At 44.7% G+C, this 144179-nt stretch overlaps 2 protein-coding genes across 7 annotated transcripts; one reads left to right on the forward strand and one right to left on the reverse strand.

Moving 5' to 3' along the window:
* Positions 1-2205: 2205 nt before the first annotated feature.
* On the forward strand, positions 2206-60744 carry EIF2D (eukaryotic translation initiation factor 2D). 6 transcript variants are annotated; one of them, XM_084611236.1, is made up of 16 exons: positions 2206-2579; positions 5401-5591; positions 6406-6489; positions 10898-10988; positions 13021-13128; positions 15354-15643; positions 18278-18395; positions 19373-19418; positions 28220-28323; positions 28765-28923; positions 29584-29673; positions 30009-30104; positions 30637-30757; positions 31419-31632; positions 38864-39000; positions 60451-60744. In XM_084611236.1, the coding sequence occupies exons 1-16, from the start codon at positions 2524-2526 to the stop codon at positions 60490-60492; spliced, it is 1947 nt and encodes a 648-aa protein (XP_084467362.1). In that variant the 5' UTR covers positions 2206-2523; the 3' UTR covers positions 60493-60744. The 6 variants fall into 6 exon arrangements, with proteins under 6 accessions (XP_084467362.1, XP_084467363.1, XP_084467367.1 ...); XM_084611237.1 differs by having other exon boundaries at positions 2207-2579; positions 60459-60744; XM_084611239.1 differs by lacking the exon at positions 38864-39000 and having other exon boundaries at positions 2213-2579.
* On the reverse strand, positions 32825-81514 carry RASSF5 (Ras association domain family member 5). Its single transcript, XM_084611242.1, has 5 exons — positions 81039-81514; positions 43390-43503; positions 40392-40689; positions 37465-37580; positions 32825-35711 (listed from the first exon to the last, which is right to left on the reverse strand). The coding sequence occupies exons 1-5, from the start codon at positions 81138-81140 to the stop codon at positions 35559-35561; spliced, it is 783 nt and encodes a 260-aa protein (XP_084467368.1). The 5' UTR covers positions 81141-81514; the 3' UTR covers positions 32825-35558.
* Positions 81515-144179: the final 62665 nt, after the last annotated feature.

Genomic DNA, 144179 nt, shown 5'->3' on the forward strand with positions numbered 1-144179 from the left:
AGTTTCAGCGCTGTGTTCCTGTGCTAGGCATCAAGAATGCCTGTTCGTAGTTCCCCCTAACCCCCAGTCATATCTGTGAGCCCGTGTTGTGCAACAACTTTGCTCCTTTCAGTCCACTCAACACGTAAGCCCGCTAGTCTCTGTGATGTTCCTTCAATGGGACATCTCACAATAAGTAAAGTGAAGCAGCTAGACAAGTGTTTGCAGGATCAGGTCCGTATACTGTCACAGTTTTGGAATCCTCTGCAAGTTTATTATGTCTGAAGTTTATTATGTACAGAATTCTGAATTGAATTTTTTTCAGATTTTTTTAAAAGTTGTAAATGTTTCTCCTAAAATACAGTTAAGGATCTGAAAAAGTCAGCCTGCACAAAATATAGTATCTCCCAAACCCAAAAGCATCCATTTCAAAGTGGGAATTATTTGAAGACAACCAAAAAATTGCTCACACATTTCTTTTCTACATGCATCAGACATTCCCCATTATTCCTTGCATAGAGCAAAATGTGAGACTAATTTTCTGGTTTCCTTCAAATAGTTTCTGTTTTGAAAGTGCTGCATCTTTTTGCTTGCTTGGTATGCCTGGGGCTCTGCTTTTCTTTTTTTCTAGCCAGATATCAGAAGACAGATGTATGTTGAAAACAACTTTAAAAAGGGATATTAAACATTTATTTAGGCCCTGGTCCTGCAATTGGATCCATTCAGACAGGACAGCCCAGAGTCTGTTTGATGTAAATCCTCATTGACACAAGTCTGATTGCATCCATCCTTTTGCAGGATTGAGGCTTTTCGTGCTCTTTTCAGCTCTTACAGGAGCTGAATTAACTGCTCTGAAGTCCTCTGTTTATCTGAGTCAGGGGACAGCCATGATAGCAGCAGGCCAGGCTTCCCACACCCTCATGCTGTGCTTGCTCTGCCTGTTCCGTTTTATTAGAAATGTTTATATAGATTTAAATGAAAATATTTTTGGTTTGATTTAAACATCCCCCTGCAGTGTTTGCAAGACAATCTCTGCAGCTCCTGACATGAGAACCTGTGAGTAACATTCACTATAAAGAAGTGGGGGGAAATCACACCCTTTAACAAAGACATGCATACACACATATATGAAATATTATTGTATACAGGATGGGACATGTAGCATTGCACGGGGAAGGTGTTTGGAGACCTCTGGCTGGAGGTCAGGCAATTAATCAACAGTGAGAGACAGAAAGATATGTGACCGCACCCTTTGCAAGGAACACCTACAAAAATCTCTATCCACTACCCGCGCTCAGTAATCTAGGTGAGAGTCATTAAGTGGTTTTATAAGGTTTATTTTTAACAAAGGCTAGGAAGATTTGTAAAGTGCGAATCCAAAATGAGGGACTGTCCCTCCAAAGGAGTGAGATTTTGGCAGGGCTGCCTAGCTTGAAGGTCTGACTTAAGGCAATCAGCACAAACCACCGGGGGCTCCTAAGAGTGTGTTCCAGGATGGGGCAGTTGATACCTCGTCAAGCTTGTATTGTTATCAGCTGTCTCCAGACAGACACTATTTCACATTTCGCACCTCCTCCCCCTAGCCCCTTCCACGAAGGCTGGAAACTATTTGTTTAATGAGTACTTGTGGCACCTTAGAGAGGAACCAATTTATTTGAGCATGAGCTTTCATGAGCTACAGCTCACTTCATCGGATGCATGCCGTGGAAACTGCAGCAGGCTTTATATATACACAGAGAATAAGAGGAGAGTGAATTTGTGTGGGGGGGTGGAGGGTGAGAAAACCTGGATTTGTGCTGGAAATGGCCCACCTGATGATCACTTTAGATAAGCTATTACCAGCAGGACAGTGGGGTGGGAGGAGGTATTGTTTCATATTCTCTGTGTATATATAAAGCCTGCTGCAGTTTCCACGGTATGCATCCGATGAAGTGAGCTGTAGCTCACGAAAGCTCATGCTCAAATAAATTGGTTCCTCTCTAAGGTGCCACAAGTCCTCCTGTCCTTTTTGCGAACACAGCCAAACACGGCTGCAACTCTGAAACCTCTTTGTTTAATGAATGCAGGGAAGCTGATTTCAACCATGCTACTACCCCCGCAGCAGCAGCAGCCCGGCTCTCTGATGCGTCTTTCACATGTTTGGGTGTCTGCAAACTCTCAGCGTGCTGCAATGATCTTTGCTCTCAGGAGTGATGCCACTTAAGGCAGCGGGCCCCCGTCGCTCCACTTCTGTAGGCAAAAGTTCCCCGTGCGCGTTTGCAGGATCAGCCGCAGCGCAGCGGGCACCAGACAGCTTGGCCCTTGCAGAGGGAGCAGTGAGAGCAGAAGGAAGCAGCGATGTGTGTTGCCACACGGGCTCTTTTTGCTGCGGGACTGCAACATGGCTGCTCCCATGCCGTGAAGCAGGAGCTCTGCAACCCTGGGGCTGAACTCCTGCTTTCGCCTTCCTAGCAGCCTGTCTGCACGGCTGGCCCCGCGCCTCTGGGCCGGCCAGGGTTTGGGGGCAGAGCCGAAGGGCGTGAAGCCTCCCCTTTGGAGTGGATCATGTTTTCCAAGGCCTTCAGGGTGAAATCCAACACTGCCATCAAAGGGTCTGATCGGTGAGTGGATTATGTTAATTTCACTCCAGGCCCAGGGTGAGATTTGTAGGGTAGCTAGCACGAGTTACCTTCTGCTGCGTTGCCTGGTTAGGTCAGGTGCAGACACAAGCTTGAACAGGAGCGATTTCGAAGAGGCACGAGTCGGATTTTACATCTTGCTGAAGAGCAGACTGCAATATCCTGCATTACAAGAGGGGGAGGCTTATTATTATTATTATTATTTTTTAAATGCCATTCCTGAGAGTCTGCAAGGTATCGCCTTCCTCATAACTGAAGCTAGGCTGTGGATTCTTTTTCCGTCGTGTTGGCATACACGCGTTGCCAGATGGACTGCACCCAAGGACGGGTTACACAGTCCAACTGAAACAGATGGGCTTTAAATAATGTGGCAGTTTCTGAGTCATGTTGTGAGGCAAATTTTGAAGGCTTTTTTTTTAAGCAGGAAAACCTCCCCTACCGTATTTCTGCTAGCCTGTGGAAGTCTATTTGTAATATTTTGTGTGATGGCGCAGTGAACGTATTAATACGTAAAATATTTGAAACACAGGGTGGGTGAGGGAATATCTTTTATTGGACCAACTTCTGTTGGTGAGAGAGACGAGCTTCCGAGCTTACACAGAGCTCTACAGAAGTTGGTCTAATAAAAGATATAACCTCATCTCCATACTATCTGGGGACCGCATATTTTAAATATTTGTAATAATAGAAACCAAGTCCACTAAGAGCCTTACAGCACAAAGGTAGCGTTCACTAAATTAAGTCAATACTGGTGTTTAACTGAAGATGCCTTCATAGCAAAACAAAATTTAAATGTTGTTTTTACATGAATAACTTATCAGCCTGGGGATGACATTGAGTAGCTACACTGTAGTTTAAAACCCCGCGGGCCCTGTCTCTGCTAGGATTTTACATTGAGATAACTGTCTTAAGTTAAAACAACAAGGAGTCCTTGTGGCATCTTAGAGACTAACATTTATTTGGACATAAGGTTTCGTGGGCTAGAACCGGTGTCATCAGATGCATGGAGTAGAAAATACAGTAGGCAGGTATAAATACACAGCACGTGAAAAGATGGCAGTTGCCTTAGACACCAGCATAGGACCTAACCACATCAGCCACACCATCAGGGACTCGTTCACCTGCACATCTACCAATGTGATATATGCCATCATGTGCCAGCAATGCCCCTCTGCCATGTACATTGGCCAAACCGGACAGTCTCTATGCAAAAGAATAAATGGACACAATCAGACATCAAGAATTGTAACGTTCAAAAACCAGTAGGAGAGCACTTCAATCTCCCTGGACACTCAATAACAGACTTAAGTGGCCATTCTTCAACAAAAAAACCTTCAAAAACGGACTTCAATGAGAAATGGCAGAACTAGAATTAATTTGCAAACTTGACACCATCAAATTAGGCCTGAATAAAGACTGGGAGTGGCTGGCTCGCTACAAAAAAGAATTTTCCCTTTGTTGATACTCACACCTTCTTGTCAACTGTTGGGAATGGGACATATCCACCCTAACTGAATTGGCCTCGTTAGCACTGACCCCCCCGACCCCCCTCCCCCGCTTGGTAAGGCAACTCCCATCTTTTCATGTTCTGTATATTTATACCTACCTACTGTATTTTCCACTCCATGCATCTGATGAAGTGGGTTTTAGCCCATCAAAGCTTATGCCCAAATAAATTTTAGTTTTTAAGGTGCCACTGGAGGAACCCCTCCTTGTATCATACAATCATAGAATATCAGGGTTGGAAGGGACCCCAGAAGGTCATCTAGTCCAACCCCCTGCTCGAAGCAGGACCAATTCCCAGTTAAATCATCCCAGCCAGGGCTTTGTCAAGCCTGACCTTAAAAACCTCTAAGGAAGGAGATTCTACCACCTCCCTAGGTAACGCATTCCAGTGTTTCACCACCTTCTTAGTGAAAAAGTTTTTCCTAAATCCAATCTAAACCTCCCCCACTGCAACTTGAGACCATTACTCCTCGTTCTGTCATCTGCTACCATTGAGAACAGTCTAGAGCCATCCTCTTTGGACCCCCTTTCAGGTATTTGAAAGCAGCTATCAAATCCCCCCTCATTCTTCTCTTCTGCAGGCTAAACAATCCCAGCTCCCTCAGCCTCTCCTCATAACTCAAGTGTATTTACTGATATAGACTAATACAGCTACCCCTCTGAAACCTGTCTTGAGTTAACTATCTCATAGTAAACACGTACTTTTTTAGCAGTGAAGACATAGCCTAAGTTAACCAATGGCCTTTACCTGAAAGAAGGCTTGGGGTCCCAGTTCACTATGGCCGTGTACATTTGTGTTGTCACTTACACCCGTGCAAAGTGAGTGTAGAATTCTACCAGTCTGATTTGCTCATGTTTTACTCCCAGTTTGTGCTGGTGTGAATGACCCCAAAAAGGTTCAGGACAACCACAAATCGGGCCCTCCATCTTCAGATAGATGCGTTTTTACTAACAGCTTTGCTGATGTAGAATTGTATGTTTGTCTGTGACCGTTGAAGAAGGGCTTCAGCCTGCAAAGCAGGTGGAATGTGGCCTGAATGAACAGGAGGCAAAATGTGAACTGACTATTACCCCCCAGCTCCTGTCCCATTTTTTCACAGTTGCTATCTGGTCAACCTACCCCTGGAAGACCTCTGCGTACCCCTGGTTGAGAACCACTGCATAGCTAGGATCCCACCTGAGCCCATATCTCCTTAGACATGACTAGTCTCTGCCTGTACCCTGTCCTTTAAAAATTAAATTAAATTAAAAAAAAAAACCACCCTTCCTTTTGCTCAGCACCGATTTATCTTTACAGGAGGAAATTGCGAACTGATGTTGCCGCAGCTTTTCCCTCCCTCAGCAGTGAACAGCTGTCAGAAGTTGTTCCAAACAGAGAGGAACTCAACGTAGTCAAACTGTATGCTCACAAAGGGGATGCGGTCACGGTATATGCCAACAACAGGAACCCAGTCCTTTTTGAAATGGAGAAAATTCTGTATCCAACAGGTATGAGATATGAAATAGAATATCTTTCCCAACCCTTCCTCCCTCTCAGACATAAAACTCTCCTACAAGTTCTGTACATGCCCATGTATTCAAGGTACTTGTATATGCCATTACTATAGTATCTGAGTGCCTCACATTCTGTAATGTATTTATCCTTACAATATCCTTGTGATGTAGGGCAGTATTATCCCCTATTGACAGGAAACTGAGTCACAGAGAGATGACTTGCCCAGGATCACACAGGAAGTGTGGGGTGGAACAAGAACTTAAACCCAGATCTCCCAAATCCTAGGCTACTGTCCTAACTGCTGGACCATCCTTCCTTTCTGGCCCCCTTACTGTAAGGCACAACTGCCATGAGTATGAAGTTCAACCTTCTTTATGTGGAATTCGGTGCGTGAAAGACTGAATTGCCCTGATAAAATATGCCGGTCCATTGTTTTTCTCTGCCCACTCAGTGACTCTCCCATGTTATCATAACAACAATTCAGGTCAAAGCATCCTTGATTTAAAGAAGACAATGTCAAGATGTCCATAGATCATCTATCCATCCTTTATTAACATCTACTGGAAGCTTGAAATTGAAATGTTAGTATTTTAGTTTGTCCGTTGTGAGTATCTACTGGCTTGTTGTTTTGATGCTGCTGGGCTGTGCAGCCTGATTTGTTGACCATCCATGTGAGAGAAGAATCTGGCTAGTTACAATTACAGCAGCACACCCTTGACTGTATTACTGGGGCTTGAAGATGGAGAGAAGCAACAGCTAGAGAAATCTGTAATGTCATGTTTTTAAAATCCGTTTTCTTTTGGACAGTTTATACTTTGTGGTCCTATCCAGATCTTCTTCCAGCATTCTCAACATGGCCCCCAGTGCTACAGAGACTAGCAGGAGGAGCAGGTAAGAGAATCAAAACACAATTACTTTGTGATACGTGTGTCAGTTGACTTGGGAAATTCATTCTTCTAATCTGTACTTTTTTTTTAAGCTAATTTTTCTAGTGCAGGACAAGATTTTTAAGATCTTTAAAAAAAAAAAAAAAAGCAGAAACTCACTGTTCAGAAGGGTGCACTGAAAGTGGGGGGGGGGATTGTTTTTTTGGTCTCCTTAAAATGGAAAACCAATTAGCCACAAATAGAGTTTGCGAACTAAATATAATATATATATATATATATATATATATATATATATATATAGGTCAATCTGTTCAAATGCGTTGATCCTTCCCATCTGATGGCTCTAGAGTTGGAATTTTGTCTGTTGTTGCTCTTCATGCATTGGTTAGAAAGATATTGATTTAACAGCCATTAACTGGGACACTGAAGTACGTGTTTCCTCATTCTGTAGCGTTTGTTGTAATTAACTTTCACAGGGTAACTAAATTTAAATGCTTTCATTTTGCTTTGCTTTAAGGGATATCTCTCTCTGTCCGAATTCAGTTTAAGCAGATGCCACTACATGTGCATATATTAAAGCTGGGCCCTGGCTGCAATCTCAGAGCTGATTCCCCGCTCCCTACATTTCGGATTGTGCACATCCTGTGGGAGTTACATTTAAATCCTTGGCTCTGAACTCAGCCCTATGGGTCAGCTCCAAAACCAGAAGAGTGTCTGGTTTTCCAGAATCCACTGTAGATACCATTCAGAATCCACTTTGGATGCTGGGTCATGCCATTCTGAGCTGAAATCTCATACAGCTCTCATGAGAGCTGTGTGTCCCCAAACCTTACTCCTGGCTTGACCTCAAACCTAAACCTGATCAGAATCTGAATGCTGTCTTCTCAGCATGTGTGGGGATGTGTGTCAAGAAGGGGGCTGCCTTTCACCCACCACATAGCCTGCCTCAGGTGGAAGCAGCACTGCAGTGGTAGTTGAGGCCCTCTGCTTTGGGTGTCTGCTGCTTTATAGCCGAGGGGCCTGTGTGGACAACAGCCCCTGGTCCTGTGGCCTGCCACTGACATAGACAGCTGAGGAGTGTGTCTAGCCACTGACCGCTGTGACCGAGTTTGCACGGAGAAGGTCCTGTTGGTAGGAGAAGGAGGCTGATTAAAGTGGGGTTCAGGTCACTGGTCTCCCTTGGCAACCAGGCTGCCTCAACTGACTTCTGAGCCAGAGCCAAAGATGAGAGGGTGGCCCTGGAGACAGTAGCCATCATAGCAGGGGGGAGGGGCAGAGACACACTGATGCAGAAGCCTCTGGAAAGGGGGTGAGACTGCAGCAGCCTGGAGCTTGGGAGCAGGGAGCCAACTGTTGTGGTAAAGCCAAGGCAGTGCCACTCTGTACTATCTCTTCATTTGGCTCTAAGCATCCAGCCAGGTATTTTTGCCTTTATCGTTTGCTAGATATGTTCTGACATGTTACTTACTTCATCCTGCAGCACTGAGACCTTTGTGCGGCTCCTTCCCTTGCTCAGGAATTTCACAAATCAGTCACCATTTGGGAGCTAGGCTTGGATGCATGTTGCAGTGTTAGATTTGATGAAAGCTGCTGTAGCCGCAAAAAACGGTGTTTGCTTCTGTGTGGGTATAAAAATCCATGATGCTGCGGAGCAAGGGGCCTGACATGTCTACTCAGATCAGACCACTCAGCCGTCCAGCCCTGCTCCTTGCCTCTGTCGGTGGCCAATATCCCAGGCTTCCGAGGTAGGCAACCCTTGTAACCTAGGATGGGAATGGTACAATGCTGTATTTGGCAAGGAGAGGGTTAACCCTGTGTCCCTGTGCAGTGGAAAGGTCACAGCTGCCTTCAGTGCAGGGCTGGCCCAGCTGAGGCTAATTAGGCAATCATCTCTGCACCCTCAGAGAGCAGGACACTAAGGGGCCTGCACTGGCTTGTAGAAGAAGCTAGAACCTACTATCAGGATGAAAGAGAAAAAGGTTAGCTGGAAACACCCTCCTTTATTCCTCCCTCTCCTTTGCCCATGCCCTTATTTTAAAAATATGGGCTCAGTTGAGCTGCCCAAAGCCTTCCTGCTTTGGCTAATTTAATTTAACAAGCGAACTGAATGAAGCCTTTTGACAGTAATGTACTGGGTGGGCTCCTGGCAGAGTGTCTGAGCCCTGTTTTCTTGGTGCAGCATTTGCAGTGTCGGTGTGCAGAATTAGAAGCTTTTGGTGGAGGGCTTTACCTTTGAATCCATGGTGAGGGGCCAGCTCAGAGGTATAATGGGAAGGGAATCTTCTTCCATATGGAAAATTCATAGATTCATAGATATTTAGGTCAGAAGGGACCATTATGATCATCTAGTCTGACCTCCTGCACAATGCAGGCCACAGAATTTCACCCACCACTCCTAAAAAAGACCTCACACCTATATCTGTGCTATTGAAGTCCTCAAATTGTAGTTTGAAGACCTCAAGGAGCAGAGAATCCTCCAGCAAGTGACCCGTGCCCCATGCTACAGAGGAAGGCGAAAAACCTCCAGGGCCTTCCAATCTGCCCTGGAGGAAAATTCCTTCCCGACCCCAAATATGGCGATCAGCTAAACCCTGAGCATATGGGCAAGATTCATCAGCCAGATACTACAGAAAATTCTTTCCCGGGTAACTTGGATCTTACCCCATCTAAAAACCCATCACAGGCCATTGGGCCTATTTACCATGAATATTTAATTACCAAAACCATGTTATCCCATCATACCATCTCCTCCATAAACTTATCGAGTTTAATCTTAAAGCAAGATAGATCTTTTGCCCCCACTACTTCCCTCGGAAGGCTATTCCAAAACTTCACTCCTCTGATGGTTAGAAACCTTCGTCTAATTTCTAATCTAAATTTCCTAGTGGCCAGTTTATATCCATTTGTTCTTGTGTCCACATTGGTATTGAGTTTAAATAATTCCTCTCCCTCTCTGGTATTTATCCCTCTGATATATTTATAGAGAGCAATCATATCTCCCCTCAACCTTCTTTTAGTTAGGCTAAACAAGCCAAGCTCCCTGAGTCTCCTTTCATAAGACAAATTTTCCATTTCCACAAAATACTCTGTGTGTGATGCACACGGTTCCAAGTAGCTTTGCCTTTGTCAGCAGGATTGTTTTAGATAAGAGGCTGTGGTCCTGATCCACAAAGGTATTTAGGCTTTTGACTTCCATTGATTTCAACAGAAGTTAGGAACTTAAATACCTTTTCTGGATCTGGGCATATGTGTCAATGGTGCTTCTATTTTAATAGGGTGATAAGATGGTTTTGTAGGTCCTCCCTCCCCATCCCTACTCTTTAGATTGTGTATAGAAGGGTGAAGTATTTTCAAGTGTAGTAACCTAAGTGGTGGCTGCATCTCATTGATTGGCAGCTCTTGTTTTATGCTTCTGGCTTGTTTAATTTATGTTTTAGTTGATCCTGCCAATCAATTTTTAAAGCACCTCAGTGAAAATTGCCTTGGTTTGAGCTTTAAAGCTAAGTGGCATGTGGCAGATTTTCGAACAGCCTCTGCCATTGCTTCGCTGAATTGTTTGGTGCATTGTAAGGGTTAGGGCAGGAGCCTGGGAGGCCGGCAGGTCTCCTGGGGTCTAGAGGAGTGTGGTGTAATGAGATAGAAAAGGGAAGTCTGAGAGTCAGGACGCTTGGGTTCTAATTCCATGCTCTTCCGCTGATGTGCTTTGTGAACTTGGGCAAATCATTTCACCTTGTAGTTCTTGGAAAATCCTATTTTCCTGTGCGTCACAAAAGGGAAGTGATGTTATTTGTAGAGACATGGAAAAAATCAATCTGCTTAGTGCCAATACCACAGATTTGTCAGGACTGTATTTTAAGGAAAACGTGTGATTTCCACACTGCCCTGAAATGTAACGAATCAGACTAGAAAATGTCATCCTGAGACCAGAAAAATGGCTGGAAGGAAGTCATGGTCTTCTGCTAGAAACCAGGCTCCTCTTGGGGGAGGAGGTGGGACAGGACTAGCTTCCCTCTTGGTAGCAAACAAACTTACTGCCAAGTTACTCAGTTGGTCCTTTACATAGAGTTCACCTCTTCCTCCTAATGGTCCCTTTGACCCTGACGTTACCAGTTGCTGCACAGACACTCAGCTGTGTCTCGTGTGCTTTGGGACGTGAGGGTGACTCAGTACCCCCCCTGAATGGGGCCGGTTATCCCACCCACTTCTGGAAGGAAACTGGAAAGTATTCTTAACTAGATAGCAGGCATGCAGGAGATTGTGTTTTACCTGGCATGTGCTTGGCTGTTGCCAGGGTTGTATTTTTGCTGAACAACAGAATGGCTGGAGGCAGAAGGGGTGGCTGGTTAGTCACTGCTTGCAACTGTTCTTTAAAGCAGAGTGCATGCTAACAGCTCTTTACTGTTTTATCTCAGATCTAATGCTGCCAGGAGTTATGGTGCCATCTTGTGGTCTTCCTCAGGTACAACAGGGCACTCTCTGTGCCATCACCCTGGTGGGAAACAGGTACAATTTATCTATAGCTTCTTACAATGAAGGAAGAAAAGTTGTATTTTTATGTGAGGATTTTGAGAGGGATTAGGAGAAACAAAATATGACGGTAGGCTCGGATTTTGGGAAATTCTGCAAAAAAATGTTTGCAATTTTGCTGTGGCATAATCATGAGTATCCTACAGATTTCTCTTTTGGTGGAAAATTTTGCAAATTGGATGGTTTTGAATCATACAATGCATAACGTTCAAATAAATACAAGATTTTTCTTTAATGTTGAGGGTTGTGTTTTGAAAGAGGATCATTTTTAACAAAACAATGAAATTCTGCTCAGTTTTTTCTCTTGGACATGGGCTAATTTGTCCTCTGAAGTATGGGGGGGCAGGGACCACAGAATTTACCGGTGGTGTTGGGGTGGGTTGGTTTGTTTGTTTTTTGTGAACGCAGATAACTTTAACAAATTTAAAAGAACGCCTAAACCCTGTAAATTCAAAGCTTTTTTTCCAAATGTTGTTTTGACTGCTCTTTGCAACCCTGTAAATTGTCTCCTCCTAAGGAGAAAGGTAGGTAAGTAGCTGGCACACCCAGTACATAAGAATGGCCATTCTGGGTCAGACCAATGGTCTATTTAACCTGGTATCCTGTCTTCTGACCAGGGTGGATTTGATTTAAATCAAATTAGAAGCTTTTGGAAGGTTCAATTTAATCATGGATTTCTACATAAAAGTGAATTCTTGTTAGTTCTAACCTTAATACATATTCTTCACAACTCAGAGATAGATGTAGGTTTGATTTTTAGAAGGTACACACTATAAATTTTTAAAGTGATTTATTTTGAAAACTTTTCAGATGAGTTTTACAGCTATATCAGAAAATGAATGATTGATTGGTTATTTCATTTAGCAAAGGTAATTGTAGCAGATATTTATGAAGTCATTGGGAGGTGAACTATCTCCAGTTCAACAGGTTAATCATTAATATTTGGAAGATTTTCTTGCCATGCTGTGTTAGGAGGAGAACATCACCAGACAGACATTTAAATTGTTTTATTTAACTAAAACAACATTATGTAGTCTGGATTCTTGTCTTCAACAGCAAACGTGATATTTTAACAAAACAAGCATATGAATGTTTGAATTTAGTTAAACATTCAAGTTTTTTAAAATCAGGTTTGTTTTTGTTAAAATTGTTTTTAAACTAAAATAGTTAAATGAAATATATTTTTAAAAAAAAACAACCATCACCACCACTTTTGCTGTTAACAAACATGTTATCTCTGGAGACACAAATCCACAGTTTGAGAACTGCAAAACTAAGCATCTCTGATGGTATCTTCTCGACTGAGCACTGAGTCCCATTGGATAGATAGAAAGATTAATCTATACAGAAGTCCCTGGAACCCCATAAGATTGGTTCCCTAATCTATGAACTATTGGAACTCATTTACAAAACTTTTCTTAAACATTACATGAATATATTGTCTCATACTATAGAATTAGAATTTATAATCCCTATTACATTATAGCTCAAAGATATCTCATCATGGATCTTAACTAAAACCATCTTTAGATAGTTTTTCCTCAAAAAGCATTTGACCAAACAATCCAATTTTTTTTTGTATATTTAAAATATTGTTGATTTTTATCCACTCTGCTTCTGACAGTGGCTGGTACCAGATGCTTCAAAGGGAATGAATAGATCAGGGCAACGTTTGGGTGATACCTCCCCTGTTGTCCAATCCCAGCTTCTGGCACAGAGAAAAGTATGTTAAGAAAGGGTGACTGTTCAGTGACAATTCATGTGGGGTAGTATTGGGAGAAGACCTTGCATACTAGAGGGGAGTGGGTGAAACTAGAAGATGTCCCGAAGCCTTGAAATTGTAGAGCATAAAGAACAGATTCAGGGTAAAACTATGATACAATAGTAATTAGCCTCCATTATCAAGGACATTGTGAAAGAAAGTGAATGTGCTATGGTGGCTTAAGAGTCATGTGTTCCAGGTAGCGTGAAAACTTTGCTATTTCCCATTCTGATACTGTTTTCTCAGAGCCCCAGTAGCAGTAGGAGTCGCTACCATGCCCACTGCAGAGATGCTGGCTGCTGGAATGAAAGGGAAGGGCTTCATCGTGCTGCATGCTTACACAGACCACTTATGGTGAGTATGCAGACAAGGGTACAGTGTATCTTAGAAAATGAGATGAGTGAGTACCAGGTCTGAAATACTGCCTGGAACCTGTTGTAGTAATTGGCCCTACAAATTTACCCTAACTTTGAGCTCGGCCGTAAGAGCTGAGAGAGAGTTCATGGAATGCCACAATAACCTATAACCACACATGTTGACAGGAAAAGTTGCAAAAGCAAGGCAGGCTGAATTAGTCCAGACAAAAGGGCTATGGATATAAACCAGGACAGCGTTAAGGTCATGCCTGATAAACAAGAAAAGCTAAAACCAAAAAAATCAATGAGCCAGAACTGGGGTGTCAGAAACTATGCGTAATTGGTGGACAACGTTATGAGGGGATGGACTATTCCACCCGCCACTGCCTTTTTGGGGCCTTTAAAGGGATAAACAGGGGGTAGAATAAATTGGCTACTGGAGCAAGCTTCACCCTCTTGGCTGCCACCCCCACTATTTCCTGGGACTTCAGACCACCTCATTTCTAACCCTGAGAGATGTTTTGACTAGACTGGCCCAGAGAGGGAGCCAGGTGACCACTGCCACCTCCACTGGCTCCAGTTCATTTCTAATCAATCTGAGATTTCCATATACCAAATCCTGAACCTCATTTAACAGTGTTTATTGTTTGTGACTGGGTCATGTTAACATCTTAGACTCTTTGGGCCCATTTGTTCCATCTAAGTTAGTACAGGAGGTTTAGATCGCAGCAGAGTCAGTGCAGATACACAGTTCGATACTCTTAGGGGGCATATTTTGGATGACCCCATAGCAATAGATGTCTGGTCTGCTCCATGTGCTGTGGGAATTTTAACATCTACTTCTAGTCAGAGAAGGGGTTTGCCCTGATGTCCTTTTATGTGCATGTGCACGTAAACACAGGATATTGGAACTAAATCTCTAGTGAAACTTCTTTAAGCTTAATGGAGTTGCATCATGAACAATTTGGCCCATTGTTGTTACTCTGCCTTAATTTAGTACCTTTTTGCTCTGCATTAAGTGTGCGCTGATTTTCATTTAAAGAAAAGGTATATCCAAATCTTGACTCCCATTTTCCCTAGAGAACGCCCTCTGCTGGGACTTTCAGTAACCACCACCCCAGCCTGTTATCTTATAAAACGTGTGTTCTGCGGAAGGAGGTTGCGACAGCTTTCACTCTTACTGGTGTCCACAGGGAGGCACTTTGGGTGTGTTCCCTTATTAGAACCCTGCAAGAGCCTGTCTGTTTTCAGAGGTTCATGGCCTGAGGTCAGCTGGGGTCAAAATGTAGTGCCATTTGAATGGCTGTTTGGCCTACGTGAAATGAATTAGATGTGAGTGTGTCTCAATCCAGTTCCTGATGTTCAAGTACTCGTGTCACAAAACCACCATCCCGCCCGGCACTAGCCGCCCTCCTTGTTTGGAGGTACAGGTCGGAGGCCCACACCTGAATGAGCCATGGAGACTCCATAGCCCTCTTGGCTCTGGTAGGACAAAGCCACCGATTAGAGTTAAGGCATGGTGTGGGAGAAGTTTGCACTGCTGCCGATTGTGTTATTCCTGTTGTGTAGATAAAGAGAGGACTCGGGCCTCCTGGACTAACCAAGCTGGTGCTTATCATGGGCACCAGTTTCACCACAAGGGGTTTTAAAAATCAAAATGGAGTCATTTGGGGACAGCAATAGCATGATGTGCTGTAGGCTTGGCAGTGGCAAGTTACCTCTTAGTGGACCTGGGATCCTGACTGGCCTGCTTTGGGGCTGGCCAGTAGCTCTAAAACACCAAAAACCCACCTTATAGTGAGAGGCTTAAGGAGTTCAGCCTACTTAGCTTATGGAAAAGAAGGATAAGAAGTGGTTTGATGAATCTAGAAGCACAGTACCTATGTGGGGAGGAGATTTCTGAAAATAGAGGTCTCTAATTTAGCAGACAAAGGTATAATGAGCCCCAATGGCTAGAAGCCAAATTCAGATGAGAAATAAGGTGCACACTTCTCATAGCAAGGATAGTTAACCATGGGAACAACTTACTTACCTGGGAGTGTGGTGGATTCTTCATCACTAGATGGATCTGTATTTTCTCACTCTAAGAGTTTGTAACAGTTAGCTGGGACTGGCCAGGCTTTTCGGCACAGGATGCGTCACAGCTATATGGGGAACCATCCTGTATGAAGAGAGTAAAGAACCATCAATAAAGCGGCTTTATGCTTTTTATTGTTTTTAAAGGGGATTTGGAGACAAGTCTTACCCACCCACAATAGCTCCCTTGGTAGCAGAGCCTGCGGAGCTGGAAAGCACGGATGAGGATGACAAAGACGAGGAGGGACGGGAGCCTGGCAACAACCTCTCCATTGCCCCATTGCTACAAATGGACATTGGCAATTTGAACCTGCAGGAGGGAGATGGGTGTGCAAGGCTGATGGAGGAGGAGGAACCGGGTGAGACTGGAGCTGCAGAAATGGCTGAAGATATCACCAAGGTTCAGCCAGAAACAGAAGATGGCAGAACTCCACAAGGTACTACAGCATGAAAATGAAACCAAGTTGTATGTCTATGCAGTTGTCACTTCTGTATTAGATTCCCGTGTGTTCCTGTTACTTGGCTAGACATAGCAAGCCTTACATATGCTTCAGCTCGCACTGAGCGCAGCTGCCCAGTTCTTGAACAACGGAGGGACATGGAGCCTGCAATCCTTTGAAAAGCGCTGTAGTAACTGCTGTGAGCCAGGGCATTCATGCAGAAATCATTGCATGCATAGCGTGGCTCCTTGGGTACCATGCTGACCTATAAACACCTCCCTTTCCTCAGAGTATTCCATGAATACTGCATGCAGATGTGGTCGCCCCATCCCCAGAAAGATATATTAGAACTGGAAAAGGTTCAGGAAAGGGTAACAAAAATCATTAGGGGTATGGAATGGCTTCCGTATGAAGAGAGATTAATAAAACTGGGACTCTTCAGATTGGAAAAGGGGGGAGATGATCGAGGTCTGTAAAATCATGACTGCTGTGGAGAAAGTAAATAAGGCAGTATTTACTCTCATAACACAAGAACGAGGAGTCACCAAATGAAATGAATAGGCAGCAGGTTTAAAACAAACAAAAGGAAGTATTTTTTCACACAACACACAGTCAACTGTGGAACTGTTTGCTAGAGGATGTTGTGAAGGCCAAGACTATAACAGGGTTCAAAAAAAGAATTAGATAAATTCATGGAGAATAGGTCCATCAGTGGCTGTTAGCCAGGATGGTGTCCCTAGTCTGTTTGCCAGAAGCTGGGAATGGGCAATAGGGGATGGATTGCTTGATTACCACCTGTTCTACTCATTCCCTCTGAAGCACCGGGCATTGGCCACTGTCGGAAGATGGACACTGGGCTCGATGGACCTTTGGTCTGACGCGGTATGGCTGTTCTTATGTTCAGTCTCTTGACTGTCCCAGGGATTTGCCTGGTAGTTGATGGGCAGGCAGCAATTCAGTAGCAACCTCATGCCTTAGCTGCTGAGCACATGTCTGGGTGGGCTGAATTCTCCTCAACTTCAGTGGGGTGAAGGTTCTCGGCATGCTGTGTGGTCTGGGCTCTATGGAACTGTTTTGCCTGAAGCTGCTGGAGCTGACAATGTGATGGTCTTTCAAACCAGTACCAAAACTTCCCTCTTTTGGTTCCGCTTGTGCTACGAGATGCATTGAAGTGATTAGGGCATTGAATTGAGAGGATATGTGGATTCTATTCCTGGCTGTGCCACTCACCTTCTGTATGACTGTGGGCAATGCACTTCTCCTTGCACCTCCATTTCCCCATCTGTATAATGGGGATGATGATACTCATCTTAGTAAAGCGCTTTGAGAGATGTATGAATTAGGCTCAGTGAAACTGTTGTGGGAGCAGCGCCAAAGATTCCATGCTCAAAGAATACTCTGGGTGATGGTGTGCTTTAGAAAGCACCCTCTGGCGTACTGCAGAAAATCTAGTGTTCAAGTACTGTAGTTCATGACATGGTATAGATAATATATAGCTTCACAAATGTTGCTGAAGTGTGTGCGATAAAGAGAGACACACCTACCTCTTGGGTAGATAAGGTGAGCCCAAGATGGGACTACAGTGGGAGCTATTAATTTTTCAGCCAAGCTGGTCTCAAATGTAAGCAATTCCGGTGTCCCGTTCGGAAGGAAAAACTTCTCTGTGACTGGTATACTTTTTTTTTTTTTAAACTGAGAATTTCAGCCCAAAGCGGTTTCCCCTGAGCAAAAGTTGCCCTGGTGTGGGGCTTTTCTGGAGCACTTCTTACAATAAGTGTCCCCCTTTCTGGGCTCAAAACATAAATTCTCTGTTAGGCGGGAGTGCCATTTTTGGAATCTTAAACTAGCAGCAGCATTCTGTAGAAACTATATATGTATATAAACTCCTCACAGACAGCGCACTGCAAACAAACCACTTTGGGAAAGTGCTTTTCAAAGGATTGCAGGCTCCATGTGCCCAAGTTCACAGAGGGAAAACAACCCACCTGAGTGAAGTCTGAGAAGTAGCTCCCTGTTTCATTGCCTGTAGTAGGGCTAAGCAATAAGCATGGCAAAAAAGTCAGAGTTTGGCCTATGGTATTTAAAGGGAATTGTATTTAAAACAGATTTATGTAATTGGACTCAGTTCCACTTCATAACAACTCAGACTGTTGATCTTCCTACTTTAATCTAGATAAAACCCTGAAGAGGGAAAGAGTAGGAGGTGAACACTATTATCCTTTTTTTATAGATGGGGAAATGTTGGGCACAAGGGAGGTTAAGTGACTATCCCAAGGCCACAGCGGAGAGATGGTATCAGCACTAGGATTAGAATGTACAAAATCCTGGCTCCTGGTCTTGCTGTTTAGATGTGTTGAACGTAGGGTGACCAGATAGAAAGTGTGAAAAATCAGGACGGGGGTAGGGGATAATAGGTGCCTATGTAAGAAAAATTCCCAAATATCAGGACTGTCCCTATAAAATCGGGACATCTGGCCACCCTAGTTGAATGTAATGTGTACATCAACATGATTTAACATTGTAAGGTGCAAACTCAGAGGAATCAATACAAAAATAAATGAGACCTCATTCTCGTGAGAGCGCTCTCCCTTTCTGCACAGAGGCCCATGAGAAATATTTGTGTTTCTACAGAGCAAATGGATGAGTTACTGCATCAATGTTTTTTTCATGCCTTAAAATGTAAAGTGAAGAAGTCAGACCTCCCGCTACTGACCAGTACCTTCCTGCGCAACCATATGGTCTCATGCTGGTATGTGGTAAGAAGACTATCCTTGGGTTTGCATGGTGGGTTTTCTGGGTTTAAATGAAATTGTTGTGGGACAGTGAGATTTAGGATGAAGCTGCTGCCTTTCGTGTAATTCAGGTGTTTCTGGTGTATGTTTACACGAGAGTTCAATTTATTTGATTGCCAATCAACTCAAGTTGGCTAACAAGTTTATACATCCTACCCTGGACTCTGCAAGTGTTTGTTCCAGGATTGTCTCCCTCAATTTCCCTCTTCAAAAGTTCAACACACTATCAGTGGTTCCTAAAGTGGGGGTTCTGCCGTGGGTTATTTGGGGCGGGTATGTCCCTTGAGGAGTACTGCAGTGGGGTCAGAACAGTGTTCCAGCACTTCTGCTCCATGGAGGATGCCATTTTGTTCTCAAAATGGCATAGTCTGTGCGCCATGACCTTGCACGCACCATGGATGAGAGGTCACGCCAGTGGGGGCATTCTGGTAGTGCCCATTGAGGACTACACCACAAATTGTAGTTTAGGTGAAAATAGGGGGGATGTAATAACTGCAGACTGTTTACTTCTGGTTCCTGTGTGAGTCTATTATTTTAAAACTATTTATATATTTAAAATAAACTAACCTAATAGAAAAAATAAGAACATGAAACTTATGTCTAAAACCTGAAAGGGGTTTGGGAAGGTTAGTCAGATGGCAATGGGTCCTTGGCAGAAAAAAGTTAGGAAACCACTGTACATTACAGACGTGCCCTCTGCCTTGTTATGCCTAACACACTTGAATGTCGATTACAAAACTGACTCCATTATCTCTCACAATATGTTTAAATCCACTTTCCCATGTGTAATTCATATTCACACCACTAAGAAGCTTTTAGCACAGATATTCTTGAAAAGTGCATTTATCGTTAATCTTGCTAAACATAAAATATTTTTCCTTGGTGCCGGCTATTTGTTGTAACTTAAAGGGTTAATTGTTTACTCTGTTTGTAGCCCAGAAGGACAACAATTAGACCTAAAGAAATCAAGCTACAAGAAGGTGAGATTTCTTGATATTTACATTTATTTTATTTATTAAAATCTGGTAAAGTTCTTAGGCCCCCTTGTAAAGAAGCCCTTCCCAAAGACCATGGATTGTATTCTTTTCGCTCATCACTTGTTCAGTCTCACCTTGGTAGACTAACTTTTCCTGAAATCATTTGTCTGGGTCCATCAAATATTGCTAGCTCTGTCTGTACTATTTTGTGTCCGGGGAACACCAATCAAAACTGGGAATCCATTTTGCAAGGCACTGTCCATACACAAACTAGGAGATAGTCCCCCAAAGAATTTAGGCTTGATCTAGACTAGAAAATTCAATATGACTGTTTCTCAGAAGTGTGAAAAATCCACACCTGAGTGGCATAGCTAAACTGACCTAATCCCCAGCGTAGATAGCTCTCGGTTGATGGAAGAATTATTCTGTTGACCTAGCCACTGCCTCTCGGGGAGTGGGATTACCGACGCCAGTCGGCACATAGGCAGTGTTTACACTGACACGCTGCAGCTGTCCTGCTGAAGCATTTCAAGTGTAGACAAGCCCTTAGAAAGTATGATTATTCCTGTTGTCAAAGTCGATTCAGGACTCACATAATTTGTCAGACCACTCTGTTTATTAGCAAAGCGCCTTGCTAATGCACCCAGATGTGAGCCCCTCTCTGAGGCCCAAGATAACTTATTTATACAGCTAAGCCAAAGCCAATTTAACATAAGAGACAAAAGAAAGCAGAAACTGACAAATATACATACGTATCTTATTTGCATACTAACATTTACCAATCTCCTAGCTCAGTAGGAGCTCTAAGTTAATTAGTTTGAGGACCTATTGTCTCACACTCCTTAATGTTTCTCTTCCTGACAACTATATTTCAACAAACCCTTCAAGTAGCATTTCTTTAATGAATTATAATTTCAATATAATTCATTCTACTTTCACAATCCCTCCTTTTGGTCAAGCTACGCAATGACCAACAATGATTGGGTTCCACATATCAAACGTTCTTTATCTCTTTGTTCATCAGTGATATTTAAAATCATCAAATTAGCACTCTGGTTTGGGGCAGCTATCTGTGTAGCATGCCTGACACAATTTTGGATACAACAAGAAACTAACTGAAAACATACAAAAATTATTAGGATTCCAAACAGGAGAGTTAGGGCTCCCTGAAACAACCAGTTTCCTATGCCAGAAAAATTGAAAAGGTTACTTAGCTACTTCCATAAAGAACTTGGCTCTTCGTGGGGAAGATACGTGATTTGTTTTAAGTGGCTAGCACGATCTATTACCTCATTGGTGTTGTCTGGTATATACACACAGCAGTCTTTTCCAATGAGAGCACAAGTCCCTCCTTTTGCCACCAGCACTATATCTAATGCCTGATGGTTTTGGAGGACCATCTGTTGGATTGCCCCTGTTTCTTTGGCCAGGGCTCTTAAACTTTCTACGGTTTCATTTGCCATTTATTTCAACTACTGCTTTTAACCTTAGGAGCCTTTTTGCATGGTGTATTACTCCCCCTAATGGTATGAAGGAACCGCCAATGGCCTCTTCCCAGGGTAAGGGGCTTATGTTGTTTACATACCATTGGGCATCTGTTAAGTCCCTTCTTTTTCGCCTGAAATTGCGGAGGCATTCGAGGGAAGGTTCCTAGCACTCGGAATTGTGGGAAGAGTTGGGCAGGATAACAGATTCCTGACCAATTAGCTGGTAATGCGGTATAAGCTCTGGTCCCACACACCCAGTAATGGCCTATTAAGGCCAGGAAGGGTCGGTTGCACCCATTTGTCATATAGGTGTTTGCAAAGGAGGAGTAGTATCCCCCAAAGGGTATAGGGTAATTCTCCTTACAAGGAGTAGTGTTATTTGCATGACATTGAAAGATTGTATTGTTTTCACTAATGTTACTGTAGGGGGAACATGAGATTGATTTCTCTGTTTGATCCCAGGTTGAGAAAAAATTCATATCTCCATACCCGGCCCGCCACTTTTTAGTTTTGTTTGAATAATCCCATACACCATGGGCCACAATATGCTGAAGGCAACGGCTTTTCCCCATATCCAGCCCTGTCCCATTACACACCCAACACCAATGACCTTTTCCCTCCCCCACACTTCTCCATTTAGATGCATTTATTCCCACCGCTTCCCAAATGTCATTGCTGTTCCGTATTTTGTTAAACGGACAAGATCCACCAGTGAGGTCTGGGGACTTGAGTGGGAGAGCCAGGACAGGAACACCAGTTTGAGAGTGGGCTGGGATGTGGCTGCAGACCCAGCAATTAGAAATATTAAGGGTCCGAGCTATCTACACCTGCTGCTGCTGGATAAAAGAATTGTCATCGTGGTCTCCCCAGACTGTAAGATACCAGCAGCCGAGGAACAGGCAGAGGCGCATGTTGGAGGCAAGGCTCTTCTAGTTCTGACAACCTCAACTGAGGGAACCGCAGTCAAGGTTTTACGCTCACCAGGCAGTAGGCGCTAGGCTCGCTACTGCATTTTTTTTTTTTTTGTTCGTCTGCTTCTGGCAACCCTTACGAGAGCGTAGATTGTAAGGTATTGCAGACTGTTCCTCTACGCCTTCTTCTGGAGTCAAAATTGACTCTGCGTTGTCCTGAGGTGCCAATTGGTTCTCTGGGGATGGTGCCTTCTTACACTGTGAAGCATGTATCCACGCTGCGATGCCAGATAACTTAACAGCCGTCTGTGTAGTAAGCAGTACCTGACGAGGACCCTTCCACCGGGGCTCCAAGGTGTGCTTTCAATGATGGTGCCGTACGTAGACCCAATCACCTGGCTCGTGGTTGAGGCAAGCGTCGGAGGTGGGTTCCGTGGGCCAGGCGACTCGAACCTGTGAATGGAAGTGACATACAGCTTGCATTAGTCCCTTGCAATACTGAAGGAGCACACTGTGAGTCAAGTTCAAATCTGGAACGGGAGTAATGGTAGTCATAGCTCGCATAGGGTGTCCCATAACAATTTCAAAGGGACTTAATTTATGCCTTTGGGATGGAGTGGATCTCATGTCCATAAGGGCTAATGGTAAGGCTACTGGCCAGCTTAATCCTGTAGAGTCACAAATTTTAGCAAGCTTATTCTTAAGTGCACCATTTCGTCTTTCAACTGCACCTGCACTCTGTGGGTGGGAGGGACAGTGCAACAGGTGTTATGCAATATACGGTCCAGCTGTTGAACAAGTTGTCCAGTAAAATGTGTACCCCGATCCCTGGACAGAGTAGCAGGAATTCCCTTGGCAGGCATAATATGATTTAACAAACATTTGGCAACAGACAGTGAGTCAGCCTTGCGACAAAGAAAGGCTTCCATCCAACCACAGAATAAACATACCATAACCAATATAAGTTCATATTGTTGACACTTAGGCGTTTGTACAAAATCAAGTTGCCAATGCAAGAACAGTGCTTGAGGCAGACCCCGGAACCCCTGGGCCACTTTTACAGGTTACCAATATTATGGCTTTGGCAAATGGTACAGGCTGCAAAAGAGCTAAAATGGGGGGCCCACCATCCTGTCTTAGTTACAGCAGAGACCATCCCCTCCTTTCCGACATGCGAAACACAGTGTAGCAGGGCGGCCAGAGACGGGTAGAGTGAAAAGGGGGCTACAAAGGTGCCAGTAGGCGAGCGCCAAAGAGAATCGGGATGTAGAGAGCAACCTTGGGCAACCCAGGATTCTTTCTCGGTTTCTGGGGCAGTGTGTTGGAGCAGGGCGAGATCAGTGAGGGACCAGGAGAGTAAGAGGAGAGCAGAGAAAAAGGGAATCAGACATTTCGACTAGGCACGCTGCAGCAGCCACAGCACGCAGGCAGGGGGGTAAGCCTTGGGCAACAGGTCTAAAGTGACAGAGAAATAAGCCACTGGGCGGTTCTTTTCTCCATGCATCTGAGAGAACTCCAAGCGCACACCCAGATTGTTCGTGGCAGAAAAGGGTAAAAGGCTTAGAATAGTCAGGCAGCCCTAGGGCAGGGGCAGAAGCCAAACCCTGTTTGAGGGAAACAAAGGCAGAATTAGCCTCAGGGGGCCACGGCATGGGGTCAGGCACAGAGAATCGAGAGTTCCTGGAGAGGTTTTGCGAGGGAGACATATTGGGGAATCTATTGTCTGCAAAATCCAGCCGTGCCTAAAAACTTCTGGACCTGGCGTGGGGAGCGGGGTTGGGGAAAGCTAAGGATAGCTTGGACGCGGGTGAGAGAGAGTGCACGGGAACCCTGGGAGAGGAGAAAGCCGAGGTATGTGACAGAAGCTTGACAGAGTTGTAGTGTAGAGCGAGAAGCTTTGTGACCCTTATTTGCTAGGGCAGTAAGGAGCACTAAAGAGTCAGTTTCAGAAGCAGACAATGAAGGGGAACAGAGGAGTAGATCATCTACATATTGGACTAGTGTGGACCTGGACAGGAAAACAAGGTCTCGGGCGAATGCTTGGGAAAAATATGACGGGCTTTCAGTATACCCCTGGGGCAGTGTGGTCCATGTGTACTGTTGCCCCTCGTAAGAAAAGGCAAACAGGAACTGGGAGTCAGAGTGAACCGGGAGAGAAAAGAAAGCGGAGCACAAATCAACAACAGTCAAATGAGTTGCATCTGGTGGGATAGAAGCCAGAATCTTTGAGAGAGGCAAGTTTTGATTTTGTCCACCTATGATTTGCCTCTTCCCACCACTGCATGAAACAATCAACCTCTCCTTTTGCCAATTTAGTTGTAGGTTGGCCGAGTTTGTCTTTTAAGACGTCTACTCGGTCTTTGTCCCAAGATCCTAACAGTGGCCACTGAATTTTGGGATTCTCCTGAGTTAACCTTTTGCATTCCCATACACATCTTCCCCCTTCCTCCCCCCAAGGTCAGCCTTTCGAAGCTATCCCCCACCTATGTCATGAGGTTTTCTGTTCACTAAAACACAACAATGCTAGTAGCAAGACGAACACCACAGACAAACAACACAAAACACAGATCCATGGTATTCTGAGTTATTCTTCCGCAGGCGCCAGCTTGCTTGTAGAGTCTAAAAACAAAAGAAACAATTTCCACCCCCCTGGTGGGGACAGATTATTGCTTAATAATAATACCACTTTCTTTTACAAATTTCCTTGTTAATTGCAGGAAAAACAGAGCAATTGCCCCCACATTTTCCTGTTTTTGTTCTATAGGCAGGCCAGGTTTCAAGGGCTTTTATCTTTTAAGGGTTATGGGAAATTATCCCACTGTTTAGTCATTAAATCCCTGAGTTTTCCTTCTTATACAGCAGACCAAGTTTATAATGTTTTTCCTGCTGTGTTAAGCTTTAAGTTTTATTTACAGGTAGTAACTGAGAAGCATCATTACCATACGACCTTAAAGGGTTTTTCCAAAAATCATACACACTATACGTTGTTACAGGGATACTTATTAAATTTATTAAAATTCTCTTGTGATCCCATGCCTTTTATTTAGACAATTTGTTTGCTGACCAGGTGTGTCCTTTATCTGCAGCTCCTTTGTGCTGCAAGTTCTTACCTTCCTTTATCATTTAGGTCATTTACATTTTCCACGATATGCATCTGAGGAAGTGAGCTGTAGCTCACGAAAGCTTATGCTCTAATAAATTGGTTAGTCTCTAAGGTGCCACAAGTCCTCCTTTTCTTTTTGCGAATACAGACTAACACGGCTGCTACTCTGAAACCTACATTTTCACAGACGCTTCCTGCTTTTGGATTTAAAGCCATCAGCAGCTCAGAGACTCTATCTTAAAAGGGACACAATCAACTTTCACCAGAGTTTTGATTACTTTTAACTTCTGCTTCCAAAACACACAGCAATCTGAAAAAGAAAACCCAACCTACTGTGGCTCCCTTTGGAGCCCTAATAGCATTTTAATTAAGTAGCATGGTATGTTTGCATTTCTTTTGCGCCTTCTACAATATACCCTGCACATGTTCTGGGGTAAATACACATTCCTTCTATCCGATGAAGTGAGCTGTAGCTCACGAAAACTTATGCTCAAATAAATTGGTTAGTCTCTAAGGTGCCACAAGTACTCCTTTTCTTTTTGCGATTACAGACTAACACGGCTGTTACTCTGAAACCTGTCAATCTTTCCATAGTTTAACTTCTATAACATTATCCAGATCCATTTTTACATAAGGTAACTATTTCTTTTTTTGCTTACAGAGTTTTCATGTACCTTTATCAAAGTGACTGTCTGATTACTCAGAGCCATTTTAAGACTCTGTGTTTCTAACATTGTTTCTTTTTGTTTTGTGCACTTCACCCCTGCTGTTGCTTCAGAAGGGCACTGTCTTTTTTTAATTTTTTTTACTACAATTCTCATCTGCTATTTTGTTACAAAAACAAACAAACAAAAAGAATCCAGAATTTTTTTTCTATTCTCCTGATTTTGACTGCCCTGCTGCAGCCACAATTTAAAAACATTTTAAATTTTGTAAAGCATTGAATTACCTTTTAAGGATTAAATGCCAAATCCCAAAGCCAAACAACACTAATTACCGGTGTCTAGCAAAAAGGTCTGTCAGTTTTGCAACTTTGAATTAAAGAGTCAAATGGATTTTTAGTGGCATTATTTAAAACAAAACCAACTGGTCCTTAGAATTTTACATATTTACACACACACAGACAGATAGATACACTTTTTCTTTCCCTTAACATCCCTTCCACACTGCTCTGTTTTTTTTTACATCTTACATTCCCTTTATACATTTGAGGCAGTTAAGTTCCAATAGAACACCCTTACATCTTTTAGTGATTTTGATTACATTACCCAATAGTCAAACAATTTTGATCAGATTCTCTCGCTGCCTGCAGCAGTCCCTTTTAGATCATTTCTGTGGGAAAAGGGCCCATTTTCCCTCAGAGTAGCTGTAAAGGCTTCTGGGGACAGAAGCGTAGTGCTGGTAGTAGTCACTCTCCCTGACCCCCTTAGCCTAGACCATTTTTCCAGAAATTTACAGGAGTCTGGACTCTTCCTAAAATACATAAACTGAGCCGGCGTTCCTTTAGGGAACTGTCCCGACTTAGATGTCTGGTTACCCGTACAGGAGGACTTTACACACCAATCACACAAGAAGGAAAGTCGGGTTCGTCAGAGCGATGCCCGGTGCAACATACAAAAGGAGCCCACAGGCTACTGCCTCAATCGCCCTTGCTTTCACACCAAGGGTTTTACCCAAGGCGCGGTGCAGCTGCGATTGTGCGGATTTCACTCACTCAGACCGTGGGGACAGGAACGCTTTGGTCAGCCGATCCCCGGACAGAGATGGCGCCCAGACTCAAACACACCACAGGGAGGATGGATAGACACAGAGACAAGACAGTCCTCAGTCTGGACAAAACACAAATAATTACCTGACCAGATTCCTGATGTCAGATCCCAGGATCCCTACCAGAACAGAGTGGGAACCAACAGGTTCGATGGCGTAGACTTCACTGTGGTCATGCACCCTTCCGTTCTGGCAGAGGACCGCTCGGGCCAAATGCCCAGGTGCCAGCTTGCCAAGGCCGTCCTAAGAACAGTCAGGAGTCACACGGCCCCAGTGAAGACTGTTGCCATCTCGGTGGAACCTCCAAATTGTCAAAGTCAGATTCAGGACTCACATAATTTGTCAGACCACTCTGTTTATTAGCAAAGCGCCTTGCTAATGTACCCAGATGTGAGCCCCTCTCTGAGGCCCAAGATAACTTATTTATACAGCTGAGCCAAAGCCAATTTAACATAAGAGACAAAAGAAAGCAGAAACTGACAAATATACATACATATCTTATTTGTATACTAACGTTTACCAATCTCATAGCTCAGTAGGAGCTCTAAGTTAATTAGTTTGAGGACCCATTGTCTCACACTCCTTAATGTTTCTCTTCCTGACAACTATATTTCAACAAACCCTTCAAGGAGCATTTCTTTAATGAATTATAATTTCAATATAATTCATTCTACTTTCACACTGTTTTACAGACAGGAAACTGAGGCACAAAGAAGTGGCGATTGGCCCATGGTGTCACACAGAATCTGTCACAGAGCTGGGAATTTGAACCCAGATCTCCAGAGTCCCTCTCCAGTGCCTTAACTGCCAGCTGATCCTCCCCCCCCCTTCCCCCCCAAGATACTCTGATTACCATCCTGCTGTTTTCCTCTTCGGTGCTAACATGATTTTAGCAGCTTATCTCTCATAGGCTAGAGCTAGGAATTAAAATGTTTGTAAGCTGGGAGTAGCAGGTGGCCCAAAGAAGGTCACAACACAAATCAGTTGCAGAGCTAGTAATGACAGGTTTCAGAGTAACAGCCGGGTTAGTCTGTATTCGCAAAAAGAAAAGGAGGACTCGTGGCACCTTAGAGACCAACCAATTTATTTGAGCATGAGCTTTCGTGAAGCTACAGCTCACTTCATCGGATGCATACCGTGGAAACTGCAGCAGACTTTATATACGCACAGAGAATATGAAACAATACCTCCTCCCACCCCACTGTCCTGCATTCTCTGTGCGTATATAAAGTCTGCTGCAGTTTCCACGGCGTGCATCCGATGCAGTGAGCTGTAGCTCACGAAAGCTCATGCTCAGATAAATGGGTTAGAGCTAGGAATGGAACCCTTGGTGTCTTGCTGTCAACGCTAGACTGCACTGAGCATACAAAGTACCACCAGCGGGGTGGTGGTTATATTTATGGAGCAGAAGAGTTGGTTTTGTGACTGACTTACTGAGATGATCATGCAGATCCCAAAGCAGAGACTGGATGGCTTGGGTTCACTGGCAGCGTTCCTGACTTTTTCCATTATTTCTGCCTCATGTTTCCCCTTCAGCTCTCCAAGTTCCTGCAGTACATGCAACAGCAGAAGATTGTCCAAGTGAAGGAGCTGAACAGAGGGGTGGAGAGTATCGTGCACATAGACTGGAAACACTCTGAGTAAGTTGTAACTAATTGCACTGAAGTTGGTAGAGATAAAATGTGATCTAACAAGATCTCTCTGCTTTTTTTCATCTGAGTTAGGGATGTCAACCAAATTTCACGTCAGGTAGTTAGTCTGTCTACCTCAATTTCCCATTTAAATGGCCATGATATTCTTCACTGGTCCTGAACTGTTATGTAGGGGTCTCATGCACTGTAAAATAGCTGCCACATTCCACCCAAGAGGTGGGTAAACTGTTCTGCACCAGTAGGCAGTTGGAGTGTGTAGACAGGAAAGGGGAGAGAGGGTGTGGGCCAGAGTGTCTGTTGTGGGAGGACTATTACAGTGCTGAGAAGCTGGAGGCTAATGGAAGAGCTAAACAGTCACCCCATCCTTCCTCACCCAGGAAACTATTGTGAAACTGAACTCCCTCTGTTGTTTTCTCTATTGCATTTCAGCATTAAGTCATTTGTTGTCCCTGAAGCATTCTCTGCTGTGTCAACGGCTCCAGAGAGGAAATGTGGAGACGAAGATCAGCTGTACCATGCTCCTGAAATCATACCACTCTATGGTGTCTCAACCAAAATGGCTCCACTTTTCCAGGAGTCGGGACACAAGTAAGTGTAAGGAAGATAGGATAAAGCCAGCATTGAGATAGGAGATGTAGAGGGAGGACCTAGGCCAGGTGCCAAAGGGAGTGGGGATAGTTGAGTCGTCAGCACCTTCCCTGTCAGTATTGAAGCAATGTCAGAGCATGCTGCTCGGAGCACTTGGCTGTTGGTGGGGACATAGCCTGGCCGAGAGGAATTGAGGCCTTGACGCTTCATCACCAGAGAATCCCTTAGCACTGTTTACCTGTAGAGGTGTGATAACTCAGGTGACCTAGCCAAATTCCAGACTGGGTATTTACAGTCTCTTTACGTCAGTTCCCTTTGAATTTTCAAGGGGATACAGCACGTTCTACCTTACTACCCAGCAGTTTAGGAGAAGAATTGTCATGTGCTGTTAAACAGCTGCCTTATTACTGTCAGGGGTGAGATTCTGTGCTGTCGTGCCACACAACTTTCAGCCCAGCACGGGGGCAGCAGAGGTGACTTGAGACACTGTTGTGCCCCCGATTCAGGGCTGGAGCAGCATGCTGTTGTAATTTAAACAGCCTTTGGTGGCCGCTGGCGATCCTCAGGATGCGAGCTACTCTAGAAGTACCAAATGTTAATACTGTTTTCAGAACATCTGATTTCTTAATGCAACATAGTAACAATTTCCTCCTTCTCTAGAAAAGGCAGCATCCTTTCCAGCAGTGATGTGAGAAATATTATCATCAGCTATGTAAAGACTAATGAGTTGGTTGATGAAACAAACAAGAAGTGAGTAGAAGTTAATCTTATTTGTGCATCTATTTTCACTAGTCAAGCTGAGTGCAGTGCAAAAAGTTAATGTATTAAAAAAATTAACATGATGTTACACTGACCAATTTACCAAACCTACAGCACAAGTGCACTGGACTTGTGTGGAGGCCAGTGTAGCTTTTAAATTAATTGGTCGCCAAGTTTTAGGGAGCTGAAACAAATCCATTAGTTGGGAGCAGATCATGGAAACGATTACAAATGGTGGCATGCTTGGCAGAGAACATAGGCCCTATTTCCACATCTCTGGGAAGATATAGGGCAGGCTCGCATCTAATCAGCTTGTTTTATTACAGCTTTGTAAAGGTGAATCCAATCTTGTGCGACTGCCTGTTGGATAAATGGGAGCAAGACGAGATCTCAAAGCTCAAATGGGATGATCTCCTGAGCAGGTGACTTATTTCCTGACTCTGCTTTAACATTTGCAAAGATTCAGAGTTCGCATTTAACTAAACTACTACATGATGCAAAGCCATGTCTACCTCTAAGCCCTGAAGTAGGCAGTGGCTTCCTCATTGTCAACATAAAAAGACCTACAAATAAACCTTAATTTGTAATGAGTTTAGTAGATACTACTAAGAAAGTGTAAGTTCCATTCTTTCTTTTCTTGCCACCTTGCAAATGACTAGTAATAGAAACATAATACTTAAAGGGATAATTTTTCTGATAAGCATTCACAAGGCAAGTCTAACAGAACCTAGTTCTGTATACACAATCTGTTTGTACATACACACAAAATATAAACCTATTCTCTAACACATCTTTAAACTTATATTTAAGACCATTCTCATATATGTGCTCAGAACTTTGAGATACTTGACCGCTCCTGTGGTCTACATATCTGTGGAATCCCAGATTTAATAAAAACGTTATTGCCCAGCCTGCTGTATCTGACAAACTAAACTCAAGCCATACCTTTCTCAGGTGTCTGGAACAACTGCAGCCTTACCACCAGGTGACATTTTTTGGACACGAACCCATTGTGAGGAAAGGAAACCTTGATCCCATTGACATAACCATAGCACAGAGATCATCAAATAAAAAGGTAACGGCAAAGAGAGAGGATAGGGAAGAGGTATGGCCGATTAACATCTCTTTGGCTCTTAGTCCATCCTGGAAGTGTTCAGCACTTTTAGGACAGACCCTGCTGGAGTTTGGGGCTTCTGCATAGCCATTCTTGCCCTTTGTCAAGGAGAAGTGGGCGGGTGAGTCACAGTAGCCTGGGCAGTTGGGAAACAGCTACAACTTGGCACAGGACTCTGGTGTAGTTCTGTGCTAATGAGCACCGGCTGTCCCTCAGGCCTGTAGGATAGAGCTCTGAGGATGAGTGTGTGTTAAAGGTGTTAAAATTCTTAACACAGCCCTGGCACAGTAATTATCAAGCATGTTTTCTAAAGACCCTGGAATGTCAAGCACATCACATTGTGTTTAAATGCAAACAAATGATTGATATTTTGCCTCCAGCTGTGCTTTTCGTAGTGTGTATGTATATATAATAAGCGGACCAGGGTTATACATTAGAACAGATTGTACAGAATCGATCAGATTTTGTGTATGAGCCTATTATGTAACACTAATGGAGAAACTCTTAATGCCCAGTTCTAATCAGAAAAGCAGGATAGGGTCATGACTGCTGTTCTTAAGTAGGTGGTGGTAAATAATCTACAAAGTGAAAACCTTCTTGTGACAACGGCTAAAATCCACAGGTGACCATTATTAAGAATCTTGAACTGTATGGCCTAGACCCGCAATTAGTTGCCAACACTCTCCAGCAAAGAGTACAGGCCAGCGCCACTATTAACACACTACCTGGGGCAAAGGACAGAGTTCAGGTCCAGATCCAAGGCAACCAAATCAACCATCTTGCCAAGCTGCTCCTCGGTGAGTTTAAGCCGACATGGACTGTGTCAGTTATAAAAGGTAAATGTTTTGATTATAAAACCTAGCTCTGGGATGTACTTAAGTTGGACTCTTGGTTATATTGCAGAGGAATACCAGCTACATCGGAAATATATTCAAGGGCTGGAGAAGGCTCCAAAGCTTAGCCGGAAGAAGTAAATAACATCTAGTGTAAAAGTATTCAAATCTCATTATTTATAACCAGTTCTACATACAGCTGCGGGGTGAAATCCTGGTCCCATTTAAGTCAATAGGAGTTCTGCTGTTGACTTTCATGAGCCCAGGATTTCATCCAAAGAATGTGTAATTGCTTTAGCTGTTCAAATTTTTTTCCCAATAAAAAATTCAAATGTTGTCCTCTTCCAGATATTTTACTACAGCGTTCCAGTGAGTTACCAAATTGCTGGCTTGTAAACTAATCTTTAACATGCTGACTTTGCATGACTGCATATATGTTACCATGCTTTTTATTTTATGAAAATAGTCTAACACCTAAACAAAGTCTATTCCAGCACATCATGGCCTAGAATTCATACCTCTTGTAGTTTAAAAGCAAAATGTTTTCAGTTGTCAGCTTCTTTCTGTTTAGGTTGGATATTAGGAAAAACTTTTTCACTAAGAGGGTGGTGAAATCTCCTTCCTTAGATATTTGTCAGGCTTGACAAAGCCCTGGCTGGGATGATTTAGTTGGGGATTGGACTAGATGACCTCCTGAGGTCCCTTCCAACCCTGATCTTCTATGATTCTTTGAAAATAATCTTTCCAGGGGCTTCTAATACCACAGACTAGTTGTGAAAAATAAACTAGGATTGTTTTCCCCCCTTTATTGAGCTTTGACCGTGTAAAAACCATATTGGACCCTACTCCTGCAACTAATTTGGTGTAAATATAAAAGGGGACAGTTTATTTTAAGGATTTGCTCTTGCAATGAGCTAAATACAGGCATAACCTCCATTGCAGGATCAATTGGGGTGTAGTCTTTTATAGATGGCTGGCTGACTTCAATAAGGGAAAAACTGTAACATGTTTTATAAACACTAATGACCTTACACTGAGATCCCCTTTAAACACTGACCACCACACGGGGGCACCAGACAACTTTAAATAAAACAGACACAATTTTTCATCATTGACTGTTTTATTATCGTTCTCTTACTCGGTCTGCATCTGAACCAACCGTTTCAGAACTTTCATAAAAGCTGAGTGACTTTTTTAAAAATACCACAGAATTAACAGGGAGTAGTAAAAATAAATTACAGCATTGCAAAAATGCATTTCACTGTGCCACAGAAGCTTTACTATTCCATTCTATACACAGTTTTTACATGTTGTACAGCTGACAAAAAAAAATTCACACGTACACTAGGCAACACAATGCTAACCAAAGGCACTGCCAGCAGTATTTTGCGCATCTGAAGGAAGGGGGCTTTTAATAATGTCTAAAGCTTGTGCCTTTGGCACAGGTCAATTGACTGTGCTTTTGCATCAGCGTTTCAAGGGTTTCTCTTTAAATGCCCCATGGCCAACCAAAACAAAAACAGCCCTCCCTCTTTGCAGGAGGTTTTCAGCAGCATTCACCATAATTGCGTTAGAAGCCATGCCTTCTACAAAACGTTAAAGACATGCTAGGGGTCCAGAGGGTGGGATGGTCACTGAAGGAAAAAAAATATCAGTAAAAACACCCCTAAAACTTCTAGCCACTAAGATGAGATGAAATTTAAAAAGATCTGGATCTTGCTTCTCAGAACTAATGACATTTTACAGTGTGCTTCTTTCTGCTCAGTCAATATTTGTACATAGTACTTTCAAGGCCAAAAGCATTAAGTGCTAATTACTTATTGACCTCACAGTGTACGTATGAGGTCAGTAAGTACTCTCCCCATTTTACAAATGGGCCAACACCCAAAAAGCCTGCGATTTCCTGATTCCGTCTCTGCTACCGCACGGTTGTTAAAGGTCACCTGGGTAAGGAATACAGTACAGCTAGGTGGCTTTCCCTGCCCTGCAGCCCTATTATCAAACCTGTCTATGCTACCAGCTGTGACACGAAGTGGTGTCTCTACACCGTGGCAGGCTTGCTAAGCAGTGCAGTCACTTTCTCTCATTTAAAAGATACTTAGATATAAAACTGGAAAAAAAACAAGCATAGAGTCACCCTGGGGGGAAACTGACAATTCCTTTCTCCCCCCACTGCCCCCCAAAAATCAGCCTCATCCCTACAGTACTTCAGAGAACAGGCAGGGGGGAAAAAGTGACTGAGGCCTTTCAGAAAAGCCCTTCCCAACCCATGATCCTCATTAACTTTACAGTAAAGATTTCACACTTAAAAAGGCACTGAGGTAAATCTGAGACTCTTAAAATTGCCTTCTGTCATCACTTTGCATCTAGTGGATGCGGAACCTTTGAAGTGGAATCATTTCACCATATAACAAGTTTCAAGGGATGCTTTCAACTCAGGTCATCAGTTTAAAGTCATTTCAGGTTTTCTATCTGCACCTGCCCCTTTCCATGGCTTTACCATCAGGTTTCCTTCCTTTTCACACATCCCTTTGTTGCTGTGCGAAGGATCTATGCAGACAAGGGAAAGAGTGAAACTGACTACACACAAAGTGCTTAATCCAATGCACTCAGAGGAAACACTGGAACAATAACCTGTTAAAAGTAACACCTTAGATTAAAGCTTTCCAGACTGAAGTGTAATTTTTAAGTTGGAGTCCTTGAACCAGGAGCTAGGACGGGATTAATAGCAGTAACTGTTGTTTCCAACTGTAGCAGTGTCCATTTGTAAAAGGCTAAGCTGTTTCTCTGAGAAAGAATGGAGGCGGTGGGTAATGACATTCTTGTTGCATTCTCCCAGCTCTAAGCACCACACATGGCAAGGTGGTAGTCATACAGGGAACCTAGCAGCCTCTCATCTACGTGCAGAAGGAGGACAGTGGGAGGATGCGGAGGCTCTGTGGGTGGTTGGGTGATCGAGGGTAACAGGAGCAAAGCTGCAGGAGGCTGGGCAGTTGCTGTTCCTCTGCATGGCTGAAAATTGTGCTCCAGTTTCTGTATTGAACCATCATCCATGTTCCCACCTCAACCATCTTACATGTAAAAAGAGTAAATCTGTAAAACATTGGTCCCTGAGTAGGAAACTGGCAATACACAGAATAGCCACACTCAGCAGTAGGGAGCATTTGCTCTCACGCGGAGACTAGCCGACCAAACAATCCTAGTTTCACTCTCCTCCGACTTCATCTTCTTTAAAAATTCCCTAGAATGAACAGTAGGTAAAACCCCAGTGAAACCTACTGGACAGACTACGGTGGACTTGGAGCCTTCTTGGCATCTGACTTTTTATGTTTCAGTAGATCTCTTAGAATTGTGCAACAATCCGTTTTGGCATCAACAGCAGCTGCAACACACACATGATCTGGTGCAACCAACCCTCATTGCTTTATCTGCTGCTTCCTGTGGCACCACCTAACTTATGAAATGACAGAACTACACAACACAACAACCACACACAAGGCAGCCGTAGCATCTTAAAACAAAGCCAACAAGCAAGTTGGTGGGAGGAGGGTGAAAGAAATGCAGTTCTATCCTGCCCAACACAATTACCCAGTAGATATTCCTATTTATTTAACATTCAGCCGTTACCGTGAAGTTTCTCTGCTTGGCAACCCAATGAGACAACTGAAAGCTAAGCAGCAGCTCTACTTGGTTTATCGAGGGCCTGCGGATTTAAAGAGAGGCTTTCCATTTTTTTTACTGACTGGCTGTGATCCAGCGATAATTTCTGAGGGAAAAGAAATGTGACGCTTGTCTCTTTGTGGGTGTGTCATTCCTCAGACAGAGGAACAGAGAGAAAGGGTCAGACAAATCTGAGGTGTCCTGAGAAGTCTCTTCTTTTTAAAAATAATATCTAGCTTAGTCTGGTACGATACGTGCTTTGTGTTTGGTTATCCTGGTTTTCCTCCTGCTTCTTTCAAACTCTCCTCCAGTCTTTGTTTAAACTTGCTGTACTTCTTTTGGACTTGCTGAATTTTGTCTTTTTCCTCTCTGTCCAGTATCATTAAGAAATTTTGTAGCTCTGGGATAGAGAATGCGTCCCACTGCCGAGAAAGCAAAAACAGAGAAGTGATATGAGCAGACAGAATACCACCTCCCCTCTGTTTGCCTGTAACATGCACACTGTCGTTTATTGTGCAGCTGAGTGCTCATCTTGAAAATCAGGGGAAAAGACACATGCTACCTAGCAAGGTCAGTTAGTTGGATTTCTATATACAGAAAGATCTAGTTAACTGGCCTTGCAATTTGACACTGCAAGGATCTGTCCCCCTGATAGAGTGAGTCAGGAATTTTTTTAAAGCAATCACTTCAATAAAAAATGCTGATTCTTCAAAACCAGAACTTTGTGGGAAAGGGGCAGTTGAGACAAAACGAAAAATTCCAGTTTGAAATGACTGTTTAGAAATGTAAACGAGTACTGTACAAGACGTTTTGTTTCATTAAAAAAAAATGAAATGTGTCCATTGACCCAAAGCAGGGTGGTGGGAGAGTGGGTTTGGTTAGAAAATTTAAGGGCCCCTTTCGAAAGTTTTCAAAAACAATTTTTCATAGGATAGGTAAACAATTTCCCAGTGAGCTGTTCAGATATGTACATGTCCCCGCTCAATGCTTTGAGATGGAGTCAGGAATCTGTGATCCAACACACGTCTAAGTTTGAGCCATCTGGGACTATGATCCCAAAGCAAAACCTGAATTTACCCTGGGTGGACTTAAAATTTTCCACTGCAACACTTGACCCCACAAAACACTAATTTCCAAAGGGACTGAAGAAAACAGGCAAGTAACTGAGCTGTGGCATGCAAAAGCTAATGCAATCACCAGTGCTTTCTGTCACGAAGGGGGAGGGTCTGAACTACCCAGCAAGCCATGTTGTTACCAGCAGGGATAGTTCCACGTAGATTACTTTTAATTGATTGAGAAATCAACAAAAGATTGTTAGATATGCTGGGATGGCAACACCATAATGCAGGTTGAGAGGCCAGCTTCTACTCAGCGATATTACAAGTAGTGTATGTCTGGAAGTATCCCTGAGAAATACTGACATCTGGGCCATAATTTTGGAATTTAGATACATTTAATCCTGCTTTTTTGATCTCTCCTTTCTTAGGGCACGATTGCTCTTGAGTGGTGAGAGTCTGAACTGCTCAACTCTGTGTCAATGCCTGTGCTGCTTAGCAGCAGCTAGTCATCTTCAGCACAAGTGAGAGAGTCCTGAGGTTTCACTGAACACTCTCTGAAGTTCTAAATTGCCGTACTGTGGGGCATAAGAAGCCTTGGGAGGCAATAGATTTATTATACAGCATAGCATTGGCCTCTATTTTAAAATCAGTGGATTAGCTATGGCTCCATTTAGCTAATCTACTCTGAGGATTAAGTGAAGAACTGCATTGCTTAGTTCTATAAACAAACCAACACACACACACAAATGGATTATGGTGTAAAAACCTCAAACAGGCCACAGCATTTTTTACAGAGCCGATTTTTAAAAACATACTAAGTTTTCTGCAATAAACTGATTGGTTAAAGGTTCTGAAAAACACAGGCTAAACTCAAGGAATCCTTTGAGATGCTTTAATATTGATTCTTAAGTGGAAGGTTGGTGTCTAAGTCAGTGTTCTGGATTTTCGAACTGTAACACAAGGAAGGTAAACTTGCTCCCTCCTATCCCCCACCAAAAAAGCCATTAAGTTGTGTTTCTACTGCAGTAGGTCTCACAGGTTTGTTTAACAAGGCTATGTGGTTTTGTAAAGCTATGAACATTGGTGTGAGAGCCAAGGGAAAGACTCCCAGACATACCTCAACTTCCCCCGTTTCGTTTTCCTTCAGCACGAAACTGAGAACATCTGTGTCGGGGCCAGCCAACAGCCGGAGATACAAGGGGTATTCTGTTAGAGAGAGCTTCTGGAAGAGAACTGCAGGCAGGAAAAAAGAGAGAGAGAGGTTCTAAATGAGCCTTTAGGATTCAAGGGCAGGAAGATGCTCTAGAAGTTACTGAGCAAACACAGCATAGGTTCAAAGGCAGCTTGAGCTGGACTTCATAAGTAAGAGTCACTATGGGATGTACCATCTCCAGCAAAGGTGTTTATAAAGGGTGGTTAAAGCAAACGATTGCAAGTTGCAACACCTAGATATGATGTCTGCTGCTAGTTAGCTATGTGAGGTTGAGTAAAGGTTCTGTCCAGATTAAGGAAATTAGAATCAGTGTAGGGACAGACTTCACCAGTGCAGCTGAATCTGGTCATATATCCAGGTTAGCTGTACTGGTGTAAGCCCCCCTACTCTCTCTGCTCTGTACGGTGAGGCTTAATTAACGCTCTTCATGGGCAATATACTCAGCCCTGGGTGTCTGAAGTGAGGCCCCATAAAGCCCTATTTAGGTGCCTAGGAAGATGGCCTCATTTTCCAAAGAACTGAAGATCCTGCAGTTCCTATCAGCGTCAAGAGGAGCTGCAGTGAGCTCAGCACTTTTGAAAAATCAGGCCGCTTGTTTAGGCTCCTACATTAGGATTTAGAAGCTTAATGTTATGCACCCAGTTTAGAAAGTCTTGGCCCTCCAGTGAAAGGATCTGTATAAACACAAACTATCAGCAGGGAAGAGCCCACGCCACTGGCCAACGCAACCAGGCACAGGTCAACTGGAAGTTACTTAGTGTGATATGCACAAATTCATTGAATTGGCCCCCATCCCAAACCCACCTTCCAATCTGTCCCACCCCAAAGGTATGCTGTTTAGCCCCCTTTTTTTGGGGGGGGAGAGATTTTAACAGATAAAGGGGCAGCGATACACCCAAATCTCCTTGAATTTCAGTGGGAACAGGGCACCTAACTCCTTCAAGTGCTTTTGAAATTCCCACCCATAGTCTCCTCCACTGTTTTGTACCAAGACTGTCTTGCCATGACAAGTGCCAAAGAAGTTCAGCTTTCTGTGATAGTGTTCCTGTTGGATCTCTGATGGATTGGGGGGGGAGGGCAGGGAGAGAGAAGAGGCAGATGACATAATTATGAACCCAGGGACTAGAGGAGGAAGAGAGAAAGCCAGAAATGTCCATTCAGAGCAGCTGCATTCCTTGCCAATTATAAATAAAATTTTAATGCAATGATCTTGTTTATAAGGGTGGGTGGGTCATGATGATTCAGCTAAGGTTAAAACTCCAGAAGTCTATGAGTCAATTAGAATATCAGTATTTTTTTGCAGGTACCAAAGATAAAGCACTATCAAAGATCAGCGTTGATACTCAGAAGCTAAATAAAGGAGGCAAGGGGAAATTCTGGCCAGGGACACTAGGGTGCACAGCAGACAGGACCATGTGGGAAAGACTGAATTCCATGCAGGTGGGTGTCTGTCTCAAAGGGCTGAGTCACCCCGCGGAGGATTTGAGCCTCCACGGTATCAAAATTTAGTTCATGGTTTTTAAAGCACAAAGCAGTCTTCTACGACTGAACTGAAAGTCTTGTGGGATAAGTGACTAACTCCCAGTGACTTCATGGCAGTGACTCGGTTTGTCTCAGTCTATAGGGGGCTCGCAAGCTAGGTACACCCAGGCACCCAGGCCAGCCCTTGAGTGGCATCTCCTAGCTTCTGTTACAACAGCTTGCATCCCACGCGGGTGACCATATTTGCATCTCGGCTCTGACACGAGACCCTGTAGCTTAAGTGGGAGCTAGTTGCGGGGCTGGAAATCAGATCTTGTGTATGCACCAGTGAACATGGTTTGTTTACCAATGAAACCACCACTCCTGCCTTAGCCAACAGGGGCTAGCGCTGGAATAGGGTGATATCTGTACTGCACATGGAGAAGGCAACCGTTGCCCAGGTATTTAGTATGCTGCAGAAGAGTGATTAAACCTTCCTTAGGTTCCTATATAGCCCCCTCTCTGTAATATCTGAGCACTTTACCGTCTTCACGGCGTTCATCCTCCCAACACCCATGGAGCTGCACAGTGTTCTGTCCTGTAATCTCTCATTTATATAGCTCCTTTCACCCTGAACACACCACAGCAAGTAAGATTATGTACAGACTCTACGCAGCCCCTGCTGCAAGGTGGCAAGTGCATACCTGGTCACAGAACGGCTCCAGCACAGCTTACGGCAGGGAGTCACTTATCCAACAGTTGCAGGGGGAATTTGTTCGGCATATTTGATTATCTAAATTAGATTTGGGCCAGGCCTCCCCTAACTCCTGCAACAAGTGACATTTGATCCTTAATGACCACAAGGAGTCGGGATCAGTGCGGTGGCAGGCCACACGTACACAGGTTGGCTATTACGGCTCTTCCCTGATGAGTGCATTAGTAAGAACACCACAGAGCAAAGCAGATCTTCCCTTGGGAAACCACTGACAGCTCTGCTATTAGGAATGACACTTACAAATGAGAGGAAACATGGCTTTATGGTTTAGGCACTGGACTGGGACTCCAAAGATTTAGGTTCATTTCCCAGGTCTGCTACTGACTCCCTCTGTGAGCTTGGTCAAGTCACTTGATCTTTCTGGTCCTCAGTTCCTCATCTTACAGAAGGGGCTGACTATCCTCCCTTTTTGTCGGTCTTTGGGGCGGGGGCTGTGTGTATGTGCAGCACCTTGCACAGTGCAGCTCAGTTAAGGCCTCTACTGTACCACAAATCACAATCTTCCCAACTGTGGCAGAGAGGGGAAGCATCTGGGAATTCCCCTCTCTGCACCGAGCCCCCATGGGACTGGCTGCTCGGAAGGGTGTGCACTCACCTTGCCCATCTCTCTGCATTTCCTTGAAAAGTGCAAACTTCTGAGGGTTGTCCACCACCATGAACTTCTTGAGGAGCCCCTGGATCACCTCGCTGACCGTGGTCGTGCTGCTGATGTGCAGCTGCTTGACTGCATCCAGCGGCAAGTAGAAGGAAGTTCTCTTGTCCGTCATATCAGCCAGGTTCACCTCCTTGAGGGCATCGTAGATAGACGGCGGCCGAATTCCTGCTGGCACCGTCACAGGCCGGCACAGTTTCAAGTGCACTTTAATGAAGCCCGTGTAAGTGCCGTCCTCATTCTACAGCGAAGGAGATAACGAAAGTCAAGTTTCAGTGAGTGCTCATGGGGCAAGACAGGTTTTCAGCCAATGCCAGTATCCCCCCCCACACTCAGGCTGGAGGCTTTTTGCAGTACTTAACCCAGTGGTAGACATGGTGGGCTGACTGCAGGGACAACTTTCTATAGTGCTTGAAACTTTCCTAGTAATAACGTAAAAGGAACTAGCAATTTAGGGTTAGTCACTACAGAATTCTTCCTGTTCCCTACTATTCAATAATGCCCTAGGATTCTTCGCCGCCCCTTTGCCATCTCATCCTTTGTAAACTGTTCCTGCTACAGAGAAGAGTTATGGAAACTAACTGACATTAAATACCATTTGTGCTTGCAATTACACTTCTGTCTCCTTTAACTGAAGATGGGTTTGGAGAGAACATGTAAGCATCTGAACTAGGGTTTCCGAGGGCTGAGCTGGATATGCTGGCTGTTTTCATAAGGTTTTAGCTCCAAACAGTTGCAAGCTTGCAGCTCTCCGTCTTAAATGATGGAAATTTCATGAGATTTTCACCATCCTGGGCCCGATCTTGAGATAAAGGCCCTTTACACAGACTTTATGAGAAATCTAACCCTGGTTAAGCATAGACAACACCGTGGGTGCCATGCTGTAACAAACTCTAAAAAGATTAGAACATCTGGAATTGATAGCTCAGGTACTGGTTCACGGCTGTCAGTTGGGGCTGAAGTGAGTTGCTACAGAGTCCCAAGACTGCGGAGATTACAGGCAAAAGATGGCCCATTTGCCTTAAAAGAAAATGAGCCAATAACAACTCCTGGGGAAGCCAGGCTACTCCAATGTTAATCCATGGGTCACAAAAGTTAGGAGATGGAAAAAGATCCCTTTGATGACTCCCAGGCTACTATAAGGAAGCCTGCACTAGTTTTTGTTCATGTCAGTTGTAAGTGATGTCTGTTTAAAGACAACTTGGGGCTTGTTTTCACAAACTGACAAGCGACTGGAAAACCATAAACAACTGAACACTGTTCTCTGAAATTGTAAAATCTCCATTATTTCTGTTTTTCCAAAACCTCCTTCACTGTGAGCTATGAGAGCTTGTGAAATTTGCTCCTTTTGTTAAATCTAATTTGTGAACCCAGTCCTTTCCTTGGCCTCTCAAGAATTACCAACAGGGCTTGGTTTACATGGTTGTTTTTGCCAAACAGTAAACAAGGCTGCAGTCAAGGGCTGGAACTGTAAGCAAATTACTGTGGGTCCCACAACTTCGTTTAAAAGTTTGACCGTGGAGGAACAGAATGGCACATCTGGTTCCCTAACGGCTCTATGTCTCCAAACAGGCTGTGTGACAGCGATTGAATGGCAGTGAAGCAGCTTTCTAGTTATCATGACTCATCCAAACTACAGCCTGATCTGTGTGTGGCAAATCGTTTGCTGGACATGGAAATTACTCTGAAAATTTCCGCACTGGAAAAAAAAAATTGTAGAACCATTGTCTGAACCGTGTGGTGGCTCATGCCACACAGACCTAGGTACAAATAAGACTGGTGACTAAGCACTTTAGGTGCTGAAATGCGTGACAGCCCTCAAGACCAAAGCCCTGTGCTTTCCATAGGACAGACCAGGCCTGATTCAAAGCCCACTGAAGTTAATGGGCATCTTTCCACCAGTAGAGTGGGCTTTTTGGATCAGGCCTGGACAGGGCAGACCCCAGCAATGCAAGTTTTCCTCCTTGCCTCAGCCACACCTCACCAGCAGGGCTAAGCAGCGAGTTCAGTCTCCGTGGCACAGTATTAGGCTCTTCTGAGACTCCCATTGAGGGAGCCTGGCAGGATGGTGGATTTTTTACCGTCAACACGTCTCCAAGGAAGAAGCCGAGAAGCATCAAATTCAATTTACATAGTGGCTACTGAAAAGTCAGCAAGTTTCTTAAGACTGAACTTAACTGCTTAGCTGTACTGAAGGCCTTATCCAGTGGGTACAAATTTCAAAAGCACTTTAATGATGTAGCAGCTGAAGTCTCATTAAGTGAATTAGGCTCCGAAGGCACTTAAATGCTTCTGAAATTTTTACCCAGCATGTTTCACACTCCCGTCAATTAGCAGTGAAGTCATGCCCTGACACACCGCTCAGCAACGGGGACCTCTTGTGTTAGGTGCTGTATAGACACAGGCTCTTCCCCCCGAGATTCTCCTACTTGCGTAACAGCAGCCTTGGACACAGTCAAAGTTAAAATCCAGATTCAAATGCGGCCCCCCGTTCCTCACCCCCCAAGGCTGGGCTGTTTAGACCCAAGTTTTTGATTCAGGCCAGTCTGTAGCCTTAAGCGTTTCAGGAGAAGACCACTGCTAAAATAGGTTAATACGAATGCTCTACTCAGAATTCATTCGTCATACTGCGGTTCAAATGCAAGACAAGCAGTCCCTGTACTGGGAACCGATGCAGTTAACACATCATCTGATTATCTGCCATTTACAAATGCAGTCGTGTCTATGCATTTATACCCTCTGTTGGCATGTTCTCCTTGCAGTAGGACCTGATTTCCTGCTGCGGTTTGGCAGATGAATCAAAGGTTTTGGAGCTATCCATGTCAGGTGAACTTCACTCTTGTGCAAAGGCTCAGCGCAAGGCCCAGTCACCTCTAAAGCCAGAATTAAAAGCCTGTCCTTAGTGCCTAAAGTAATGTAGACAGATGAATAAAATACATACCAGCTTCATCACGAAGCAGTTTGTAACCTTGGCATTGTAACTATTGATTATCTGTTCAATCTCCTGGATAGTGGGAGCTTTGGGTTTTTCTTCTTCTGCTGTTTTGGTTACATTCTGAAACGAGAAATAAAGAATAGTGAATACCTTTGGTTTGTACGTCACTTTGCAGCCAGGAGCGTCGTACAAATTGTATGCTGCAAATGGTACGCTCTTCGTGGCCCTGCCTTTGCCAGAATATACATATAAGCACAAAGACAGACATAATCCCTGGTCCTGAGAGTTTACAATAAGAATGATGGAGAAGATAATGCCATTTATTGCTATTATTTGTACGGGCGTAGTGCCGAGAGGCCCAAATTAAGACCCCACAGTGCTAGGCACTGTACACACAGAACAAAAAACTAGTCCTTTCCCCAAAGAGCTTACAATTTAAGCAAGAGCCAACAGATGACTACCACCTCCATGAGTTGTCTGGTCATCCTCCAGCCCACTGGTGGCTGCATTTCAGAGGTGTGTGGAGCGATTTCTCCTTCATTATTAAGAATGTTCCTTAATATTTATATTAGACGCCCCAGACATGCAGCTACTTTTGGAAAAGGACATACTCAGTGAACCAGCCCCCTGCACAATAGTGTAGAAAGGGAAAAGTTTGGCCAAAGACGCATAACGTAAACGTAGACGCATAGGCCACCTCTTAGCATCCCCCAGCACCATTTTCATGGAAAGGTTTGAGGCTTTCTTAATTTCCCTGTAGAGTGAAGAGGGTTTACAGAGTTTTGCCCAGAGGACTTCATTAAACCTGCATGGAATTTTCTCAGAAGGGTGAAGGTATTTGGTTTTTTTTACCCTGCTGGAATTCAAACATATGGTTCCAAGGAATCTAAGTTATTTCAAACCTGATGCTTAAAGCTCTAAGCTGTCCCTTCTGGAAAGCTGAGAAACGCCACATGGGTCTATGATGCAGGAGGGTCTGAGCTTTGAGCAGTCAGTCAGACAGGCAGATGGCTGGTATAATTCCGATGGGTTCTTCAGTGAGGTATTGATCCAAAGTGCTCTGGGTGGTTTAATGACTAGCAGACAACGGCTCCTACAGGCTGATCAATGGGGAGGCAAAGGAACAGACAAGCCACAAAAAGCTTTTGCTCTCACAGGGTCTTGGATGCTGCTGCACCACATGCTTCATCTGTAAAACATCTCCATCCGCCACATGCCAGTGGCCTGCAGCATCTGCATTGCAATGGGTGTTCCCTTCAGCGGGCTTCTCATATTTGCTCCTTGCAATCTTGGCTTCTGGCAGGCCCCCGAGAGGAATATTTCTGGGATACGTGCTGCTGATGGCCAGGAAAAAGAAATAGTGGCTTTCTTGAGCCACTTCCCACAGCACGGCAGAAAGACATTCACTCACTGCAAGCCTCAAGCAGAAGAGATTGTAGAGTTTCATGGAGGTGGTCAAAGGAGGCGCTTGGAAACAAGCGGCACAAAATAAAAGTCTCACCAAGGATGGGGAATGTTTTCACCATGGAACAGACCGTTGAGCCAGCAGTCAACACAGGAGACCTGAGGGAGCTGCATTTATCATGGCAATTTGCGGGCAGCATCACCGATGCTTTCAATAAGCCCACGTGCAATTAATGAAACGCACAGAGTCCAAACTCCCTGAGAACTTGGGCATCTTTGTTGAGCATGACCGGAACAAAAGAACATCCTGTAGCCAACTGACTGCTCACTGCCATTTTGTATGGGGAAGTAAGGGTACTTCCCCCCTTCTATAAACACCAGTCACAGGAGGATCTGAGTGTGTTTAGAGCACCATAAGTGAGCATCACTTCACCCCCTACGAAGCGGGTAACTATCATAGCCTCCCCATCTGTAAAATGGAGGGAGATTTGCCAGAGATCACATGGAGTCAGCTGCAGTATCCCCAGCTTTAGCCACTGCACTAGCCATTGCTGCCTCAGTGGAAGGTACCACTTCATCCAGCTGCAGCTGCCAAATGTTTTTCTGCCCCTCACCTAGCAACTGAAAGCCAGTGACTATTTTTCATGGCTCTGCTAGCATTTCCTCCACGTGCAGAGCAGCTGGGATGCCACTGACAGCAGGCTCATTCAGACAGAATTTGCAGTTACATCTACATTTGGTTCTTCCTCCAAGCAGTGCATTTCTAGCAGCTTGGGAGGAGTAAGTCATTACTTCAAAGCTAAAATGCAATAACGCCACATAAACAGTGAGCAACCTGCACGGCTAATCCATAGCACGTGCCTGCCCAACGTCCCCAGTAACCCAATCAACGCAGTCACAGCCTGCCTTGGAAGTCACTGTTCTCTGTGCGTGGGGGAAACAGAGGGACAAGGGCTCTTTTCTCTCCCTTTCATTGGTTTTGATGAATTTCCTTTTGCGAGGCTAAATTACAGTCAGATGCAGTGCGTAGGAGGGGTTCACAGGCAGGTCTTTTACGTAAACATATTCATTAGTCATTAGAGACAATCGGAAAACCACCTGTAATCAGGTCCCATCACAGACAGAGACACTAAAGAAAAACGTAACTGGGCATTGAGAGCATTTAAGCAAAAGGGCAATAAACATTTCTGGATACAGCTGCCATGAGGGGCTTATTAAGGAGGCTCATTAAAAGCCATGATAGCCTATTTGCACAGGAGTGCTTAGCACTCACAGCTCCCAGTGATGTCAGCAGGAACTGCAGTATCTTTGAAACTCGGGCCAGGGATGTATCGGAAGCAGGCTTTGAATCCAGGGGGCGCTGCCATCTACTTCTAGACCCAATATACAGTGCCAGATCCTTAGCTGGCATAAATCGATGTAGCTCCATTTAAGTCAATGGGGCGATGCTGATTTACACCAGCCGAGGATCTTGACCTTAGAGTCTATAAAAATCAGCTAACTCCATTAAGGGAGGAAGGGGGATCTGTGGGTTTTTTTGCTTCCACCTGCTCCTCTGCAGTGCTCCTGCCGCAGAGCTTGGCAGGCAGGGAGAGGAGCCACGGGAAACCAGGGTACTCTGAGCAGCATGAAGCCTGCTTCTGTGCCCTACGAACCCCATCAGAGGGGTCATGAGGATGGTGCCAAGCAGGGGTCAGTGCCAATATGGGAGACAATTAAGTTCTTTTGGGAGGTGTGCAGGAGTCAGGATGCTGCCTTCACATACAACAGGTTCTGCGAGGTTTGGAGCAACTTTCCCTGTGCCCCTCAACTACCATGGGTTCTATCCCCGGCACAGCACCTCCACTTTGGCAGGAAACCGCATCAGGGAAAGCAAAACCAGGGAGAGGTTACAAATAAGTCCTCCCCTGCCACAAGTTTACATGCAGGAGGGAAGCAAATGCCTCATGTATTTTCTTGTCTGTGAAACTTCCGGTGAAAATCAGACTCTGCTCACCGGAATTGAAAATCTGTTGCAGCCGAGAAATTCATGAAAAGCCCCACCTTGGCTTGCTATCCAAGAGTTTACGTAGAGTTAAATTAGAACGGTCTATGAACTGCAAACTTTAGGCAGATTTAGGAGAACCAGGGGATTAAACGGTAATTAACTGACAACCACCAATGCTCTGATATTTGGGGAAACCTAAAGAGAGCTGGCAAGGCTGGCCCAATGAAATCAAAATCTCCCGAGAGAGTTGTAGGAAAAGTACTGGCATGTGAAGGCACTGGCAGAACGGACTGGGCTAAGCTGGAGCAGATGCCGGAGCCAGAGACACGTGGTCGTTCAGGCTTCTTGTTCAATGCGGTGAAGCTGCGATCACAGAAAATGTTGAGGAAAAAGATCTGCTCTCGTTCAGACAGGAATAATCCTGAGGAAGGTCTATGGCCTGAGTCACGCAGGAGGTCAGACTGGGTGATCACAAGGGTCCCTGTGGATTCTAGGACAGTGGCCCTAATGTCCTCCAAGGAGGTAACAGAACAGTGCTGGTTCTAAGTGCTTCCTTTATTGATCCCACAAGTGAATCCATGCAGCCAGGTCTTTGTGCTCCCACGGATCCACGCACAGGATCAGCGCCATAAAGAGGAGCAAGAAGGACTCAAGGCAGGCCATTTCCAGGACTAGGAGATGCACACACACTCTCCCTCAGCCAGATTATAGCCTCGTCTCTGACCAAGCCTGTGTGGCGTCTGGCGTCATCGAAGTCCGCGTCAGCTTCGCAGCACGGTCGGTGGATGTGTGTGGAGAGGTCCAGGGAATGGTCTATTCCTGGCTCCTTGTACTGACTTTGGAGAGGTTAGAGATGAATCACAACAGCCTGACTTGCCAGTGCAGTTTTGTTCAGTGTCTTCATTAATGATCTGGAGGATGGTGTGTCTTGCACCCTCAGCAAGTTTGCAGATGACACTAAACTGGGAGGAGTGGTAGATACACCGGAGGGTAGGGATAGGATACAGAGGGCCCTAGACAAATTGGAGGATTGGGCCAAAAGAAATCTGATGAGGTTCAACAAGGACAAGTGCAGAGTCCTGCACTTAGGACGGAAGAATCCCATGCACCTCTACAGACTAGGGACCGAATGGCTCGGCAGCAGTTCTGCAGAAAAGGTCCTAGGGGTTACAGTGGACAAGAAGCTGGATATGAGTCAACAGTGTGCCCTTGTTGCCAAGAAGGCCAATGGCATTTTGGGATGTGCAAGTAGGGGCATTGCCAGCAGATCGAGGGACGTGATTGGTCTCCTCTATTCGGCATTGGTGGGGCCTCATCTGGAGTACTGTGTCCAGTTTTGGGCCCCACACTACAAGAAGGATGTGAAAAAATTGGAAAATGTCCAGCGGAGGGCAACAAAAATGATTAGGGGACTGGAACACATGACTTGAGGCTGAGGGAACTGGGACTGTTTAGTCTGTGGAAGAGAAGAATGAAGGAGGATTTGATAGCTGCTTTCAACTACCTGAAAGGGGGTTCCAAAGAGGATGGATCTAGACTGTTCTCAATGGTAGCAGATGACAGAACAAGGAGTAATGGTCTCAAGTTGCAGTGGGGGAGGTTTAGGTTGGATATTAGGAAAAACTTTTTCACTAAGGTGGTGGTGAAGCACTGGAATGCGGTACCTAGGGATGTGGTGTAGGAGGAAGGAATCTCCTTTCTTTGAGGTTTTTAAGATCAGGCTTGACAAAGTCCTGGCTGGGATGATTTAGTTGGGGATTGGTCCTGCTTTGAGCAGGGGGTTGGACTAGATGACCTCCTGAGGTCCCTTCCAACCCTGATATTCTAGGATTCTATGCACACAGACTGAAAAAGCAGCGAGGTATTGAAACATCCCCTGGGCCATGGGAAGTCAATTCAGCTTGACAGGCACATTCAGGGCATTGCTGCCGCTTACTCCTAATTCATGGAAGCAGGCCACACAACAGGATACCACATCCTCCCCAGAAACATCTCAGGACCTCTCTCTGCATGTCCCGGCCCTGGGGGCCTCCGATCAGTTTGGTGGGAGTGCAGAGAAGAGGAGACGATAACCCTGCGGACGAGGAAAGGCCCTCAGAACCTCCCAGCCCTCCTGTACACACCCACTGCATACGTGCTGCCAGGTGTCCAGGTAAAGAGGCAGGAAGCGCCTTGAAAATGCTCATTCCCTCCCCCACTCCCCCAGCCATGCTCCTTGTGGAAACCAACAGACAAGAGGGGGGCTACACAGAAACAACAAGAGAGTCCAGTCAGTTTAATGACTGAGGTTTCAGCACACCGGCAGCCTAACTGTTGCAAAGTTTTTTGTTGGCCTCACAGCAAAGGAGAGTTTTAATCCTTCCACATCAAATGCCAGCCTGCGCTCCAGCTGTCATTAATCCCCCACCTCGCGATCAGAACCCATTTCCCCTGCTTTGGAAAGCATCTCTCCAAGGCCCCTGGCCCTTAACATACGCTGGGAATTAAGGGGTAGAGGGGGAAATGCCTCTGAGAAAATTAAGGGGGTGAGTTACCAAGAGAAAACGAACCAGCTGGAGATAAACTTACCCTGACAGAATCATTGGGAAAAAAGCCAGCCGTGCCCTCTGAAGGATGCAAGTGAGGGATTTTTCATGATTAAAAATTCTGATGCTCCCCTGAGTTTGCTGAAGAACTTGGAAACCTGAAACTGGGCGCTGCTTTCCCTCCACAGCACAGCCTGGTGGGTTATTGTAGGATTTATCCCAAATGCTGTTCCCCACCCAAAGGTCCCTTCCCCTTGCTCACAGCACACGCTTGTCTGGCTCCCCTGAGCACCAGGGAGCTGGGGAGGAGTGAAAGACCTGGGCGCTAGAGAGGCTGCATCTGGACATGGCATCCCACGCACCTGGACGGTAACATTTGGGTGGAGCATTGCTTATAGCTGTAGTAACTGCTGCTGGTGTGTGCTTTCCCACAGCGCCCCTGGAAGCACCACACTAGCTTCTAGTCTCTGCCTGCAGCATGCCTCCAGCTGTCCTGCTCTGCCAGTGCACGCTCCTCCTCTCAGGAGCAAGACTGACAGATTGCAGCCACATCCTTTGAAACCAAGTGCAGAGAACTCTCGGGCCGTGGCAAAGAGCTCTAGGCAAATGAAAGGCACATCTGCCCTTTAGGGAGACCGGGAAAGCATCAGCATCCCTCAGAGTCTGGAAACATTGGAGGGAAAACGCAGCAGCTACATCCAAAGAAGGAAGTCGCTCACCTTCAGAGCAAATCACAGTCCGTTGTAAAATTAATGAGCCCCGTCATAGGAGGATGGAAACCAAAGGGTTTGTCCGACCCTGAAATGAATTTAAATCCACAGGTGGATTGAGAAAAATCTATAAGGAATGTGGACACTGCAATGAAATACAAGTAGATACACAAAGCTGCATCTTTACTGTCTGCGCAGCAAGGCATGGCAGCTTCCATGTATATTTCCTTATGGGGAAATAACCCACTAAAACGACAGTGCTGAGCTGACTGCAAACTGAATCTTCTTTCTCTCTCTCTCTCTCTCTCACACACACACACACACAGATACACACACACACCTTTAAGGATCCCACGGTCTATCTCAAAAGAGGTTTGGAGTGAACACAAATTTTAGCGTATGGTACTTAATCTAACACCTGTCCTGAAAGCATCCTCCTAATTACAGGAAACTCAGAGTCCTCATGCCAAAATCATGGTGCTCATTTGCATCCTGCAGACAAGCAGTTATATTCTAAAAGATGCTTTCTGCTATTCAAAGCCTCTCAAAATTGGGCTATGATGCAAAAAAGAAAGTTGATTTTCATTGTCTCTTTTTAGCCATTCGTATCAATGGCAATGGGATATCAGATGGTCAGATACTGTAGCTGCATTTTTTAAAGAAGGGGCTGGGTAATTTTACAGCCATATCATATGTAGCAATCCATGTGAAAGATAATTAACAGGTTTTGCCTGTTTCCTAAGGATCAAAAGTTGGTCACATTTGGAGGCAGGGTACCCGAAATGGTGGACCATGAATATATCTATACCATTGGTGGATGTAAGTGACTTAGAGACAATAATGGTAGGTACTCACTCAGGGCTCAATCCAGGTCTCAGTGAAGTCAAGTGAAAGATTCAGACAACAACAGGCGTTGCGTCAGGATCAGAGTACCTACCACTATAACCTCTGAGCCCATCACATCCACTAATGGATTTATTCTGCCACCAACCCTATAAAGCAGGGAAGGATTATTATCTCCTGGTTGAAAGACAGGGAGCTGAGGCACAAACAGAAGAAGCGACTTGCCCAAGGTCACATCGGGAATCTGTTGAAAACAGCCAGAACTTGCACCCAAACCTCCTGAATCTTAGCCTGGCTTTCCTCTCTAGCACTGGTCTGATCGGCAGGGCAATCCCTGGGCCCCACATTCAAAATTAAATGTGGTTAATGAAAAAACTAACTAATGTTATTCATGTGCTCCAACTGCAACTCCCTCTTCATTTTGGGGCATCACTTGGTTTGCAGTCAGAAGCGTTTGCAGAGAGTCTCTTCCATTTGGCTGAGAGCCAAAGGATAAAGTCTCTTTTAAAGAACAAAGACTTTATAGTCCAAAGTCCATGCATACTGCAAACAAATTCATGTGTTTCTTGGAATATTCTCTGCGAGTGGCATTTCACACTACAATGCAAAACACCACCTTTCCCAGAGGAAGGGCCATAAATACATTTCAGACAGAAACTGCCTGAGATCACTAGCAGGACTCCCATCTTTTATGTTGACGGACTATGAAGTTAGTTTTAACGGAGAGCTTTAAGTATTAAGGGTTATAGAAATCAAGGCTGGTAGGCCTAAAATGAGACCTGTAGCCTCCAAACAAAAACTCTGTGGGATAAACTGGGTTTCTTTGCGTACGGTTACATTCACTGGGGATTACAGAGCAGGCCAGAACAATACCATTTCAGCTCACTGCTCCTCTGAACTGCCCTAAAACTCCTGGGTGTAAGCCCTTCAACACCTGACCCTACCTCTGGGAGAATTCCCCAAATGAAGAGGGAGAGCTGAAATCCACTCGTGGTAATTAGATTCATTAGAATCTAATGGTAAAGCACAGTCCTGGGGCTTTAAGACTCCACCTGCCCAACAGAAAGAACACTTCTCTGCGCAGGAATGCAGGGGCTTTCAACAATATCCCTCCTGAGGCGTGTTAAAAGGGGTTATAAATGCCAAGTCAGGATAACCAGCAGATTCTGGAACGCGTGTGTGCACATCATTCCTTGTCCTGACAGCTGTGCATGGCTGCACGACCTTCTCACGCAGAATGGGAACAGGAACAGGACATGAGGAAAGTTTAGGCTTACATTCGAATGGCTGCGATTGCCTGGTTTGGGTTACTCTCAACAGAGAAGCACCATCCCTCCCATCAGTCTCCAAGTACATTAAACCCAAGTGGTACTGAGGGTAAACAGTACGGGGCATTCTCAGGGCCCCACCTTTTTCCTAGTGGAGATGCAGCCATCCTGGCCTAAACAAAATCTCAACACGCTCAAACAATCCTCGATGTTTCCTAGGAAGGAGCTATTTCGATGTTTCCTAGGAAGGAGCTATTTTCATATACCCAGATCACTGGATGGAAAAGCTTGGGTTATTACGGCGAACATACGTGCTGCATTTCCCCCAATTGCCTTTTATGCTGTGTAAGCATGAACTTAAACACAACACAGCCCACAAATAATGCAGCCCCCCATGTTCCTGCCACTCCTCAAAAGCAACAAAACCAGCAAATTGTAAGATGAAAGCTCTGTTGTCAGGGCAGTGACCTGTTATTAAAAGATCACTCCAGTCCTGGAACATGTGAGACAGAGAATCAGCAATCTGTGTATAATAGGATATCGCTCCTCGCTAATGATATTTCTTTAAAAAAAAAAAAAAAGAGAGAGAGCGAGAGAGCAGAGAATCAGCATAAGGATCTTAGTTACATTCTTGAGATAAAAAGAAAAGGAGTACTTGTGGCACCTTAGAGATCTTTTTGCGAATACAGACTAACACGGCTGCTACTCTGAAACCGGTCATTGTTCTTGAGATACTGGGTCAACACAATTCCCACATGGGATGATGACAATCCCTGGGCCAGTTTTTGTATCCATAAGGTTTCCAACTAAAATTCCCAAAACCTTACTGGCAAATGGAGGGGAGGTAAGGACCAAAACATTTCCTATGAGCCCCCTAGATCAATGAATGCCCCTTTCAACAAGAATCCCATGTAATAACCTGATGGGAGAAGTCTATACAGTTAACCTGCCTGAGAGCCTGCCCTTCTGCTTTCTGTCCCTTTCTTTTGGGTTCATGTTGTATCCATGTATCACAAAGATGAACATTTATCACAACAAACCATTTAAGGTCACAAGTCAGCAAATGACTTAAGCACGTGCTTAACTTTATGTGCATCTTTAAGTCCATGTGCTTTGCTGAATCAGGGCCCTTAGGCAGAAACGTTAAGGGTGGAGATTTTCAAAGCAGTCGTGGGGATTTAGACACAGCTTCAATTAAAATGAATAGAAGTTGTGTGCCTAAATCCCCTGGACTGTTTGAAAAATCTTAATAAATTTAACAGCAATGCTGATGGAGTTCTGCAGTAGGTGACTAATTTCTTTTTCCACCCATGGTTTCTCAAATTCTGTCAACTTCCTCCTGGTGAATTTTGTGCTAGTGGAAGATTCAGCCTATTCAGCCATCAGTTGGAGTTTTTACTGAGAAGCCTGAAGAGTGAAGTCTTCTGTATTCTGGGGAGACCACCAGTCATTAACTCTATTATTTAGTCCTGGTCTCTCTAAGACTGCCAACCCATGACTTGCCCATCATCACATGGCAAGTTGGTATCTCAGACAGGAATAGAACCCAGGAGTCCTGACTCTCTGGGCATGTCTAGACTAGAATTTAAAGGTCTGATATTAGATTGAGTAACCCAGCTCAACCTAATTAACTACGTATAAAACTAATCAAGATAAAGCAATTGTATTTTTTTGCTGAACTGACTGAAGTCATGTCTACATAGGAAAGTTTTAACAGTTATACTGGTATAACACACCATGTAGACACATTTTATTCTGGTGTAAGAGTGTCCACACAGGAGGCTACACTGGAGTAAGTATTTTGGTTTAATTTCACACCTTAGTTGACCCCCCCCCCCAACACACAGATACAAACAAAAACCCTCCTATGTAGACAAGGCCTAAGTCCCTTCCATCAACTACTAGATCACACATTGTTCCAGCCAAATTCGGGCATAAGCCAACAGACAGATTGGCTATATCAGTCTCTTTATCCTTGTAATTTGCCTCTTCCTGTTAAGGCAGGCCACTCCTTTGTTGTGACGTCTCAAGTGAGAAAACAACACATGCTGGCAGTTAAGAGCCCCTTGAACAACTCTGTGCTAATGATGCCATTTGGTTTCCATGGAGGAAGCACAGAGTCTCCAGTAATGTGGCGAGCACCAGGGAGACAGCTGTCGCCAGCGTTTATCAGCAGGCACAAGGCAGTCATTAATTATGGAGCACACTGGAGATGACATGGGAATACTGCAATTGGACCCCAAGTGAGAAAGACTGGCAACTTGTTCATTAACATTTCATAGCCAAATCATATCCCCTGGAACATTTTAACAGAAGGTCGTTAATTGCATGCCCAAATCCTTGTATTTCATCCATTGCATTGTTTTAATTTGTGAACCGTTTCCTCCAATTTATTTTAATCGATTTGTTAGTTTCCAATAATCCTGAGAGCCAGAAGCTGATAGCATTGGTTCTAGATCCCTGAGAGCTGCCAATGCACCTCTATCCTCACCTGCAGAACCTCTGCTGTTCCATCCCTGAATCCCCATGCAGCTCTGCCAACACGTTGCCATCCTATCCTGCAGGACACCTTCCAACTCCACTCCTATTCCCCCGCAACTCTCCCAATGCAGCTCAATCCAGATCTGCAGCACCGTTGCTTTTCCAGTTCCCCTCACTCCCAAAGCTCTACCTCCCGCTATTCCAGCCTGGGATAGCCACACAGCTCTTCTAGTGCACACACCAATCCTTATCTGCAACACCTTCTGGTTGGTCCAGTCCCCTCTCCCAGCTCAGTCGAAGGCATATTAATCACGATCCGCACAAAGGCTCTCTTGAATATTTGCTTCAGTATCTATGCTATTCATTATTAACTGGCTCCTGTTCTCTACCAAGGATTACAGAGATGATTGAACTAGATTCTGTTAATGGAAAATGGGTCCTAATTCAGTTCTCTCCCCCCAAATCTACCTAAACTGTACATGTTTGCCCTGTTTACCACTTCCTCCCTGATTTGCCTCTATATCCTCTTACTTTAAGCAAAAGGAAAGGACATGGGTGTAACTGTGGATAACTGACTACCAGCAATGACAAACATCTTTTAAGTGACAGATCTCTTATTAAATGACTCAAAAGACGTCCGATTGCCTGGCCTTAAGCCCAAGTGTATGACGACCCCAAAATGCATCACGAAGGAGCCTTCTGCTCATTTCTATATTTACATTTTTTAATTGATGTAAAATGCCACCCATCTGCCTCAACGGGTGGGGGAACTTGATGTGGCCAGCAGTGGAAGCCCCAGCAGCAAGGAAAGGAGATGCTCACTGAGGGACATCATATAGCTCCACCCACAACTCCCCTTAGCAATCTTCAGCCAGTTGAGGGGGCTAGAAGAGGTGCAGACTGGCTAGCATTCCCTAACTTCCAGGACTTACTCTGGAGCAGGGGCCATTTGGAGCCTCTTTTGGCCCCATTCCAGCAACCCCACCTACCCACCCTGAACTAGTAAGGGGAATCCAGCCTGAAAGATGCTGCAGGTCTATCCGATCTCCTGTTTGGGGGGGTGTGTGTGTCAAGAAGGAACTTTTCCTCCCATGGGTCCATAGGCAGAGGATCGGGGAGTTTTTAACCTTCCTTGCAGCACCTTCAAGCCACAGCAGGTTAGCTAGGAATGCATTTAGTACCTAAATGAGGTACTTTGTTGACTTGTTCATTCCTCGCAACTTGCAGCCGGTTGCCAGTGTGGTTAAAAGGATAAAATGAATGGTTCCCGGAGGTAAAAAAAATCTGGGATTTCGCTGACGGGCCTTGAGCTCGTGAGACCCTGTGGCCCTCATGGGATGAGGTCACTGCCCCTCTGCCCTCCTCCTGGGGTGGAGGGTGGGTAGCTGGACTCATACTGAGCTCAGTCCTAGGTTGGGGGTAGGCTGATGAGAGCATATTCCAAGTTATAGGTTTTACAGGAGGAGCCCTGTTACTCCTGCACTGAAACCAATTAAACGCCTGGTATAGGGGAGCATGGGTGATGGGCCAGTATTGTTCCTCCCCTTTATTTAAATTTAATAAAAGTTGCAGCCTGCCGCTTAAGATCCATCCATGCAGCTGTCCTCATTTTGCTGCTGTGTCCACATCAAAATACCCACACAGTGGTTTGTCTTGCATAAGGAAAAACTTACTCTCTCTCTTAATGATGGATTTCAACAGTTGGCTACTGCATGGACGCCAGCACTGTTTTTAAATTTTCTTTAACTCTCTCCATTCATTGTGAGGCAAATCACGCATGGCTTCAAACTCCTGCCTGTCATAATTTTAACCATTTGAGAGATACACACACAGTAAGTGGCCAAATCATAGTTTACTTCTTCCCCTTTCTGTGTACGACTTTAATTAAAAAAGAACCCTTGCATTATGACTTAACCAATACGGGTTTTAACAGCCTTGCTGCTCTCTCTTGGGGGTCATTTTGCAAATCATTTTGCATCTGGTGTGGAATTAATTTGCTCTTATGAAGCCCTGAATGTTTAGTGACAGATGGTTAAACTGCTTCCATTGCTAACAAGCAATTTAAGGTGCATGGAAAGCAGCTACCTTGTTTTGGAAACAGAACTGTCAGCCAACACAAGTCACTTGCCATAACCCTGAAAGTCATTAAGAGCTGACCATGTGCTTAACACACTTCTCACCAAGCAGCACATTTTGTGCTGTGGTTTGAAAGAAACTGACACAATTTTGGGTTACCAGACCTTAAATTAAACTGGTATCCTTCTGTTCAAAAACTGCACAAGGCAAACTCAATATAGGCTCCAGAGACTATCAAGATATTTTTTCCCCCGATTTAGACATCAGATGTGCTGCAAACCACAGAAGTTGCTGTTTCCATGATACCAGCATTTAAGTGAGCCTGAAATGTAAGAACCATTCTAATTACTGCAGCTCAGATTTTAAAGGGAAACTGCAGTGCAATATTAAAGATGGGAGCTGGGCAAATACTGCAAGAATAAATCAGTGAATATTCATTTGAATTTTTAAATCCATTCTCTTTGGCACTGTTCATCTCCCTTTGCTAATCTGGGAACATTTATGCTATTGAATTCTACAAGCACCAGTGATCTGAGGATATCAATTTTCAGTTCACATGCTCAAATATTCATGGGAAGGAAGTTTTAAAGTTCTCTTTTCATGGAGAATTCACACCAGGAAACTGATTTTAAAAAGAAATGCACACCTAATCAAGAAAAAGTAACAAACCACCTGACATATGACCAATATCAACTAAGCAATAGACTAGCAAGCCATGAAATGTGCACAAGAAAACAATTAATTATTTCTAATAAAGAGGACATGTGAGAAACGGATCTGTTTGGGGACATTTCCGTAAGAGCGAAAGAAGAAAAATTCAACAGATTAAGATGTCGTAAGCATTGTCCCTAATCACAAGGGAGAGTAAGCTGTTAAAATAATTCCAAACAGATCCTAAATACAATAAAGAATAATTAGCAATCAGAAATCCCTCCTCTTGATGGTGCCACAGTAAGACGTAGGGCTGGTAGGACAGAGGAAATGGAGTTCGCCATTGGAATAATCAGATTTCCCAAATTGGTTTAAATTACTTTTCGCAGGCATGGGCATCTGATTTTCCACTGCCCAGAGACATGCTTCATGGAGGACTCTCCAGCAATCTGTGGGGAAAGCTACAGCTTAGTCAGAGGGTCTGGATTCCATTCCTAGCTCCACCCCTGGCCTGCAGGGTGCCTGGGCACATCACTTCCCCTCCCTCAGCTTCCCCCTCTGCAAAATGGGGATCACAGTCACTCCCACTCATCTTTGTAAAGAACACAGCTCTCTGGATGGAGAGGCCAATTATTAAGGAACAAGAATCCACATAACCAGCAACTAGTGCATGAATCAGGTTATCCTCCAGAGCCGAGGTGATCACCACTGAGTCATGGAGACGGCTCCAGGCCTAGGGGCCTCGAGCTGCAACACTTAGAGTTGGATTTTAAACATTCCTGCAGTCTAGGTGTGTTTGGTTTCAGGTCCATCTCTAGCACAAGGCTGCCCTGTCAAGGCATTTCCCTGCATGCCAGACACCTGCTGGCAGCCCTTCTGGACGCGACATCCCCCAAAGCAAGTGCCCCATCCTGTTTTATTTACACAGCTATTAATAGCCAAGATACAAGGGGAGAGGACCCAGGGTGCTATATAAAGACCTGGGAAGTTCAAAGACTTCTTCCCTTAACCTCTTCCTGCTGTTTGCGAAGCTGAGATGGTCAGAGACAGGTGCTGGGCACAGTGAACCAAAATCTGTCCCTGGTGTAAATCTACCAGAATCAGTGGAGTTGCATCAAGGACTACTTTGGCCCAGTGTCAGTTTTGGATAACAATCAATGTGTCACGCTGTTGTGAAGGATGCATTACAGAGACAGACTTATCCCTTCCTCTCCATTCCACATAGTGTTGTGAGATGGTCTCCGTCTCCATCCAAGTGCCCCAAAGCATCCAATGGACCTCTTCCCAGGAGAGAAAAGGGGTTAGAATGCTACGCTTTGCACCTCTATATCACTGGTCATCCAAGAATCTCAAACCACCAGAGCTTAAACCCCCCAGCATCCCAGGGAAAAGGGAGCGAAGTAGTATACCTGTTTTACAGATGGGAAAATGGAGTCAGAGAGAGATGCAATGACTTGCTTAAGATCATACAGCAATTTAGGGATAGATTTGGAAAGAGACCCACTAAACCAACGTTACAGGACTTAATTCATTCTTCCCATTTGAACTCCGAAGCCCAGGGAGATTCATTGCTCTCGAAGCAGAGGTAAGCATGTCATGGAATCCCTCATAGGATCTAGCGAAAGCCTCCTTATTATCTTAAGCAATTGTTTTTGTTTCCCGGAAGGGAGATGGCCGAATCAGATGCAGCTTCTCTACAAGGATAGAGGTTTCAGAGTAGCAGCCGTGTTAGTCTGTATTCACAAAAAGAAAAGGAGTACTTGTGGCACCTTAGAGACTAACAAATTTATTTGAGCGTAAGCTTTCGTGAACTACAGCTCACTTCATCGGATGCATATGATGAAGTGAGCTGTAGCTCACGAAAGCTTACGCTCAAATAAATTTGTTAGTCTCTAAGGTGCCACAAGTACTCCTTTTCTTTTTACAAGGAGAGAGGTTTCCCTAGGGGATAATAGGGCATCAACGGCTCTCAGGCCATATTTCGCTCTAAGTTAAACCTGAATGAAGGCTGCTAATAAATCTTACCACAGGAGTGTGGCAGGCGCTGCACAGTGAATTGAGCTGGGTGCCCCACAAGTGACAGCTGTCCGTGAAGGATGGAGACAAACTGGACCTGAAGCCCACTAGCCAAGTCAGCTCAGGATTGTCAGTTAGGAAATGTGACAATTTTTACAATAAAAGACAGACAAACAATGCAGGTGGGTGGGAGCAAGAATTGAAATGCAACTAGGCAAAGACCCATTGTCCGGATGGAGAAACAGCAGCAGTAAAATGACTGTATCATAACAGAGTCATTTGTTAAGAGTCCTGTGAAGTCTTGTCCGGGGTTGCAAGCCTTTTACTGCTCTTCATGAATCTGCCCTGAGCTCCTATTTTGCAAAGTTTCTGCAATTCTGGTTGAAGAAAAAACAGAAGCAATTAACCATAAGCCGTTGCCACACTTCCTGTTTCACAGAAACAGGATGAAATAAACTGTTAGCAAAACTTCTCAGTAATTCTCTGCCTGGGCATGCACAGAGAAGGACACTGCTAGGATCCATTTGGGGAGAGCATGCTGACAAGAGAGGGATTAACTCCAGAGTTGGATTTGGTACTCTCAAGGGAACAGATGAGATAAGAAAGCTTATGCTCAAATAAATGTTAGTCTCTAAGGTGCCACAAGTCCTCCTTTTCTTCAAGGGAACAGGGTTTCCTAAAAAGAGCCCTGATGAGACAGAGAGGTGGAAGGCTCTGTGGGTTTGTTTACCCCTTCATCCAGTGTCAGTGGCTCATGCTCGCTGCTTAGTAAAGATCTAGTAGAGCATGTACATCAGTGACCACATCAGGATTTAAAGGGCACACCCAGCTGCACTGGCCCCAGGAACACACAGCTCATCCTTTTATGTGCATGCAGTTTGCACTTCCACCTCAATCAGAAGTCACAAGCGCCCCCTTACAGGTTGGGGGAAATGGGGAGGAAAAAAAAAAAAAAAGGTTGAAACCCACATGGGTTAAAGTGACTGGCTAGTGGTCACCTTGTGATCCAAGTGGGTACGATCCAGAAGTCCCAACTCCTAAACCCCAGCCCTACCCACTAGACAATACTCCTTCACTGACACGTGATGTTCTTGTGTTTCTTTGAGGTGCACAGATGTCCTGCTAAATTTGCCTGTGACAGGGCATAGCCGAGAAGCTGTGGAGAGAACAAACACTAGCTAACGCTGCTGAATTTAGGACAGCGGCAGGTCAATCGCAGAAGAAGAATGCCTGTAATGCCACCCAAGATCAAGCTCTGTCCTATGCCCCAACACCACATGCCACTCTGAAAGAACCGCACAATGGCATTCATGCCACCGGCATATTGCACTGACGGAGAAAAGAAGAGGAGATAAAAATAAGAAAACCCTCTCACTAAATAAAGACTAGAGATGCTAGCAGAGAGGTGGGTGATGCTGGTATCTGCGCAGTAACATGACAGAAGTGACATGATAATGATACACTCCTGTCTCCTGTGAACTCTAACTTGCACCATTATTGTACACATCCTTTACAGCAATCTTGATGCACAGGAAATTGTCTCATCTGGCGGTCAAAGCAGAGGACAGAGTCACGTCTTGGGTTCTACTCCCAACCGTGCCACTGACTTGCCCTGTGACTTTGGCCTAAGGCCTTGTCTACACAGACACATTGCACAAGTTTAACGAAAAGCCGTTAATAAAACCGGTGCAGACACTTTTAATTCAATTTAAACCTGCTTATATCTGTTTAGCTTTACTGTTTAAATACATTGGTTTAAATTTACAGACACAAGCTAAACCGATATAAATTCGGTTTTAAATCAAATTAAGAGGGCCCACACATGGTTTTGCACTGGTTTAACTAAATCAGTTGGAAAACACACAGTGCTAACTGTGTGGGTGTGTGGGTGTGTATAAATCAGGTCTAAGTTCAACCACCTTCAAAATGGGGATATTAACACACACCCCACCTGGCAAAGGTGTGGGGAGGTTAAATTAATGCTCTTAGAGTGCATCTTCACACCAAGGAGCTACAAGTGCAAAGTGCATTTGATTTGACAATTGTCGTATGCCACGCAAAGCATTTGAAGAAAATAGTTTGAGAGACAGGATTTCCACATGAGGTCAGCTCCCTATGTAGGCTCCTCAGGAAAGCAGCCAGATTTTCGAAAGGGCCCAACACTCAGCAGACTCCATTAAGAACAACGTCAAATGCTCCCTACCCCCATTGAGAACAGTGAGTGGAAGGCGCTGGGTGCTACAGACCTATGAAATTCTGGTCCCTTGTTTAAGTACCTAACTGGGAGCTGTTGGGTGCAGAGCTCTTTTGGAATACCTGGACCCCAAGATTTAGCTGCACCTTCCTCCTTTTATAGCATAAAAAGTGGACACTTAAAACAAGTAACCCAAATTGCCACGGCCTCCTCAATCATCTCTCTCAGGATCTACATCACTACAGTACCCATCACTGTAGTATCTGAGCATCTCACAACACACCTGATAGGTAGGGCAGTGCTGTTATGCCCATTTTACAGATGGGGAACTGAGGCGAATTAAGTGAATTATGCTAAACCGAATTCAGGCCACTTAAATTCTGAATGAGAATGTCCACAAAGGAGTTTAATGCAGTTTAACTAACCCATTTTAATTTTGCACCTTTCGTTAATTTTGATTAACTTTCCTGCGCATCCCCGTGTAGACAAACCCCAAGTAACTTGGTCACGGTCACCCAAGATGTCTGTGACAGAACAAGGAATTGAAGCCAGGTCTCCCAACCTTAGCCATCCTTCCTACTCCACCATCACAGCCCACTTAAAATGTGTATCTTTCTTGACTGCCTAGTCAGAACCATCTCCTGTACCCACACCTCAGCTGCCACTGGGGTTAAAGCTCACCGAACCACAACCTGCCCAGAACAAATACATGCCAGGATAAGAAACAAGCCGCACAAACACATCAAGTGCATCACTGCAGACTGCTCATGGTTTTGACATATGTAGTTCAAGTGTTAGCTAGCCACATTCACCTTCTCTTTGCAACAGAGCACTTATCTAATGAGCCGTACGTTCACGATCCAGGCTATTAATGGGAGAAGGGAAAATATGGGCTACGGGGATTACTGGGCCTTGGTAGGGAAAGAGAGGTTGTAATCCAAGAAACGGGTCTCTAAAATTGGCATGGTGGGGTTCTGCATTTATCATCTTTCAATGATTCCAGGGAAAACATGCTCCATTTCCAAGTCAAGACATGTTTTTTTCTCACTGTCGGCCTTGCAAAATCAGCCTGGGATCTAAAAAAAAAATAAAGGCTGGTTCTTATAACCCGTCTTATATCCACAGCTTGCTGACAATTACACCAAATTATGTGCAAGGCAGAATAAAACATAGATTACTCTTCCATAGCTTTATTGAGCCCTGCAGGGCTAACAGGAATAAAATTTTGTGGTACGACTCAAAGGCACGCAAGAGGAGATAAGCAGAGCGAGGAGGAGCCAATATTAGAGTCTCTTTTCCGACTAAGACGAGGAGAGCTCAAAAGCATAAAATTTTGCAGGTACAATATTTACAGGATTATTTACCATTAGGGAAACTGGGTGTGACAAAAGAGACATTGGTGGAAATGAGGGATATGCAATTCCCCTGGGATATGACCCCTATGAAAACAACTCGTAAAATTTGGATTTATCACACACACACACACCCCATGCGCATCCAATCACATTGGATCCCTTTCCTGCTATCCTTCATCTGCGTTTGTTTATTCGATCATATGCTCTCTGGGGCAGGGATTGTTCCTCTGTGTGTGGAAAACATCAAGCACTACCAGTAAATCTATGCCACGGGCTGGTTAAGCAGTCGTAAAACAGCTGAACTGTAGGGAAGGATTTGGCCCCAACATCGCATCATTCTAACCAGACAGAGAGAGAAAGAGCTAGAGACCAGACCGACCAGGCTAAATCCTCTGCTATTGTAGTCTGGCACAGGCTCCATTTAAACCAATGGATTTAAATCCATTTAAAAAAATCAATATTTTCATTTGGCTCAAGTGTTTATATAAAGAAAATACATTTAAAGATACCTTTTGGGAAGGGATGTTAGTTTAATACTCAGCTCATCAGCCCCTCAATCTTCACATTGGTTATCAAAGGTTTGTTTTAAATTACAAATGAGAGAAGTATGAAGTTTACCTGAGTTTCCTATGTCCTGTCACTCTAAAATCGTTAGACATACTTGAAATTAAATGGCACATCAATTGCTAATGCCCTGTACCCAGTATCATGTGGTGATGAATTAGATCCGAGTAAATTATGAAGACCTCTCTTAAATTAAAAGCTACAACAAAAACAAGCTAGCAATTCCAAAACCTAGATTCTGTTGTATTTGAAATTGGTTATGCGCCTCTGGCAGATCTAAGGGGAAAAAGAAAACCAAACAAGCCTAACAACAAATGATTCCACAAGTCATAAAAGATTCAGTAAAAGGCTGGTACCTTTTGTTCTCCCACAGTAGCTGTGCAATTATAACATTTCCACCACTCACCCTCCCCACACTCTTTGCAATTTACAACAGCGGGGAAAGGATCAAACTACAGGGGGGCTTGCAGCACAGAAATATAGATGTTTTAGTCATTTCAAATCATTTCAGTAGGATGCTGGACCTTACTTGCACTTGTTGGGTCTGCACAAAAGCTAAAAGGAAACTTTCCAACCAGGGAGAGGAGGAAAATGATCATTATTCCATTCCAAAAGAGGTTAAGTGAAACTGAACTAGTCTTTCAATTACCATGTAGATTTAACTTAAACAGCTTTTGCTGTCTGTTTCTTTGTTCACAGGCAAAAATGTTTAAAATTAGATTGGACAAAAGACTTAAGTTGTTTGCAGTGTTGTAGTCGTGTTGGTCCCAGGATATGAGAGACACAAGGTGGTTATTGGACCAACTTCTGCTGATGAAAGAGACAAGCTTTCGAGTTCCACAGAGCTGAAGAAGAGCTCTGTGGAGCTCGGCCGCTTGTTTCTTTCACCAGCCGAAGTTGGTCCAATAACATATTACCTCACCTACCTTGTCTCTCATATATAATAAGCACAGCTGCATTTTAACTGGGACGTGGGAAAGACTGGACCCACATGTCTTTTATGGAGACTTGATTGCTACCGTACCAAGGCATGAGATCTAGTTCTAAAATATATGATTCAATAGAGCCGCATTTGAAACCAAATGACAAAATTTGGCATGCCTTTCTAGAAGTGATGCTCTCAACCACAAGTTACTGTCCTAGATGCAAGAATCACAAGGCAAAGTTCTCTGGCCTGCGTTACATGGGAGGTCAGGCTAGATTATCAAAACGGTCCCTTCTGACCTTAAGTTCTAGGAAAAGCCAAAGAGACTGAATGAAGATCGATATTTTAACCCTTAGCTAGTTATTTTGGTTTAAAAAAAAAAAAGCTCCCTGGAGATGAGTTAAAGATGGAGAGAGCCACTGATGAAATCATCCTAGCTCAGCTCACTTCTGGGTTCCCACTCGGGGAAGCCAACAGAACCTGGCATGTGGTGGAAAGTCAAGGCAGGGCAAAATGCCTATGACCTTTGCTCTAGCAGCGAATGGAGCAGACCAGTGCAACCAGATGTGGAATATTAGCCAGGGAAAGGACAAGGACTGGTGCCGGGGAAATACGTTGATTCGACACCTCTGGGGAGTTCCCTATGGAGGAGCCCTGACTATTTTAAACCCTTCTGGTGGCAGCACCCATGGAGGGGAAGCAACAGTACAATTAAGCCCATCCTCTTTTCCCAGAGGTAAGTCCCTCCTGGCATAGCTCTCTGCCTATCTTAAGTACTTCTATGGCCCCATTACTGTGATATCTGAGCACCTCACAATCTTTACTGCATTTATCCTCACACCACCCCTGTGAGGGAGGGCAGTGCTATAAACAATGGGGAACTGGAGCACGGAGAGGCCTGCCCAGCATCACACAGGACATGGGGCAGAGCAGGGATTTGCACCTGAGTCACCCAGGTCCCAAGAAAACACACTAACCATTGGGCCAGCCTTCCTCTCTGAGGAAGGCTCCTTGGCATAAGAGGCTATGAATTATAGAGGAGAATCAAGGCCGTGATCTTTAAACACAGGATTCTCTTCCCCCCGCCCCCATATCTATGTATCCTCACCTATAAATCTCCCATCTCATCTGGCGTAAGACATGCACTCCCCACTCTCTTCCCTCACGTAATGAGCTGTCAGGGCAGAGAGCCCATGTTCTTTTTAACACAATGTCGGCAAACGGATAATACTTCACATGAGAAAGTCCAGCAGAAAAAGCCTCCAAGAGGAAAACATAGAAACCTCAGGAATTCAGTTTTTATTTGTCGTCAATCAGAAGGCAAATACAGCTGTCACTCTTGCTCCTTAGAGCATTTCACAACTCTGGCACTATTCCGGTGAGGCAGATGCTGGTGCATCCTCCCCATTTTACAGATGGGGAAACTAAGGAAGAGGGCTTGATTTTCAGAGGTCACGGGAACCAAGAACTCAAACTGCCGCTGTGCGTGTTCAGCACTTCCAGAAAAATCAGACCCTTGGGGCCTGATCCCATCCCTGTGAAGTCAAGAGGAGTCTTTCCATTGCTTTAGTGGGCTTTGGATCAGGCCCTACATGATTCCAATGAGTCCACAAAAGGAGAGAGAGAGAGAGAGATCAATCATTAAAGCTAAGGAGTTCCTGGCTCTCCCAGCTTAGTGTCTGGCCACTAGGACACAGCTCCTTGAAGAGTTCTGAGCTAGTGTTTGATCAGACCTCTAGAAAGGCAGGGACACAGTACAGCCCCACATTCAGAGCTTTCCGATTGTGAAATAAGGAAACTGTTCCCACTGCATTATATCCAACCAAGCAGTCACCATCTTTGCAACACATTGCTCCTCATTCCCCTCTAACTAGATACCACCACCCTCAAGAGGGGTCTGATTCTTATGCACATGAGTAGTAAGCCCAGAGACTACAATGGGAAAACCTAGGAGAGTAATGATTACAGAACCAGGCCCTCACAGCACCGTCACCCGAACAGGATCTCCGATACCTGATGCTGTAGCCAGCACTGTTCAGCTCAGGCCAGTGCCGGCCAGCACAGCTGAGGTTCTAGTCTGAAGCTGGTAAAAAGGTGCGATTTAGGAGCCTAAGTCCCATTTTCAGAAACGACTTGTGCACTCAGCAGCCTAAGTCCCATTACTGCCACTGAGACACCCTATCTCACTTCTGAGAACGGAGAAAAAAGTGGAACAAAAAAAATGTGGTAGTACTTTTTAAAATAAAATGTTTCCATCCCAGAGGCTTCCAAATCGACCCTTGGCTGTCAGCTCAACGTCGTTTTCTTGAAAATTTTCATTTACCAAAAGCCCAGTTTTCAATAAACAAGCAATTCCTGACACAATTGTGTTGATTGTTTTGTTCACACTTTTAATTCCAGTGTCACAAAACTTTTAACAACTCTCTCCCGCCAAACATTTGAAAGAGTTGACAACATCCTCTTAGAAAAAGAGACTTTTTTTTTTGTTTAAAATTTTTTTTAGTGAGAAGGCTGGGAGCCATCAACAGAAAGCTACATTATATCATTGTTGTCAAAACAGGATCCTCATATACACACACACACGTCAATTTCACCACCATTGTAATTTGTGCCACTATATTAAAAAACTTTGAGCATTTTTGATGAGCAGCTCCTATCAACAGCTCCACCTGAAAAAAAAAATCCTTCTGGATGAAAATCTGCCAGATCGAGAGTTTTCTGGCTTTTGTTGAACTTTTTTTGGGTGTCTGTGTGTCGCGGGGGAATAGGGGTAAAGTATTGTCCAATGAATTTGTAGGTGGGGAAAATCTGAATTTCACCCAGCCTATAGTGAAAGAAAGAGTTGACTTTAAAGCCTCTGTATCAGAATATCCAATAGTGTTGGTCCCTTTCTGCTGCAACTAATGACAAATATTAATGAGCACTTGGTATCAGAGAAGGATTTCCTTTCAAGTAAATTCATCTCAAGATTAACAACCATGCTAAAAATTGCACTGCTGATGATCTCCCTTCCTCCCTACAAATTATCAGCGCGCTCAGATCTCCAACCTAACATTTTATGGTTTCCAAACGGGGCTGGAGCAGAACGTCTATCCTGGTCACGCTGAGTGACAGTAGCCAGCTTTGACAAGGGCACGCACACGCACCAGCTGCTAGGAACACAGAGATTACCATTTGCCAAAAGATAAACTTGAGCGGCTCAGAGCCTATGAATTATTAGTAGATGTCACCCACCCTGGTACACGAGCTGGCTTTGCAGAAATAAATTACTGAATATGGCGCAGTGAAGGGCTCTACCTCATCTTTCCTGTTTCTGCCCTCCACCCCCACCAATTGGATGATTATGGAGCATTAGGACCTTGGTATTGGAATCTATACCCGGTGTTTTGAAATCCATGCTTGGGAAAGCCTCTGGCACTGTTTGCTTGGAGGATACCTGGGAGGAAATGTTGTTTGGAACAAAGGAACAGCAATCAGAACTTGTGGGTTTTATTCCCAACTCTGCCGCTGATTTGTTGTGTCACCTTGGGAAAGTTAATTAACCTCTGTACCTAAGTTTCCAACAATAAAACGGGGATATTTCCCTACCTCCCAGGAGTGTTATTAGGCTTACTTTATTCCCAAAGTGCTCTGAGCGCCTCTATATAAAATGGAATCTTATAAACACACACATAAATGAAGTATATTTAAACAATTACTATGAGGCCTGATTCTGCCATCCTAGCTTGTTTTCAGTAGTATCTCACCACGTGAGTATGCCCACAGAAATGAAACTGATCCTTTAGGAGCTGATCCAAAGATCACTGAAGTCACTGGGAGTCTTTCCACTGACTTCAATGAAGTTTAGATCAGGTCCTTGGTAATGTACAAGGCAAAATTAGTAACAGTAGCAGAATTAGTCCCTAAAATATGACTGGATTATTTACAACTGAGTAATGATTACAAGGAAGCTTTAAAATGAAAGCTTTTCCCAACTTTATAAGGCTGTTAAGATTTGTCTAGAAAGAGAAACAGAATCTTCACATTTATGTGCCTGGAGCTTTGTTTTGCTTGCAAACAGGGTACATTCAGCAATGCATATTCGTCTGATAAATTCAATCCTTTCTTAGGAAAAGCAAAAAAAATTAACAGAGCCCCCAGAAAAACCCAGAGGGGATCGTGGGTGGCTGGGTGGGAGTTAGCACGAATAAACTTGTTATCCTCTGACAAACATTGTGGATTCAGCAATGCAGTGGAAATCTGTTGTCAAGGCTGCATCTACTGTTCATCTGGTCCTTGGGCTTTATGTTCTTTGAGGTAAGAATAGCACACAAGCCTGTACAACTTACAGAGCTAATTCACTCGGGCGGCCAGGAAAAGCTGAGGCCCAATGCTCTGCACATTGCACAGGACGCTGCTATCTTTTTTTGGACCGTTTCTCCTCTTTCATGTTGCTGCCCCGACCAACCAGCTTTTTAACTATTCCATTCGTAGCTGCATTTTCCTTAGGGGGCTTTAGGACTAACATTTCCTTAGCACTCGATCCCACGAGTTGCTTAGCATCTCCCAAGATCTGGCCCTTAGTGAAAAATAAGTCAAAAGGGTTTAGTATGTAGCAGCACAGTGAAGGGGCAAGTTTTCCTTGCTCTATGATCAAATACCACCTAAGCCTCCAAATAAAGACAGGTCAGCTAACTGATTGCCGTTCAGATGGCCTGCTGGTTCATGAACACCAGGAACACTTATCTGTTTGCTCTGCTTCCATCTGCTACAATAGGTTCCACCAGATACTGTCTGTTCTAATAAAAGAGAAACAGAAGGCAAAACATCCAGTGTACAAACAAGGCTCTTTTTGACCAACTGGAAACAGGTTGTATCCGCCACAATGCCACTGTTAGCCTGCGGTTTTATCCTTCAATCCGAATCCTCTGCCAGTTCAGGGTTTAAAGGCCCAGCCCGAGTGTCACCTGATGAAGTGAGCTGTAGCTCACGAAAGCTCATGCTCAAATAAATTGGTTAGTCTCTAAGGTGCCACAAGTACTCCTTTTCTTTTTACCTGTAAGTAAATGATCTATGGAAAGTATTGTTTAAGCAAAAGGCAGCGTGACTGGAGGAATGAGCCAAGGACTGGAAGTCCAGAGTTCTATTCCGAGGCCCAGACACTGACTGACTGCATGGCCTTGAGTAAGTCACTTCCTTCTCTGTAAAATGGGGGTACTAATGCGAACCCTGCCTGACAGGGGTGCTCTGAGAATTAATCAGTTAATGTCTGCGTTTTGCTTTCAACATACCAAGTTGTGGGAGACTAAACGAGCAAATAGAATTACTTCCAAAGTATTTTAGCAACAATTTTTGTTAGAATAATAAATAAATAAAAAACAACAAAAATAATAAAACAATCTAGGAAATGTTCCAGACATCAAAAGATCAGAGAGCCTATTTGGTAGCATGCCTGCTACACAGCAGGGATAAGGGGACAGGATGCTTGGGTCCAGAATAAAAAGGAGAAACACAAAGGAGAAGAGCACATGATTCAATCCAGTGACTGAGGCCACAGTTTCCTTGCATGACAAAAGCTGGAAAGAAAATGGACAGGTTGGTCCCTTTTAATCCACAGCATTAACAAAGGCAACTGCATCCCAGAAGGGTTTCCAGGTGCTCTAAGAATCAATGCTGGGACACAGGAGAATAACAGTTGTTAGATCATTTCAGCACCTAAGTGCACTTGTGACAGGCCAACAGCACCTCAGCAGCTGACTTGGGAATCCTAGTCCTTGATTTGTCCATGGGACAGGTACAACATGGGCAATAGCAGTATAAGTGTCCTTCATAGGCCCTCTGCCAGCGTACCTCCACCTCATATCAGGGCAGGAGTAACTTGGCTTCTTAAGATCTTATTCTTCCACTCATCACCATAGTATTGGAGATCTCTTTACAGAGACTGCCAATGAGGCTAGCAATTTGAGTTGGTGATTTCCAAGAAGTGAACAGCTTTCCACGGGAAGTGGCGCAAGACCCACCAAACTCATTTCACATAGATCTAATGCCTATTTCATGGCCTATCAGATAAGTATATGGCCCCTGCTCATTACTGCAATATCTGAGCACCTTACACTCTTTTTAATATATTTTTATCCTCACAACACCCGTGTGAGGTACTAGCCTCCCCATTTGACAAAGAGGGAAATGAGGTCCAGAGAGGCTAAGTAATTTGCCCAAGATCATGCAGGAAGTCTGTAGCAGAGCAGGGAATTAAACCCAGGTCACAGGCTAGGGCTCTAATCACTGGACCCTCTCTGTCCAGTGAGTTTGTCAGTTTTGATGTGGGTTGGATTCAAACTGTTGACTTAAGAGGTGAAAGGTTCTACATCCCATTTCCAATAACCAGAACCCCACACCAACAAATTAATATATTGTCTTTTACCAGTTTCAAAACAATTTAGGGACCCAGTTAGAAACCTCATAAAAGGTAATACTGAGACCCCATCGTGAATCTCTACACTATAATTAAAGAGTCTTCCAGGCAGCACAAAATGTTATGTTATTTTCAAGTATTCAAATGGAAGTAAAAGACAACTTGCTGTGACTCACAGCCCAGAACTCAGCTCCAGGCCAGGAACTTTTCTGTACAGCATCATAAATAACTTAAATAGTTCAGCCATGTGTCTGCTAGGAACATATAATCAGCAAAGAAAGAAAAAGAAAACCCTCAGCTAATGGAAATTAAAGTGAGCACTCCAAGGCCTACTGTTTTATTTATTTATTTCTCTTTACTGCTCTTAGAATTTTACGGCTTGCATATTAGAACCACAGCCAACAAGCCTTTCTGACACAGCAACCGTTTCCCAAAAGGACAGTGGCAGAAACCCCAGTGCCTGGTCTATTAACACCTGGCTAGACAAAGCACTAGCAAGTAAACTGGATAGTGGTGTGGTTAAATCACTGGACAGGGATTCGGGAGATTCAGGCTTAATTCCTGGCTCTGCCACAGACACCTTGTGCAACTCACTCGGATCTCTCTGTATTCAGTGGCCATCTGTGAAATGGGTATAATCTGTCCCTTCTCCCACCCTTTGTCTGCCCTTGCCCGTTTTGGTTGTAAACTCTACAAAGCAAGGACGGTCTCTTACTACTGTGCACGTACAGTGCTGAGCATAATGGGGTCCTGATCTCGGCTACGGCCCCAAGGTGCTGCAGCAATAAAAACAGTGCAATAAATATGTAAGGAACAATCCTGCATAGGCCACGGAACACAATCTCACTAGGGATTTTCCGTCTCTGCGGTCCGTCCCACAGCTACAACTGTGACTTTATAACCAGTTAGGGACACAGTCAGCAGGCAAGTCACAAAGCCCACACAAGCAGCTTCTCTGCCATCACAAGTGTCTGCGCAGCCACCCTATCAAGATGCCCCACAATGTCTGTACCAGGGGAAAGCTAGGCAAGTACTCCACAAGGCCTCAGCAGGAGGCAGAGCGCACAGAAGACATGTGCCAAGGGCAGCATGAGCGGGTCTGAGGCAATGCACTTGGGAAATGTCCCAGCGCGCACAGCTGGAAGGAGAGACTAGTGAAACAGGATACACAAGCAGTGGGTCTGTCAACTCTGCAAAAATACCCAGTGCGCCCATTTCCCTGAATATCTGTAGGATTGAAAATGAGGTTAGTAACTATGGCAGCCATCATTGTTTTGCCCCTGCCTGAGGTATAAAATGGCCCATGGGTGCCTTCCTGACCTCGTCTCCATTGCCCAGCATCTTGCACCTTCATTTACACCAGTGCTAAACCTAGCCCACACCAGTAGTTCCCGATGATACGGCGGGGTTATGCTGGGTATTAATGAGATCCGTGATGGTCTCAGCCTTGATACTAGTGGCTCCACACCACAAAACTGCCCCCACAAGTGACACTAAATGTGCTTCCTGGCAGTCTTGGCAGGCAGAGAAGCCAAAGAACTGAATGAACACAGACAAGAAATCCTCTCTTCTGGTAATGATTTGCATTATGGTAGCACCTAGAGGCTACAGCTGAGATCAGGGCCCCATTATCCTAGATGCTAAACATACACTGAGGTATGTCTACACAGCAACTGGGTGGCAAGACCGTGACACATGTCGGCATACCCGAGCTAGCTCCGATTGAGCTAGCTTGCTAAAAATAGCAGAGTAGCCACAATGGCACGGCCTAGCTGCCCAAGCACAAGCTCGCCCGGGGCCCTAGGTAAGTACTCGTGTGGCTAGCCCATGCCACCACAGCTACACAGCTAGTATTCGTGAGCTAGCTTGATCAAAGCTATCCTGGGTGGGCCTACACGTGCTCACACGACTGTCCCTTAGTGAGAGGCAGTCCCTGTCCCAAAGAGCTTTCAATATGAATAGGTCAGACAGATGACAGGCAAGAGGGGAAAACAAGAGGTGTAAAGAGATGAAGCAACTTGCTCAAGGTCACTGCAGAGACAGGAATAGAACCTAGGTCACCCGAGTCCCAGATGAATGCCACTGGGCCACACTTGCCTCTCTGTTTGCCTTGAGGCAGCCCATCCAGTTAAAGGCTGTGGCATATGAGTGGACGCTGGCACTGTTGCTGAACATGCTTTCCCTGTTCTCTGCACAAAGAATCCAGTCTCCAGGGTTACTTATTCAGCCTTTTTCAAGAGAATGAGATCCATTAAAATTCAAAAATAGGACACCTACCTTACAAACATTCATCATCGGATTGGTACCAAACCTAATCATAAAAGTGATACCCATGGTTAGTACCTGTCCAGCACCAACAAGCTGTGGTCACCGTATAAAACAAATTCCAACATTCCCTGCCCCAATGAACTTACAGTCTCTCTCTCTCTAATATATATATATATAGATATCCTTAAGGATAAACAGCTCTTGCCTATCAATGCTTTTTGGTTTAAACTGGGCATATTTATCTGGTCTTAAGAGAGGTCCCCTCCTATAAGAGGTCAACAGGGCTAAGGTAATGATGATGTTCTTTGTTGCGAACCCCAGAGCAAACAGTTACACAGTCAGCACCGCAGTATTACCTGATAACATAGCAACATAGCTCTGCATATCTCCATGGCAAACAGTTGAAAGAATGATTTCATTTTTTTCCTCTCTGATTGAGAAAGATATCATGTGGTGGAATTTTCTGAGCCACTGAAATCTAATTGCCAGGCTGCACTTCACAAAGGCTGGACCCCAGTTTCTCCATCCCTCTCCTCTTCCTTCATACCTCCCTCCCCCCGTGACAAGATATTTAGTCTGTCTTAGGTACTTATACAGCTGCCATTTCACGAGTATCTGAGCACCTCACAATCTTTAATGTATTTATCCTCACAACACCCCTGTGAGGCAGGAAAGTGCTATTTTGACGGCCACCATTTTGGCCAACACACCAGGGACTGAACTGGAGACCTCGAATGCTAAAAGCACGAGAAGCTACAGCTTGAGCTCAAGAGCCCTGGCACTCTTGCGGGAGCTGTAACATACTTGGGCGCAGAGGGGGACCCACCCCCCCAGTGGATTACACGATCCCGTTTTACAAATAAGGAATTGAGGCTAAGTGACTTGCCCCAGGTCATACATGGAGTTTGTGACAGAACAGAGAGCAGAACCCAGGTCTCCCAATTTCCCAGCTAGCACCCTAACCACTGGAAAATCCCGTCCTTTCTCTACCCAGCTAGGGTTTGACACAAGCTAATTCCCTAGGGAGACATACCCAGTGTGACTCATCCCTCACAGAAAAGTCACACATCCAAAATATCTGAATCTTCTTTGGTGTTTTGTTCAGACTTAGATATTCCACAACTGAACTCACATTTGCCAGCATCTGACCTACAGAGGCGGAAAAAAAGCCACATGTGCATTGGGCCACCACAACTCAAACCCAGCCATAAAAACTCTATTCTCATTGCAGTCTCAGAAAGGCTCCAAGGTCTGTCTGAATGTGCCATGGAGACAGGATTTCTCTCTTACTCCCTCGAGGAAGGTCCCTTCAAACTAGGTTGAGGGACATTGTTGGGATAGCAATTGTCTCTGGCTCTCTGGATAATGAGGATTGTAAGTCTCCAGGGCTCTTAGTCAACTTGTCTGTGCTGAACTCTTGACTCATGGGCAGCAATTTTCAGCCAAGTGGTCTTATTTCTGTGCGTACTGAAGGACACCTTCCCAATACCGATGGCTCGAAAAGTGCTCAGAGAATATCGTGCCTCACTGGGGCTCAAACAGTGGAATGAGTCCAGAACACAAACTAATTCAGGTCTTCATTTTTGTGCCATCTTCCCCCATGACTAACAGTAAGCACTTGAAGAACTAGTTTTAAAACAGCAGCTTTCAAACTGTGCGTCACAACCCTGAAGTGGGTTGCAACCCCCTTTTAATGGGGTCACCAGGGCTGGCATCAGACTTGCTGGGGCCGAAGCCCGAAGCCAAAGCCTGAGGGCTTCAACCACAGGTGGTGGGGCTCAGGTTACAGGCACCCTGCCTGGAGCTGAAGCCCTTTGACTTTGGCCTCCTGCCCTGGGCAGGGGGCCAAAGCCCAAGGGCTTCAGCTCCCACTCTTGGGCTTTGGTCCCACTTCCTGGCGTCATGTAGTAATTTTTGTTGTCAAAAAGGGGGTCACAGGGCAATGAAGTTTGAGAACCCCTGAACTAATATATGCAGTGAAAACTGGACAAAAAGATCACTCATCATTATAGTTTTCTCTCTTAAGAAACTGCCCTAAACACACCAAGTACAATTCTGCTCCATCTTCATTAATGAAGATTAACTCCATTAAGCTACTGGGGTTGAGACCCTGAATGGTCTGTTTGACCAGCTTTTGCTGTGCTGTGTATTTCTCCCGCCTCAAAAAAATCTTTGTGGAAAAAAGTTTCATTTTCAAATTTGCCAGCAAAGTCTCCATTTGACTGGCTCAGGTTCATGTCCAAAAGAACAGAGAAAAAACTGACCCCCAGTATCTTCCAATCCACTACTTAAAATCCTACAGATGTGCTGTAATGCAGATGCACCTCAGTGCAAGCACATGGCAGCAAAAGGGCAAGAGCATGCCATTTCCCAGCCTGACACACAAGGAGAGAAGGAACCCGGGCTGGATTCTGCAGCTGCTCCTCTTGTGGATCTGTCTTGGGTGTCCACGGGACTTTTACGCGTAGATGGGTTATGGAATCAGGCCCTACGCTGGTGCACTGTCTCAGCACGTTAGAGAACCGAAGGAGGTCATGTGTCTATGCAGCTGGCTTGCTGACATTCGTACGCGGAAGAGACATGAATGCAGCTGCAGTTTTCTTTGGACCTCTGCCCCAAGTCAATGCACTTGCTCTTGAGAAAAGTATTATTCAGGAACTGGCCCTGCTTACTTACATTCCAGTGCTCATCCCTTTCACACTCTGAGGCCAACGATGAGACATTTGGCCAGAGGCAGAGCTGAGTGCTACAAACCAGCATCAGAATCAATGAGGTGGTGAGGTAGCTCGGAGGCCCCTGAATTACGGCCTTAGACGTCGCAGGTCCTGATAAAACCAAAGTGGGTTGGGTGGCAGCCCTGTGAATTCAACTTGATTAGCACACACAGGAGAGCTGAAGATTTTGAAGCGTCATATGGGGCAGGGACATTATTTTGATAAATCAGAGCCTGAATACTATAGTCTTAATCAACCCCTGTATTTGAGCAGGGGGGGTCTCCATTCTGTCCATAGATCGATAATGGCAGAACAAGGTGCAAGAGACCTGCAAGAAAGTGACAGGGAATAAAAGGGAACCAGTGGGTGGGACAGTTAGCCATAAGACGCCTAAAGATCTTCCAAAGCATTTACAGAAAGGCCAGATTGCTTGAAATGAATGCGTACAAAGCGAAGAGAAAAATGAGATTGATTTTAAGATGCAAGTTACTGCAGATACAGAGAATTCTGACTGAACAATGACGATGGGAGAACAACAGATATGAATCAATGTGGAAATGCATATTTTAGATCCTAGATCGTAATTTGCCCTTTTCTCTTTATAAACACAATGTCCCCATGTCTGTTACTGCTGGACATCAACAAGCAATTTGATTAAGCCCTTTAAGCACATCATATTGTTCTTTATTGTTCCTTGTACAGAAGCTCACAGAACCAGTCAGATGGTGAATTTGGAAAGTACAGAGGAGCAGTGCTGCAGGGAAAATGCTATAAGGAAGACACACAAGTTTGCTTTGAACAATGATGTTTCCAATAATTTTCCTCTGTGCCTCACAATTTGTTTCACTTTCTCTAGGTCTATGTGGTCTAGCACTTCAGATTAGGTTGCCTTCTACAGGTTTTACACTATGCCATCGTCACTTAGGCTGAGATTTTAAGGGCATTAAGCATCCAATTCCCAGTGAATTTCAGTGGTGGTTGGGCAAATAATTCTCTTAACCTCCTTTGAAATATCTCACCTCGGAGTTCTCTAAGCTTTAAAGGAGGATAATGGGAGGCAGGGCTCCAGGGTCCTATGACTTGCTTTACCTCTGACCTACCCTCCATCCTTAGAGGTTTGTAAGGCCCGGCTTGACAAAGCCCTGGCTGGGATGATTCAGTTGGTGTTGGTCCTGCTTTGAGCAGCGGATTGGACTAGATGACCTCCTGAGGTCTCTTCCAACCCTAATCTTCTATGATTCTACCCAGGATATCAGAGCAACTCAAATTCCATCTTTCAAGGAATACGACTTATCTACCAGTTGGGAAAAGTTACAAAAGGTTAATAAAATGCTTTAAGATCCTAGAGCTTGTCTACATGGCAAGTTACTATGCGGCATGCCAGGGTGTGACTCTACAGCGCTCTAGCTTGCCATGGGGCCAGCTAACTCGCTGCGCGGACCCTCATCCAGCACACGGAAAGATCCCTAGGGCGCTCGGACACCCTCACCATGTAGACCAGCCTTTTGTATATGAAAGCCCACAACGCAGATTTCAAGCTAGCATGCATGTTAGGTGATATGTCAGTGCTACACTCATATGCAGGGGCATTGCTTTCTCCTGGTTAACCGTTTAAAGAGCCGGCTGGAACAGGCTGATTGAACCAGCTCAAACCGATCAGCTGGATGGGAATGAAACCGAACATGGAAAAGCATGTGCAGGGAAATGGCAGCGCTATCTGAGATTTGACAAGATGGTTCTTGCTGGAGCCCCATCAGTGCTGGGGAGACAGTCCACTCAGGAAGTTTGTGGTGCTCAGGAGAGGGTTCTCGCTCTCATTTGGGCATCCTTCCTGAGTACCTAGAGTGGGACAGGCTGGGCTGAAGTGTGCCCAGCAGATTAATTAAATCTTGGATTCAGGACATGTTGACTGCTCACAGCTGCAGGCAGACGATGTGCTACGTGGCTGAAAACTCAAAAAACTGTTGCCATATAGAGGTGTTTTACAGACTGCTGTTCTGGAAACGTTCCACATTTAACTTTTCAAAATGGTTCCCGAAGGGGAGACAAGCAGAAGGGGTGAGGAAGGGGGAATTACCCTAATTTGATGCTATACCTGCCCAGTTCTGAGGGATTTCAGATAGCCAAATAAAGATATGCTTTGGCCCAGCCCCACTCTCACTGCTTGGTATTAGAGCAATCACGCTGTAGCAGGCTTCATTTCATAACCCTGGCATCTCATAATTAAAAGAAGAGCCTCTCTGGAGCCTAAGTGTTTTTGGTTCTGGAACACCGATAAAGTCTTGCTTCACCTAGTGACCAACAATGACCAAGAGAGGGGCCTGGCCCTGGAGACTAACAAACAAAGCCACAGAGGTTCCAGTTTGACGGAGGAGACAGAATCCCATTGTTAAATTGCTTTTCTCAGACTACACAGAACTGGGAGAGTGAATGAGAAGAGTAGATAAATGGATCAAATCCTAAAGTCTTAGGAAAACTCCCAGTGGCTTCCGTGGGTGATTTGATTGAGTACAGACAGACTGGGGGCCTCCCAAAGACCAGTAGCAAAAATAAGACAGTCAAGTTAAACCAACTCCTCAAATATCTGCCTTGCCTGGCCTGGCCTGGGAGGAGTGTGCACAGTCGTTCCCACCTGCTGGGGTGATACTGCTGCTGTCCCAGCATTCTGCAAATCGATGCCTGGACTGGTGTCAAGGCTGAATAATGACTGCACCTGTTTCCCTCTGTAATCTCCAAGGATGCTTGGGCAAAGCATTCCACCCACACCAACCGGCCTGTGCCTATCCAACAGCTTGTGTGTCATCTGGATCCAGGATGAATTTAGTTTCAATGATTCACATTTACATCAGAGATGGGAGGGGACAAAAACCCATTAGGTTCACGCTACTACATAACTGCCAGTGCAGGATTGTTCCTTACAGTCTGTTCTCTGTTCCTTTCTTCCATCTCTCACTCTCTCCACCCACCCACACTTCTGAGGCAATGGGAAGCTCCTCTGGTGATCAGGTTCTTACAAATACCAATGACCCATTTTTTCTCCTGCTGATAATAGCTCATCTTAATGAATTAGCCTCTTGCAGTTTGTATGGCAAATTCCACCTTCTCTGTACGTGTGTGTGTGTATATATCTTCTTACTATATGTTTCATTTTATGCATCTGATGAAGTGAGCTGTAGCCCATGAAAGCTTATGCTCTAATAAATTTGTTTGTCTCTAAGACTGGTTTTTTTTGCGGATACAGACTAACACGGCTGCTTCTCTGAAACCTAATTACTCATTTTTTGGCCATATTAGGCCTCTGAGTTTATTCCTAGCTACTTTTTGCCATTATTCGGTGACTTGTTCCTTCAGAACTCCAGGAGCCGGCTCCAGCCTTAGAAGGTCTAAGAATTCTCTGCAGTACGTGTATAATTCCCATTAATCACACCTTCAAAATAAGAAAGCCAAAAGCAATAGCACACTTTGAATAGCCCCTACCATCCTAATATGATCAAGAGCCTTAAACTATTTCTCCCCCATGAAAAGAACAACCAGCTGCTTGGTGACTTGCATCTACTGTACTATTGTAAAGCCAGACAATATCATACAATATGGTTTGCTTGGGCCGCTATGCTGTTTTAAACAAGAAACATTTCCTTCCCACAGTACAAAAAACCTGTAATACCAGATCACTTGACATGAACTTGTTTTAACTTTCACCGTGTTTCACTGTTAAGAAGAGAGCAATGGAGGGGAGAAACCAGTGCACTTAACATCCATTAGAATGGAGCCCAGATATCACAGTGATGGGCACATATTATGGCAGGATAAAGCAGTGAATGAAAGAGCAAGCTTATTTAAAAAGTAGCATTTCAATATCCTTCCACAGAAGAAAGAATTAAATAGGAACTGAATGCACACAGGGATTTATATATATATATATTATAAAATTATACAAAGATATTTAGGTCTTCTACACAAATGGATAATCAAATGACATTTTCTTAAAAAAAAACGTTTGTTAGCTGTCAGCTCCCAACACAGATTACTAATGGGGGATGTCCCATGTTAAAACCCAAGGGAGTATTTCTAAAAAAGTTTCAGATGAGTAAAATGATATCCTAAAAAACACCGGATAATAAAGGGACTGTCGCACAAACCAATTCACTCAACAGGATGATGCCTGCCTGTAAAAAAAAAACAAACAAACACTTTCAGATTAACTCAGAGCTGACTTTTTTTTTTTTGGGGGGGGGGGGCACCACAGAGAAAGACTAGACCAAAAGCACCTGCTGAGGATTATAACGTTGCAGTTTCAGACATGCAAATATGGCAGCACCCTACAGTGGAATTTCACTACTGATCATTTAAAATCATTTTTCTTAAGTGAAAAAGAAGAACTGCTACAGTGACATGGTGCTTTCCTCTCTCAGGCCGACAGCACCGCCAAGATCAAACTTTTTGCTGCAGTGGAGGAAAATGGTGACCCAGTGCACACTTCCTACCTAACGTGTGATCTGTGAACATTTTAGGGTTCTTTTTCCTGTGTAAAACCTCTACTTCTGTAACAGCTTTTTCCTCTGTTCTCTTTTTTACACCCTGGGCTGGTTGGTGATTACAGATTCTCGAAGGGTTGATTTTAAATGTGTACATTAATATAAGCAATTCTATGTCCTGTCAGTGTTACTAGCCGATAATAGTTTTGAAGGCAGGATAAAATTGTAAACACACTCAAACATTCTCTTTTTAAACATACACCAGGGATTAACTTTGTCCATTTAAGTAATTCCAATGAGGTCAACAGAATTAGACCTGAGATGAATTTAGCCCATTCACTGTAGAAAACCTGCTGTCACCATAACATGCCTCTCAGAATCAAAATGATCTGCAATGTTGTGCGTTACATGTAACAGCACAGGCATTCTCAGCCTGAGGGCTCTGATGCCTTGGGGGGCAAAGAGTTTCAAGCCAGATCTTGGATGACTGGGAAGGGGATCTTTTGGAGGGTACAGGTGCATATCCTGCCATGGAAAAGGGAGTGGCAGAATAGATGAAGGTGAGAACCACTGCAACAGAGCAAAGACCTCCCATCTACTTTACCAGAGAGTGAGAGATGTAAGTAAATGCCCCCCTCATTCTGAGAGCAGACTGTGACCCTGACTATGATCTCACTCTCAACCTGGCACCTGCAGACACACACGCATGCACACAGAGACCTTTTTTTTTTTTTTTGCACCTTGCTCAGGAGAATGCTCCACCCTACATCCAACATGGCCCCTTAGAGAGTTTTAAAGCTGTTACCTTGGCAGGGGCTTTGCTCTGTGCACTCCTGAAGAAGGTGGTCTTGGCTGTGAAAAAACAATCCTCGAGCTCTTCATCCAGACTACAGTACCCGCTGCTCATGCTGCGCTCCAAAGGTCATCTACCAACAGTGGATTTGAGACCCTCAGAACATTTGGGGCTCACCAAGGAGCTGGAGGAGCAGGTAACCATCTGATTCCTGTTCACTGCAGCAGCAGTGGCATTTCCCAATCCAGTTCCTGTACATTCAGCAGCAGACACGATTTCACATCCTCGGCTTCACTTGTCCTTATCTGCAATAGCTCCTTCTGCTTGTTATCCAGCATTTAACTCAGTGATTTCTCTGTTAAAACAGCCCTGCTGGGTTACCCTTCCCTTTCCTCACCCAACCAACTCCCTTAGCAAGGGCTGTTGGAGAATACTGAGGGATCAGACCTGAGTGAGTTTCTTCTCTTCACTCTCAGACTCACTCACCATCTGTGGTTTAATCTCCTGCCTGCAAGCCTAGTGGAGCTGGCTGTAAGAACACATCACCTCCCTCCCCCCACCCTCCTTTCCTGCCTGCTTTCAGTTCACACACAGAGGAGCCCAGCCACTTCCTCTTGCAAGCTTTCGCACCCAGTTTTTGCACTGGGCTCAATTTCTCAGTGTCTCCAGGGTAGAACCTCAGTGGGTGTAAATCCACGTCGTCTGTGGAGCGGTGCTGATTTATACCGCTAGCTGAGGATCTGGGCTTCTCTCTCAGGTGTCCTGCAATACCTTTCATAAAGGTGGGGATTGTGATCAGAGTAATCCTGCAGCCATTTAAAAGTATATAGCTATAGAAAGCCAGCTTACGGCGCTCTGCCAGGTAGATATCCTTGTGTGGCTTAACTCATTTACAGCTGTCCTGGAATTAAAGCTGTAAGAACAAGCTGAGCTGAGTTTTAGCTTTGCTCAGCTGCTATTTAAATATTTTGCACCAAGGGAATCCAAAGAGAGGGGATACCAGAAGCTCAGTACATCATGAAGCACAATGAGACCCCAGCCCTTAGTTTATGTGCTACCCCAGATTGAGTAACAGACACCACGGTGGTGGGTGCATGACAGACAGATTGCCTACTGACATTTTAATGCACAGCTCAGTATGTGCCTCTGCGTTCTGCAGATAATTTTAGAACAGCTAGGATGACTTCAGCTGACCAAAAAAAAAAAAAATGAGGCCGTTTTTATTATAACCTTAGAAAGCACCACTCAGCTTGCCAGGTTAGACCTTTCAGTGTGTCAGTTACTGTCACGTTACAGGCAATAGATTCCCAAATCTGTTAAAATGGTTCTTTAGCGTTGATAAAGCCTTGTAGCAACCGCATCACTCCCCCTCTGCCCACCTTTCAATCCCCCTACCTTTGTGCAATTCACAGAACCACAGAAATTAGAAATGGAATAAACCTATGAAACCAACTATCCCCCCCCCTTCCTTCATCTGTCCATTGCAGGGTTGCTGGTGTCAGGGTCATGTCTCGTACTTTGAATTCTAGTTTTAAAACATCTCCCCACCTTTCTCAGAGGTGAAGAATCTGAATGTTTAGAGGGAGACTTGCACAGGTAAGTTTTATATCCATAAACTTCCACCAGACTAAGGCTTGATGCCTTGAGGGGCTGATCGTTTGAGTCAATGGGAGTTGAGCGTGCTCAGCATTTCGTCGTATTGGGCCCTTAAGTATTCTGCAACATTGGGCTGCAGGTTACATTTTGACCCATCTGGAAAATAGAGAAGCCTGAACGACAAGCTTTGCAGGGTTAGTGAAAAACCCAAAGTCAGTTTGAGATTAAGAAGCTTCTTAACAGTAAAATATTAGCGGTCAATGTAGGACTCCGGTTTTTAGAAGAGGAAACTTTCCCCATGTTTTACAATTTTTCAGAGCTTAATTGATATTTATTAAACAGGAGAGGGGTGGGTGGGAGGATAGAGAAGACGAGTAGGGAAAAATCTCTTCCTTTTTTTGTATCTGCTCTCTAGCTATAACTATTTAAATTCTTCCCAGTCTGGGAATTTATTTTTCTTCTCTTCCTCTGTATAACTTCTGTGGTTTGCACTATTTCATCCTCAACAGGGGCCCAATCCAACTTCCACTGAAGTTTATTGCTGTTGGATTAGACCCTAACTAATGTAGGTGAGCTGTACGTGCATCTGACACCAATGTGCTCATTTTAAAGTCAGGTAATTATTTATTTCTCTCTCTCTCTCACACACACGGAATATCCAGCCATCTCCTTTTCAGGATTTAATTCTGACTGCCACAGTGTTACTGGAATTTAGTAACAAAAAAAGGGGCGCTGGAAGTTGAGACTCCTAGTTTTTAATTCCAACTTCCCTGCTGGTTTTGCTGTGTGACCGTGAGCAAGCCATTTCATCTCTCAGCACCAGGAAAATGGCGTAATACTGTCTGCTTCACTGAGCTATAAGGCTTCACTGTGAATTAACAGGCTTTGAGATCCTCAGATGAGCATAAGTGCAGCAATTATTCTAACATTAAAATACATTCAGTTACAGCAAAGTGCAAAGAATTCACTGTGTATTAAACTTCCTCCCCCTGTGATAATTTACAGAAGGTGTTTTATGAGCTTACATTATTTATATGGCACCTGTTGCCATGGCACCTGAGCGAGTCACATTCAATTTCAAATCAACAAATATGAGTCACTCTCCAAGTGGGCAACTTAGTGAGACTACTGAGAACCAAAACGCCAAGGGTAAACAGGTTAGCTCTGCAATATGCCCAAAGACCACTGGACACTGGCAGGGACCACCAGAAGGAGCAAGTTCTACACGTTTGGATGATTGGTTGAGAATGCCCCAACACCTGGCCCAGGACAGTTTGATTCTAGCAACTGACAGCAAGAGCCTCCCACTGTGACGGGATGGAGAAAGCTCTATGTCTAAATGCACAAGCTGGGAATGCTTTCCAGATGACAGCTCTCCATGTTCATATGAACGGTAGCTCTGCGTATGGAATTCTCTGAGCTGCCAAGCGCGATGAAACATGCGTTATGGGCACGGAGCTGTTGTGCGGTTCTGACACAAAGCAACATTATAAATCGCTTGGGGGCAGCAAAGACAACACATCAGATATGCAGCTCCACTCCTCTCTGCTCATGCAGAGTGCATGTCTACTGGGGAGAATTCTGCTCAGCCAGCTTCTCAGAGAAAATTCCCTCCTCGAGGCATTTTCTTTAAGAGGCCAGGAATCGAAACACTTGGCATTCCAAGGTTTATTTCTCCACTGGAGGAGCCGATTCTAAATTGTAGGGTAGAGCACATAAATGAAGCAATGCGCTTTAGAACATCATCAAATTAAGAGCTACATGCTACCCTCTGAGGGATGAAATGGATCCCTGTGCAGAGACAGCCATCACCACAAGGCCTGGGCACCACTTAAGCCCTATTCTGAGGTCAGAAGAGGGGCTTAAATGGTGCATACATCTTGTTGTGGCCCCAACACAAGGGTGAATTACTCCCTCGGTGTGGGAAATGATTCCTGAGGCCACTACGAATCATGTGAAGATAGGGCCAAAGTTCGGGCTTCCGAGGGGAGAATAAAAACCAGAACTAGTTAACTATTCAAGTATTTATAATGCAACTTGTAACAATATAGCAGCTGTTTTCTCACCACGTGGAACACTTCTGATTGGGGATAGCTGAGTGAGCTACATTGACTTTATAGGGGTAGGTTTAAAAACAGGCTCTTAAATTGTATATACAAAGATATGCACAGAAAGGATGAGGTGCATACATGAGCCTAAATACATGCCATTGCATGCACAAAACGAGCAGCCACTCTGCTAGCAGTGCTTGGGTCCGCACTTTTTTTGAAAATTCAGCCATATACATTTGGTGGCAAGGATGCCATGCAAGCCTAGAGCAGCAGGAGCTGCTCAACCATTTCAGCTACAAAGACACGAACACTGGACCAGATCCTCAGCTGGGGTAAATGGCTGTAGCTCCACAGAAGTCAAGAACTATGCAAATGAACACCAGCCGATGTGGCTCACGGTTTTCTTTCCAGATGTCCGTCGCCAAAGTTTTGGAGATCAATCCCTCTCTGTAAACTATGTCCTCCCAAATTCTTTCATGGCCGAGCTGAAGTGTCTGCATCACAAAATAGCCCATTCCCCCCTCCCCCCCCGATTGGCATAACTATAAGCATCTGCTCAGGAAATCCTTCCATACTTGAACTGCCATAGAGGGGGGAAAAGCAACTCCCAGCTATGGAGAGATCCAAAACCCAAGTCAAGGCTAATGAGATGGTGGTGAAGATATGGTGATTACTGTCTTTGCCGGACGAAATCTGCATTGTCCACCAATAGTGAGCACTGAAAGACAGGTGAATAAGAGAAGGGAAGCCAACTGCGCATGCATTTAATATTAAATATCTGGATTACAGAAGCACCCAGAGGCTATTCAGGATCAGGACTGCCTTTTATTGGGAACTCTGGGTAAGGGACACATCTTTCTATATTTTACTAAGAACTTACAATCTAAAACCTCAATTTTGCAAACGCTTACACACATACATGAGTAGTTCCATTGGAAAAAACCAATGGAGTTTTCCCATTAACTTCAATGGGGCTTTCACCCAGGAATCGACTCATGGGCATAAAAGTTAACACATGCTTAAGTACTTCATTGGCTCAGGGCCCAAAATATGAAGCATTGTTAACATGCAATATTAAGTATTAACTATGTGTTAAGTAAGTGGCTATCCCTTTGATTTCACTAGCTCAGTTACATTTAAACACCACACTTATTGCTTGCCAACTCTGAATCAGTTTTAAGATTCCTGAGTTTGCAACATGGGCTGCCAAAGGATTTTTTCACCCCACACATTAAATAGCTCACGAACAAATTCCATATCTCTCCCTGGTGCTCTGATATGGTTTCTTCATCATCCTTCCTCCTTCATGATCTTCCACTTCCTTCCAGAAGCCAACACTACATGACCAACAGAAACACATGACTGGAATCTGGTTCAGCTCTACAGGTCAAGATTAAGCAGCAAATATGAGCTTGCAATTCAGATACAGCTCTTATCCTTTCCCATCTTTTGTTGACAGGGGATTATTTTTTAAACTTTGCTTTTCCCCATTAATTAGGTAACACACTGGAGATTCACAGATACAGATGCATTCCTGAAAATGCAAGTAAGATCTATGTTTATTGCTAAGGTTTCCTCCTCCCCCAAAGCATCTGAATCAAATAACTAATCCATTTTACTATTGTTTTGTTTCTGACACGACTTGGGGCATGGAGAGAACATGAGCTAACGTTCCGGCCAACAAGTCCTGATGGAATATGGTACGAACAACGGATTTGCTATCTCCAGCAGGTGATTGATATCAAAGAACATCTCCCTCCTTCTTGCTAGATTCTCCTCTCTTGGGGAGTCTATGGCTTCAGGTGCAGAATGAATTAGATATTTTCATGGGAACAGTTAAGAAAAAGAAAGGCACAGTTTGCTGGAGCAAACTTTTTAATGAGCAGGTAGAAGATATGAATCCTAATCCCTGAGTGATGATTCTAGCCGGTTTGATAGATTTCCATGTGTGTGTGTGGGGGGGGGGGGGGAGTTCTGCTTCCTTGTCACTGAAAGCTCCTCCCTTTGGGCTGAACTGAGGGAAGGCACCAAGGAAGTGTCAGAATGATGAATTGCTGTGATACACAGACTCTGTGTTTGTTATTAGAGCTATCAATAATGCACTGGCTGTTTTGTCACTCTGAAGATGAAACAAGCTTTTTGATACACATTCTGACTCAGTGGAAACCCTGATACGTTTGAAATAGACAGAGTATACATAGAGCGTACTCTCTGCTATTAAAAGCATTCAAGGCTCAGTGGAGAATCTAGTTACATGCTTATTTTAATGCATAACTTAAAAAGAAAAAGTAAGGAAGAAGAAAGCAAAAATACTTGCTCCCGGTAGGTCATATCTAAATTTAGACCCCCTCCATTTGCTTTTGAGTCCCGAATGATTTCCAGGCTCGAAGACAGCAGAATGAGGGATGCAGCACAAATGCAATGCAGTTTGCATGGAAAGTCTCACTTATTTTGTTTGAAATCAAGGTGCAGAGAAGTTAAATGATCAGTGCACAGAGTGAAGTTCACCCCTGCACAGAGGGCTTAACTGTTGCTTAAACCTTGTGCTAGCTCTCTGCACAGGGGAGCAGCGCACCCCAAGTGAGTCCATGGCAAAGCTGGGATTAGAACCTACATCTCGACTCTCAGGCCTGTGTCCCAGAAGCTCCCGTACTTCAGCACTAGGGAGCCTATCCATTTGACTCCGCATCCACTGGTTTGCTTTAGCTGATTTAAAATATCACTGAAAAAATTAATAGAGTTTATGACGGAAGAGTTACAATTTTACATCCAGTCAACGGGGGGGGGGGGGGGGGGAAGGAAGAGGAGGGGGACAACACAACCACCACAAGAAGTTTTCAAACATGATTTATTCTTATGGTCTCAAAATATACCCAGTTCATAATTTCCCATGGCTGCCTTCTCTGCTGTACAGTGACAACACAGTTACATATTTTCCTTCTGAATAATTAATACAGTAAATACTTCAGCTAGTCCCAAACCAGGAACCTTCTACGCCACAAAATCCAGATCAGCAGAAAAACTGGATGGCCAGCCAGTTCCTAATGTTTGTTCCTTGCACAGTAAGCACAAATATAATGTCCTTTTAATGAGCACGTTCCCCATTTACAGTTTTGCATGAGTACATGCAAAGGGGCTGAGCAGGCGGGCCGGGTGCCTCAGTCATCTAGCAGGAATGACAAATTACTTCTTAGCTACGTTCGGTGGTTGACAGTGGGTGTGGAGATGTCAGACTGCCCTGGCTGGATTTTTAAATCCCTGGCCATAGAAGATGAACTTGCTATTTGAGTTAATGGGCTTGTGGTTGCTGTAGATAGCTGGCAGAGCAGCAGCTGATCATTACGGGTTTATCAATCACCCCCTGCACACAAAGACAGCTCCCCCTACACAGATGAATCCACTAAATCAGGGTGGGCAAACTTTTTGGCCTGAGGGCCACATTGGGATTGCACAACTGTATGGAGGGCCGGGTAGGGAAGGCTGTGCCTCCCCGAACAGCCTGGCCTCCGTCCCCTATCCACCCCCTCCCACTTCCCGCCCCCCTCAGGGCCCCCGACCCATCCAACCCCCCCTGCTCCTTGACCGTCCCCTCCCAGGACCCTCCGCCCCTAACTGCCCCCCGGGGACCCCACCCCCATCCAACTGCCCCCGCCCACTTACCATACCAGAGCCAGCCATGCCATCGCGCTGCCCGACATGAGCAGTGGGCTAGATCACTGCCCCGGTGGCGGTGTGGCTGCGGGGGAGGGGGGACAGCAGGGGAGGGACCAGGGGCTAGCATCCCAGGCTGGGAGCTCAGGGGCCAGGCAGAACGGTCCCGCAGGCCGGATGTGGCCCACGGGCCATAGTTTACCCACCTCTGCACTAAACAAAGATCTTGAAGGAGCCCAATCTGTTCTACTGAGGGGAACATAAATTCATGTTTGGAATCACAGAATCAGGAAAATGTAGGACTGGAAGGGACCTTGGGAGATCATCTAGTTCAGCCCCTGCACTCAAGGCAGGACTATGTAATAACTAGACCATTCCTGACAGGTGTTTGTCTAACCTGTTTTAAAAACCTCCAATAATGGAGATTCCACAGTCTCCCTAGTACTTATTCCAGTGCTTAACCACCCTGACAGGAAGTTTTTCCTAATGTCCAGCCTAAACCGCCCTGGCTGCAATTTAAGCCCATTGCTTCTTGTCCTATCCTCGGAGGTTAAAGAGAACAATTTTTCACCCTCCTCCTTGTAAGAATTTTCTCTGCACTTAAATTGCACAGCCGTCTCTTCTCCAGACTAAACAAGCCCAATTTTTTGGAAGGGTTAAGGATATCGTAAAAAAAAAATAATTACACAGCAGGTAGAGATGCCAATGAACCTATACCTCCAGTCAGTACAGGACTGGTAGTGTGCAGTATATCCAGCAAGGCTTTATCTAGTCCTGTTTTAAACACTGCAAGCAATAAAGATTCTGGGACTTCCCTTGGGAAACTATTCTCCAGTAGAATACTCTCCACCAACAGGAAGTTTTCCCTGATACACCACCTTAACTTTAATCTACCTCTAAACACACACACAGTTCAAAAAAACCCTTTACTCCAAGCAGAGGTTTGACCCCCCGACAAAAGGGAGAAGTACCAGAGACGCCATGAAGTCCACTAAGGATTTCACTATTGCTATTGATTTGACACAGAAGGCACCCAGATACTACCCAGATGGGCAGCAGTATAAAACTCTAAGACAGATACATTTTCTTGTTCTTAAATTTCATCCTGGTAATGGCAGTCACACTCCCTTAAACCACCCCAACAAATTACTGCCCCCCTTGGAGCTTGCACCCTGCAGGATTACCCGCAGCTGCTCATCATGTTTGTTCTCCAAGAGTCATCGTTTGGCCAAATGAAACATATTCAGATCTTTTAACCTTTCATCATAAATCACTTTCTCCTGCTGCTTCACTATTTCTATTGCTCTTCTCCGATTCCCTCTCAATTCATATACTTCCTGGTATTCACAGTTGCTAGAACTAGGGGGCAGGGGGGCACTGAAGCTTGAAGTTGTTTCCATCATATAAAGGTTTTACAGTTTGGTTCAATGGCTCTCCGCACCCCACTATACAAACTGTCCCAGCCCCCCCTGCTTGTACTATCCACTAAAAACGACAATCGCCAACCAACCCGTGTTTCTTGGAGATACAGTAAGTGGAAAGTGGAGCAAATGGAAACTGGAAAACAGAGCAGTTTGTGCCTAAAACATTGGAAAATTGTTCAAGAACAGGTGGAAAATAAGAGCCAAGGCGCACAACCAAGGTTTGCACGATATGAAGAGAGTGGCTGCATTCACATTCATTACTACAAATGAATTAAACCCCTATTACTCCTGAGATTTCTATTAAGTTCAGATTGAACGTGTATCATCTTGCTTGCATGCAGGCTTGGCAGAATTTGATTTGATTTTTTTTTAATATATAATTTCAAAGGATATCAATGCTTATTTTAAGCATTTTTTCTATTTTTTAATCTTTAAATTTTCACAGTTGCACAAAAGTATGAATTTTTAAGCTTTTTTATTTTTATTGATTTAAATTTTCACAGTTGCAGGAAATTGTGGAGTGCGGGGGGGAAGACAATTATTTACCGTAGATGTTGACATTAAAAAAGTTAAAGCTTTATAGTGTTGAAAAATGGTCAACATCACGGTCAAAAATATGCAAAGTAAATACCCTTAAATGAAACTAAAATTCTCGAGCTGCGTTTTTCTTACTTTATCTAGCTGTAAATTTCAGTTAATGTCGACAGAAATATCTTTTAGTTTGTTTGTGTGTTTGGTGAAATCAACATTTCCTGATAAAAACCTAATTCTTCCAAGCCTACTTGTATGGTACAGTCCCTCCCCATACCTTTCATCTTCTCTGCCCGTTTTAAGATGGCACAGGTGCCCATTGGATATGTGGCTTGTGGCTAGAGCGGTGCACCAAATTCTAGAAGTCTATTATGTGTTATATACTCCTTTCCCTCACTCTGTGTCTGTCTTGGCTATTTAGACTATAAGCTCTTCAGGGAGGGACGGTGCTTCTCTGAAGACAAAGCCTAGTACAGCACCTACCACACTGAAGCCCCATTTTTGGTCAGTCATTAGGCACTAAACATGATAAATGTGATTAATAAATAATAATAAGTGTAAGGAGAATACAGGTATTTGCTAACTTAAATGAGAGCCAGAGGAAAAAGGAGATTTCAACCCTTCATCATTTAAGTGACACGAATATTCCATAAATCGCTCATTTTAAAGGATTTCCCCCTCATATTCCTACAAAACTAAAATACTAAAAAGGTCCCAGCTACAGAAGGGGATAAAACGGTTCAAAACATCACAGCTCCATCGTTAGCAATGTTTCATCAAAAGCAATTTTAAGAAGCCAGCATGAGAAATCCCTCCTTTTTTTTTTTTGTGAATGGATTCACCGTTGATCAACCTACAGTCCTTTTCGCAGAATGATAAATCACGGTGCCAGCATTTACAACCCGCCTGCCAAGTTTTATCCTTTTGGGTTTTAAACAGCTCCGTTAAAAACCCAGTAGAAGGGAGGACTCCATAAGTCAAGTCTGTCTGTGTAGCCAGGTGCTTCTGCCATGCCTATCACTGCAGCAGCTGGGTGCAGGACCCAACCAAAGCACACACCCCATTAGTGTTAGCATTTGCATAAAGAGCTCACTGTCACAGGATGAAACTCGCCCACTCGAGTAGGGTCTGCAGAAGCCTCCCCACCCCCATTTCTGCACCATGCGGTGGGGGAGCTGCAGAGCGGGTGCATGTGGCAACTGTGCATCAGCTCCATAAAGGTCACCATGGAGAAGGAATCTGGGGACAGCAAGTCAGTCAGTCAGCCAGCCAGCAACAGGTCCAGTGGCCCACAAATCAGTGCATAGTAAGAATACTTGAGAGGGACTAGAAGTCAGGAGGCCTGGCTTCTATTCTTGGCTCTGCCACTGACTCACTGTCTTCCCCTGGGCAAGTCACTCATTCATTGATTTAAGGTCAGTAGGGACCATTGTGATCAACTAGTCTGACCTCGTCATGCTTCAGGGCTTCAGTCGATCACCCACAGGGGGTAAGGAAGGGTTCCCCCGCCCCACCACTGTATTCTGGGGTTTGGGGTTTTGTGTCACCTTCCTCTGAAGCATCAGAGATGGCCATGGCTGAAAATGGAACACTGGACGGGGTGAGCCAGGGCTCTGAGGTGGCACCGAGCATTCTCTATTAAGTGCCTGGCTGGCTGGCTCTTGCTCACTTGCTCAGGGTCTAACCCATCGCCATGTGCGGGGCTGGGAAGCAATTCTTCTCCAGGTCAAACCTGCAGTGACCTTGGGGTTTTTTACCTTCCTGTGGAGTGTGGGGGGTCACTTGCCAGGATTATCTGTGTGGGTCTGTTTCTATCTGTGTGTTTAACTACGTGAGTGCGTTCTTCACCTTCCTCTGCAGTGTGTGGGTCACTTATCTGGGTTTCCCTCACTTCCTCAATTCCCAGACGTTGCAGAGGCCTCGGGCATTGGTGCATTTCAGTCACTCCTGCGCTCTGCCTGTGGCACAACTGTCGAGTCTCCTGTGGGCTGTAATTGTGTCTGGGTGCAGGGTGGTGTTGGCCACCGGTGACATAAGGGAGGTCAGACTCGAGGATCTGGTGGTCCCTCTGGCCTTCAACTCTATGACTCCTGCACAGCACAGGCAGAGAATTTAACTCAACCATTCCTGCATCGAGCCCAGCTTGTTAAATTCACTTCCCCTCTCTGTGCCTCAGTTTCCCCATATATAATGGGGAAAGTGTAAAGCACGAGCTGCCCTGTGCCCTGTTCATAGGCTAACAGAGTGCCTCCCTCCACAGGCTGGACCAGTTCCCCATATAAAATTGGCTTCGTGCTCTGAGAGGGATGTTAATTTTACTCTGAAGAATGACATATGTTGGATCAGCTCCAATTACACAACAAGTGAGAGGATTTCACTATTTGCTATCACCAGGTGAACACAGAGGATGAAATAATCAGCGTAAAATCTCTCTCCCCTTACACTGGGAACAGCTGTGTATTCGAGCTATTTAGCTGCATTTCCTTTGCAACCTGCTGTGCCCTGAAATGCTGTCCATGTACCAAAGTGATCACATTGCACCTTCCTGGCTGCCCGCAGCACTCACAGTGCAAACACATATGCATGCCATTCCAAGCATCACTTACCACCCAGCTCCCCCAGGCGACACTGCTGGGGAAGACACTGGTCCTCCTGCAAAACCAACACTGAGCAGCAGGGCCCCCTCCAGCTGCAGAGAGGTTTGGGGCACATTGCTGTGCTGTGCATGGGGCTCCAAAGTTCCTCTTCTGCTCTGAAAACAGGAATTCCCTCTGCTTCTTCTTAAAAGTTGCTCCTTCCTTTAACCTTCTAGCACCAGTCCCACCCAGCTATACCCACTCCCACCTCTCTGATTCAGCGCTTTAGACGGCAAGATCCTCAGGGCACAGAACTTGGATGTTCAGAGTGCCAGGCAGACCTTTGGTAGCATGCATATTAAATAATAATAATGGGTACGTTGCAAACATCAGGTCAAAGTCCTAGGGCAAGGAAGTGCAGAAAGGGAAGTCTCATCGGTGCTAACTTCCAAGTTTTGCACTTCCTAACCTTTTACCTGTGGTCGACCAGCGATTACTGCCTGTCTTGTCTATTTAGATTGGGGCAGGGAATGCTCCTGGCTGTTTGCAGTGTACTGGAGTAACAGCGCTGTCTCTCCTTAAAGCGATTTTCCCATCCTTGCACACCAAAATGACCTCTCCTTGGCAATCAAGTACCACTGAAAGCTGGATGGGCCACTCTGCACCCCGACTTCTTGCTGACCTGACATGCAACTGGTCTGTGGTGGATTTTTGCCATCAGCATTGACTGAACCTCTCTTAGGAAATGCCATTGCTGGGCACGGCAGGTGAACTAGGTACCGGGGGTGCCGTGCAAAGTTCTACCTCTTGAGAAGCGGCCTCGTAAGAAAGAGGCAATCGGAGAGGTCTGCTCATAAAAGGAGAGTGCGGGGAACGGGCCCGAAAGCTGGAATGCAGCAGTTTGTTGATAAAAGGATACGGTCTCATTCCACTTTTGCTAGAACACGCAGTTTGACCTCTCCAAACCAAACAGGACCTGCTGATTTTACCTGTCCGCAGGAGCCAGTTTTTACTTAATTAAGGTACAGCTTAGCTATTTAGATCCCTACTGATATTTGTTGGCTTCTGTCATGGGCTCGAGGCATATTTGTTTTTGCCTGCACTTCAGAATTTACAGGCTATCGCTCTCTCTGGTAATCGGATCAGACTGTTCAGACCATTTTTGGTCACAGTGCTAAAGCAGCGCTGTCAGAACAGGAACATTCATTCCTAGGTGAGCATTCCCGAGGGGAGGAGATGCCACCTTCCAAAGGCTCGGTGACTTTGGATATCTAGGTCAGTACTCAACCACTGCAGCCCAGTGACCAATCTGCCTCCCACTGCAGCCCACGAACTGCAAAAAATAAACCAGCCATGTCATTCAGAGGATCAAGTTCTGGTAGCCTAAAATGGACACAATCTGCCCCAGTTTATTGCAATATTCATTGCTCATGAACCAGCTCAAATATGGATGAGTAGAACTCTTGGTAAAAGAAGGGTGGCCTTCTGGTTAAGGCACTGGACAGGGACTCAGGAGATCTGGGGTCAATTCCCTGCTCTGCCAGACTCCATGTGTAACTTTGAGGAAGTCACTTCATCTCTCCATGCCTCAGTTCCCCATCTGTGAAAAGGGGACAAGCCTTCCTTTATTCCCACCCTTTGCCTGCCGTGTCTATTCAGACCGTAAAATCTTTGGGGCAGGGACTGTCTCTTACTTGATGAATGTACAGCCCCTAGCACAATGGACCACCCTCTCGAAACTCTTCTGCTGCTCAAACTATCATGATTAGAGTCCTACCAAATTCACGGCCTTGAAAAAAGCATCACAGACCGTGAAATCTCATCTCCCCCGTGAAATCTGGCGAGTGTAGGGGAGGGGCCGGCCTGGGGGCTCTTACCCTGTGTCAGACTCCAGATGCTAGTCCCAGCTGGGCTGCGGGGGGGACCATAACTTCCTCTTTCCCTGCAGGGCCCACTCCCAGGGCAGGTCAGACGCATTTCTGGGAACCTCCCCTGGCCGCAGGAAGCTCCGCAGCTGCTCGATGGGAGCCCCGCTCTGGGGACAGCAGCACCGCCAGCAGCAGAGCAGAAGTGTGGCAATACCAAGACCCCCACCGCAATAGCCTTGCAACCCCCCTCCGCCCCCGGCAAAAAAACTCCATTTTGGGGTCAGGACCCCCCCCAGTTACAACACAGTGAAATTTCAGATTTAAATATCTGAAACTGTGAAATTGACCGAAATGGATGGCAGATTTGGTCGGGCCCTAATCATGATGAATGGAACACTGAGACCCCCTCAACCACAAAACGTCCAGTCCTTCCAACCTCCCAGGGCTGGCAATGCTACTGACACCAGCAGGTCATGGTCCAAAACCCGTTATTTACACGTGGACGGTGCCCGCAGGTCTTTGTTGCCAACCTAACGCCGTTTCTATGGTTAAGCAGAAAAGTCATCCATGACCGGCTTTAAATCACCTCCCTTTGTGGCACAAATACCAGCAGATTAATGATGCAGCACAGAGGGACTAATCTAGGCATCTGAAACTTGGAGAAGAGGAATAGATCCACAGTCATTCGGGACTTCATGACAAAAGAAGGGACTGAGCTCACCATTGTCCTTGTTCTCTAAAACCGACTGCAGCTATAGGAGAATCTCATTTACCCATCGCAGTTTGCGACTTCTGACACATAACTGAGCACTTCTGCCCTCTAGTGGATGGAATCAGTGGAGTCTGAACGGTTCACTAAATACACTTGGGTAACAGGCAACTCAAAGCAGCAGCTCATCCAGCAGGGCTGACTGCAACATGACCCCCTTCAATAAAGCCTGACAGCTCAGCCCTGCAGGTTTCCTGCTGGTATTTGGTTTGGCGATGGCCGGGATTAGGGAGTAGCCAAGACTTGCCTGATGTGGTGGACATGCAACGACTTTCCAGCAGGCCTTGTACAGGGTGACGTGAACATGCCACAGCCCCATCCCAAGAGCTTTCCTCCTTAGTGACAATGTGCAGGGACTTTTGACCATGTGCACAAAGGATCTGCTGCGGCCAGGAACTTAACAAGAATCTGGCAGGGAAACCACACCAAACAGGAGCACTAGGCTGACATATACCCAACTCAGCCAACAGGTCTTTTATTCCTACGCCTGTGCCTGGCAGGCCAGCATCAAACAGCAATCATAGCATCACAGAAATGTAGAATGGGCATGGACCTCACCAGGTCCTCTAGTCCACTCCCCTGCACTGAGGCAGGGCTAAGTATTATCCAGAGCCCCCCGACATGTGTTTGTCTAACCTTTGCTCCTTGCTTGCCTTTGCCCAGACACTCACCATGCTTCTGGTGTTGGCCTCCTCTTTACATCTCAGAGCAACGTTAAGGATGGGGAGGGTACAGCACAGCCACAACCATCATGGAGGAGGTGGATGTGTCTCCCTGACACCAACTTCTTACTCTCCTGTTGACATCCATCCTCCAGGCAGCAGGAGCCATCTCTTACCTGGGCAAACGTTTCTCTGGGGAAGCCTTGCTGCTGTCACTTGATACTAATATCCTGCATGAAGCCAGTGAAAGACTATGACTGTGAATTTCACTGTGGGATAAACGGACACTGGAACAGCCTTGTAATATTTTGCCTCATTCATTTGGCAGGGGAAGATTTTAGAAACAAAGCGAATAATGCGACTGATGACCCTTTCTATTTCTTTGGATCGTAAGTTCTTACGTAGAGGCCTAACTAAACATCGGAGTACTCCCTAGGGTGACCAGATAGCAAGTGTAAAAAAATCGGGACGGGGGGTGGGGGGTAATAGGTGCCAATATGAGAAAAAGCCCCCGAAATTGGGGTGGTCCCTATAAAATCGAGACATCTGGTCACCCTAGTACTCCCATGGACTTCACTTGAACGGCTCGCGTGCTTATAATTCGGCATCTGCTTCAGTACCCTTGCTGAGCTGGGGCTGCAATGCACTGTGGCATCCTTCTCCAGGATTGGGCGCAAAAACTCAAGTCCCTGCCCAGTGGCGGTCACTGATGAACCCACCACCCTTTCTGTAAGGGTGAATGGTTGAGATTTTTCAAAGCCGCGCAAGGAACAGACACACACTGGTTTTTGTGCAAGGTTAAGCAGCCGTCGCGATGACTGCATTTTAAGCAGGGCTGGATCATTTTAGGGCTCTTGACCAACATTTGTAGCTGTGCACACACAGAATGGGATAATCAGATTTCATGCTGCAGAGCGCAAGCTGACCCCACGCTCCATCCCGCCCAAGTAACAGCCCTGGATAATCAGACAGCTTCTTCTGGTTACCTGCCTCGTAAGCATGATTTGATTCCCCGCTGGCAAATCCTCCCCAGTAAACTAAGTAGAGAAGCTAAAACCACAAGGGGACAAGAGCTCGATATCTGAAATCTGAAGGGACAGGAATTTAATTGGGAGGTGCTTAAAAAAAATCTTGAGTCTTGGAGAAATGTCATTAGCACTAAAGAAGAGGAGAATGCCACGCCGTCCTCTCTCTGCAGCTGCTTGCCAGAGAAGCAACACCCCCAACCCGCCATAAAACTCCCATTTCCCTCCCACCAGCCACCCAGCACAGGGACTCCCCAATCCGTACCTGGCTGCAGTTTTGCGTCAGTGTATTTTCTGGCGAGGGTTTGTTCCTGGGCTGTCCTTGTTGGCTGCAGTCCAGCTGAATCAGGCTTCTGCATTCCTGATGGCAGGTATATTTGCAATCTAAGCAGGGGGAAAAAAAAACAAACAAAACTGAAGGATGCTTTAGAAATAACGAATGGTTTTAAAGGGGAATAAAAAACAGAACAATGAAACAGTGAGAAATAAAAGGCATCAGATTTCTGCTGAAGGTCAAACTCTAAAGTTACAGAACCCAATGTCCAGGATGGCACCATTGCAACTGCAAGTGAAGCCCGCCTATATACCCACCCCAAATTACAGCCACAATTATTATTTCCATTGTGGCAATGCCTCCAAAACCTACACAGGACTCAGGCCCCATTGTTCTAGGTGATGTGCAAACAAACATTTACTACAATGACACACATAAATGGCCTGTCAGATGCCTAACTGGTGATTTGCATGCACATTTATTGTGACCAAGCATGCAAATGCATGTGCAAACCAGACAGCTGTACACAGGAAGTACCAATAAAGACTAGTTAATGGGAATTGTTGCAGACTAATGGTTGGAAAACCGGGATTTAGGACTCCTAGGTCCTATTCTTGACTATACTATTTAGATTATGATACATTGGCCAAATCATGACCTCACTGAGTTTACCCATATGTGAAATGAGGGTAATAATACACCCCACTCTCATGGGGGTATTGAGGCTTTCACTACTATTTGCAGAGTACCCTGATATCCTGAGACAAAAGGTATCAGAGAAGCACCAAATAATCACAAATGTTAAGGGGCTGAAGTTTACACTTTACCAGTGAACAGAAGCCTGTCAGTATTGGCTTGGCATAGGGGTTATTCAAATGACCTTGGCGACGTAACTGGTTTTCACAGCGCTCCGAGTACGCGTGGCACTCTGCAGACCAGCCCCACCGCCAGGTCCCTGCCTCAAAGAGCTTCCCGTCTCAGTGCCCCACATGGCAGCCGTCAGACCGAAAAACGATCTGCTAACGGAATTCTCAGTCGCGTGTCCCAAGAGCCTCGCCTACATGCAACGCTCAACACTACACAGGCTTTGCTGCCTCAGCACTTGCCTTAAACATTCGTTTGCCATCAGAACGCATAAAGGCAAAAATAATAATGGAGAAAAAAAAACCCTACTCCCATTTACGCTAAGACACTGGCAGAGAGGCAGGTGAGCCCTCGAGATTAGCACTTGGTGACGCACCGTGAGAAAGGGGGGGAAATAACCCAGAAACCCAAAGCGTGACAAGCACTGTAATTAAACATGAAAACAAAGCCCGCTTGCCCTAGTACACACATGACATTAGCCATGCTTCCAGGAGAGTAGCGAGTACTTTTACCCATGAACAGCGGGGAAGAGAGTAATTCTAAACCTCTGTTGCCATGAGCAATGAAAAGCTTTGCAGTGTTCTCTTCCCATTTCTTTCCTTTTATTTCTATGCGGGACACTTGGGAAGGAAAATATTGGGTTTTTCTTTCCTGTTCAAACCCTAATTGATCAGATAAACCAGAGACACATTCTTCACAGGGGAAATACCGTATGTTTTAGTTCCCAGAGTACCGTAAGAGTGATAAGCACACAAGAGTCACTCACTCAGTACAGGTTTCAGAGTAACAGCCGTGTTAGTCTGTATTCGCAAAAAGAAAAGGAGTACTTGTGGCACCTTAGAGACTAACCATTTTATTTGAGCATGAGCTTTCGTGAGCTACAGCTCACTTCATCCGATGAAGTGAGCTGTAGCTCACGAAAGCTCATGCTCAAATAATTGGTTAGTCTCTAAGGTGCCACAAGTACTCCTTTTCTTTTTTCACTCAGTACAGTACCTTGTTCAGGCTACTTGGAGCCAAAGACACAGCTACATTTGCTGCAAAGGTGATATAAAAAATTAAGACCCTTGTCCTGTAAATTGTTCCATGTGGGTACTGAGCTCTGCTCAGGTGGAACAACTTGAAGAGGATTCGGAGTCAGACATGGAACCATTCCAAAAAATAAAATAAAATTAAATCTACATTTCTTTGAATGAGTGATTTGTGTTTCCTAGTGCAAGATGTTACACTCAACTCCAATTAGTACACTAAGAGATGTGCCCTTCCCGATATTCAAACAAACAGAGAGAGAAATACTGAACGCCCCCGCCCCCCCCCCCACCAAAAAAATTCCCAACTGACCAATACAAGAAACCATTCACAGGAGGTCAAGCTACGGATGAGATGAGCCCAGAATAAAATTCCAGACCCAAAGCCACACACTTTGGGAGTATTTGGATTTGAAGTTGTGTATCTGGCTCCCAGCTCTCTAACCTGTTGGACCAAAACCCCACTCCAGAAGCAGAGCTGGAATGCAGTCAAGGAGTTCCCAGCTACGAGCCCTGTATTTTTCCACTAGACCATTACCAGCATGCCACCTCCCCGCCCACACAGAGAAAAGGTTCAGAGATGCGGATTGGTTTATCAGCATGGAAAGTATCTCTAAGTGGTGAGGAGAGAGAGAATGGTTAGAACTGTGGCAGGAGGAGTCTTTAACACAATCCTGCTTTCTCTTGGTGGGTGAGGAAATGCATCTAGCCTTGCACAAAATTCTCTGCTACAGCAGTCCCTAGTCACTCACGCACCCTTGCCCAATGGAAACCTGTATTTATTATTATAAAGCTGACACAGGTGGAGTTTCCTGCCTTACTCTTTACTAGTTTTTCTCCTGATCTGAAATGAGAAGTGCTGACACTTGGATACCCCAAGTAGAAGGTAACATCCCATTCCACTGAATCCACACTGCATCTCGCAAGTCTTGATCGCAACGCTCCTTCGGGCATCGCAGCTGATGTCCCTCCAACTCTGACCACACCTCTTGCGTTGGGGGTTTGAGATACTGACTTTCTAGCAGTGGAAGAACACGTCTATTGCAAGGCTCTGCTAAACTGAAGCAAGAACCCTTCCTTCTGATACCAGTAACGTAACCAGTCACTTGTACGTAAAGTGTTGGTGTGGTAGTCAAGGCCTAAAATAGGCACCATCATCCACTAGTTACTGGACGTTAGGACTTCTGAGTTCCATTTCTAGCTCTGACATTGACTCATTGTGTGACACAGGGCAAGCTGAGGCAGTTGAGAAAAAGGAGAATATCGTTCTGGGGTGTATTAAGAGGAGCGTGGTATGTAAGACGCAGGAGGTAACTGTTCCGCTCTATTCAGCGCTGGTCAGGGCTCAGCTGGAGAATGGTGCCCAGTTTGAGGCACTGCACTTTATGAAAGATGTGGACGAATTGGGGAGAGTCCAAAGGAGAGCAATAAAAAGGATGAAAGGTTTAGAAAACGTGACCTACGAAGAAAGGTTAAAAAACTGGGCATGTTTACTCCTGAGAAAAGACGGCAAAGGGGGACCTGATAACAGTCTTTAAATACACGATGGGTCGTTAAAAAGAAGCTGGTGATCAACTCCTCTTCACGTCCCCTGAAGGGAGGGCAAGAAGCAATCGGCTTAATCTGAAGCAAGGGAGATTTATGTTATACATTAGGAAAAACTTTCTAACAATAAGGATAGGTAAGCTCTGGAATATGTTACCAAGGGAGGTTGTAGAATCCCTCTCCTTGGTTGTTTTTAAGAACAGGTTGGACAAACACCTGTCAGGGATAAGTATATAAAAATGGCCATACTGGGTCAGACCAAAAGTCCATCTAGCCCAGTATCCTGTCTTCTGACAGTGGTCAATGCCAGGTGCCCCAGAAGGAATGAACAGAGCAGGTAATCAAGTAATCCATTCCCTGCTTCTGGATGGTCTAGGTTTACATGGTCCTGCCCCAGCATAAGGGCTGGCTAGCTCAAGGTTCCTTCCAGCTCTGCATTTCTATGGTAAGTCCATTTCACATCTCTACACATCAGTTCCCCCATCAGCAAAATGGGGATAACACTGAAGGATAAGCCAAGGCTTCAGGCACTAGCCTGAGACTCAGCAGACCTGGGTTCAGTTCCCTACTCCTCTACAGACCATGAGGAAGTCATAAATGCCACATCTTCACTGCTGGAAAGGGGGTCCCCCGCCCTTCTTTATGACAAGGTGAGACCGGTGAGTTATCTTGGTGTCAGATCCTAAGAGGAGGTGAGGCACTTGGAGTGTTAACTGCGAGGTAGCCAGGTGAGGTCAGCACCGTACCCCCTATCTGTGGGTGGCCTTGCAGTAAAACTGAAGTGCCTTGCCTTCACTACTTTTTCACAGCCAGCCAGAGGGCTAACACCCATAGTAAAAAACACAGTTTGTGAGTGAAGACACCCTGAGTCTCTCTGGGCAGCAGATGCCCAGCTTTGTAATGGGGATAGTAGCATTGCCATGTCTTACAGGGTGTTGTGAGGATAAATACATTAAATATTGGGAGTCCCTCAGATACTGTGGTGATGGGAGCCAAATAAGTACCAATCTGTTTTTTAAAAACCATCTTGAGATCCTTGGTTTAAATAGGATTATGCAGGTGGTATGATTACATAGCAATTTATAAGAGCAAGTTTAGCAAGAAAACAGGTCTTTCTGTATCAGCACTTTCATTGCCAGTTACTGTAACTGAAGTATGTACCTAAATCAAATCTCTTGTCAGATTCTGCCTGGAAACACCCTTGGATAGGATATTGGAAATTTCACATGGTCTCAAATGTACAGATGACATGTTACCTATCTCCCTCCTCACACACACACACTGCCTAGGAAACAAAGAACTGACACAGCTTTTCTTGGAAGATGATCTGTGTTACTGTAAGATGTTCAACTGCTCGATAAAGTAGAAGCTCCATAAAGAGCTTTCGGAAGTGAGCATTTTGTTTGGCCTCTCTTTGTTATCAAGAACGATTTTCAATGGCAATTGCAGCACAGTGAAGTTTGTATCCTGCAACACGTTTGGCTTGACCATTTCTCTTTACTAAAAGCAACTTGTTGGCCTAAATTTGTTGCCATTCTCCCATCCTCCTCTCTCAAAGATTTGACTTTAATATAGTTTACTAACTACAGCTAAAACATCCTGTTGGTATTTAAATGACCCATGTGAGCCTGTTCAATTTTAACTATATTATAACCGAACTTGCTTTCCCTTTTACGTTAGCCAAAATTCCAGAGAGGTTACTGGGAAAATAAGTAATTAAATCAACAGCATGAGATTGGCGATCAGATATTTTCCATAAAGCAGAACGTGTACTGCACTTGGCATCTGCTGCAGCAGCAAATCTGCATAATGTAGCAAACTAAAATATCACAGTGGAGCTTTCAAAAAGATAGTAATTATCTAACCATTCTATCTGGCTGTGCTTAGAGATGCATATTAGCTCTTGCATTGCAAAGTGCTGGTTAATTTGCAGCTGCAAAGCTATGGAACAGAACCAGGGTTTTGTTTTATAGACCTAGGCCTTGTTCATACTCAAAGGACCCATAGCATGCATCAGCTAAAGGATTGTGCAGGTGGCTCTCAAACTCCTGAGGGGCAAACCCTTTCCCATCATTTTGTCCCATCACCACTAGGGGGCCAACAAGAGGGGGTGTGTGTGTTCTTGTTCGTTCTGAAAGGTAGCAGATGGGCAGGAGGGGTTACCGGCTCAGCATCTCATCTGAAGGATGGTGCTTCAACAAGACAGCAACACTCCCCTGGTGTTGCATTGGGGAGTCAGAACTGGACTGTGCAAGCCCACAGTCCTCTGGCTGAGAGAGAGAGAGGGAGAGGTATTGACAACAGAACAGCAGCAATTTTTCGCTCCATGGGGCAATCTGCACACAGTTTGCCCTAAAGCCAGTGGGAGTTCTCCGGTGCACCCTGAGGTCTCTAAATTACTGTGGCTCCAACTGCACTGAGCACTTTCAGAGGTCAAAGCTCCAAATAATAACTGGAGATGGAAGATCAAGCTGCAGTTCAGATGCAGGTTTCAAACACCACCAAATGGAAGGTGGCGAGGTAGGGACTTTTACTACACACCCATCTCAAGTAACAATCCTTTCCCAAATGCAGCATCTTCCATCTGAAGGTCTCGCAGTGCTTTATAAATGTCAGTCCTCCCATCACCTCAGGCAGCAGTGCTTAATTTATAATGAAAGAGGTGCCAGGGCTCAAGCAATTTTTTTACGTTCATAACTGATGCAGCAGGCCCAGAGGTGCCAGGGCTCTGAACTGCCAAGCCCAGAGATGCTGGGGCTCAGCCCTGGCACAAATCAAGCACTGCCAGGGAGCTGTGTGTTATACCTGTTTGAAGGATGAAAAATACTGAGGCATAAAGGGACTGAAGTAGCCACTGGCTTTGGAAGCCCAGCTGGAGACACCTAAGGTCTGATGGGCAGAGAAGCTGAGCACCTAGAAACCAGGCCCAAGATTCCTCAAGCTGGACACCCAAAAACCAGGGGTCACATTTAAAGATTCAGCAGCGGCTTGTCCCAGCTCACACAGCAAGTCAATAGAAGATGTAAGAACAGAACCCAGGAGTCCTGTTGCCTCAGTCCCAGGCTCATGGCAGCAGACATTTGTCCACATCCCTGCTTGCTTAGGCTGTTTTCTTCAGTACAGGATTCAGTCACTGGTGTAATCACACACACAGCAGCTATTAGAGAGTCTTGATCATATTAGTGTTAGGTAAAAGAATCCCTCATTTAAGGGCTTTCATCCCTATTCTGAAGCAAATAAATATTCACAGGCATACTCCACATTTCCTTTAATCTGCCATTCTTTTATTTAAACCATACGGTGCATTTCGTTGACATTTCAGACAACACAGTAACATTTAGTCTAAACCAACAACTGAGATGTTTTGAAAGTTTGTGTTGTTTGAGTTAAGATTGATTTTCCCAAATGGCCAACAGTCTCACAATTAAAAGACATTTTTTTAGAGTAAAAAAGGGGCTCTGCTTTGAAAGGACAGCTAAAGACCCATCTCTTAGGAGTCAAACACCAGTTTTACAAATATTATGGCTTTGTTAGTTGCACTTCTGTGGCCCCTTTTGTCTGACTAACCCAAAAAGTGTTTTTAGAAACATTAGCTATTTTTCCCTTTGAGGTAGGGAGAATTATGGTATCCATTCTACAGATGGGTAAGATAATGCACAGAGAGGTTAAGTGACCTGCCCAAGGCAACACACCTAGTCAGTTACAAAGCCAGGACCTCAATCCCCTAGTCAAAACCCTCTTCTATCATCCCCCTCTTCGCTCCCCGCTCCCTTGCCCATCCTCCCAAGCTGGTAAGAGAACCCATGAGTTCTAAGCCCAGAACTCCTGCTCTGACTAGCAAATGCAATTCCACCACAGGGGACCAAGCATGGACAAACTGTTCTGCAGCTTGCGTTACTATCAAGCAACACCCAGGACAGGAGCAGGATCTTTTAAATTTCTCTAAGCAGCTGTTCCCTGTTCCCAGAGCAACTCATCAACATCAGCACTGGATGTTCCTGTAACTGGAATCCAACAATAATACAACCTGAGAGGGCACTAAGGGTTCACTGCAAGGTAACCTTCCGCCTTACCAGGCTGAGCACACACTGCCTCCACAGAGCTCAATGAAGGGATTACTGTTAGAGTTTTTTCCCCCCCTTGCTGTTTCACAGTTTGTTGGAAGGGTTTTTAAACTTTGCACAACTGGAAGACACAGCTGGCTCCTTCCAGAGCTCCAGCAGCACCAGAAAGCTCACTGAGCACATCAGCTCTGAAGGCTAAGACGGCGGAAAAGCCTTAGGAAAGGAAGGGCGATCCTGTGGTTGGAGTATGGGATTGGGAGTGTAGGGACTGAGGTTTTACTCCCAGTTCTGCCACAACTTCACGGGACCCCCCAGCAACACACCTCATCTATGCAAATAAGGATGACACTGATCTACCTCACAAGAGCATTGTGAGGCTTAATTCGTTAAGTTCTGTAATGCACTTTGCATGATCCTCAGATAAAAGGATTTGTAGAACCGCTAGGACTTACAGCAAAGGACCTTAGTGCAGTGCAGAGCCAGGAATTGGAGAAGAGTCTCATATCCCAGTCATACTGCCAGGGGAACGTAGGGAGACACTGCAGTCACCCAAACTAGCACTTGGAAAGAACAACAGGATTTATCACTCCATCCCTTACCACAAATAACCAGAGGACCTTCATTTTACATCCTGTCTGAAAAAGGGTGCCAAAGTCTGTAATACATTCAATACACTGAGAGATCATTTAGTCTCCTCTCTCATCCTTGAACATTACATAACAAAATGGTTCACAGGTTTTGCACAGCTCAGTTATCCCCGATGGTACATTTTAGGACAGATGTTTGACTCCTATTAGCACCTCCTTAGCTTACACGTAAAATAAAGACAGACTTATAGAGCCAAATTTTTAAAATTCCTCACAAAGGGTGCTGGGCTCTTTTGGAAATCTGACACAAAGGGTAGGTTTATATGAACGTTTTAACAAGTTAATTTATCGCCCATGACGTTGATTTGGCTAACAACTTCCATAACGCTAGGGGGGACACCCCCCAAAGGTTGCAGTTTACTGTTAACATTTAGGGAGTGTCCAGCCTTGCATGAGCAAACATGTTTGCCAATTAATTTGAGTCAACTATCAATTCACTCAAGCTAAAAAACTCGAATGCAGACCTAACCTTTGTGTCATGGTGGGATCTCAACCCGTCCTGATTGTGGCAGCTGATCCCTTGGAAAATTAAGCCTACACAGAGCAGGGTTTTTTGTTTTTTTTTTTACCTTTTGCTTGAGAACTAAAAGAGAAAAAGAGAGTGCAACCTGGCATGAGCAGAGACAGGGAGCAAACCCCACCAAGCCACCCTGTGGGTTTTTTCCAATCACAAAACCTCAATTGAGCTTTCATTTCTCAAAGTTTTCACAGATTTCCCTGCCAAACCCCAGGTTTCGCTACTCACTCTTGTCTTCACTCTGGCAGCTGCCGACACAGCGCTTGCCAGGGGAAGTGTGAAACTGATCCCAGACAGTTCCACAATCGCAGGACAAAAAAAATCTGCGCATTCATCTGTATTCCACATATATCAGTGATGTTTAAATCTCCTTACATAAATGGGGGTGTGGGGGTGTGAAACGGAAACTCTATGGCTGAAAACAACCAGCTCTTCAAAACCGTCACTGGAAAAAAAGAACTCATAAAACCTACCCAAGACGTAGATAGGACACACACAGATTTTAGACTCTACTGATAAAGCATGCTCTACCATTAGGTGCACCAAGTCCTTTAACAACAGATATTCTCCTCCTCCTCCCAGGGCGCTCTGCAATCTAATGGGCTCAGGAAAAAATGAGGCTTTGTTGATCTGATGCAAAACAAAAGGCAAAAATAAGGCAAGGAGAGATATGACACACACCCCTAAAGAATTCTGATCTTTAGCATTACACTGTAGCATTGACAGAGTATTTTTAAAACAGTATCTGCTTTACCAGATTTTTGTATTAACGTTTACAAGAAAAATAAGGTGACTGTATAAACAAAAAGCAGCCTTTTCCACGGCATTACAAGCAAATAGAAAACACCAAAATCTTGTGCATCACTGATTTTATTTATAACACACACACAATCTATATGATATCTCTCACTCCGGAACATAGATTCAAGGAGAGCCTGATTTACTCACATGCGCAATCTTATTGACTTCACTGGGACTACACAAACAAATAAGGACTGGGGAATAAGTGTATTCAAACCATAATTTAATGTATTATTGAACTAAAAAGAGAAAGTCTAAAAGAAAAACAACCCACAAACAGAAACCAACCGCCCACAAAATAGAGGGATGATAGAAGACTGGATATGCCATACAGATTTGGATATTAGCCCCTGGATTGTGAACCCTGTTCCCAAATAGTTCGGCAATGACCATACTTCTAGGTTTAGGACCAATCCTGGAAACACTCACTACTCTGGATAGTACACAACCCTGTGAATAGCCCTACTCCAAGGCAATGGGACTACGCACAGAAATGGCATGATGGTTCCAATCCTGCAATGTGATCCATGTGGGCAGGTCCCTTGAGCGCTGCACAGAGGCCCACTGACTTCAGCAAGATAGCACACGGGCATGAGCGTCCGTCCATGTGGAGGCCCAGCGAAGTCAACGGGCCTGCATGTGAGGATCCAGCCACATGTATGAAACTGCATGATCAGGGACATTTCATTACGAGAAAGAGTTTACAGGACTGGTTTCAGAGTAACAGCCGTGTTAGTCTGTCTTTGCAAAAAGAAAAGGAGTACTTGTGGCACCTTAGAGACTAACCAATTTATTTGAGCATGAGCTTTCGTGAGCTACAGCTCACTTCATCGGATGCATGCATCCGATGAAGTGAGCTGTAGCTCACGAAAGCTCATGCTCAAATAAATTGGTTAGTCTCTAAGGTGCCACAAGTCCTCCTTTTCAGTTTACAGGACTGTGGCCTTACAGAGCATAGTATTTCAGAATTAAAGAGACACACTCTGGATTAAAGTTGGATTCAGTAAGTCACTCAACATGTGCTTAAATTCCAATGAAGTCGAGAACACTCCATTATAGTTATGTGCTTGGCTGAAATGGGGCTGAAAAGCTGATTTTAATTTACCAAGATTTTCTTACCTGTGTTCCTAATACCCGAGATTGTTAAAACTGAGCACAGATTTAATATATTACATTTCTTCTAATATCTGTGCTATACTTAGAGTTTTACTCTGCTTAGACAGCAAAGATAGGCTGTCACGTCTCATGTCCTGGGCTGCATATGCTGCTGGGAAATATTTAAACCCCCAACACAAAACCACCTACACCAGTGGTTCCCAAACTAGGGACGCCACTTATTCAGGGAAAGCCCCTGGAGGGCCGGGCTGGTTTGTTTACCGGCCGCGTCTGCAGGTTCGGCCAATTGCGGCTCCCACTGGCCGCGGTTTGCCGCTCCAGGCCAATGGGGGCTGCGGTAAGGGTGGCCAGCACATCCCTCGGCCCACACCACTTCCCACAGCCCCCACTGGCCTGGAGCGACGAACCGCGGCCATTGGGAACCACGATCAGCCGAACCTGCGGACGTGGCGGGTAAACAAACCAGCCCGGCTTGCCAGGGGCTTTCCCTGATCAAGCAGCGCCCCTAGTTTGGGAACCACTAATCTACACTGATTTTATTTAAAATCACAAAGCTATTCCTGTTTACAGCAGGTTTTGTGATTTTTAAACACAAAGCTTCCATTTGGAGGCTAAACTAACTATAGCTTTAACTATCAATAAAAGATTTGCTCAAAACAAGTGCGATTTCACAAAGCCCGCACCCTATTCCTTTATCAATTAAAACATGCCGCAGCCCTAATGTCTAGCAGGAAATTTGTGATCCCCATCAATTAAAACAAGTAGCCTCTTTACAGAGAGAAATCCCTTGTTACACACCAGGCTTGGGGAGAGGGGAAGTGGCTCAAGATAACCTAAATGAGCTCCTTAAAAAAAAAAAAATCTTGCACTTAGATCTGAAGGGACGCAATTTATATGTTCAGCATCATTTGAGTGTCGGGGCCTAACCCATGCATTACGTGGCAGGTCATTACACAATGGAAGGAACACAAAGAAGGATGGGCTAGCCTTGCATTTGGGAGCCCTGGGTTCAAGTCCCTGTTCCATCACCGACTTCCTGTGTGGCCATTTTACAAGATTCGGTGCGCCAGTCTCCCAGGCCAGGCCGACAGACTCTCACACTAGAAGGGCTCCAGCTAGCGCGCAAAAAAAAAATATCAGTGTGCACATTGCCGCTTGGGCTCCCAAACCTGAGGGGCTGGATGCGCTGGAGAGCCCAAGCGGCTGCCGGAGCCGCAACATCGACCCTGCTACTTTCAGCAGGCTCGCTCAAGTCCTGCTAGCACAGATCTACCGACCTGGGCTGGAAGGCTCCCCTAGCTGCAGCGCGGACTCTGTGCCTCCGTTCCCAATCTGTAAAATGGGGATAACAGTACTCAAAGGGGTGTTGCGAGGCTAAGTTCACTAGCGATTGTGAGGCACTCGGATACGACAGCATTGGGGGGCCAAGTATCTTAAACTCCACAACGGACATTCGTGTCTCCTTCACCTTTGTAGGAAGCAGCTGGCGTAGGCCATTGTCAGAACAGGATACTGTGCTAGCTGCCCTCTGGTCTGCTCCCGTCTGGCGATGCCCACGTTCCCGGGACTATCAATGTTATTTCAGTAGCTTTTTAAAAAAAGAAAATAGAAACTATGGAAGGCAGTGTTGCCAATTCGCACAATTTTACCATGAGCATCACAATTTGGGGGGGGTTGGGTTTTTAAAGCCGCAGCTCCTGGAGTCATGGGATGGCGCTGAAAATCTCAGCTTTTTTTCTTTAAACAATGAAAATGTTTTAGCCCTTACGGTTGTTGGGAAAAAGCTTGAAACTGTGCTTCCTAAAAATCTCAAAAGCGCAAAAAAAAAAAAAAAAAGAAACCAAAACATATTAATTAAAAAACATCATGATTTTTAAGCCAATCCCATCTTTTTTTGGAACCTGATGCGTGATTTTTGAATGCTTAGGGTTGGCAACGCTGGCCCGAGAGGTGAAGGAAGGAATACCCCAGGTTTGCTCTGGCAATGGTGGGGGAATGACTGAGAATCAGAGAAGCTGAGGAGCTGGTGCCTGAGGGGAAGGCATTAGCAATCTCAAGAGGGAGAGGGAAGTCATTTATCATTTCACAGTTAGCTGCCGTGAGCTGCTTATCATTTTTCTATTTAGAGTCAATTTGCTTAAATATGCCTGGGGGCAAGTCAAGAAGGATTGGTTTTTTTTTTTTTAATTAGAGACAAGCTGAACGGTTACCCAGTAATTGTAATGCACGGCCTTCTGGGCAATCAGAGCATCTTCTCAGTAAGGGCCATGTGCAAATGCTTTGCAGGAGGTGCCCGTTCTGCTTGAGTTGTGCATTCACCTAGAGCAGCTGGAGGGGGGAAAAGCCCAGTCTGTGCAGTGGGATGACTGAGCTGAACGGAAGTTAGGACGAAGGTGAACTGAATCGGAACCATTTGTTCCGTTGGGGTGAGCACACAGCATTCAACACCCACTGAGAGAGATGGAGAAGGATGGTCTTGTGTTTAAACCACTGGGCAGCAGCTCATTAGATCCGAGTTCCATTTCTGGTTCTGCCACAGACCCTTTGACAGTCACTTCCTCCTTCCAGGACCCAGCTTCCCTACTGTAAAACAGGGATAACGATACTCCCTCTGTCCATGTGTCTATTTCTACCGTGAGCTTTTAGGGGCACAACCGTCTCTTATTGTCCATGAAGCACAATGAGGGGCAGGTCTTTGCTGGGGCCTCTACATGCTACCAGGATATAAATAAGGATTTAAAAAAAAAAAATAAAAAAATCTGTCTCCCTTGCAAAAATTCAACTCGCCAATTCCCTTGGCAGATGGATTCTGTATTCCACGCTCCGCACCCCACTGGAAATCGTACCAGGAATTCAGATGGATTTAGCTTGTTCACCTGTACGGCAGTGTTTTGTCACAGAACCCCATTGGAAAGGTTCAGCTTTGCAAACACGTTCGTTCTTGAGGTTCTGGGTTAAGCCCCCTGAGCCAAGCACTATCCAGGTGGGCGAATCCCCACCTCAACTTTTTGGCTCAGGTTCGTCTCTCGCATTTATTCCTTCACGTGCATCAATCCAGCATGACTGAAAGGAGCTTTTTGTGACCGCCCTGGGGACTGAACTCTGGTCTCCCTACACCGCAGCAGCCGTAGCACAAGCTTCCCTTAAACTGCTCTGTCTCTGTGCGGAGAGGGGCATTCCAGCTCTCGGCCTGCTCTGTCCCTAATCTCTCTCTGCTGAGGGGGCCAATTAGATCCAGCTGTGGTTGTGGTATTAGCAACACTGACTCCTGTCACTGGGAATGTGGCTGAGGCTCATCAAATGCATGTCATACCGGCCACTGGAAAGACCGGGTGTTTACTGCAACGCGGTCGTGTTTAGGGAAATAGACCTTACACAGCATTATTGTTGGAAGCCTTGGCAAACGGAAAATCTGAGACTCCCCAAGTGTGCGCTGACCAAGAAAGACTCGTTGCCTGATGGAAACAGTCTCAGTAATGCTATGAATGTCATATTTAAAGCAGAAGTGTCTGCCAGCTCAACAACATTCGAAATCTTCAACATTACTGAAGTACTTGCAGGGCTTCTAACCCTTTCCAGTACATTGGAGCCCATGGGCCATTTCAAAAATATACGCACACTGTCAGAGTTACTTATATCTAGAGCCAGATGAGAATTTTTTGACCAATCATTTTTCATTGAAAAATGCCACTTAATTTTGGTTTTGATAGTCTACGGAACAAGTTTGTGTTCAACAAATTTCCCGACGCAAGAAAATGTCAGGGAAAAAGGTTCATTAACTGTCAAAATGAAACGTTCTCAAAATGAAAAATTCCAGGTTTTCCAATTCAAACCGATTCCCACTTCCAAATTTAAGCAAACTAGACAAAAAAAAAAAAAAAGGTTAAAAGGTCAAAATCAGAATATTCTGATTTACCTGAAATGGAAGAAACTTTCGTTCACGAATATTTGAAATTTTAACTTTTCGTCATGATTCAAAATGAGGAAAAATATCTCAAAAATATTCACAGGACAGAACAGCTGTTTCCTGCCCAACTCTACTTGTATCTCCCTTGGACAAAGAAGAGAAGTCACATGGGAGAGTTTGCCACCATAAAAAACATTCTGTTGATCAACTTTGTCTTCACCCCATGTGGAGCAACAGGTTGGACTTTAGCAATCTTTAGGCCACCCTTCAGTTACCTCTGAATTGGAAAGTCTTAGAACAAGCCACAGACTTTTTAAGGCACCACAGACCAAGATTTTCAAATCTGGGTGCCCTACAATTAGGCCCCGAAGCCTGTACTTAGGCACCTTAATAAACATGATCATTTTGATAAACTCAGAACTGCTAGAGAGCAGGTCAGCCCCTCTCAGAATCAGGCCTCTTATTCAGGTTCCAAAATACAGACTTTAGAGCCTAACTCTGCACATCCAGGCCCAAGGTTATTAATGCAAAGCGTGAGGGGAAGAGCTCAGCATCTGAAGATAAAAAAGGTCAGAAGTCTGTGGTCAGGAGATCCTTTATCACCTACACTGACTGTGAGCCTCTTTCTCAGCAGGAGGGGAAAGAAGGTGGTCACCTGTTTAGATACCACCAGCCTCAGTCTCGGTTGAACACAACGGAGCTTTGGAGCACGCATTCTGGAAAGATGCACCTGAGGGGTACATGTAAGTGCAGTGACATTCAACTCAAAAACTTCATGGCAGAGTTGAAGCAATTAACGTAACCCTCCCCTACTTCATACTAGCCTCAGATCCCCTCTCCCCTTCCTAGATCAAGTCAGGGTTGGCTCAGAAAGCAGTAATTCCAGACCACTGACACAAGGGCCAGTGCAGATACTTCCAGCTGCTCCGACCACCATTCCCATCTCCCCCTCCCTAAACCTTGATGATAAACTTTGGGCTGGGTCCCAGAAACGGCTTCCAGCTCTTCATGCAATTACAAAGCTGGGAGTTGCTGCAGACTGAGTTCTGCTAGGAGTCAGAAAACCCAGAGCCGAAGGGAAAGCAGCACATGCCGGCTGGATGGAGGGGGCATTCTGGGAAACCAATTCAGTAACGCACACAGGTTGGGGATCACAAGCATTTGAGAACAAATAATCACAACAGCCTCACTCCAGATCTTCCCCAGTACCACAAATTCCTTTTAACAGGAATTTCATGAACGATGGGTTCTGTATTGCTGCTGTGACCTTCTTCCAGCTCTCCCTACCATCTGCACGGACTATGCATGATTTAATTGTTCCTGTAATGAAAGCTGATTTACTGCATGGAAAGGCAGAGAGTAACAAAAGATAAAACAGAGTTCTGAGGATGAGAATTGGGAGCAGAGACTGAGTATAGCCCAATGCACATCAAGAAATTTAACCAGCAGATTGTTTTAGATATTAAGATAATAGGATCCCTTTTGACTTCAATTCCATATATGCACTCAGACAACCTTCCGTGGATAATCAGGCAATTTCCAAGGCGCCTTGATACAGCTTTGCACTACCGTACGTAAGTCTAATTTCTGTGGTTATACCCTCCACAAAGCTCACTGTACAATGGTCATAAAGTTCAAAGGCATTTTCTTTGTAAATGGTGTCCTTCCCCCAAAGTTTCTAAACACACCAAAGGTGCATTACAGATGGCACTGGATGGCTCAGATGCTTGGGAACCTTTCACCTCTGTGTTACCCATTCAAACCCAGCCAAGGTCAGGAACATCTTTCAGCCGCTACTTGAGTGCGTCAGGCCAAGTCCCAGGGAGTGTACCAGCACCACTGCAACTGGCCACATTCTTGGCATTCTCAACAAAGAAAACAATGATTGAACAAGCCATGGAGGCTGCACTGTCCTCACTCAGTCTTGGAGATGGTCCCTTCAGCTCAAGGGTGAGATGCAAGCTGATATTGCCACTGCATAATGCTTTACCTGGCCCGTGCGTAAAAACCATTCAGCACCCTTCATCAGCACTAGATACATACCTTTTTATTTGATCATTTTTTGTTAATCTTTCCACAGATACCTACTTAAAAAACCCCTCAGCTGAATCAGACATACTACTTAATTAAAAAAAAAAAGCCAAACCAGAACTCCCTATGAACAGCACTTCAAGCAAAACCATGGGCTCACGCAAAGCGTTGGGGAGGAGGTACCTGAATACGCAGAGCAGAACCCTATAGAGCCATTACTGACCTGACCCTGACCAAAACCCTCCCCTCCTGTTGAGGCTACAAAGCTGGGAGATGAAAGTGAACAAGAATGGGCTGGGTCAGAAGACAGCTGGTGCTTCCTTCTTCCAGGCTGAGTGGAAACACCACAAGACTAAACGTTCTTACTGTATCGAAGTGTTTCCAGATGCTTGGGAAACCCTAATGTGTTGTTTGAACCCCCAGAAGGGTTTGGTTTACAGCTAGTCATAAAACATTTCCATCCAAATGTTTATTTTTAATGGGGAAAAACTGCTTATTAATGGGATGGAAACTTGACAAGAAAATTTCCACTTTAATGAAAATTTACTTTTTTACAAAAAAAAAAATACTGAAATACGTTGACTAACCAAACAAAAACTTAAATTTTCCATCAAATTGTTCACAGGGGAAATATATATCTTTTCCCAACCAGCCCTAGTTTTGTTCAACACAGGAGTCACAAGGAGGGGCTATTGTATCGAACATGGATCTCTCCAGCCCTAGTCATGTGTCTACTTATTTTTCTCCACAGAAACAGTTTCACACTATTAATAGCAGTGAGGTGGAAACAGAAGCCTCAAGGGGGAACCAGAAGGTATGTGTTCCCCGCCATGGGTCTAGTGCTGACACCAACAAAGAATCCAGGAGGGCAAAATCTCCACCTTCTATGTTTTGTACAAGACAAAGAGCTTCACAGACACATCTGCTCCCAGTGCTACACATGGCCTAGCTTTCAAGAGGCTTCATTCTACTCACTACCAAGATGGGCTCCCGTGAACCACTTGTGATGTACGGACCATCAACTGATCCAGAACCGTCTGAGGTCTCTCTCCTATGTATTTATTTGTAGGCTGGGATTTTCAAAGCCGTCTAAGGGAGTCAGTCCCCCAATTTCTGTACATTCCTTTGAAAGGTGCTGCTACAAAAAGGTGACCTGATAATTCAATCTCCCTGCCTTTACCCCATAAAAACTTACAATTTGGTTTGCAAAATGGGCTAAGGGCTATGATAGGTTCAGGTCCACTCCCCTTCCCAACCCCACTTTTGCACATCCAGGATTTTTCTGAAGCAACTAGTGACTTTAAGAGCTCAACTTGTGACACTTTAAAGAGACCCAATTTTCATAACACTATTTGCCTATTTTTACAACAGGCTACAATAAAAGCACTAGCAAAGCCAGTACAAAGTCATAGACAAAGTCGCAGACACTGATTTGTTTATACTGCTCTGTATACGACACACTGAAATGCAAGTACAATATTTATATTCCAATTGATGTATTTTATAAATATATGGTAAAAATGAGGAAGTCAGCAATTTTTCAGTAGCAGTGTGTTGTGACACTTTTGTGTTTTTATGTCTGTTTTTTGTAAGATTGTAAGTGAAGTGAAACTTGGGGGTACACAAGACAAAGACTCTTGAAAGGGGTCCAATAGCCTGGAAAGGTTGAGAGCCACCGTTCTACAGGAACACCACTAATTCTGCCTAGCATTGCTGCCAGTTGTAGTGTGTGGGACGCATTCCTAGAAAACTGCAGCATTTCTCCATAAGGGAAGAGCAAAAAATTCTCCGATGCCAGGACCCAAGTTGTTCTCATTATCTTTTCAGCCCAAAAAGGGAAGTGAAAGGGCTAGAGAGCACTGGGAAAGAGCCTCTTCTTGGGAAATTCCCAGCCCAAGTTTGCAGAAACAGCAGCCAAACTTTTGGGTGTTTACCAAACAAAGCCTAAACTCTTTGAAGCTGGCCCCTTCCCTGCACCATTCTCCCACTATCTCAGTACTTATATGGCCAGCCTCACCACTATAATATCCTGGGGGTTGTAGCCTGCTCTGGATGGGACTGCACTGATAGCATGACAGAGAAGCTCTCACTGTAATTGCAATGGTTTGGTCTGTTCATCTTTCTTGGACCACAGCAATAACTTAAAACCACACTGATATCAGCTCTGACCCTGGAAGCAGCTCCGCACCCGTAACGCCACTCCACTCCACCCCCCCACACACACACACACTGAGGTCAACGGGAGCTGTGGCTGCTCACCAACCCTCAGGATCAGGCCCACTGTTATTAGGCATTTCTTTATGGGATTTACTATGACACTCTCTCGTCACTATCACCTATTAACAGACATAATCACTTCAGTAACTTGTAGGGAAAGCTAATTTTAGAAACTGAACCCAGCTTTAGGATATAGCCACGTGACAGGGTTTGCCAAGAGCCTCTGAAGTAGGATGCCTCCACTCAAGGAGTAAGCTATTTTACATCCAAATTAAGAGACGCTTAACTTTGACAGAAACTGAATTTCTATCCAACATGCAAATAAATTCCCACAAAGGCATCGGGGTTAGTGATCGATCAGAATCTCTGTCGTCCTCCATTAAAAACAGAGGTTAATTATTTTTTTGTCCAGCTAAAATTAGAGACTCTTTGAGCTGATATGTGAGTCCCCCCAGAGGAAGCTATTTCCTTCCATCTCCTCCCCAAATGCACAAACCAAACGGCACCTCTTGCAGGTTTAAGCACAAACACTTTTGCCAACCCAGTTTCCAAGAGAATTGTACATCTCTAACCTCTTCCATTGGCCAGATTCCTCCATCGTACTTGCGTAGCTAGGACCAGATTCTGCTCTCAGTTACACCAGTTTAAATTGGGGACAATTTTATGTACTTCAACTGAGTCATGTCAGAGTGACATTGGTAAAGCTGAAGGCCAAGTTTGGCCCTCGGGAATCATGGCCTTTTTTCAAGATATTAGAAGCAGGCAGAGTTTGCTAGGAGAGGAACTGTTAAGCTGCCAAACATCCTCTCTTGCTTTTCCAATCAAAGCAATTTTGAAGTTGCATAGAACAAAGCAAGCATGCCCAATCAACAGAAGCTAGGATTTAAAATAGCAACAACATATTTAAACCGGCTTCCTTGTCTCCCACTTGAGGTGCTAGGGTTTCAACATGGCTGCTGCACGCTCTCTTGGTCTTCACTTTTACTGCTGTTGTCTAAGTCTCATTACAGTATTTTCTTGTTATATTTCTTTTGAATGTTACCCTGTAATTCTAATGCTCAACTATGCTTAGACTTTGTGATGATGCACCTGCACAGCACACAGCCACAGGATCTCAAAGCACTTTGCAAACATTTAATTCAGCCTCAGGGTAGACCTATGGGATGGGTATTTATTACTATTATGATCTGCGAGTTCCTAAAAAAGAGCGCCAGGTACTTCATACAGAATTAAGGAATAATCCTTGACTATCCCAATGTACAGAAGAAGAAAATGAAACACAGAGAGAAGCAACAGTGACTCGCTCAAGGTAATGTAATGAGTCTATGGAAGAGGCAGGAAGAGAATGAAGGAGTCCTGAAAACAAGCCTTCTGCTCTAATTACCAACCACACTTCTTCTTAGCAGCAGGAAAAGCACTGAGGTGTCCTGAGGAGAGGTTTTAACCTCAAGACCAAACTACCTGGGGGATGCAATAAAGATTACCCACAAATTTTAAATTGGAAAAAGATTTAAAATATTCAGTAGCTTTTATACACGAGAACTTTCTGAAACTTGGTTCGTGAGATGAGACCTGTGGGTGGTGAAGATGGTTTGGGGCAATTTCTCTACCCCGCTCACTCTGGTTTCTGCTAAACCAACAGTTCTCACACTGTGATCTGAAAAGCAGGCTGGCCAAACGTTTCCAGCTGCTAAGATGAATGGAAGGCAATCCATTCAATTGTGAATGGGAGGGGACATGTCCATGTAACTATCTGTTAAAAAGCAATGCTGCCATCTCTCATGATTTTATAATAAGTCTTGCAATATTTGATGTTTTCCTTAAAGCCCCAGCTCCAGGAGTCATGTGATAACAGATACTCATTGCTTTCGTTAAAAAAAAAAGAAAAAGCTAGCTCTCATAGCCATGGAGAAAAGCCTGGAAGAGAGACGTGGGTGCACCATCAGAGGACAGACAGTAAATAAAAAGAGTACAACATTCGTTATTTGAAATCTCACGATTTTTAAGCCAATCGTGATTTTTTGAGGCCTGACACATTTTTGAATGCTGGGGGTTGATAATACTGAAGATGCATCCCCTACTATGAAAAAGTTTTACGCCCCCTGGGCTAAGAAATCTTTTCCCAGATTGCTTTAGTCCCAGTTCAAAAAAGGGAGCTGGAAAAAGAAATTATTGGCCTTTAAAATACACCAGATGGTAAAAAACAGCGTTCCTGGGAAGAGCATAAGGGCTTTATCCTCCCACGTGCACCAGTGCAAACACAGCTGGAGACCCAATATACTAAAATTTCAGCTTGAGGTTTACAAACAAACAAAGAACCCCAAACACTTGACAACCAGCTAGTAAAATCCTCTAAAAACTACATTTTCTAACGGAAACGCTGACACAATTTAACTAGAACACAGCAGCTGGGTGTAGCAGCAACCGCGCAGCCCCACTGACCGTAGTTCTACAATTCCACACCTGACTGATATTATTAAATCTCTAGCCCTGTCTCAAATTTCAGAGGCAAAAAGAAAAGGGAAATGACTGCCGAATAATTCTTGGCCTGCTGTTCAAGAGAATCAGCCAGTTCCCATTTCACGCACTCAGCAGCCTAACACGCTCTCTGTGAAGGTCATGGGGTAGTCACTAAGATAAATCTATGTACCAAATATAGTGATATTTTAGCAGGAAACTCATGGCAGTGAATACAGCAGTTCCACAAAGTGCTTAAGATGATCTTAGCAATGATGAAAGGGGACCCCTAAACACAAATCATCTAAATCCCTTAAAGTTACATAGTCATTTTCAGTCACTTTCAAAGTCTGCCTTTCCAGCAATTTCCCCATTAACTCCACAAACACCACACACTTTATAGGAGATTTGATTTTCAAAGCTCTTTGTCACTTATCTTTCAAACATAAGACGACAGAGGGTTCAGTCCTTCAACCTGAACTCAGATAAAACACCTTGACATCAATGGGCATTTTACCTGAGTAACGACTGCAGCGTCTGGCCCTTTAAACCTGATGAAAGCGAACATCCATTGTCACATAAATTCCAAGGGAGGGGGAAATCTAAAAGGTGTCACCAACTTAAGTAATGACAGACTTAAACCTGTTCTGTTTTCCAACAGATATTAATTTGAACTGCTCATATTCAAGAGAGTCATCCTTAAAAGAGGCCTTTTTTGACTTCCTGGTTAACACACAGTATATGAACTGCAGATACCATTTTGTCTAAAAGATTAGTCTCCACTACAGTCCTAAGATTTCACAGTAAAATATTTTCACCTGAGACGACAAACCCAATTTTTGAAGTGAATAAAATAAATCTTGCCTTATTGTTTCAGAACAAGCATACCCAAAAACCATCCCCAAACTATAACTGTTGTGAAAACACTCTTGAGAAATGTACAATTACTTCATCTTGGAACCATAATATTTGAAACCAGCTTCTTAGCAAACGCAATAGGGTCACATTTAGTTAGAAAGACGAGCTTTCCTGGTGAAAAGAAGAAATTTAACACCCCAATACAACAGCTCACAATAGTGGTACTTCAGCATTTGGGGACACACTTGTAGAAAAACATAATATAATTCTTAAGCAGCTGAGACTAAACAGAAGAATTTTGAATTGCTTCAGATCCTCAATATCGACATATGTAAGAACCCAAAGCCAAAGGGGAGTTTACCCTCAGCATCTGGCCTGTTACAAAGTAGAACCACTACAGTTTGTTATCTCTTATGTGTTGCATTTCTAATACATACAACAATCCAGAATTGCACAAATCCCGTAATGTTTAACTCGTAGCTGCAACCGGATACAAGTTGACAATTAACTAATATGCCTAGTATACCAACTTGCAAGAGCACCTACCTTTAACCAGTAAGACCTCCCTGCTGGGCCTCCGCAGTAGGTGCAGACCCTCGGACCAAGATTTTGACTTGGGATAATGCCTGAATATCTTGCGTATTCTCTTTGTTACAACCCCAAAGCAAGCGGCTGCCTCTGCTTTCCCCTGTGTCATCCTTGTAACAGAAAATCAATAGCTTCTTCAGGCTCAAGCAACCGAGGCAGGCTAGAGAAACAAGCGGGCAGCACCCCGATGCGGAATGTTATTGGAAGCAGCAGTGTGTTCCATTGCAAGTTACGTACATTTCCAACTCAAGGCTCTTTTTCTTCCCCCGTGCAGACTGAATAATATTGATATTCTCTTCTACTCTACTGCCACTTTGGGCTCCTTTTTTTAAGGGGAATGCACACAGCCCAGTGCTGTGTATCTCAGGGCTGGTTCTCTTACCCGTGGAAAACTTTCTATTTCTGGGACTTTTTGTTTGATAAGATAAAACAACCTAACGGAAGAGATTACACCAGAGAGAGAGAGAGAGAGAGAGAGAGAGCAGGGCCCATCCTTTCATTAGGAAGTCTTTTTCCAGTATCCTTTTTTCACTCAAGTGATAGCTTTCTGCTGTTTTCAGAGTCTGAAGTCGAAGCCTGAAAAGTTTAATTGCAGCCTAAAATAAAGGAATAACTGATAAAAATCAGGTTAAATTTAAACACTAGATTATGGATTTAAACTGCACAGATAGGCACTAATCCAAAGGAGGAAGAGAATTTGCTTATTTTATAGTTGCAGTTACAACTAGAAATGCATGCCTCAGGCGCCAAGTGCCAGGAAAAGAAATCAGTTTAGCAGCATGCTTTAAATCTAGCCCTTCACAACCTCTAAATCACTGAAATCCATATCCCAAAGCATGGCTACTATCCTGCATTTATACAACCATCCAAGGTTGGAACTTCACAAATAAAAATTAAATTTTGCAATACTCCTGGAAGATATTCTTGCCATTTTACAAGTGGGTAAATAGAGGCAGAGATGGAGTGACTAACCTTATGTCACGCAGCGAGTTAGAGGCAGTCCTGAGAATAGAACCAGGAATTCCAACTCCCAGCCCCCTGATTTAGCCACTAGGAAATGCTCCCCTGAAAGCACAAACCCCTCCCTGCCAAAACTAGGAATCCTGCCTCCTCATCCTGCACCGTAGGCACTCAACACTGAGTCAACCTCTATAATTGTTAAAGGAACACTTTCAAGGCTAAACACACCAATTTAATCTACTGGGCCAGAGAAACTAACTACCTTGCAAAATAAGAGCTACAATCCATGCTGGTTACCTAACCCCATTTCCTCTCCCTTCCTGCCCCCAGGCATTAAACTGGTTTGCAATGATAGTAGCAGCCAGGGAACATGGTCCCGTAGCTGGGACAATGAACCTGGAGACAGAGGACCAGGATTCTAGTCCCAGCTCTGCCACTGATGTGCTGTGTGACCTTGGGCAAGTCACTTCACCTCACCTCCCTGTATCTCAGCTTTCCACTTGCAAAACACACTGCCCACCGCTGGAAAGAGTTCTTATGTTTATGTATTTAAAGCATATATATTAGCAGCAGCACCATTTCCTCACCTGACCTATGTTTGTAATCTTGTGAACATGTTGTCTATAAAAATGACACCTCCATAGCTGCCCAGAGGGCTGGGTTCAGACAAAGTCTCACTACCCTGTTTGGATTAGCGAGAGAGAGTAGTAGGATGCTGCTCCAAAAATTATCTGGGTGAGTTATTAGTGACCACCTTTTACTTCAAATGCCCAAATTGAAAAGAATTTAAATGGTGGGGGGGAGAGTGCAGACAAAGAAAAAAAAGAGACAGTCATTTTAATCTGCAAAGTGGTCTCCTGAAGAGAGAAATATTAAATAAGGTCAACAACTGAAATTCTATTTCCCAGGTTTACTGGAATCAGTATTAAATGGACGCTTTCACCTGCTAAACAAATGCACTGCCTTAAACAACTAGTGCTGTTAGAAACATGCAGCATTCCATGAACCATGGGGAGAGACAGGGAGGTGTTATTCCTTGCTAGGGAAATGGGCCCTGATTCAGCATAGCACTTAAGCATGCACTTAATTGCTTTGATGACTAGGGATGGATTCAAGCAGGTGCCTAAAGGTACACGCTTACGTTACATGTTTTGTTTAATCAGGGCCACAATGCAGAAGTTAAAGGCCAAATCCTGTCCACGGATGCACAGGTGAGCTCAGAGAGCAATGCATATATGAAGCTAAGGGAAGAGCCTGGTTCCATGTATATTTCAAGGGCGTCCGCTACAGAGTCTTCCTTGCAGAACACAAACAGAATGATTCGGAAGATTTCCTTATAGAGAAGCCTCTAGTCCAAAAGGTTTCCTGCCTTTGCGAAGTTATGGCTGCTGCAGCTGAATGCACACAAGCTGAAGACTGAAGGCATCAGATTCCAACCCCAGAGCAGGCTGCTGTGGCAGACACTCTGCAGGGATATGCTATCAAATGCCACAAACACTCAAATGAAACGATCACTATTTTATGGCCACTCAAAATGCAATGGCTGCACATTTGCCTGGATTCACTGAGGACAAAAGCAAGTCATGAGACTTCATAACAGATGCAAGCGGGGGGACACATGAAAGGGCACTGGCTGGGAGAAGGGGAAAGTGATTTGACTGCTGGGAAACAACAAGCCTAATCAAGTAACAAAGTTCTAATGGTGGGGACAGGTAACATGCATCTTCTCCCCAGGTGGTAATCCAAACGTACATTATTGTGGTGGTGGGAAGGGCCGGGGGGGAAGTGCATATACACACTCCCCAACAGCAACCTATTGTTCAGGTGGAAGTAGCTATCAAAATTAGTGCCAACAGTAAACTCACCTCTGAAACCTTCCTTGGCTACAATCCATTGTATATAACTAATGACCTTCATCTCTCCAAGTAGGAGGCTTCACAATCAACAGAGCCAACTCTGAGATTAATTAATCTAGTTTTTGGAAGTGGTCAGACTGATGACCTTTCAGCGACCTACAAAACTCATGACAAATCTCAAATCTGGGATTTCCCCTTCACCTCCATAATTCGTGGTCCATAAGCAGTGATTGCACCAGATTTCAACATTCTAGCTTCAGTGAATACTCAGACAGCTGCAATTCTACAACAAAAGACAGGGGACCTTGGATAGAAAGGTCCAAGCTGACATGTGGATTTCCCTCTGCATATTCAGTGATATAATAGAAGAGAACCAAATATCAAGATTCTAGCTCAACAGAACTTGAAAATTAATTACTCCACTCGCTCCTTTACAAAAAAGCGTATCACACTCGATATATACACGTACCTATATGATAGCGCTCCAACTCCTCAGAACAAAAGCAGGATCTGAAACCACTCTTTAAACCGTTAATGACCGTAGCTGTGCCATCCTTTATAGGTCTTGCACTACAAGGTCATTTCAGACCACCATCAATGCATGGTGACAGTGCTTGGTCAGTCTTCCCCAACTCTATTTGCTGTTCTATGTATGTTGCTGTCCTAGCTATATCGAAGATTTGTGTCCGATCTAGCAATAACCACTCCTATTTTCTCCTCTCTCCCCACAAGATTTATCAAAAGTGTAGCTCACATCAGCAGTTCAGCTTGGTTCTCTGAATCCTAGGTGGAAACCTGATAGGTTTGGAACTGAATTTGTCAGCATTTCCTTTAAATAATTGCCCTCTGCTCCACCACAGCACCCATGTCACAAACCTAAGCACACTGCAAGATGCTTCTCTTTTCCGAGCTCCCTCCACCCAAACAAATTCCCAGTTTCCTGGCTACCAGGTAAAGCTTCCTGATAAAGCTGTAGCCAGCACGAGAGCCTGGTATTTGGTCTCTCCCACTGAGATCTTGAGTGTTTCAGCTGAAAGCTTGTAAAATGCCATATCACAGGCTGCTGGTTACCAAACAAATGCTTAAAACTACATGTTTTAGGTTTCACACGTTACAAGCACAGTGTACAATAGTCTTGTATGCCTGATTCCATTTGCTGCAACAGTACAGCTTAAAGACTGAAGCCCAAATGTTTCTTAATTAACTAACAGGATGACAAATAAGGGCCATATGCTGCCCTGGATCCACACGCAGAACTACCATCCATTCATTTGTTGACATGAATGGGGCTGCATGTGAAGACCCAGTAGTCCACCCTACGGAACGGTTGAAAAAGACCAAGACGACAGCCCAAGTTACTCTCTCCAGGCCTCTGTTCGAGTTGAGTCACATCCTAGGAGAAGCTAGGAACAAGACTCTTGAATATTGCACACTGAACAGGCCACTTCCCTGCTGCCTACCCAAAGCCACCACATATAAAGTGATTGTGAAAGGTCTGAGCCAACTGCTGTTGGAAAGACTCCCATTGACTAGAATGGGAATCACAGATGCTGTTGATTCAAACCTACTGAAGTCAATAAGACTATTAACTGCAATGGCCTTTGGATCCAATCTTGAGAGAGACACAGACACACACACACAGTCTGAATCTATCAGCTGCCATAAGGAAGGCAGTCTCCAGGAAATGAAAGGTTTTTACTCTGACATAAGCATGGCAGAGACACTGCTCTCACCACACCCCTAGCTTTTCCATTGAGAAGGAAACAAAAAGAATCCACCCGCCCGAACTAGTTCTTGGGAAGGGTTTATTTATGGCCATCAGTTTAGAAAGGGGAAATCAAAAATAGGGGATTTCAATGTGGTTTTGGTTCACACAAAAAGAAAAAATTCCAGCCAAAACCCCAGTCTTTGTTCAGCAACATGCTGCTATCACCGACTACCCCTTTTCCTAATAGCAGAACCATTCACACAATCTCTAAAAAACAAGTTAGGGAAGTCCTGGACACAACATCTTCCTCTCCCCTGAATCCTCACACCGGTGGACTCTCCTGCTGCACATTCAGCATGTGCTGCTTTGTGCATAAACTTCTGCACTGGAATGAGAAGTTAGCTATTAATGTAGACAGAAACCTGAACTGGGAAACACACACAGCCCCCAGTGTTCGAGGTAAAGCCCTCTGTCTGCTAAGGAATAGGCCAAAGTAAATTTAACTAAATATTTAAGGTGGGGCAGAACCAGAACGGTAGAGCTGTACTAAAGAAACCGTGAATAGTCTCCAACTTTGGATCTGGATCCAAGACATGCCTCAGACCCACCTTTGACATGTAATCAGGAGTTGCGCAAGAGTGAAATTTGCAACTTTCTGTGCTACATGAGATGCACAACCAGGACTCACCAAGGCAAGGCAATGCACTGACTTTGAGAGACACTGCTGCTCTGGGGGACATAACTTTTCAAGGGGTCTTGGTGAAGAAGATACATTATACTTAAGACCTTTTCCTGAGTTACTAACATTGCTTCAGATTCTCACCACTGAATGATAACCTACATTTACTCCACCCGTCCCCCTATATGCAGTTTGTTTAGTTTTGGAATTTTGACACTATAACTACTCATGCTTTGTGTCTCTTTGTTCACAGCTATTTCCCTTTTTGGTTTTCCTAACTAAACGCATTAGGATTTTTCTTTTTTAAATCTTCTTCCCGAGTCTTTAAACATTCCAAAGCCGTATGAGCAATCCCCCTAAAACCTATTCACAGGAAGCTTGTAACACCCTAACCGTTCCACATACGAACATTTTAAGCTAAAATTTTCAAAAGGGACTTAAGTGAGTTAGATTCCCCTAGGTTCTTTCAAAAATTTCCCTCTTTGGAGGTGGAGGATTGGTTTTATTTTAAATAAACCATATATAAACATCTGGTCCTAAATTAAAGCACCATATCCCTTTAAATGCTTGACAGTCAATCATGCCTCGCCTTTTGCATAACATGTAGAAAATTTTAATGGCAGAACTTTTGACACTGGTGAACAAAGACGACGTGCACCATTTATTACTAGCACGTTAATAAGAGGCAAGCAAGGCAGGTGGGAAGGAAGTGCATGTAAGGTGCACACACTATTCTGCAGGGATTTAAATAACACATGTGACAAATTGACCAGCACTGACATATTATTGTACCACATTGTGCTACCATGTGATATGATGTTGATAGGGTTACACTCAATGAATATCACACCACATTAAAACCTTAATGTGTTACAACAGGACCATATGCTGCTACTGTCTCTCCCACTTGCCCTTCATTAACAAATGGCACCAAGAGATATGTGTATGATCCCTGCTTACACACCATAGTGTGTAAATCACAGTCAGAAACATTTGATTCAGAATCCAGCAAGTGCCAAAAGCAGAAAAACCAGAAAGGGCTGAACAGGGGAATAATTGCTCCAGGGAGGTCAGCATTAGAACATATGCCTCCCCCACCCCACCCCCCCAAAAAAATCCACACACAAAACCTCACAAAAATACACCACAACCAACACCTTCCTATGGACCAGCAGCAACCTGTGATACTGCCTGCCTGCCAGAGAAACAGAGTCTGCCAAGCTCATGCAAACTGCATCCACTGCCAGGAATGTGGACAGACCAGCCCATTACAGAGCATTATCCAATGCTGCAGCCTCGATCACTGGTAGGTACATAAAACTACCTTTATTTATGTATCAAATCAAAGGTGAGGCTATTTCATGGCTGTTACTCATCTGTCTCACTCTCTACAAGGAAACAAATGAAATGACTGTGAAAAGCTCAGCAGATTTCATGATGTTATAAATAACACATTCACACAGTTTCTACCACCCACGCAATTTAAGTTTACGTTTGCATGAGAGTGGGAGGACAATTAATTGTTCATGAAGGGGAAATTTAACATCACAAATGAGAGCTGGAGACAGACATGCTCCATCTAGCCGTAGAATATGAACATGGGAAGCAGCAAAGCAAGCTTCCTGTTAAAGTGCCTGAACTCTAAGGGAAAAGCACGCTGATGAGTGACAGGCATTTCATCTTCCAGGGGCCAAATCAAACTCCTGGCTTCCCGGCTGGATCTTGCCGACAACAGGGCCCAGCTCATATGTTGGCAGCTATCACAAGGAACCAGACCGCCAAACTCATTTCACAGGGGCTCCTGAACAGCCTCCAGATTTTTGCAGCTTTGAGTTGCTACTGACCTAAGGTCCAATGGCTGCACACACCAAAAGAAAGAAAGAACGAACGGAAGAACGAACGAACGAAAGAACGAGACACCACAGTTTGGGTGAAAGCAAACTAGCTTGTAAACTCTCCCTGTGGTACTAAGTTGTACACAAAAGGCCAGGTCTCATGAGGCACTGAACACCCCCAAAGTCAAAGGGCTTGGTCCCAGCGTTTGGGAATTCCTTTACACCAGAGCCAGTGAGAGCAGAACAGTCCCCAATAAGAATCCTCCACTTACACAAGTGGCTCACTCTACACTGACCCAGGCAGCAAAGAATGAGGTCCCATGGGTGTGCAGCAGCTCTCAGGGTCAAAAGGACTCAGTCCCTACAATCAGGGCCAGATTTTCAGAAGAGCTCAGCCCATGGGGTACATGTTTTACACTGAGCTCTTGTGAAAACCTGGCCCCAATTATTCTTTGTATTGCAGTCGCACCTAGGAGCCCTCGACATAGACAGGAGCCCGCGAGGCTTTGCACAAACACAGAACAAGACGACAGCTCCTAACCCTCAAAAGCTGACATCTCAATAAGCTGTAGGTGCTGAGCATAGCACGACCCAACTCTGCACTCTTGAAAATCTGGACCAAAGTATCAAATCACATCAAGATGGAGACAACCAGACAGTAACCAAGCACTGCAACAGAACTGTGTGTCAGTCACAGAAGGTGGGCTCAGCCATCAATCTCCAAGAACTCTTTGCGCTCTTCGGTCACTGCTCTTGAGGTGACTAAACTGATTTATTAATTTCAATTTCGGTCCTGCGACAAGAAAAAGAACAAATACGAGATTTTCAGTGTATTTGTCATTTTTTTCCCTGCTGTATCCGGGATTCATGTTACAGCTATCATCAGTGAAGGTCATGCTCTAGTGAATGACAAATCAAACCAAAAAGTGTGATCTTCTCTGCTAAGTGAAAATACTTCCCTGCCATCTATTAGACAACGGCTGTTTCAGATAGTTTCTTGCCCTTTCACTATTAAAATGTGGAATGTCTTCTCCAGTCATGAGGCATTTTCTCAAGATAACAAAGGTCATTAAACATGACAATGGTCACCTTAAAAAAACCCAGAAAAATAAAAAATATATTTTACTGTATATAAATCTAAGAACCTACATTGACATCCCTACTCTTGTGAAAAGTGCCAGTAAGATCTTGGGCTTCAATCCTGCAGACACTTAAGTCCATGCCTAACTTTACTATCATGAGTAGGGTCATAGTAGCAAAGTTAAAATGCGAGTAAGTGTTTGCAAGATCAGGGCCTTTATAACCCTAAGTGGCCAGGACCTTGGTTTTAGGTCTCCTTTGAATGATGGCACCTCCAACAGCACAGGAGACTGTAATGCCTTCAGTAGAGGAGAGGAAAGTAATTTCACCACGATGTTGACTTCTATTAGCAAACACCATGTTTTGCCAATGGAATCAAAATTAAACAGGTCTACTTTTGTGTTTACTTCCATGTTTGTGCACTGCCGTCATTGCGGAGGCCAACACAGCGCTGGGTACAAAGTATTTTAACTGCTGCCGAAGGTTTGCTTGTTTCGAGGGATTTTTGTGCAGTGCTGGAAATAAAAATGGAGCTGAGCGCATGTGCCCCAATCACACCTGCGGGATTGTTTTTGCAGCCTGCTTAAAATTTCTCAGGTATTAGAGTAGAAAAAAATAATTAAGAATTAAGAGATTTAGACGTCCGACATGCTTCCTTTTTCCAGACCCCAGCAGTTTCAAGATGGACAATGACACTGACCTACTTTAAAAAAAAATTCACATTTTATTTATTTAACGTATACTTATCTTGTCTCAGTTTCTTTAGTTAGTAACTAGATATTCCTCCATAAGCTACTGCTGAAACAAACCACCACGCAGAGTGAATTTATCACGCAGAGCGAATCCCGCCCCCATCAATATCTAGAATACAGGTAATTTAGAATATGAATATGGTACATTAGCACATACATTGCATTGTCAGTGTAACCTCTGAAGCATGCATCCCCTGCCAGACGCAGAGTTCATTTTGAAAGGCAGTTTAATATTCCAAAGCACATCAGGATTAGATACGCTTTACAAGATTCTATATGCTGCACAAGGCAGCGTTAGAAAAACAATCAACAATACAAAACAAGAGAAAAATCACTGTAGAATTATTTAGCTGCTTAAAAAAAAAACAACAGATCCAGTACTTCACAGATTATCAGTGCCATCGTTTCGAAAGAGGAATCTAATAACTGTCCTTATAACTGCTAATATAGTTACAAAGGTAGAGAGGAGTTGGTAATAGGAAAATGTAATTTTCAGCTAGTTAAATAAGTCGATGTTATTGCCCAGACATAGAGTGAATGTCCACTCAACACGGAACATGGAAGCATATTTATCAGCTACAAAAAGGGAGAGAGAATGAGCCATTCAGAGCCAGTGCTGGGCACATAAAAATGTACATCACCCCATCAAATATTAAGCTTTGATTACTATACAAGAGCCAATTAAAAAAAAATCAATAATCCAAGTTCCCTTGACACCATCAGAAGTTCCACATTGATCATTAAGTTCAATCAAGCTTCTCCCCCCAGTGTGTTAGTTAGCTTATTGAGAAATGCCCTTACATTGCCAAATGGCATCTTGGCAGAAAAATATACATCATGCAATGATTCGGGAGTATCCTGCATTCTCGGGGCTAAATCCCATAAGCAGGTGCAACTCCCATTGACATCAGAGGAGTCAGAATTTCACGATCGTAGATCATGAAACTATGAAAATTCTATAAGGAAGGTAGGAGCATCTTCCAATACCATCATTATTACTCTATGAATTTGTGACTTTCGAGAAAGGCTTTGAGAGGGACAGGAAAAGATTGTTATTAAACGTCACCAGCCCTCATGGAACAGCTGTTCTAAATCTTAAAGCCAAATGACAGGCGTTATGTGCTAGTGACCAAAATGAACTCTCCAAGCAGCAGTTGACTACAGCACATTAACGCACACACAAGAAGCTCTTTGCTGCCAGACTCAAAAACTGATCTGTCTCATCTATGAGCACCGTAGCACCATGCAAGTCCACAGTCTTGTAAGACAATATTTCATTAGATCCCAATGATACCCTTTAAAGCAAGTTTCAGAGTAACAGCCGTGTTAGTCTGTATTTGCAAAAAGAAAAGGAGTACTTGTGGCACCTTAGAGACTAACCAATTTATTAGAGCATAAGCTTTCGTGAGCTACAGCTCACTTCCTCGGATGCATATCGTGGAAACTGCAGCAGACTTTATATATGCACAGAGAATATGAAACAATACCCCCTCCCACCCCACTGTCCTGCTGGTAATAGCTTATCTAAAGTGATCATCAGGTGGGCCATTTCCAGCACAAATCCAGGTTTTCTCACCCTCCACCCCCCCACACAAATTCACTCTCCTGCTGGTGATAGCCCATCCAGGCAGCCCCCTGCATCAAACCATTATCTGTCATCAATACAGCTATGTACCTAGCAAGCCTTTACAGTTACTGAAGAAGGTAAAACAAGTGACCTAATCAAGAATAAATCTGCGAATACACTGTCTGAGAACCAGGCGATTTACCAGTGGGGCAAAGGGGAAGGCATACTATGATCTCAAAACTGCAAATGAAGGTAAATACTTTGGGATGTAATAGGTTTAATAACTGATCATGCAAACCACAGGGAAAAACGAGAGGGAGAAAAAAGGAAAAATATATTCCCCACCTGGGAGGTTACTCAAGGTTTAGAAACAGAGAAAGAAATAGCTCCCCTCTAATAAATATATCACCTTAGGCACTACTGAAATAGCCTTCTGCAGAAAGCAGCGGCACTCTGCTCGAGGAATCGTAACCGCTGTACAAGAATGCAAATCAGAGGCAACAAGGTGACACCATGTGTTAGTTCCCGGAGACAATACATTATGTTCTAAAAGATACAGATTCCCGCCCGCTGGTTTTTCTTGACACAATCAGCAGGGTGTGGGGTAGGGGATTTGGAGGTCACCGGCCATTCGCAATCAACAGCCATGGGGCGGGGGGCATCCCGGGGGGGGGGCGGGCGGCTGCACTGAAGGGAGGAGATACCTGAACCCTGTTATGGGGGCTGAGGGGTTGGGACCCTGCAAGGCAAACGAGGGGGGTGATTACATTTCGGACCGGGAGGGGCTGCAGGGTGCTATGCAATGGTGGGGGGCCGGGACGACCAGGCACCTGCAATGGGAGCGGAGGCGGCGACCAGCCACCGGCAAAGGAGGGAGCGGGGGAGACACTTACTGGCGCAGCGCAGGGCCCGCTGCTGCACCGCCCGGCCGCACAGGTCGCACCAGCCCCTCCCGAGCGCGAAGGCGGCGAAGCGGTGCCCTGCCCCGGTCTCCGGCCGCAGGCGGGGGTCGCGGGGCTGCTCGAAGATGGTCCGCACGTCGGGCAGCAGCCGCGGCGCCCCGGAGCGCCGCCGCAGCCGCAGCCGGAGCAGCCCGGAGCGGGGCGGCTTGCCCGAGCCCGGCGGGTCCCGGGGGCGGCCGCCGGCCGGCCCCCGCTCCTCCCCGGCTCCGCCGCTGCCCGCCAACGGCCCCCGCCACCGCGGCCCGGCCGGGGGACCCGCGCGCCCCGGGCCGGGCTCCTCCGCGGGGCCGCGGAGCCCCGCGTCCGCCGGCGCCCCGCCGCCTCCAGCCTTCCCCGGCGGGGCCGCCCGCCCGCTGCCCTGCGCCGTGCCCCGCGGCTCGGGCGTCGCGGCGGGCGGCGGGCGCCTCCGCGGCTTGGCGGCGGCGGGCGCCGAGCGCTTGAGGCTCTTCTTCCGCTCGCCGGCGCGGAGGCCCTGCAGGAAAGGCGGCTGCTCGGGCTCCGGGAGCAGCGGGCAGGGGCACGGCCCCAGGGCGGGGGAGGCCATGGCCAGCGCCCGCCCGCGGCTCCGCGCAGCCGGAGGGGGGCCGGGGAGCGCAGGCGCTTTAAAAAGGCACCGGCCGCCCAGCCCCAGCCCGGCGGAGCTGGGGGGGGACGGACGGAGAAAGGAGGAGACAGGGGGCGAGCCGCAGCTACGCCCGCAGCGCTCCCCGCTTCGCAAACGCAGCTGCAAGGGGAGGCGACCAACGGGAAAAACCAAAAAAAAAACCCCACACGCAACGGGGGCCAGCGAAACCAGAATCGCAAAACGCTTTTATCCAAGAACCCTGCCCTGGCCCCCTCGCGCTGACCGGCCCCGGCCCGGCTCCTGCCCACACGGCTGCACCTGAGTAACCAGACAGGCGGGGTCACTCCGCCCCGCTGCATGCACGCCCAAGTCTGGCACCGGTTTAGGGGGTAGGGCGGCAGGGGCTTTCAAACCTGAGCGAGCAGCCCGCCCGCCCCATGCCACGGGGGGCCTGCAAATGCGGGAGAGGTGAGGTTTTCCAGAGTGCCCACATCTCATTTTCAAAAGTGACTTAGACACGTAGAAGCCTAAAACTATTGGAGACTTTCATTTTCCTAAGGGCCCAAGTCACTTTTGAAAACAGGATTTATGGCCTGAGTTTTAAAAGGCAGTTAAGCACTCAGGGAGATTTCAAAAGCACCCCCAGAATTCCTTTCACAAGCTGGCTCTTTGGCACACCTAAGAGTTGCGCCCCTGGGAATAAGGGGTAAAACAAACATTCACAATTCGGAGTCAGAGCAAGCTGTTTTTGATATACCGTGATAAATACATCAAAATGTTCGGGGGTAGAGAGTTTACAGCAAGTTACAGCACCTCCTCCTTCCCCCGCCTTATTTGTTCAACTCCTATCTGCGAAACACTTTGGTCCCTTATTTTCACACTTTCCCCCAACATACTAACGGAGGCTGTGTATGAAGATGCAAAAAAGGAGTTCTTGGAGGGGAAGTTTTGAATCACTAAATCCTATTTATAAATAAAGTAACTTTCAGCCTTTGTTAAACAGTAAACCACTACAGACCTATATTTTTAATACATAAACAGATGCATTTCAGCTGGTGAGCAGATACCATTGTCAATTAAGCTCACCCATATTTTCTCATTGTTTCCTTGCACTTCCCTGTCTGTATCCACATATTTTACAGGTAGAGTGTAAGCTCGCTGGAGCCGGTCTGTCTTTTTGTTCTGTTTGTACAGCAACTAGCACCCAGGGTCCTGATCTAGGGCTCCCAGGAACTATATTAATAATAAAAATAATAATGTAATTTTCCTACCTTTGTCGTGATCACTTGTTTATTAAAAGGTTAAGATTTTTTCATTGTGAAACCAAAATATTCCAACTTGGGTGCTTGCTGTTCGGCGCCTAAATCCATACATAAGGCACTTTCAGAGGTGACAGGCATTCACAACTTCCACTGAACTTAATGGGAACTGCAGCTGCTCAAGGGCTTCTGGAAAACGCAGGAGGAAAAAAAAAATCAAGCCACTTACTGAGGTGCCTAACTTTGGGCTCCCACGTTGAAAAGTTTTTGCTGATTTTTTTTTTTTTGGTGTGTTTTATTCCCTGGAAGTAAAGTCAAAATAAACCCACCCACTTCCCAGTGCAGGCAGCTTCTGGCACCAGCATGACCTAGCTGCAAGCATAGTTAGATAAAGTTTGGTTGTTTTGGGGGGATTTTTTTTAAAGTTTCAATTGAATTTTTACATGTCCCTGAAACATATCTTTTGCTTTTAGACTCCCCCACCCCCATAACCTAGCTTATGGGCTAAATTTGATCTGTCTTTTTAAAACAAGGGATTTTTGGCATCAATAGAGGGTGGGTGAGCAAGACCACCAATGAATGGTGGGAGGACTGTCTGCACAATCAGCCCTTCTCAGCCTTTCCTCAAGGTGAAACTTGCACTTTTCTTCTCTTTCTTTCACATCAGAGTAAGCCAAATTGGAAGACCCATGGTGCCCCAGCTCCTGGAGTCAGGTGATTACATGGGAAACTCAGCTTTCATTAAAAAAAAGTCAAACTCTTCGGGTTGGCAATATACTGAGAGAGTAACACCACCTCCCTACCTCCCAGCATGTCAGGCAGATTAGTCAGATAAAGTACAGGAGGATGAGATCTTGACATGGAAGGTGCCACAGAAGTGCTCAATATGAGGAGGGAGAGCTCCTGTAGTGCTTTGCCTGGGCTGCGATGAATGAGTGATGTGGCTGAGCATGGTCTTTCTAGAGGCAATTCCAGTAGACCCCTCCAGCTGGTCTCTTGATTTTAACCAGAAGATTAGTAGTCAGAGTAATCAGCACCTTTAGAAAGCAGCAGACCAATTAGTGGACAACTGGAACAAATGGAAGTTTTCCCGCTGGAATTACACAAGGGCTGCAGAGGGTTGTGCATTTAGAAAGCTGAAACTTATCTCTATACATGCCACAGGCAATATAAAGGGGGGAATATTAAAGACCAACTTTAAAATGGCTCCAGCCTGGGCCTCAAGGCAGCTGTACACCCCAAGTGGCTACATGTCTAGCTACCTGCTTTGCATTCGCCAGTGCCAAGCAAACAAGAGGTTTTCAGGGAGCACAAATATACAGGTGGCAAAACAAGCTGCTGCTTTGGAAGATTTTTGCCTCCTCCTCAGAGCTTCCTGCAATCTCTGCTTTGCAAACTCATTATCTTCTCTGTCTTTTAAATCAAGAGAGAAAAAACAAAAAGCCAATCATACCATTACATGTAATATCGTATCTTCTGCAGTACTTCTCGACCAGGGAACACCAAGCACTCCCTAAACATCAATGAGGGTTCAGTAAGTGCCCATGAGCCAGCTATTGTCCCCAGTTTACAGATAGGAATATTGAGGTACAGAGAGAGTAATTAGGTCAAGGTTTTCAAAAATGACTGTTTTGGGTGCTTCAGTTTTTGGGTGTCCAGCGAGAGAGAGGCTAAAAAGGTCTGATTTTCAGAAGGTGAATGCTCCACCATTTCTGAAATTCGGGCCCTTTTAAGGCATCTAAAATTGGATGGTTAAACAATGAGATGTTCAAAATTGCTAGACACATCTGAAAATTTTGGCCAAGGTCACATGCCAAGTGAGCAGTAGAGCAGGGAACTGAATTGTGTCTTTCATGTCCCAGGCCATTGCCCTATCCCAGCACCACCCTTTCTTTCTGGCATAAGGGCTCTCATATGGGTGTAAAACTGGTGCAACTTCAATTGTGTTACTCCTAAATAATTTTCAAAGAGTTACATGGGTTCCAATGAGCGAAGAATCAGGTTGATAATGTAAAGAGATAATAGCTTTTCATTTGCTCTATTGGAGGATAAATTTGAGTTCTTAAGTGTCTCTGTTTCACAGGTGAGTGAGGGATGAATCAGAGATATTGAAATCCAAAAAGTACTGGATCTGGGTTACAAGCTAATTGTGCCACAATAGCACAGAGATAGCATGAGGTTAACACTCAAGTCCATTATCAAACGGCAGTCCAGCTTGCAAACTTCTAGTTTCATTCCGCATTTCAGCACAAAGTTGTTTGTTTTGCTTTTGCCTTTTTTCAGGTCCCTTCTTCACAATGTTCAGGATCCTGGTTTGTTTTAATATAATGGCAGCCGCGCTCTTTTCTATGAAATTGGGGGCTGCCTTTTACTGAAGTGACAGAGTTACAATGCAGGTGCGGCCCACACACCCACCCACCCACCTCTGTAAGGGGAGAGAATGGAAGAATATTTGTGAGAGACAAATGCATGTTATGTCAAGGCTTCTTCATAAGAGATTTTACTTCAAGGTTATGTGGGATTTCGAAAAAAAAAAACTTCAAATAAATATACATGGGCCCAGGAAGAGTCAATCCAAAAGTTTTGCTTCATAGACAATTGTGACAATTCCCCATTGGATTCTGGGTCTATTCCAATCACATGCATCCTTTATACTTACAGGGCTGCTGTGCTGGAAGAACTCACTTTCTCATGCATTTCTTGTCCTGTCAACATCGAGTCTCATGATCTGCACACAGGACCAAGTCTCAGGAATTTTTGAGTTCCAATCTTGTTCTGATACTGATTTTGTCTGTGACCTTGCGCAGATCACATAACTACTCACATAACCAACCCAGGAACCAAACCCCAATGCCAGCTCTATCCACATATCTATTCAAGGGACACCATCATAGGACCTAACCACATGAGCCATGCCATCAAGGGCTCATTCATCTGCACATCTATCAATGTGATATATGCCAGTAATGCCCCTCTGCCATGTACATTGGCCAAACCGGACAGTCTCTACGCAAAAGAATAAATGGACACAAATCTGACATCAGGAATCATAATATTCAAAAACCAGTAGGAGAACACTTATCTCCCTGGTCACTCGATAACAGACCTGAAAGTGGCAATTCTTCCACAAAAAAACTTCAAGAACAGACTCCAATGTGAAACTGCAGAAATGAAATTAATTTGCAAACTGGACATAGTCAGATCAGGCCTGAATAAAGACTGGCAGTGGTTGGGTCACTACAAAACCTAAACCTAATTTCCCCCTACTGTAACTCACACCTTCTTGTCAACTGTCTGAACTGGGCCACTCTCATTACCACTTAAAAAGTTATTTTTCCTCCCTTGGTATCCTGCTGTTAATTGAATTGTCTCATTAGACTGACCTCACACTTGGTAAGGCAACTTGCATCTTTTCATGTATTTATACCTGCTCCTGTATTTTCCTCTCCATGCATCTGATGAAGTGGGTTCTAGTCCACGAAAGCTTATACTCAAATAAATTTGTTAGTCTCTAAGGTGCCATAAGGACTCCTCATTGTTTTTTCTCTCTGCCTTAGTTTCCCTATCAGTAAAATGGGGATATTTACTTACCTCTAAGATGGAGGAGGATTGAGAGAGTTAATATTTGTGAAATGCTATGTAATCTTCTGCATATTTAAACAGATCTACCAATTATATACACACAAATTGCTTTCCCCCAATTAAAATGCAGCAACCTCTGAGGTGAGACTTTGCAGCTGTTTAACAGCACAGAGCCACATGACGCAACTGTTTAGGGCAGAACAACTAACTAGGTGGAACTGCAGGTTGAATTTAGATAGGCCCAGTGCTCTGACCTCTGCACAGCTCCAAAACCAACAGCAGAATTTATTCCTGAAAAAACTGTTTAAACACAACACGGTGTTTCTTTCCCTTGTTTGCTTTTCAGTACAGTGAGCAAATGCTGGATGTTGTTGTTCACATCATTGTTTTATTTATGAAACGTTCTCCTGCCCCTCCACGAAAGGAAGTTCTCTACAACGGAGCTGGGTGAAATTTTCTGGACAAATAGTTTATTTGACAAGAAATATAATTTCAGGTTCACCCAAGCCATTTGCAAATTCAGGTCAAATTCAGGTGAATAGTTTTGGCTGCAAATAGTATATATATATTTAGGGTAAGTCAAAAACTTTTCATTTGATTTTTCATTTGAAAATGCCATCTAGTTTAAAAAATGAGCTAGATTTACTTACCCGAAAGACTACGACACCCCAAAACAAAAGAAAAAAGGATAAAAATCCATGTCGGGTCAAACATGTTTTGTTCGAACCAAATTGAAGTTAATTGAATTTTGAACACCAAACAAAAAAAGACAGGTGTTTGCTCAGCTCTGATCTGACACACCACGGGAGACATTTACAACCCTCCTCATGCTGAATCGAAATATTTGCTTGGCAGGTATTAATACACAGCCAATATACCTGTAAAGAGCTGTATGGTTTTTATGTTTCCACTAGCAAAAAATGCACACTCAGCTGCTGGAAAAAACACTTCCCTTCACTATGGGCCAATACAGCTTGTTAAAGGGCTATTTGCCACAAGAGGAGATTAGTAAATGAACCATCACTTGAGAGAAAGCAGTAGACACACTTAAGACATTGACTACCTATCCTGAACATTAAATAGAACTATCGTCTTACTTACCCCTCTACCTCATGGAGCAAGCAGGATATCAGGACCTGTCCCGCAATCTACGCTTACTGTATTGTGGTGACATACTGTGGTCACTGTATCAACATGTTTACAATGTGAACTTTCAGGGGGATGAAATACATGCTCAGAGTAAAAGTCACTGCCTACCAGGAGCCCACAATGGGTTATTTGCATCACAAGGTGGCAATTCAGGCAGCTTTTGACCTTCCACCCACCTCTATCCTGGTTTTTTTTACACTCTAATTTGGGTGCCTCTTGAGATGCCAACTGTTTGTGTGTCAGACTCAGACCTGTTCTAGCTGACACAGGGTGTGCACAGCTGTATGTGAGTTCTGAGCACAGATTGTTGCAGGACAAAGCCTAAGTCCATTTGAGAGGATTCAAGTTGTTTTAGTCAATTCTCCTCTGCCAAAAACTCAGGGGGACAGCATCAGTTTCAAATGGTTTCACAATCTGAGACAAAGTAAGAACTTGGGGGATTCCCCAGTTGCTTTTGGATTCAGTCTGTTAGTGGTTCTCGCCAGAGGAAATTCCCTGTGCGTACCGGAAGGGGTCATCCTTATTGCCTCTTTATACCATTTAATAGCACATGCCTAGACATAGGCTGGAGGAGGCAGGCTACAGGAAATTTTGCAGAGGCGGGGTTCCATCAGAGAAGCTGATCTTCCCTTTGGCGGAAAGTCCCCTTCCATCACAACAGAAAACCTTCTCCCTACAGTGTATTGCGTCTGTCTGATTCCGCCGTGTCTGCTCTTGTGGCCAGGGAGTGGGAAAGTTTGCACACTGCTCTGTAATAATGGTGCACAAAGGGGCGAAGACAACTAATCCGTATTTGTGACAGGAACACAAAGTGCAGAAGTCTCTGATTTCCGAAGAGAAAGGGCAGAGTGCGATCATTTGGAGGGGCTTCTCAGAAGCGCTTGGCGCTGGCCTCATTTTGTTCCTGTATAAAATCAAACACCCGATTTCATATATGAGCTCTTTTGAAAATCCCATCTTGTGTGTTCAAACTCTGAAGAGCAGAAAGAACATTTTACTCTTGGGAAGAAGGATGTTTTTGAGAGCAAAGCATGAGACTAAGGGTCAGGACACCCGGGCTCTACTCCCAGCTGTGCCATGGAATCCATGTGCGACCTCAGGCAAGTCACCGAACACTCTATGCCTCAGCTTCCCCATCAGTAAAATGGGGATTCAGAGCAGATCAGTGTGGCTACATTAACGTTTCTTATGCATTTCCAGGCAAGGTGCTGCAGAAATGCAAAATAGTATTGTATGGGAATGAGTGGGAAAACATCCCTTTCCTCCCACTTAGATTTTAAAATGCAGCATTTAAAAAAAAAGCAGGTTTTTGGACAGTCTCTTTAAATTGCTAGGTTAAGCTTGCATAGGGATACAGCCCAGGGCTTGCTTGCAAGAGGATAGCAGTAGCCACGCTAGAGTACCTGGGGAAAAAGCAAGCTCACTGCTCTTTTCCCAAGCTCCTGGACTGGACAGCTACATTCCATTAAGCTTTATTTTGCAGAAAAGAGGATATAGTTTCTTCCCTCAAAAAATGTTTCCATTTTCATTTGTCAGCAGGTTTGTACGGGCCAGGAAAAGGCTGGTGAGAAACAATGGTTAACCTAGCCCAAAAGTGAGCTGTAGCTCACGAAAGCTTATGCTCAAATAAATTAGTTAGTCTCTAAGGTGCCACAAGTACTCCTTTTCTTTAAGAACCAGCGCATCTCATCTTCTGACACTGAAAATCACGAGGTGACTATTAAAAGATATAAATGAGACCGATATACACACACAGCCCCTCTCCCGCACCCCCTGGCTCATCTGTTCATTAAAAAAAAATAACAAAAAACCCCATCTATGGGGCCAGTTGATTTTTGTTTGAGAGATTCCAAACACAAGGGGTGAAATTCTGGCCCTGCAGAAAGCAATGGGAGTTTTGCCAGCACCTTCAGTGAGGCCAGGGTTCACCCCAGCTGCTTGAGATGGTGGGGGCCGTGGTGGGGTGCAGAAGGGAATGAAAGAAACTTTCTATATCAAGGTTTAACATAAGAAAATTACAAGCCAAATAATTTTGGCAGGAGGATTTCTGTTTCATGTTGATTCAGGGAGTTCTGTCTAACTGCTGTTTTATGGCCGTTTAAACAGGACAAGAGCTGTTAGCGAAGCCCTTCAGGAAGTTTGCCAAAAAAGCCCAACGAATTCCTGGTCCGAACCCCAGCTGCTGTAAATCAGTGCCACTCCACTGAAGTCAAGGGAGCTATGCTAATTTACACCAGCTCAGCTTCTGGTCCTCTGCTCTTCCAAGAGTTCTAAGTACGTTTAAGGCTGACAAATATAAAAGCTAGTTTATAAATTAGAAGGTTCTTAGAAAATAATTTGTGGGTAAGGTTTTTAAAACAGGGCCTCATTCCCAGCGTGTTCACAATAGCAAGTGGTTTGGTTTGAGAGCTGGGTATTTAAAATTGGACTGTAAAGGGAACATTTAGGTTCTATGCCAGATTTCACTTGGTATATACAATTTTTTCCCTCCAGGAGTCTCCAGAGGTGGTTCTTATACCTAACACCACAGTCTTTGCAGAAGTGTTATGTTAACACCGTTTAAATTGTTTAATGTTTCAGACTTAGGTATATAACAAACAATTTTAGTTCAAGTTGATTTTAGCCCCAGTGGCCACTAATTTTTTGATTCCTTATTTCTGAGTCGTTCAACCAGACAAACCCAGGGGCTGACTGTGGATATGGAACACCCACAATTCCCACTGTAAACAATGGCAGTTCAACTTGTCTGAAAGAACAGCTCCTAGAAGTCTCAAGAGTTAGGATGGATGGTCCAGTGGTTAGGGCACTATCTGGGACTTGGGTTCAAGTCCTTTCTCCACCTCAGCCTTCCTGTGTGAACATGAGCAAGTCACAGCCTCTCTATGCCTCCCGTTCCCATTTGTATAATAGCACTGCCCTGCCTCATAGGAGCGCGTGATGATAAGCACAGTAAAGATTATGAGGATCTCAAATCCTATGGTGATGGGGGCCATGTAAGTGCCTTAGATAGGCACTCTAAAACAGGGGCACTTGAAGGTTGGGGGCCACTTCTGAAAATTTTGGCTTTTAACCTCTCCCCTGTAAAGTAGAGTTTGGGGCTCATTTTATGCATGTTGTGGGCCCCCATTGGTTTTTTTTTTTTTTTTTTTTTTTTTTTTTTAAGTTTTATCCTTCAGGGATCACGTTTGCATCAAGGAAGCAAAACAAGCCCTTGTGATGTGACCACGGCATATTAAACTGACCTTAACTAATACTCACTTTTCCTATGTGCTGCCTCCACCAACCACTGTACTCACATTTTGTCCTTTGCTATTTACTTCAATTGTGAACACTGCAGCAGGAGCGGGGTGAGCTCATCACCACACACCCCCTAGCACAATGATGCCCAATCCCTGGTCAGGGCCCTCTGGGTGCTACCACAATACATGTATTTAATAGTAATAAGCTGAAAGAAAACCAAGTAGTAAACTTCCCACCTTGATCTCCAGCCCAGTCCTGTGGCCCTTGGAGGGTTGGATCCTGATTTCTTCCTAAGGCATCTCTCCAACTCTATCCCTAAAGAAACCTCTTTATGGTCCTTCCCTCAACTGGCTGTTCAAAAGGTGGGGTATGCAGATCTGAAATTAACCTCGTTAACCAGGGAGCAGCTCTATGCCCGTATGCATCATGTGCAACAGTAACAACAGCTAGTGTTTAGCTTCCCCAAGCAGGAAGAAATGAAATAAAATAAAATAAAATAAAAAATAAAAAATAAAATAAAATGAAATGAAAAAAGCCCATCAGGCACAAGGATAGTGGAGGCTTATCAAGACTGTGAGGCTATTAATTTCTCTTCAGGTCGATACCACCTTATTGTCAGGGAGTGAAGGATACACTCAGGGCTTAGACTCTGAGCTTAAGCAGTACTTTGGGACCGTTCAGTTTCTTTAAATCATAATGACAAAGTGACCTGTCAGGCTGCCTGAACCCGAAGGACGTGACTGCTCGAAGGACAGAAGAAGAGTCAATGCTCTGGAACCAAAACATTCACTCGGGGGTTGAGGTTTGACAGTGGGGTTTACTCTTGATTTTTTAGCAAACAAATGGTTAGCCACAGAAAACACATTGGAAAGGGAATTGCAGGAGAGGTGAAGGAAAGAAAAGGAACAGCTTTACACAGATCTGCTGGGACAGTCATTCTTAGTATCTTGTTTGCTATTAATTCAGACGTTTATGCTTGGATAGCAGCCCAGCTTGTCTTTCGATATGTGGGATCAGCAGATTGGCTGGAAAGTATGAACCACTACAAGCATTTTGCACTTTTCCCGTGCCTTGATCCGAAGCTCTCAAAGCACTTGGACTCAATCTCGAGGGGCAGCCCAGCATTGCTATTGTCATTATGTAGGTGTGGAGGCTGAAGCCCAGGAAGGTGAAGTGACTTGCTGAAGGTAAAATCAAATCCACTAGGACTCAGGAATCTGAGCTCTCAAATCCCTTCCTTTGGTGACCCAGGCCCATAATCAGACCCAGTGCCAGGAACAGAAGTCAGATGTCTTGGTTCCTCGTCCCTCGCTCTGAGCACGTGATCCAATGCTATGTTCAAGAGCTGGAAATAGAACCCAGGACTCCTGGCTCCCTGTCCCGATGTAACCATTGGATACTACTTCCTCCCTTAAAAGTATCCAGTTAGTCATATTGTAAAAATGCTAATAGCTTCAATCATCATCAAAATTAGCAAGAAATATTATGAAGGGGCAGGGACCGACAAACACATTGAAACGTTAAATTTCATAATTGTGAAACTTTCCTCCAACAATAAAAAGTTTCTCTTTCTGAAGTTAATCTTGGGAAACCGACCAGGAAGCTTGACACAGAGGGGCTGTTCTACTCCATCACATCTTTGAAACACTCACCTTGCCCTGACTTGTAACACATCTACCACCAGTGTGCAGTGGAGGGAAAACCCACAACCACAAGGCAACTATGGTTTTACTAGACATGGAGATAAATTCCTGGCAGCGCTGGTACAAAAGCACCTATTTGCATTGCGAAAGAGTCAGAGGCCCATTGATGCCCATGTAGGCATCCACTCAGAGGCAGTCCCTGCCCCAAGGAGTTTGCAATTTGAATAGACAGGCTTAGAAGGGAAGAAAAGGGAAGTGACTTGCCCAAGATCATCCAGCAGGCCAGTGGCACAACCAGAAATAGAACCCAGGTCTTCTGGCTCCCAGCCCAGTACCCTACCCTCTTTATCACATTGTCTCTCCACTTACCATTACTAAATGGCAATAAACACTTGGCTATAAGGACCAAGGAGTGCAATGAGCCTGTGTTTACCACTAGAGACGCCTGGACACCTTCTACATTGCATCAATAGCATCGTTCCCCTTTTGTAGAAAGGAAAGTAAGAGTCTAGGGGGCATAGGCAGTGATTTATCTATAAGTGTGTGTGTGGGGAGAGCACCAGGGGAATTCCCTCCCCTTTTAAATGATCAGCTCCCAGGTTCTAAATGACCACCTCTCAGACAGGCATTGCATTTGCAACCCCCCTGCCCTCCCACTTTCTGTGAGCTGCATCATCGCTCAGTTTAGCTCCATTTGCAGCTTGGAGACCTTTATATGGGTGTCTCTGCTCCCCTCCGCTGGGGGTTTCACCCATAAATCACCCAGCTGGAAGATAGAAAAGGGCACAGGAAATGACACTGCTTGCAAATAGCTTCTTGATGTCATCTAATGTTTGCCCCCTAAAGAGCCTAAGTTTCCTATATCACCACCTGACACACTGCTGCCAGCAAACAGCTGAGTCAGCAGGTAACGGCTAACGATTATAGCCCCTCGTAAAGCCCAACGTTAAAAACGGTAGAAAGTTCGGGGCATAAAGACTGGAGGCAAAGCATTTGGAATCAGCATTGACTTACAGCAGCGGGGATTTCGAATAGATCTCGTGTTTTTCCTGGCCTACAATTATATGGGAATTAACTCCCCTCTCCCTCAGGCCCAGCTCTCCCAGACCAACACAGACAAAGGGCTGTGGCTGTCCTCACACACATACAAAGCAGTCGTGGCATCTTAAAACAGCCCTGCTGGCTCAGCTTTCATTTCAGCCATCAGCTCACAACTGCCCTGTTTTAAGTCCTCCACAAACTCACTCCA

The sequence above is a fragment of the Lepidochelys olivacea genome, assembly GCF_965140295.1.
Source record: "Lepidochelys olivacea isolate rLepOli2 genome assembly, chromosome: 21".
Taxonomy (NCBI): Eukaryota; Metazoa; Chordata; order Testudines; family Cheloniidae; genus Lepidochelys; species Lepidochelys olivacea.

Bases quoted from the DNA above. Each gene is read 5' to 3' on its own strand.
- EIF2D (XM_084611236.1), top strand. From the start codon at position 2,524: ATGTTTTCCAAGGCCTTCAGGGTGAAATCCAACACTGCCATCAAAGGG. The intron at 15,644-18,277 runs GTACTACAGCAT...GTGTTTCTACAG, and splicing joins AGATGGCAGAACTCCACAAG to AGCAAATGGATGAGTTACTG. The intron at 39,001-60,450 runs GTGGGTGTCTGT...TGTTTCTTTGAG, and splicing joins AAAGACTGAATTCCATGCAG to GTGCACAGATGTCCTGCTAA.
- RASSF5 (XM_084611242.1), bottom strand. From the start codon at position 81,140: ATGAGCAGCGGGTACTGTAGTCTGGATGAAGAGCTCGAGGATTGTTTT. The intron at 37,581-40,391 runs GTGAGTGCACAC...TCCTGCCTGCAG, and splicing joins AATGCAGAGAGATGGGCAAG to TTCTCTTCCAGAAGCTCTCT. The intron at 35,712-37,464 runs GTATGTCTGGGA...CTTTCTCGGCAG, and splicing joins ACGAAACGGGGGAAGTTGAG to TGGGACGCATTCTCTATCCC.